Source organism: Podarcis cretensis (assembly GCF_951804945.1).
Source record: "Podarcis cretensis genome assembly, chromosome: 12".
Lineage (NCBI taxonomy): Eukaryota > Metazoa > Chordata > Lepidosauria > Squamata > Lacertidae > Podarcis > Podarcis cretensis.
The window spans coordinates 28,429,547-28,534,683 of NC_137181.1; the positions used below are offsets into that span (position 1 = coordinate 28,429,547).

General features: G+C 43.3%; 3 protein-coding genes and 2 long non-coding RNA genes across 8 annotated transcripts; 4 read left to right on the forward strand and 1 right to left on the reverse strand.

Moving 5' to 3' along the window:
- The first annotated feature begins 1,343 nt into the window (after positions 1–1,343).
- LOC307200092 (guanine nucleotide-binding protein G(I)/G(S)/G(O) subunit gamma-11) lies at positions 1,344–4,960 on the forward strand. 4 transcript variants are annotated; one of them, XM_079948479.1, is made up of 3 exons: positions 1,344–1,841; positions 2,130–2,227; positions 4,716–4,960. In XM_079948479.1, the coding sequence occupies exons 2-3, from the start codon at positions 2,132–2,134 to the stop codon at positions 4,839–4,841; spliced, it is 222 nt and encodes a 73-aa protein (XP_079804605.1). In that variant the 5' UTR covers positions 1,344–1,841; positions 2,130–2,131; the 3' UTR covers positions 4,842–4,960. The 4 variants fall into 4 exon arrangements, with proteins under 4 accessions (XP_079804605.1, XP_079804604.1, XP_079804603.1 ...); XM_079948478.1 differs by having other exon boundaries at positions 1,347–1,841; positions 2,126–2,227; XM_079948477.1 differs by lacking the exon at positions 1,344–1,841 and adding an exon at positions 1,844–1,978 and having other exon boundaries at positions 2,126–2,227.
- Positions 4,961–9,834: 4,874 nt separating this feature from the next.
- LOC307200082 (putative acyl-CoA dehydrogenase 6) lies at positions 9,835–61,048 on the forward strand. Its single transcript, XM_079948455.1, has 9 exons — positions 9,835–10,122; positions 22,304–22,424; positions 40,793–40,922; positions 47,421–47,527; positions 48,448–48,615; positions 52,139–52,312; positions 56,153–56,314; positions 56,888–57,038; positions 60,140–61,048. Exons 1-9 carry the CDS (start codon positions 9,934–9,936, stop codon positions 60,228–60,230), a joined length of 1,293 nt encoding a protein of 430 aa, XP_079804581.1. The 5' UTR covers positions 9,835–9,933; the 3' UTR covers positions 60,231–61,048.
- On the forward strand, positions 22,443–34,665 carry LOC307200097. Its single transcript, XR_013832323.1, has 2 exons — positions 22,443–22,735; positions 34,511–34,665. It is a non-coding gene; the product is annotated as an uncharacterized lncRNA (long non-coding RNA).
- Positions 61,049–62,528: 1,480 nt separating the features above from the next.
- On the reverse strand, positions 62,529–76,230 carry BET1 (Bet1 golgi vesicular membrane trafficking protein). The gene is made up of 4 exons (XM_079948476.1): positions 76,050–76,230; positions 67,715–67,830; positions 66,655–66,711; positions 62,529–65,847 (listed from the first exon to the last, which is right to left on the reverse strand). The coding sequence occupies exons 1-4, from the start codon at positions 76,066–76,068 to the stop codon at positions 65,692–65,694; spliced, it is 348 nt and encodes a 115-aa protein (XP_079804602.1). The 5' UTR covers positions 76,069–76,230; the 3' UTR covers positions 62,529–65,691.
- Positions 76,231–83,362: 7,132 nt separating this feature from the next.
- LOC307199749 lies at positions 83,363–85,013 on the forward strand. Its single transcript, XR_013832156.1, has 2 exons — positions 83,363–84,116; positions 84,163–85,013. It is a non-coding gene; the product is annotated as an uncharacterized lncRNA (long non-coding RNA).
- Positions 85,014–105,137: the final 20,124 nt, after the last annotated feature.

Below are 105,137 nucleotides of genomic sequence, written 5' to 3' on the forward strand. Positions count from 1 at the left end.
CATAAGTCCACGCAGGAAGAGTTCTGGTTTCAGTTGAAAGTTAATCTTCAAAATTCTCCATATTAGTGTAGGTATTCTTATCCTCCTTTTGGGAACTTTTTAACATGTCCGCCATGCATGATAAAATATCCCTTCATTTTCTTTATATTTCCAACAGGTATTCAGAACATTTTTATACATTCTAAATAATTTCTCAGTGTTAAGTACCACATGTTTCCTATGCAGAAAACCTCAACTTTTCCCTCAAGCATCTGAAGTTAACAGGGCTGGGCTGGGACTTTGGGCTAGATGGGCCAGTAGTCCAACTTCACAGGTTCATATAAAATGGACACTATGCGTGAATAGCACTTACTGTGCTATCTTCTCTTTGGCGATCATTCATAGTTGAGTAAGATTGTCTTCCATGAACACAGTTTTAACAGTGAGTCCGTAAGTGATTGTGGAGGCAAATTCTGGATCCACACATCCTTGCACAGTCGTGACATGTTTCCGGATGGGAGTTGATCACGGTGAAGGTTTGCCAAGCGTGCCTTCCTCTTAACACGTTACTCCCCTTCGTTCTGTGTTCAAGCGTCTTCAAAGTCCATGACACCTTTGGTAAAGGCTGTTCTCCAACTGGAGCGTTTGCAGGCCAGTGTTGCCCAGTTGTCAGTGTTTGTACCACTTTTCTTTTTAGATTTGCCTTGAGTCTTTGAACCTCTTTTGTTGACCATCAGCACTACAGCAATATCAATACTGTGCTTCAAAAGAAGTTTATGAGCTTTTGAAACAGATTAATCCACAATGCTAGTGCTGGTGGTCACCATAATATATATGAACAGCAGAAAATAAGTTACTAAAAAAAAGGAGAGACTTTAAGCTTATGAGCTTAAAGTTTAAGAGAGGAGCTTGTGGCGCTCCGAAGGTTAATGGACTCCAGCTCCCATCAAACTCAGCTTATTGATGTTCTTATAGTCAATTGCTTCAAGATGCCTCACAAGAAGGGAATGAAATAAAGAATACCCAGAAGTAATTACACCCCACTGCATATTGCACAGCCAAAATAGGTTTGCAGCCTAATATATGTAAATAAAGAAGCTGTTGCTAGGGTGTTCCCCTGCTTCCCTTGGGGTGGGGAGAAGGACAACTAATAGTGTTTCCCCCCTCTATAGGTTTGCCCTTTCTATTTTCCCATGCTGCTTTCCAAGCCACCCTATTGTTTCAGGCAGGCAGAAAGGGCCAGACATTTCCTTAGCAAACCTGTTTCCTCTGGAGCGCTCAGCATGGCTGGCGTTTTCCATTGTAGAGAAAGCCGAAGCACACATCCTGTCTCTCAGAGTTTCCCTCCCTTCCATCCTCCTCTCCGCCCCCCCCCCAGCTCCGCAGTCTCTCTTCATGCACACTTGAGAGCTTACAGCCTCCAGGTGTTAATAATCCCATATAAAAAAATTATCCAAGGGGATTTCTCTGTGAAATTCCCTGACCTCCATTCTTCCCCTCTCCTGGGGTCCGAGATTCTTTCTAGGTAGCGAGAGAGCTGGGGTCCCCCCCCGCCTTGTGTGATGTTAGGGAAATGTTAGGGAAATTTGGGGATGGCCTGGAGACAGAGGAGCGAAGGTTGGTTTTCCATGTATGTGTAATGCTTCTTTTTGATTTGAAGCAGTGAAAACTAGAGAGAGAGAGAGAGCCACAGAGAGAGGTCAAACTGTGCAGTTTAATCAGATTAGGACGGATTCTGCTGATGAATTAAAATCCTGAAAGTAGTTACTAGGAGCTCAAAGAGCCTGGCAAGAAAGTTGGCTGAACAGGAAGTTGCCGCTGCTGCTGCTACAGAGAAACCGGGACAAACTCACAAAGAGGAGGTAAGGATTTTCTGGGGAGAAAAGGAGAGGGCAGTGGCATAATTAGGTAACTTTAGACGCCGGACTTAATGATCTTGTGGCCCTGCTTTTTAGTTCACTCATTCCTGCTGTGTTTCGGGGCCCTCCTGCTCATTCTGGTGAGTGGGGCCATGGACCTCTGCCCTAAAGTCCAACCCCCCCCCATGGCACCACCGGGGTGGGGAGGGTGTCTTATGCACTCAGCTGCACCTCTCAACCTCATTTAACTCTCCTTCTTCTCCCTCTGCCTCTCTCCCTGCTTTAAGCCAGCGATGCCAGCAATCAATATAGAGGATCTGAGCGAGAAGGATAAACTGAAAATGGAAGTGGAACAGCTCCGGAAAGAAGTCAAGCTGGAACGGCAGCCGGTGAGTGCTGCGTGGTTTCTTTTTTTATTATATCTGGGGAGCCTAGCTGTTGGTTGGAACAGCTCCCGTTTTCAGTGGCAGGCGGATCAAAGCCTGTTTGTTTGGAAGAGGCCTTCTGTGTATGTCTGCAGCTTGCTGGTTACAAAGCAGTTTGGCAATTTGACTGCCTAGGATCATTAAAGGGGCCTCGAAAGGAGGCCCAGATTGAAGGGAGGGGTTTGTGAAAGGGAGGAAGGGATTGATTGATTTTTCTAGACTCGGGTAAAATCAAATCAAAACAAAACACAACCATCTCTCCCCGATACATAAGGGACACAGGTAGGGATACATGATCTGAATTGCATTCCATTGTGGGGAAAGATTACTCTGGCCAGATTGCGCTCAAAAGGTACACATGTGAAATCCATATGAGCATGGGAAGCTGCCTTATACAGAGTCAGACCAATGGATTATTTAGATCTGATATTTCTGCATTGCAGGGGTTTGGATTAGATGAGCCTTCCAGCTCTATAATTCCATGATTTTATACGACTGGCAGAAGCTACCCAGGGTTTCAGACTAGTTGGCCCTACCAGGATATGCCAGGGATCCCCAGCAATTATTGCCAGGCAAGGGCGTGTGATCGAACCAAGTGATTAACAATGTGATTGACTAACAGCAGGTCTTGGGGGGGGGGGAATTCAATACAGTTCACATGTGCAGGTGACCCCTACCTAATCCACACCTTACAAAACAGTAAGAGAACTGGAACAAACCATCCTTTGAAAGGTGCAGTTTGCTGAATTTTGCAATGCATCTCTCACCTGAGATAGCTTCCGCATTTCGCCTAATGATAGGGCCGTCTCTCCAGACTACACACAGGGGGCTAGCATGTTGAGGTAGAAAGTTAGTCGAGAACCTATCCTATCATGCATTGCTGGGGGTTGGGCTAGATGACCCTTGGGGTCCCTTTCAACTCTACAATTCTAATTATTCAGCCAAGTAACGTATGCAAAAATGCATGCATTGAGGTAAAGTGTGCATATATAAATGCACATACGAGTGAAAATAACGTACAAAAATATACTATACTAAGGAAAAGCACTCTGTAAAAACGTGCAGATTGCCTAGAAACATGTGTATATTAGAAGCTGACACTAAAATGCTGATGAAGTTTCATGAGCACTTTTCTTAAGTCTAGATCAGAACTTCTTAGTACTTCTGCCTTTATTTCTGTTCCACCCCATTCCTGATTTAATCTATCATATGTACAACTGTGAAAGGAGTATAGGACTATCTGGATTTTCTGTCTCTCGGGTACAAAATGTCTTGGGCTGCTTCTGCCTGGCCTGGCCCCCTCTTCCCAAAAACAACCACAATTTGGGAATCACTGACACACGAGGGAATGCCTATTGACATCAGTTGCAGAACTGATGACACAGCCTGAATTAGAGTGGAAGCTGCAATTACAAGGAAAGGGGAGAAGCGTGAAGAGGCTAATTATGGGGTAGGCAAGCAGAGGGCTAAATTTGGGGCTTTTTACTGCTTTAGTACAAGACTTCAGGGACCCGAGGTATGCAATGTAGTAAGGAAGAAATGGCCAGATGACTAGCGGGGGGGGGGGGGGGAGAGAACAAATTGGGCATGAAGTGTTTCCATGATTATTTCCAGAAATCTGGACAGATTTGCCTCTCCTGGCAAATCTTGTAGAGAAGTGGAGAGAATCAAAATAATTGCAAGAAACTACGTTTTCATAAAGTTCATCCAGTGGCAGGGTAGGTGGTACTGTTATTTTTCACTAATATCCAGCCATAGCCCAGTGGATGAGGGATGGGGAACCTGTGCCCTCCCAGAGGATACTATTTTCTTATTTTTATTTATAATATACTGAATTCATATCCTGCCCTTCCTCTCCAGGAGGGTGTGAGGGTTTTTTTTTTTTTTAACATAGCAAATATAAAACAAATTGATGGTACAGAATACAGGCAATCCTCATTTTGTGTGGGGGTTCCATCCCAGACCCCACATGCGTTGTCACGAGTGCACATACGTCTGCTCCACCCCTTTTTGTGGAGTTTTGGAGCTACTTCTGGGTTTGGTGCCATGCACATGTTATTCGGACACACCTAAACCAGGAGTTGCCTGTATTCCTACTACTCAACACGTTTTCACATGCAATGTATATTTTCATATGCAATATCATAATGTACACTTTAAACTGCTGTTATATTCATTTTGCTTCTTTATACACTTGCTTTTTTAAAAAAAAAAAGATTTACTGTATATGTAATGTTCTTTGTAAACTGCCTAGAGGTTTCACTTACAGTTATACAAATTTTGTTAAATAACACAAGTTACAGGAAAAAATATTTATACATAGCAACTTGCAAATTTTGTTTTTGGTGTTTATCATTAATATGTGTAGTGTTTGTGTATCGCTGTGAAACTCTTTTCTTGCCTTCCAAAACGACCCCTGTATTTAGATTTCTTTCGCTCTCTCTTTTTGAAGGTTTCCAAATGTTCTGAAGAAATTAAAAATTACATTGAAGAAAGATCTGGAGAAGACCCTCTGGTTAAAGGCATTCCTGAAGACAGGAACCCTTTCAAAGAAAAAGGAGGATGTGTTATTGCTTAGACGAAGATGGTTAAGCAATATTGAAAGTGGAATAAAAAGCATCCTAGCATAACTAGCCAGATTTAAGTTCCAGGAGTCCTTACTGAACAAATAGACAGTGATAATCTTTTTATTTTATTTTAAAGAAAACAGAAAATGCCTGCTTATATTTTTATTCCATGAAGCAGATTCTTGCTTACTGTATCCCTAAATAAGTTTCTAGAGGCTGCTTCCTGTTCCTTTAATTTCTTGCACATGCTAATTTGAGTAATAAAAGAAATCTATTTGAACAATCAACTACAGTGTTATTTTGGTAAAGAGAATGCTAAGATGCATGGTGAAAGGCTTCTTTTTTTCTTCGCAGAAAATAGAACTGTAACCGTGAGAAAACCATGATAACACTGTTATAATAAAAATAGGGGCTCATTTACATCTGGTGAAGTACAATGATTATGCGAGGGTTTTAGTTTTTTGGTCAGCTGCAGTAGTGTGGTGGCAAATTCAGAAGTGCAGGGGCTCCTCATGGTAGTCACAGCCATGCGCCCCCCCCCTCGCTCCCACCCTTCTAAGATTATACAGTGGTACCTCAGGTTACATACGCTTCAGGTTACAGACTCTGCTAACCCAGAAATAGTGCTTCAGGTTAAGAACTTTGCTTCAGGATGAGAACAGAAATCGTGCTCTGGTGGCGCAGCGGCAGCAAGAGGCCCCATTAGCTAAAGTGGTGCTTCAGGTTAAGAACGGACCTCCGGAACAAATTAAGTACTTAACCCGAGGTACCACTGTACAACCTTTTAATGTTTTTATATTGTAAACTGCCCTGTAAATGAACTTCAGATGAAGGGCAGTATAGAAATTTAATAAACAGTAATAATAAAACAAGAACATTCTAAGATTATATTTACCCAATAATAATAATAATAATAATAATAATAATTAGGGATGCATTGCTATAATTAGTGCAGATCTCCACATGTTGCTTTCAACTAGATCCAATTTTCTATGCACATACGTGGGCAAATGATTCGGATTGCTCCAATATCTTCTTTCAGAGTGACTTACCGTATTTTTCGCTCTATAACACGCACCTGACCATAACACGCACATCGTTTTTAGAGGAGGAAAACAAGGGAAAAAACATTCTGAATGAAACAGTGGATGTATCATTTTTGGGCTTCATGCTGTGGCCACAGACATGTGATCTGATGGTGAATTTGGGGTGACCCAATGCAAAGATACTAAGAATCCCTGTGGATCCATGCTTTGTAACCACATTTTTGCACCATTGCAGCCCCAGGCAACAGTGGGTGTGTGATTTTTTTGGTGCAGGCTGTAGCCATGGACATGCTATGTGATCTGATGGAGAATTTGGGGTGACCCCATGCAAAGATCCTGAGGATCCATGTGGATCTAAGCTTTGTAACCACATTTTAAGTGGGGAGCGAAGGAAAAACAAAGAAGGGACATGAGAGGGGTGTGCAGAGAAGCAGCTGGCTAAGAATGCAGGAGAGGGATTTAATGGGAGGGAGGAAAGAAAGGCAAAAGTTTTTCCCCACCCAAGCCAGCTATCTCTCTCTCTCTCTGTCTCTCTCTCTGTCTCTCTCTCTCTCTCCCTCCCTCCCTCTCTCCCTCCCCTTCCCCCCCTCTCTCTCCCTTCCCCCTCTCTCTCCCTTCCCCCCTCTCTCTCCCTCTCCCCCAGCAGCACAGGAGCACAGAGAGGAATTCCCCTCTGCTTGCCTGGAGGGGAGGGGCTTTCCCTGCTCTTTGTTCCGTTTCAGCAAACACAGCAACGAAACAGAGGAGGGTGGGCAGTAAGACCCTGAGGCAGAATGCAGGAAAGCAGCCGCTTCCTCTTTTCAGTTTTCCCTTCTCCGTGAAGCACCGCGATTTGATTTTTGCCTGATTTTTCGGCTCCAGGGACCACACATTCGCTCTATAACACGCACAGACATTTCCCCTTCCTTTTTAGGAGAAAAAATCTGCGTGTTATAGAGGGGGAAATACGGTAAGTTGCATTTCCCTTGAAGTTCCATTGTATATAACAGAACCTGCACACTCTTGCCTTGAAACTAAGGCACCTGGTTTCAGTGTTCCTAAACGCTTAAGCTTTGGAGCTACAGAACAGCAACTCCTCAACGTTCTCCCCATGTACTTTCTCCAAAGTGACCCTAGAAGCCAATCCTCAATGGCTGACTGACCACCATTCACTCTGATTGGCTCCAATCAGCACAAAGGGTGAGAAGGCCTTTTCTCAGTGGCTAAAAAGCTTGCCTTCTATACTAAGAGAGTAGCTCTAGGACACAGGAGTCAGGGCCCCAGCTGTAGAAACTGTCGCAGGTCTTCAAGCCTCCACGACCCTGGACTGCTGCAAACAATGTACTTCAGATTAAATCGGCTTTATTCGTTTATTTAAAAACCCTTATCTACTGCTTTTTGTTTAGAAAAAAATATATTAAAGCAGTTCACAACAGGCGATCCAAAATCCGATTAAAACCAAACCAACAATTGAAATCTGGTAAACAAACTATACAATAGCACGGCTGCAATTACCACAGTAATCAAACCAGCAAAAACTGTTCTGAAGAGTTAGGAAATGCCAGGGTAGGAAATATCACACCATTACTGACTGCCTGATCTCCACTAGGAGTTCATTCTACGTAGTGCAGGGCTGGGGAGCCTTTGGCCCTCTGTGTGTTGTTGGAACAGAGGAATCTGCCTCATACGAAGAGAGACCACTGGTCCATCTAGCTCAGTATTGTATACATTGACGGGCAGAGACTCTCCAGGATTTCAAGCAGGAGTCTCTTCCAATCCTACCTGGGAGATGCCAGGGATTGAACCTGGGAGCTTCTGCTTACAAGGTAGCTGCTCTACCACTGAACCATGGCCCTGCCCTACAACTATCAGCCTCGACAATTGGCCACGCTTGCTGCAGTTGATGGGAGATGAAGTTCCACAGCACCTGGAGGACCAAAACTCCCCCACCCCTGAGACAGTAGGTGCCACCGTGGAGAAGGCTCTTCCCAGGACCCCAAACACTCAAACCTCAGCTTAGGGCAGCATTCTTCAACCTTGGGAACCCATATCTTTTTGAACCACAACTTCCATGATCTCCAGCCACCTTGCTCCCTGCACCTTGTGCCTCTCCCTCTCAGAAGCCAGCCGTGATGCTGTGTTGGGAAGGCAGGTCAGCAGCCACCCCACCAACTGCTACGGAAGCCATTTAAGGCAGTGGGGCTTTTATTGAACTTGAGTTATTGAACCTGGCTTGAGAGCAGTACATGTGAAAAGGATCTAGGAGTCTTGGTTGACCACAAACTTGACATGAGCCAAGAGTGTGACGCGGCAGCTAAAAAAAGCCAATGCAATTCTGGGCTGCATCAATAGGAGTATAGCATCTAGATCAAGGGAAGTAATAGTGCCACTGTATTCTGCTCTGGTCAGACCTCACCTGGAGTACTGTGTCCAGTTCTGGGCACCACAGTTCAAGAAGGACACTGACAAACTGGAACGTGTCCAGAGGAGGGCAACCAAAATGGTCAAAGGCCTGGAAACGATGCCTTATGAAGAACGGCTAAGGGAGCTGGGCATGTTTAGCCTGGAGAAGAGGAGGTTAAGGGGTGATATGATAGCCATGTTCAAATATATAAAAGGATGTCAACATAGAGGAGGGAGAAAGGTTGTTTTCTGCTGCTCCAGAGAAGCGGACACGGAGCAATGGTTCCAAACTACAAGAAAGAAGATTCCACCTAAACATTAGGAAGAACTTCCTGACAGTAAGAGCTGTTCGACAGTGGAATTTGCTGCCAAGGAGTGTGGTGGAGTCTCCTTCTTTGGAGGTCTTTAAGCAGAGGCTTGACAACCATATGTCAGGAGTGCTCTGATGGTGTTTCCTGCTTGGCAGGGGGTTGGACTCGATGGCCCTTGTGGTCTCTTCCAACTCTACGATTCTATGATTCTATGAGTAGGCTTTATGTCTGAGTAAAACAGAAGGCTTGCACTGTTAATTAATAGGTTCAATGAGGTATGTGGAAGCTTTTTCCATCCGGAAGGCTGCCCTGCCTATCCACATGCAGACTCAATTCTCCCCAGACCATGACTGAAAATTTAGTTAATTTTAAAATTAACCAGAAATTAAACGGATTAACGGCAAAGTCCTACAGGATCATAGGAATCTGTTATATTGAACCAGATTACCAGTGCATCTAGCTCAGTATTGTCTACACAGACAGGCAGCAGCTCTAGGATTTCAGACAGGGAGCCTTTGCTGGCCAGTAGCGACTGAATGTGGGACCTTCTGCTTGCAAGGTAGGTTCTCTGCCATTGAGCCACCGTCCTTCCCAATAAGCCCCATCGAATTCAATGGAACATCCTCCCAGGTAAGTAAGGAATTGCAGCCTAAAGATGGAATTGGAGATTTCTAAAGAAAATATGTACTTTTAATAGACTTATACAAACTTGATATACTTACTGACAATCTTAATGTACGTACTTATCAAAAACGGCAGCTAGCAAGCACAACACAGGGATTCTCTCTGTTCCCTTTCTTACGCAGGAGGGAATACCTCTTCCAAGATGCCTCCAGGTCACATAAGAAGCTGCTGAGACACACCATTGGTAGTCCATGTTGTTGTTATTATTATTATTAATTGAATTTATATACCGCCCAATACCTGGAGGTCCCAGGGCGGTTCATAGAACAAAATCAAAATATAAAACCACAAAATCTATAATCAAAATAAAAACAACAACCCAATATTACTCCCCCCCAACCCCAATGCCTGCATTACCAGACATGGAAAACAGGCTTTTCTGCTTCAGAAATGCTGCTTGAATTTGCTAAGCGACTCAAGCGCTTGTGAATAAGTAAATTATACTGTTTGCAGCTTTCGCTGTTGTTTATTTGCAGGGACCTGCAAAGGGAAGGCTCCACCTTAAGGGTGCGACGCGGCTCCTGCTCAGGGACCTCCGCGAAGCCTTTTCCCAAGCGACGGAAAGCGCGTTCGCGGCAGCCGAGGCGAAGGTCGGAGAGGCGTTTCCAGAGGCGGCCCAGCTTCGTTCCGTCCTTCCCGGCCGCAGGGCCCGCGCATGCTCTTTAGCTGCCCTGTCGAACATGGCTTTGCGCTGGACTTTTGCGCTGAGACGCAAAGAGGGAGCCAAGTTGCTGCTCCTCTTGCGCGGGGCGCAAGGAAGCTCTCCTCGCAGCCGGAGCAGCAGCGCTGCCGCCGTGGCCGGGCCCCCCTCCGGAGACCACCTAATATACACGCAGGAGCATTTCGCCTTGAGGGAGTCTCTGAGAAAGGTATTGCGGGCCGGGGCGCCTCGGCCTCACCGCCCGCCTCGCCTCTTCTCGTTGTTTTTTGTGTGCAGTGAATTGGGCGCTGGAATCCGCAGCCGCGGTGCCTTTTGAGTTCAAGGCCGCATCCAGACCGCGCATTGAAAACAACACGGTACCGCTTTAAACCAGTTCCGGCTTCCCCACCCACCCAAAGAATTCTGGGAGATGCAGTTTGTACAGGGTCCCGAGAGTTCTTAGGAGAACCCCTGTTCTGGGAGAGCTACAATTCCCAGACTGGTTTAACAGTTAATCTTTCTTCTTGGGGAACCCTGGGTGTTGTAGTTCTGGGATAGGATCAGGGGACTCCTAGCAATACTCCATTAACAGACTACATTTCCCAGGATTCCTTGGGGGGCTACATGACTAATCATGGTGCTTTCTATGGTGCAGATGTGGTTTTACTGTCACCGGCTGCAGACTCCCATTTGGTGCCGTGAAAGCAGTGGGGCTTTCTCCTGTCCTGGCAGCCTCCACTCTTAGCTTCCATCAGGCCCAGCCAACATGGTCAAGAACCAGGGATGATGGGAATTGTAGCCCAGCAACTTCTGGAGGTCCCCACATTGGCTAGAACAATCTCCAAAGCGCAGGATAGTAGCACAACAGGCTATCTACACATAGGGAAATTGCACAGGTGTTTTATTGAGTTTTTAAGTTGGGCTTTGAGTTCTGAAAAAGAAAAAGAAAGTCCTGAAGCTGAACAGGGATAACATGAGTTAGTGATGCTTTATTCACAGTGCCACACAGACACCCTTTAAAAACAAAGCAAACTGTGGACCTAGGCGTGGAAGCAGCCGGGCTCAGGTGCAAGGTCCAGAACTGTGAGACAAAGGGTCACTAGCTGGGGTAACTGAAAATGCAATGCTGGAGAAATATGTTCCTTCTGCCAGAATTCTGAGTACGTTAGCTGCTCCAGTACTGGCATAATTTGTAGATGGGATTAGAAACAATTGGGATAATAGTTGTGGCTCAAAGGAGAAACTGCACCACCCTGATTACTGAGCCCAGGGCGTGCTTTGGGATTTGTTTTCATTATAATCTACAAGAACATTACATCATTTCATCAAATAGTATTAACTAATATGTCAAGCATTTGCAGTTATTATTTTTTTTGTTTCCTAATACTTTCAAAAGGTTGGGGAATAGTATTTTAGCTCAGTAATGTGTTCCTGTATGACTGGATGTACACTGCAGTATTTTTAGCATTGTAAGGCTGCGATCCTATACTAACTTTGGGAGGATGTTCCCTTGAAGTCATTGGGACTGAACTTCTGAGTTGACATGTATAGGATTGGTTTGTAAGGAGGCAGCCACAAATCTACTATCTTTCTGCCTAAGCACTAGTGTTGCTTGTTTTAAAATAAAAGGTGAGGGAGGTAAGACTTATGGACTGAGGATCTTTGCTTATGATTAAACATTCTGGTGCTCTATTCATTCTGAGTAGGAACTGTAGGTATCCTGCCTGGGAACACTGGATTATACCAACACATGCATTACTGCTGCCTGGGAACATGCAAATATTGCTGATGCTTATCTGGATATGATGGAATCTTGGTCTCCTTCACCAAGTGGAAAAACTAGGTTTACAGGAATAGTTCTGTTTCATGTTGTCTTTCCTTAGGTATACTGTACTTTTGACCAGTGCACGAGCCAGGGTAATCATTTAGCTTCCTTCACTTCTTGCAAGCCTTTCAGCAAGCATGCAAGGCTAGAGATTTCTCAGGCTATCTAGGGCAGCAGATCTCAGACTTCTTCTGCAGCTATTGAGGTGCAAGAGGGAGGTGTTGGCATGCTCCAGAAACCTTGGCTATGGCTTGTGGTTAGGGAGCTTAAGCACAAGCCCAGGTTTGGTCAGCATACTGAGCCAAACCTTGGCTTAGCTCCGTGTAACGCAGAAGTTAAAAAAGAAGAAGAAAGAAAACAGACCAGGTAGGAGCAGAGCAGCTTTGAACTTCTCTCTGGGAACCTGCGTAGTCCCAGTGAGCCATGGTTTGGCTTACTATGATATGTGAAACAGGCCACTGTATCCTTTTCTGACTAAACTACAATACTTCAGCCTCTCTGTGGAGGGAAAGAAACTTAATTGTGCCAGAGTCAGGTCACAGAACACATGTCTGAACTCTGAATAAGCCTTTCTGTTTCAATAATACTTTGGCCACAATAAATACTTTTTTTGGCTTGCCTCTTAGAACCTTCCTGTGGACATTAGTGAAGCACAAGGGATGTTTATTACTACTAATGGCCGAAACCATTGTCCTCTTGTCTTATCTTCCCTGCCCTTGCAAACTGAGAGAGAAGGTGCTCTGCAATCTTATTTTGATTGTGCTTCTTTGCTAAATGAAAGAATCAAAAAGTATTTTAGATTCCAAAATAAGATGAAGAAGAAAGGGGAGATGATCTGCTAGCATTATTATCTTTGAGAAGCCAAGTCAACAATGTTAATCTTTGAGAAGGTCAGTGAAGTTTAAAACTGGTGTGTCCAATTAGAACATGTATTCTGGTTAAGTGACGGAATCCAGTATTTGAGCTTCCCCTAGAAAGAGATAAAGCAAGACTGGACATGGCAGGAGTAGCTTTAGTTCACTTTGTTTCTGGTGATTCCATAAATGTGTGACATGATTCACATAGATGGGACTGAGCTAAAAATGGCTGGGGAAGGAATGATGTTGCTCTGTTTTTCCCTTCCCCGTCACCTCAATCTGTCATCACAACAAAGGCACAATACATGCAAGTACATTTTACGTCCTTCTTAGACCCAATCACACTGTGTGGAAAAGATTTAGATACACGAGCTTGTGGTATTTGAAGGAATTGCTGTGACATGTTTGACGATAGCAGGCTCATAAGTCTGTGAACAATTGACTGTGGCATGAAAAGGGGCCTTTTTGATGCATGGTGGCTGTGGGACTGAGGGGATGGAACCCTCTGGCCTGGGAGGCTTAAAAAGACACCACATTTATGTTAGGATATTTCCGTTCCACCTTAAAAGGGAGCAGGATGTTTGTGTCACAGCCTGCGTATTTCCTGTTCACAGGATGTTTCTGTTGTGTCTTTGCTTTCGTTTCTCTCTCTGTGCCTGAAACATTGAAGCAGGCAGTCATGTTTTTTTCTTTGTTCTGACCAACGCTGAATAAACTTGTAAATATGCTCTCCTGCGTGCATCTCCTGCTGTGCGAATTCTGCTGATAGAGCGTGCATCAGCTCTGGAATGTGGCAAGCTATTTCTGGAGCTCATGTCGCTAATTGATTGATACTGCGTTTCTACGTGAGGTTGATGGACGTCCAGAGACAGCGTGGGGGCCTTGATGGCTGATGTCTCCCTGGCAGTATCCCAACAATTTATACCCTGCTGTCAGGGAACTGCCATCGGAGCCAGAGGGAGAGGGAGGGCTCCAGAGGGATTACGGAGAGCGTCCCAGGAGGGAGAGAAGCAGCCCATCTATTGGGGAAGGAAATCAGCGTAGCACCAGTGGAGAAGGGGGGTAGATGGGGGAATCGGCGAGGCGGTCCCATGACTCCTCGCCGGAGACCAGCGGGGAGAGCACGGGTCCTCCACTGCCCACACCCTCGCTGCGCAGAAGGCTTCCGCGCAGGGAGAGTAGGCGGAGACTAGGCGTCAAAGAGCTTCTTTGCTGGAAGAAGTTCAAGAAACGCCCACTGACGGATTCTGCCAGCAACTGAGACAGCCACGGGCGAGTGGCTGTCCGGACAGAATAGGGTTCACCCAGGTAACTCACCCAGGTGTGGCGACGACTTACGCACGAGCAACCCCTAGAACCATTACACCTGCCTTTCCTTGTAAGAGCTCAAAGTGGTATACAAACTTCTCCCTCTCTTCACTTTATCCTTGCAACAACCCTGTGAGGTAGGTTTGGCAAAGAGACAGTGATTTGGCCCAAGGTCACCTAGTGGGCTTCATGGCTGAGTGGGGATTTGAACCCTGCTCTCCCAGGTGCTAGTCCAGCACTCTAACCACTACTCCACACTGGGTTTTCTTACGTGCCCACATTATAGATGTACTGTCTTACAATCAAGACTGTACTATCTTCTATTCCCGGCTTGCTGTAGTACTTCAACAGATTATTCAGCTGCATCATGGTGATTATCTGATTGTGTTTCATTATATATTGTTTTTACATTTTGCTAGCTCTTTCGAAGGATCATACAAATGGAAAGCAACATATAACTTTTAATATAAATAAATAGTTTTATGGGGAAAGGCCCAAGGAACCTGTCCTGGAGAGTAAAAGTTATGAGAGAAAACCTAAGACCTCAGAGCAGTTCCCAAAAAGTGGAGAGGTTTTATGGCAGGTGAAATCTGCAGGCTTTTGTGGTTATCAAAGGCACTCTCTGGGTCAGATTTACAACAGAGTACTCATTCTCTATATAGTATGGAAATGCTGTGTTTTTGAAGGGACTAAACACAATGGCCCAACAGCACTGTTGCTTTTTCCATTTAATAAATTAGGATTAGGACTGCAGTTGCAGGTGATTCCCTCTAATTTATGTGTATGATGGGCAACAGTGAGATATTTTTGTTTGTTTAGTCGTTTAGTTGTGTCCGACTCTTCATGACCCCATGGACCAGAGCACGCCAGGCACTCCTTTTTTATATATATATAATATTTATTAAGGGTTTTTTAGTTGCAACACACAAAACAAAACATACAAAAATATCACATTTTATAACATATTTTCTTGTCCTCTTTGGACTTCCTCACATCTCCCGCTCCTGCGTTTCAAATTTGTAAAAATTAAGCCAGCAATTTATCACCTTGTCCCCACCTTACAATCTAATTTTCCAATGTTATATCTTAAATTTTAGATATATTCATTACACTCTTTAAAACATTTAAACTTAGCCTAATAATTATCTAAAAATTTGATTTTTTCATGAATTTAACTTATCTTCATAGTTCACTTCGTCTGTTTCGATGGTGCCAAATTGTTTATGATCAAGCATCCTGCTTAACATTCATACAATTTACAATATTTTTGCAAATAAATCTTAAATTTTTTCCAGTCTTCTTCCACCGTCTCCTCTCCCAGGTCTCGGATTCTGCCCGTCATCTCGGCCAGTTCCATATAGTCTATCAGTTGCATCTGCCATTCTTCCAGTGTGGGTAGATCTTGAGTTTTCCAATGCTTGGCAACGAGTATCCTTGCTGCTGTTGTTGCATACATAAAAAAGGCACTCCTTTTTTTTAAGAATAATTTTTTATTAACCGACCAATCACATCAAATCAAACCAAATTACATAAATTCCAAATTACACGGCCAGATTTTAAATTTTTGTTGGGGGTACCCATATTTCAAGTTCCGAAGGGATCCAATCAACTTCTTGCTTCTTACTGCTGTTTTAATGTCCACGAATCTAACCTTATGATGTTCGCAGTACTATCCAGTCCTTTCTTATTATTTTTCTACATCTCTTGTTGTTATTTTCATATATTTTTCCTTTCTCTTTGTGACCTCTGATAGTCTCCACAAGCTGGTTAGAACAGTTTGTAATCCTGCGTGGATATTATTTTTTTTATCCAGTAGCCATATCCAGACGTTTTCCATATAACATCACTTCCATACATCAAAACAGTCCTAGCGTCATTAATCTTCACCAATCTGCCTCCTTTCTCATAACCTCTGAGGAGATTCACTACGAATGCAGTCTGGAAACAAGTCCGTTTTTCCTCCTTTGGCAAGATGGCGACTCCGAATTAATTGCTGCGCCATTCCCAAAAGCTCTTATTGCTTCTCGGTCTCCATAAAGCACACTTTGGTTAAAGTTTATCTCCACACAGACCTTAATCATCCTGCTTGGATCAGTTCAACCGACGATTCTAATGAGGAGGGGTTCTTGTAAATCACATAGAAGGAAAGTAAAAAAGGTTGTCCCCCCCCCATTCAGCCTCGTTGTCAACATACCCAACCTTTGGTGTATCTTCATCGTAAAATATTCCTGTTTCTCCAGCCCATCGTCTTATTTCGCAGAGGTCACTTAAATTAGCAGACTTCACTCCCCTTCTTCACTTGAAATATGTGCATTTGCTTCTTTTGTAATTAATTATTCCAAATTGCTGCAACTAGTGCGCCATCAGAGACAGCGTCCAGGAGAGCCGAGGTCCACACGGGGGCATTCTGCCTAGGGCCCTCACCCCCTTCTTTTGAATTAGGGGTTGATTTATGGGCACAGCAGGCAAGGGCAGTGTTCCCCATTTCCTTGGGGCAACAAGGGAGGCTGCCTACTCCCATAACAGCCTCTTAATTACCCCGTGTGGGTCGGAGAGATGGTATTGTCGGCCATCATCCAATGCGCCCCCTAGTGGCCCCCCCACGCCAGGCACTCCTGTCTTCCACTGCCTCCCGCAGTTTGGTCAAACTCATGCTGGTAGCTTCGAGAACACTGTCCAACCATCTCATCCTCTCTCGTCCCCTTCTCCTTGTGCCCTCAATCTTTCCCAACACCAGGGTCTTTTCCAGGGAGTCTTCTCTTCTCATGAGGTGACCAAAGTATTGGAGCCTCAGCTTCAGGATCTAATATGCAGCACCTGCATATTTAGGGGGAAATCCTATGCCCACTTAACCTGGAAGTAAACCCTGTTGAAGTTAATGGGACTTACTTCCATGTAAATATATGCAGGATTATACTGTTGGTTGACAAGGGAAGCTTAAGGGGTTTGGTTTCCATTGTTCTGAACGTGAATAGGGATGGTACTGTAAGCAGTTTTTAGTGCCTTCTATTAGAATTATTCCCAGACTTTATAATAAATGAAAACATGCTGTATTGTGAAGTGAATTCAAGAAATTACTTTTAAAAGATCCTTTTAAAGTGATTATCCTCTTGATTATTGGTATAAGTAGAAAAAATAACTATTGTCTCTGGCAGTCATTGATTTTAATATTAGCTTTTAAAATTGCCCTGTTATCATTAAAGAACTGTGTCTGGCTCTTTGCTCATTCTTTGCTCCTACTATCTTTCTCCTCATTAATTAAAGAGCAGTCTTCATGAATTATTTTGTCATGAGGCTCTGAGGAAGACTTTCCCTTGCTGTCTCCCGCTGGCATTATAGGCACTGTTAATATAATAACTCAAATGTGCTCTATTTATTAGGTCCCAAAATGTAATTAAGCACCATACTGGTCGTATTAATATATACAGGAGCTAAAGTGGATACCACAGTTATGGATAATACTTAAGAGATTAATTAATTAGGCTACATCTGCATCTTAGAGCTAAAGCACTCTTATTCTACTTTAACAGCCACAGTTTCCCTCAAAAGAATTCTGGGAAGTGTAGCTTTTTAAGGATGCTGAAAGTTGTTGAGCGATTTCTGTTCCTCTCACAGACATACAATTCCTAGAGATTTATGGGAAGGAGGATTGATTGTTAAACCACTCTGGAAAATAAATTCTGTCTACAGTTAGTAGTACCTTGAGTGGACTTGTAAAAAAACAGTTGCTGCTTTTAATTTCCATTGCAACCTAAAAACCGACCTTTAATCAATAACTAAGGTCACCAGACTGTGTATTTTAAAATCTTTCTCAGATGATTTTAAAGTCTTGCACAGATGACCCCATGCTTGGCTTATGATCAAGGGAAGATTTCATTAAGGCCCACTAAGTAACTCCTGCCAACCTAGCAGTTCGAAAGCACGTCAAAGTGCAAGTAGATAAATATGTACCGCTCTGGCAGGAAGGTAAATGGTGTTTCCATGTGCTGCTCTGGTTCGCCAGAAGCGGCTTAGTCATGCTGGCCACATGACCCGGAAAAACTGTCTGCAGACAAAAATGCCAGCTCCCTCGGCCAGTAAAGCGAGATGAGCACTGCAACCAATGAGTCGTTCGCGACTAGACTTAACGGTCAGGGGTCCTTTACCTTTTAAGTAACTTGTAACAGAGATGTAGGGCAATTGGTATTCAGCTGTCTTTACTATTTTATCTTAACTGTTATTTGAAACGTTGGACAGAAATGAAATATAAAAACCATGCATGTCCATGTCTTGTTCCTTGTTCAACTAAAGGAAGCCGATCCAGTAGGCATGTCCACCCCCCCCCCCCCAGATTGAGAGCACCACCTTTGCCACAGGAATTGTGTATAATTCTGTATTGTGGCAAATAACTAATCATGAACAACCACACGTTCTTGTGCACGCATGTGAATGAGCACAGAATTTCATTAAGGTGGGTTTGTTAATTTCTCTTCAATATTGGTTAATGCTCCAGGTTTGTAGAGTAGATGTTGAGATGAAAGAGGGTGGAGCATCTTTTGCCTTCATGGAGCATAAGCCAAAGTTTGTGACCCAGCTATCCTAGTACAGTTGTACCTTGGAAGTTGAATGGAATCCGAACATTTCCAAAATGTTCAATAACCAAATCACAGCTTCTGATAGGCTGCAGGAAGCTCCTGTGGCCAATCAGAACCCGTGGAAGCCCCGCCAGATGTTCAGCTTCCAAAAGAACAGTCACTTCTGGGTTTTGATCAGGAGCCAAAATGTTTGAGAACTAGGCTGTTCAACTTCCAAGGTACGGCCGTATTAGAATCTACAGTGCTTTATGGCAAGATAATGTTATCAAGTTGCAGTAGTTTGTATTTCATCCCAGATATAGCCTAGTTTAGAACTTCTACTCTGTATTTGTTTGCTTTTGGGGACCATTTGGAGGCCATGAATGGTGCAGAATGCTGTGGGACAGCTGCTGATGGGCTCTATGTTTTCATATAATATGAAGATTCAAAATACTCATCCATGGTGTAGTCACCAGTCACCAATTCTGGACTTCTTGTTTTTGTTTTTCTCTTGGTTTTCCAGTATGGAATCTTCCACTTTTACCCTAGAGGGAACTTTTCACAGACCTATTTTTCCCAACATGAAAAAATGAGGTGCCAAAGGTGATCTCATGATAATTTTTACCATATTAAAAAATGTTTTTGTACCTTGACTCATTCAAGGCAGAACTAGATGGGACAGTAGTAAACATGGAGCTGGCCTAAGCGACAACCAGTTGACACCTTACAGCTGAGGTTAGTAATACCCAGCCAGAGGCTAGCTCATAAACCAAAAAGACCCCACTGATTTTGGCAATGGTGGCAGCAAAATAAAAATAAAAATAAAAAATAGCTACAGCACTCTGACGGGAATGTGAGTTGCTGCTCCCCAGTCACCAGATCGTTCATTTAATGAGCAGGAAGGAGCAATAATACTTTTCCTCATTTGATTTGCATGGATCAGTTGAGGGGAGGGGGGCAGTGTGTGCAAGAATGTTTGTGGCCATACCTACTGCAGGTGTGTAGCCCCTTGGCAGGGTGAACGCAACCCCTCCCCCCATAATCCCAGATACAGACCTATGTAGAAAGCAACTTTTATTTGTACTGTGTTCCATGTAGCTGATCACTGATTGTGGAGGCAGGTTCACTAGGGTGAACAGGGCACTGTCTGACCACCAACCTGTGTCCTTCCTTACAACTAGTTCAAGGGATGGCACTGACTGTCAGCTTCCTCCATAGGCTCAGTGTTGTCCCTTGTAGAACTCAATAGGGAGGGGAGGGACAAAACCAGAATTAGTTGGATTTGCCTGTTACTTTCTGTGGCGCCACTTGCTGTTGGTCTCCCTGCCTCCCACCCTACCAGTCCAACAGGCACCAGCCGCCTGCGAGTCTTACTAAACTCCAACTACAGTTAACCTGCAGTTCAGTACGCGCACACACACAAATAACAATCTGACAGTCTGGAATGTGTATATTTATATATATCCATGGTGGAAGCCTGCAAAGTGTTGATACCATCACTGGAAAAGGAAGCCCAGGATTCCTTTTGTTTGTGCTGATTACAAGGCAAACACTTGGCACAGACAACAATCATTAATAACCCTGTTTAATCCATTTCAAGAATGTCATGTTAAAGGAGAGGTATAGGGAGTATTGACAAGAAAACACTATATTCTTCTGAACATCTCCAGAGAAGCGCTACACAGATTTGTCAACACGTGACAGTTTAGAAAGTAGATGTGTTTACTTCCAGATTAAATGGTTGCCTGTTTTTGCACCATGAGATTTGCTTATTTTCCTGGTGAGGGGAAAAAGATTAAAAACAGGAAACACACTTATTTTGTGATAATGATTTTGCATTCATCTCTCTGTCTTGCTTCAGCACATAGCCAGTTTTCACGACAAAACTGAACAGAAAAGCAGTAGCTTTCTCATAAAAAGACTAACATTTCTATCTATTAGATGTCAGAGGAAGAAAATCCTAAGGGTATATGAACTGATTGTTGTGAGGATAAAATGAGATGTGGTGGTAGAACTACAAATGTCACCTTTAGCTCTATGGAGGAAAGGCAGGGTATAAATAAAGGTATAAATAAAGGTCAGCAATTAGGCTTGTTCAATCTTCTTACTGAAAACTGAGTTGCTGCTATAAGCAGATTTCAAGAAACCTGTTAAAGAGTGTTTCAATGGTGTGTTCTTTAATATATATATATATATATATATATATATATATATATAATAAAGGGGATTAAATTTTGCAAGTGGAACCTACAACAAAATGGTGGAGTGTTCAGAATTTCAGCCATGCCATTCCTGTCTCACTTTCCAGTTTTCTGTCTCTCTGGCCCTGTCAATCTGCATTCTGTGACCACTAAGCCCAGTGTTCATTTGGCTGATGGGGGTTTTGTGCCTTCTTAGGATTCTTTACCCCAAAATATTTTTTGTAACCTTGTGGTTTCACAAGCTTGCTGAAACCTCTTCCATGTGTGAATGTGTTACAGTGTTGGCTATATAAGCAATGACACCTAGCCTCAGAAACAGGGGAAATGATTTCAAAGTTCACTGACAAAATATACTCTACTGCACATGAGTCAGTAACTCATTTCCTGTAAACTTTGGTGCGTCATCTGAATATGTAACCTGAATGCTGACTTGCATACCTCTGTAATAGTTTTAGCTGTTTGTAATAAATTGTTCTTTTTTCTGAGAAAAAAAAATGTTTTCCTTCTCATGTTAATAGAACCATAGAATGGTAGAGTTGGAAGGGACCCCGAGGGTCATCCAGTCCAACCCCCTGAACTGCAGGAATCTCATCTGGACCATACATGATCTCAACTAGAACATTCAACCTCTGCTTAAAAACCTCAAAGGAAGGGGAGTCCACCACCTTTTGTGGGAGTCTGAGCCACTGTTGAACAGCTCTTACTGTCAGAAAGTTCTTGATATTTAGTCAGAAACTCCTTTCTTTTAACTTGAATCCATTGATTTGGGTCCTAGCCTCTGGAGCAGGAGGAAAAAAAGAAGCTTGCTCCATTTTCCGTACGGCAGCCCTTTAGATATTTGAAGATGGCTATCCTATTTCAGTCTCTTCTTTACTAGGCTAAACATACCCAACTCCATCAACCATTCCTCGTAAGGCTTGGTTTCCAGAACCTTTCAAGATTCATGAGGAAAATAATTCTTATCTCATATGTTTATCTGCCTCCATTTTTCCATTTACTTCCAAGCAGCTTCAATACACCTGCAGGGCAGAAAGGATTCACAAAGGAGTGTGTGAATTTCTGTGGTTCCCCAAAGGGGACTTAGTTGGAAGTGGGGAAAGAGCTGCCATTTGTCAGGCCCTCAAGCAACCTTCACCCATCTGTTGCCCTCCAGATGCTATGGACTACAACTCCCATCAGCCCCAGCCAACACATGGAGGCTAGTCCATTAGGGCAAATGGGGTGTATAAGCTTTCTCCTGCTTAGTCTCCACATTGCCCTTGTAGAACTCAGTGGGGAGGAGGAGGGGCAAACTTAGAATAAGTTGGCTTTGGCACCATCTACTGTGGGGCTCCCTGCCTTCTGCCCTACCAGTCCCAGTGGGCACCAGCCAGCACCGACTACAGGATGCTGTTGATTTGAATTGAAAGTGTGATTAAGATGAGGGAAATCTCCCAAGAACTGGAAAAGTCAGCTGTCCTTAGGTGTTAACAAAGTGCTTTGCTTCAATTTAAGATGAGAAGCCTGACACACACACCCTACCACAATCTCATTTAAGCTGTAGCATCTGGTGTTAAGCCTATTTAGGCCCACTGAAGCTAATCGGACTCAGCCAGGCCAAATAGCACAAGCTTAACTTTCCGAACTCTTGTCTCTCCCTCCCCCCCCCCCACTTCTCAAAATACAGATTATTGACAAAGAAATCAACCCATTTGTGGACAAATGGGAAGAAGAGGGACAGTTTCCAGCACACCAAGTTTTTAAGACTCTGGGGAAAGCTGGATTCCTTGGAGTGAATAAGCCAACTGGTAAGAAATAGTCTTAAGTCTCTACTTTCAATGTAAAAGGCATGTTCTGGCCTTTAAAGGGCTTGGTTCAGAGATTTGCCAAAAGCTGTTTCTAAATTAATCTCAATAGCTATTTGTAAATTCATCTCATTTAGAACATTTTAACACCGGGAGGATTTCACCAAGATACATAGCAGTTTTCCCTACCCTCCCGATCACAGGTGTAATTTGCTCTGGGTGTATTCTGGGAAATATTTAATTTATTCTTGCAGAGTCTCCTTACACATTTGAACGAAGAGTCTGACCTTATGAACCACTGTACCAGCAAACAGGTGTGTAGGATGAGAATCAAAGTTCCTTGTGGTCAGTCTTAACATAATTGCCTTGTGTGAACTGACTGCATTGTAGAATTTAATGCAACAACTGGGAACGGCAACAGAACGTTGCAGTGCTGTTCAAGGTGCCAGCCAAGCTTGCTCTCATCAGTACCATTTCTTTTTCTCTCCTGTCTTTACCCCCTCTCCCTCCCCCAACGGTCAGTCAATATTTTATGGTTACTGAGCATGCTTAGGTTTGTTTGTTTGTTTGTTTGTTTGTTTGTTTATTTAAGGGGTTTTGTACTTCTGAAAAGAGACTTGCTTATACCTTCTGTGTGTGTGGTGCTATTTTGTCTACATAGGGATTGGACAATGTGATCACCGTGTCAACCCCATAAATGGTTTCATCATAGGATGGTTTCATCATAGGATTTAGGTTTGCTGCACAGATCCATTACACAGCACAGCATAGAAAAGGACAAGGACTGGGGACGCACCAGACCTATAAAACACATTCAAAGCCTACCCTCAAATAATTATGGGAATTGTAGTTCACACATAGCCCACAGACCTACAATTCCCAGTACCCTTAACAAACTACAGTTCCCAGGGTTCTTTGAGAGACGAAATGTATTTTGAATGTGATTTAAAGGTCTGGTGTATATACAGCCAAAGGTAGTTTCATTAGGGATAGGTCCAGGAGAACATGGGTCGTTGCCAAGTTACATTTTTTCACCTTAAGGTCAGGAGGACTGCTAACTTTGAAAAAGAGCCATTGGTTTGCTCTGCCTCAGCTTTTTGCTTTTTGTTAAAAACAGACCTTTAAATTTGTGGCAGGACACCTTGTAAAATTTGGACTAAAGTGGACTACACCAAGAATTCAAATCACTTGCGAATTTTGTCCTAGGGTCTGCTGTCATATCTCTGTTAAAACACTCAAGTAGAAATTGAGAGAAAAATAACTTCTTGCTCTTACCTTCGGAAGATTTTTTTAATCCTTAGTAGCTTCTGAAAGAGAACTAGAACTAGTCTAGTTACTAATTTTTTAGTAAACATACTTTGAATCATAGTCAGGGTTGAAAAGATACAGAATCCACGAAAAGCAAATGAGGCATAATTGCATGCTTCAGATCTAGTTCTGAGTAGTTATATGTGAGCATTTGGTCATTCCTGTTTAAGAAATGCACTTTTTAAAACCAAATTGCAGAGTTAAATGGAACAAAAGCTTGGTAATGTATCACTTATCTTGTTTTCTTTTTTCTTTTAATGCTCAGCTTTTAGCATAAATTGAACATAGGCTTCAAAATGCACTGCATATTTAAATTGCACAAGATTGGACTTCTTTTATTATCCTACAGCTTGGGTCACAACTCTAGCTGTGTGCTGGATGGCATTTCACCACAAGAAAACTAGCAAGATGTGCAAGGCAAACGTTTTGAACATATTGCCAGATCTTGTTGAGCACCTGCTATTTGTTATGTCCCACTCAAGTGCAGGGTTTTCCTTGCAGGGCCGTGTGTTTGCAAGTTTTAATATTGTCTGCAGGTAATGAGGACTTGGATTATTGTCTCTTAAATGCTCCAGAATTCAGCCTCTGTGATTTTGCTTCCCTGTAAGAATTCAGCTATTTAAAAATAGCTCCCTTTGCAAATGTTTCATAAGTCTCCAATGTGAATATGTTCCTCAAGGTATAATATTGTCACCGTCTCATTGTGGAAACTTTGCTTCAACTGGGCTGGCTGGGAGTATACTTCTTGGATTTTATAAGAGGCGGACTGTGGGATTAACCATTTAATGGAGAGTGTCAGGGAACTGCCATCGGCTCAGGGGCGAGAGGGGAAAAGGGAAAAGCCGGATGGATTACAGAGAGCCCCCAAAGATCATGGGAAGCAGCACCTCCTCAGCGGCGGAGAGTAACCACGCCTCCAGCGGAGAGGAGCTGCAGGGCTCGGGGGAGGCGAGGCAGTGCCAGGACACTTTGCCTGGGCAAAGCGGGGAGGAGAGAGGTCCTCCGTTACCCACGCCCTCCTTGCGCAGTAGGCTTCCGCGCAGAGAGGGGAAGTGCAGACTGGGCATCAAGAAACTACTCTGCTGCGGAAGGTTTAAGGACCGCCCACTCTCAGATTCTGCCAGTGAATGAGGGAGCCACGGAATAGTGGCGCTCTGCATGGTGAAGGTTTTTTGGCACCAATAACAAGGCTTTACAGCCGACCAGGGAGGCATTTGCCTGATTGCTCTCGAGCAACCCCCCCCCATACCCTTACAGATAGTATCCTTGAAGGCATTCTTTCCTTTATTGTTTATCTTGGAGAGTTAACAGCTGCAGGAAAGGCCCAGGAACCCAGACAAAAGAAAGAGTGTGTTTAGGCATGCAAACACATGTGTTCTCTCTCTCTCTCTCTCTCTGTGACCGTTGATCGCATCTCTCTGATATAAAACGAAAGCCAAAATTCTGTCGAAACAATGCCATTATTTTAATAGGGTTTGGCCCAGTATGACGGAACAGTAGCCATAAACACTTGCTCTGCTTCAGAAAACTGCTACATGGTGATGGGTTTGTTTGACAAATCCAATTAGTTTTGAGCTTCCACATTATAAAAATGCTGACGGTGCAAAGAGAACATTAAAGATTAACTTTAAAGGACAAATGAGATTACTGGTTAAAGAGAACTTGAAACCAGAAACTGGATCAAAGCAGTTCTCTAGCCTGGCATACTTAGAGCTGTCTTGCATTCCCAATTTGGTCGATGATTTGACTTCTCTTTTTATAGCTAAGGGTATGTTCACGGAACTGTTTGCTTCCCACCCAGTGCGCTACCACTGCTAATCTTTGGAGCCAAATTTACATGCCGCTAGCTGCAATCCATATCGATCCTGGAGTTTCTTGACAAATACTGTCATTCGATGTGGTGTTTCCCCGCCACAAACCAGTTTCAATCCAATTTTTTTTAAAAAAACCAAACCACAAATGCAGAATAATGTGAACATACCCTAACTGCTGTCACACAGACTCAGATGACAGTTTTATGAATAGGAGTTCAGGGAGAGTTTCAGAGGCGGGGAGACCGAAAAGGTCATGGCGGTCGAGTGAGGACATCCCTGTGCCCTTTCTAATGGGAACATCTCATTGCAAATGCAGCTTGAACAGCAGCTGGGGGGTGTGGGTGTGTGGGTGTGTGTGAAGAGACATCATCTTGCTGTGTTTCTAACCACTAATATGAACGTGCTCTTTACACGGCTGGTCTGAAGGTATTTAGGCTGCAGTCAGTTGGTATTATGCCAGTTCCGATGTTGGAATAGCTGCCTTTGAAAATAACTTCACTAGTTTTTGCATATGATTAAATAAAGTGTTTTGAAATCCTGCATCACAAGGTGTCTAGATTTCGTGTGCCTCTCTCCATCTTTGTCTTCAATCACCCTATCTCTTTCTTTTCTTTGCTGGATTAGATTGCAAACCTTTGGGCAAGTCTTCGTGTTTTATGTTGTACTGTATAGCACTTTGGAGGTGATCATGTAATTAAAAAAAGGTAAAGGTAAAGGACTCCTGACAGTTAAGTCCAGTTGCAGACGACTCTGGGGTTTGTCCGCTCTGCAGACAGTTTTTCCAGGTCATGTGGCCAGCATGACTAAGCTGCCTCTGGTGACGGAACACTGAAACCAGAGCAATGCACAGAAACGCTGTTTACCTTCCCACTGGAGCGGTACCTATTTATCTACTTGCACTTTTTGGCATGCTTTCAAACTGCTAGGTTGGCAGGAGCTGGGACCGAGCAACAGGAGCTCACCCCATCGCGGGGATTCAAACCGCCAACCTTCTGATCGGCAAGCCCAAGAGGCTCAGTGGTTTAGACCACAGGGCCACCCGCATCCCCCTATGCAACCCCATCGCGGGGATTCAAACCGCCAACCTTCTGATCGGCAAGCCCAAGAGGCTCAGTGGTTTAGACCACAGGGCCACCCGCATCCCCCTATGCAATTAATATATAATAATTAAAAAATGTTCAGGAAGGTGGTGTGCATGCTCCCTCCCCATCCCCCACTCCTCATTCAATCCCTACAATAACCCCTTGAGGTATGTTAGGCTGGAAGGCAGTCACCGACCCAAGGTCACCCAGTGATTTTCATGACCAAGTGAGATTTGAACCCTGGTCTCCCAGGTCCCTGTCTGACACTAACCTCTACAACACATTCACACACAATTTCTGTCTAGCCACCTGTTCTACTTCAAAAGTAGGAAACATCTGCTTGATTGTTCCATTGTGAAGAATGAAGTGTGTAATAGGAATAGAATGTTTCAACAGAAGTGGACACTCATGTTTGACTGTGATCAACTGAATTGCATTGGGTTTTTATTGTGAAGGTGTCATCAGCTTTTGTCTACATACGTAGTTGTAGCTTATTAGTTTGTCATCCCAGTACATTCCTTTATTAATAGTAAACTCTGGTACAAGTTTGGGGAAGTTAGTAAGCAGTTTTCATTATTGCCAGAGGAAAAGGGAAACGATAAATAATCAGTGAATCCTAAAAAATGAATGACAGAAATGCTGTTTGAAGACATCTTCTGAATCATACTGCTAGGGTTTGATTTTTATGCCTTTTATTTTAGGACCTCAACCACATATTTTTACACTAATTACCTGGTACTAACTTGGAATGTATTTTACCTTTTTAAAAGTTGATCATTTGTGTAGATTTATAAGGTGATTCTGTTAAATAATCACTTCTTGTTTCCAAAATTAAGTGTCAGAAAGTATTCACCCCCCACCAGTTGTTTTTATTTAAAAAAGGAAACCAATCTTATGTTTACAAAAGCCATGCTTTGGAGCATGTGTTTTCAAAAACTTGCTCCAGAAATGTTTCCCCTTACCTTTGACTAAACAGTTTATAGGAAGTCAACTACAAAATATACTTAATGGCTCAATCTGGTGAAACATTCTTCATTTTAAAGATTGGATAAACCAAGGACACATAGTTGCTTAAGATCAAGCAGTAATCTACTGAATCAGACATACCTTCCATCTTTCCAAATAAGACCCGCAAGAGAACAACTTTTAACAAAATATGGAATTCCTTGTCTTAAAATTCCATTCAAAACTCTCTTGTTACAGAATGCTCAGAGAAAGTTGGTTTTAAAACTCTATACAATTCTATCTAAATTTAAAAGAGAAGACTGGCAAGCAACATGCATAAAAAATTGGATTTTTTTTTTAAAAAACCATGTTTATTGCAAATTTCTAAAGAAAAAAAGGGAAAAAACAGGGAAGAGGGAGGAGTAATTCTGTCACCTTGTGTTAACAGTATAATAAATATCACTAAATCCATCTTAATTTACACATACAAATCCATATATACTATCCAGACATCCAAATGTTTGAAAATGGGGGGAAAGTTCTTATGAAACAACATCTGATAATGCAACAGAGTGGCTGTTCAAAAATACACGTGCTCCATTAATCCATGCTAATTTAAAGGAAAATTTATTTGGAACAATTTATCCATGTTAACTTGTTTCATATTGACAGAGCAAAATATATAATCAAAACATGTTCTGTTTGAGGTGAAAGAGAAGCGGAGTCAATTTTAAACATAGTTGCACAGTACTAAAATAAAAACCTTTTGGATTATAGAACTAAATGTAGTACAAGAAATGACAAGAAATGTGTTATCTAGAAACTGAAAACATTTCTCTTCTGTATGATACAACCAGAAGCACAGATCTCCAACTGAAGGCAATTTTTCTGTACTTTGTAATGGAAGAGTAAAGATCCCAACACATGACACTTGCATTATTTACCTTACTTGTATGGCATTAATTTTATTATCGGTGTTGGATACTGTTTCCTGTTTGTTTTATATACTGACTTTCATTGTTTTATTTTAGTTACTGTTATCTTTGGATTCTTTTTTAGGAGAAAAAAAGGATATAAAAAAGTTTGTACAAACCAGAAGTTAAAATACAAAAGCCAATGATTTAAAGTAGAGTCCTTGGAAAGTTGGTACTCTGTCTATAATCTCTTTTATAATATGTTTTGGAGAGTGAAACTATTTTGTTTACAGCAGTTTTCTACCAAGTGTACTATAAATCACTTTGAGATGCCCCATATAGGAAACATTTCATAAATGAAAGAAATAATAATGTGCATATCAAATACATGCATCAACAGCTAACCTTTTTTCCTACAGAAAAGAAAACCTAGCTATCATTCCATCCTGTCCATTAAAGAGTTCTTTGCAACTCTGAGGTTAAAAGCTTGCAGGTCAAGCAAGGGCTGTTCATCATTACTTGAATGCCTTCAAGTATTCGTTTTCAAACAATTCAATGCAACAAGCAAGAATCAGGGCTAGACCTGGATGAGTTGCTGATGGCAAGTGCCACACCAGCTTTCCTCCCCTTAATTTTTTTCTTCTCTTTTTCTGTTTTGGGTCCCCCTATACCTCTTCCTAGGGACGCGGGTGGCGCTGTGGGTTAAACCACAGAGCCTAGGACTTGCTGATCAGAAAGTCGGCGGTTCGAATCCCCGCGACGGGGTGAGCTCCCGTTGCTCAGTCCCTGCTCCTGCCAACCTAGCAGTTCAAAAGCACGTCAACGTGCAAGTAGATAAATAGGAATCACTCCAGCAGGAAGGTAAACAGCGTTTCCGTGCGCTGCTCTGGTTCGCCAGAAGCAGCTTAGTCATGCTGGCCACATGACCCAGAAGCTGTCTGCGGACAAACACTCCCTCGACCCATAGAGCGAGATGAGCGCCGCAACCCCAGAGTCGGTCACGACTGGACCTAATGGTCAGCGGTACCTTTACCTTTTTATACCTCTTCCTTCTCTTACTCTGTTTTTTGACATTGCTAGTGGTGTTGCCAGGGTGTTGCCCAGTCCCTGCTCCTGCCAACCTAGCAGTTCGAAGGCATGTCAAAGTGCAAGTAGATAAATAGGTACCACTCCGGCAGGAAGGTAAACGGCGTTTCCGTGCGCTGCTCTGGTTCGCCAGAAGCGGCTCAGTCATGCTGGCCACATGACTCAAAAGCTGTACGCCGGCTCCCTTGGCCAATAAAGCGAGATGAACACCGCAACCCCAGAGTCGGTCACGACTGGACCTAATGGTCAGGGGTCCCTTTCCCTTTACCTAGTCGTGTTGCCAAGGATCCCAACCAGCTGTGTCTGGCATAGCTACAGCCATTTGCACTGGGCTGCAGGATTGCTATGCAAGACGAGAATATTGTCCAATATCTAGGCCTCCATTTATTAATGTTTGTCTCCTGAATATTTTAAACGAAGAGTGCAGATTCGTTAGGAAGGAATGCATAAATAAACGTTGAGGCAAATTAAATCAAGTGTCCGTGCAATCTCCAGAGTACACAATAAAGCTAGAATAGGCTGTTCTCATTAACATTTTTTAATGGCAGCATGGCATGAAGCGACACAAGCTTCTGATTAGGGGAATGATGTAGGCAACACTCTAGGTTGGTAGAGGTATGGCTTGGTCTAATGCTTAAAAAAAAAGTTCCCACGGTAATTGTGCTTACTGATAACCTGAATATTCAGAAGTGGGGGGTGGGGGGTGGTTTGGGCTGGCACAACCCCAGTGAGTCTGTAGGTCAGAGTATGGGCTTTGCATGCCAAAGGTCCCAGGTGAAATCTTGGGGTCTGCAAGCAGTGCTGGAAAGACCCGTGTCTGAAGCCTTGGAGACCTGCTGCCAGCCATTGTAGAACAGTGCAGACAGTAGGTAGATCGTCTGACTTGGTATAAGGCTGCAATCTCATATGCCCTTACCTGGGAGTAAATAGTCTTAATCTCAGTGCAACTGACTCCTGAGTAGGCAGGCACAGAATTGTTTACATGCTGCTTTTTTTGGGGGGGGGGGACATTTTAAAAATGCAACTGCAGAAGATGGGAAGACATCCCAAGGGCAAAATGTAAACTCGGCAGATTGGCTAGCGTGTTAAAGGAGCATCCAGCCTCTATTAACAGAGCTTCAGTATTTGCACTCCTAGGATTGTTCTGCCCATTTTCCGGTGGCACATTTACCTTGGGGAGCCATTTCACCTTGCTTGTCAACATAGCAGCGACTTCAGATTGGCAGATTCATTGCCTGCTGTTTTGCAGATACCCCTTTCCGAAGGGGAAGCTCCGGCAAGCGTTAACTCTGAGCTCTGAATTCTAAGTGTGAGTTTCGGAGACCTTTCTTTTGACCCAAGCAGAGACAAATGGTATAAAAGTGTCTAATGGCAGGGACTGTGGAGATCCCTGTGGGAAACAGGGGCAATCTATTGTTCTCATACCTGCAGAATCTTAATAGCTGATCTCAGACGGTGCTGCGCTGAATACTTTCATGTGTGTGAAAGGTGAATCCTTAACCTCAGCAGATATACAAGGAAAATTGATTTTTAAAAATGCTATGTCCAGCCTTGTTTTTTGCCCCTTTGTTGCAACAAAGGAAAGAGCCCTCTGCTATTCAGAAAGTTACGGTAATTACTGTCCTTGGGAAGGGAGAAGGTATGCCAGTATCTCTGTAGATACTTGCAGAAAATCCTATCTCCCTGGGGAGGAAACGGCACAGCTGGAGCATGAAATGTACATTTTCTAATTCAGGCGTAGGCAAACTCCGCCCTCCAGATGTTTGGGACTACAATTCCCATTATCCCTAGCTAACAGGACCAGGGGTCAGGGATAGTGGGAATTGTAGTCCCAAACATCTGGAGGGCCGGAGTTTGCCTATGCCTCTTCTAATAGTTCTGGCAAGATCGCTTGGTAGGTTTTGTTGTTTTCCCATCTCAACCCCAGCTAAGGCTGAGGATGGATGGAGATGGAGGAATTGTTAGCAGGAGTGAGAGATGGGCACTGTGGTCGCTTAGGAGAATGGAGCAGTGGGGCCTTCCAGCAGGGATGGGCAACCTGTGGCCCTGTACATGTTGGTGGACTCCCACCTGCCACACTTCTTCGGGATCATGGGCAGTGCTTTTTAAAAAAGAGAGAAGAACTTGGGGATAGCCAGTGAAGCTGAATGTTGGAAGATTGTGGACAAAAAGAACATAGTTCACACAACGCATAGCTCAACTATGGAATTGGCTGCTACAAGAGGCAGTGGTGGCTACCAACTTGGAGAGCTTTAATAGAGTATTAGACAAATTCATGGAGTAAATGTATGGTTTTGAATTTCCAGTTGCTGGAAACTGCAGGAGGGACTAGGGCTGTCATGTTTCCGTCCTGCTTGCATGCTTCCCATAGGCATCTGGGGGACCACTGTGAGAACAAGATGCTGGACTAGATGGGCTACTGCAACTGAACCAGCAGTCCCTTCTTATGTTCTTTAGATGCTTCCACTTGCTTTCTCTCAAATTTCACGGGATGCGTCTGTCCATAAAAATTCATGGTTCCAAGATGGTGAGTGGTAGGAAGAAACCACATAACCTTTGTGTGGTGCTTAGGATGTCATAACTGTCTGCATAGTTCTTAGGAAATGCAGTTCCCCCTTCTCCATTATTCACTCTCTATCAGCTATTTAAGGCAAAAGATGTAAAGTTTGGCTGTCATGTTCATTGGACATTGATTATTTAAAAGGTCAAAATGATGCTCAGTCTTGATGGTAATTAATCTGCGTTAAGGCCAGGGTTCTTTTTTGTCATCTAGGAGCAGAAAAACACCTTTCTTGATAGTGGCAGGTTAAATTTTTAATGAACATGGCCTTTGTGCCATGATCGTTAGTCATTTGTGAAATAATTTGATTTGCAATTAATTACAATAATGTGTTTTCCATTAATCAGCCGTGCCTGCTTAGGCAAGCAACAGCAAGTTTAGTCTAGGAATGTTTCTCGGAGCATTTAATCCGTGAGCAAGTGCAGCTCCTGGAAAGTAGGGAATGATGACACTGTCACTTTCGGTTGTGTAAGTTTCTCATTTCTCCACATTCCCACAGCAAATTGTGATTTATTTAAGTCCTCATGAAACTTCATCAGCATTTTAGTGTGATTTTTCTCCCAATACAAAACATTTGGGTACGCCGTTTTGACAGATACAGTGGTACCTCTGGTTACGTACTTAATTTGTTCCGGAGGTCTGTTCTTAACCTGAAACTGTTCTTAACCTGAAGCACCACTTTAGCTAATGGGGCCTCCCACTGATCCTGAAGCAAAGTTCTTAACCCAAGGTACTATTTCTGGGTTAGTGGAGTCTGTAACCTGAAGCGTATGTAACCTGAAGCGTATGTAACCCAAGTTACCACTGTATATGCATTTTTGCTAGGAAATGCCCCCAAAATAATGCATTTTTAGTTGGAGAACTGCATTGCAAAATTTTGAGGAGTGCAAATTTTGAGGAGTACCGTATTTTTCGCCCCATAGGGCGCACCGCCCCATAGGACGCACCTAGGTTTTTTTGGGGGGGAAATAAAGAAAAAAAATATTATTTTCCCCCCCCCCCAGGCGCGGGGCTGGCGCGGGGGAAACCCGAGCTTCCCCCGACCCCAGCCCCCAGAACAGCCTGCTATCCGCAAGCCTAGGGAGCCCGGCGCAAAGTCGCGCCGGTCTCCCCAGGCTTGCGGAGAGGTGCGCAAAGCCCGGGCACGCTCTTCAGCGCGTCCCAGGCTTCGGAATGCAGGCAGCTCCGCGCAGCCGCCGGGAGCCCAGCGTGACTTCGCGCCGGGCTCCCGAGGGCTGCGCAGAGCTTCCTGAAGCCTGGAGAGCAAGAGGGGTCGGTGCGCACTGACCCCTCTCGCTCTCCAGGCTTCAGTGAAAGCCTGCATTCGCCCCATAGGATGCACACACATTTCCCCTTCATTTTTGGAGGGGGAAAAGTGCGTCCTATAGGGCGAAAAATACGGTACCTATGTTTCAGCGGTTGGAGCAGTAAGAATGAGGCAGTTTCTCATTAAATGTAAGCAAAATTGAATTGTTCCTTAATACCAAAGGGCAAAGATGCACAAGTTATAACACTTGTAGAGGCCCAAGTGACAGCCCCACAGCCACAAAGGCTGACTAAACTGAAGCCAATTGTACTCACCAACTGTACACAGTATTCCATGCGTTGTTGCGTCATAGATTTATATAAAGGTGTTGTGATATTTGTGGTCTATTTTCTCTTCTCATTGTTCCTCCAGATGGAAGTTGCCTTTTTGACGGCATCAGTACAGAGACATTTCAATCAATGCCCAGATCCCATTCCTGGCCTGCCACTGCCAACACAGACACCATCAGCACTATAAGTGAAGCTAGGAATTTTTTATCCCACTTTACACTTGCTTCGGTTGAGCTGTTTTTGCCTTTTTGATCCCCATTCTGCCATTTTGGAGAGATACCTCTGGGCTCTTTGCTGTCCCTGTTTTGTTTTTACCATCCTAAATTAATTAGAGTCATCAGCAAACTTAGCCTTCTCAGTGCTCATCACTGTCTTGTCACAATATATAACTTTGGGGGACCCCACTTTTTACATGCCTCTGTTGTGAGAACTGTTCATTTATTATGTTCTCTGTTTCATATTCTTTAACCATAAACTTAGAACTGTTTCATATTCTATATCCATAAGAGCATCTCACCTCTTATCCTATGATTACTAAGTTTGCTTAGGAGTTTTGGGTGAGGGACTGTAGCATGAATCTGCTGCAGTTTGATAAGTTTAGTTTGCTTGTTTGTTTATTTAGGTTATTAGTTTGCTGCTCTCAGTTTTTAAAATTGTTTTTACTTCATCTCATAATAAGGCATGGATTAAGGCACAAATGTCAAAGTCCACTTTTTGAGGGCAGAGCTGCGTTTTAGGTCATGCGTTTCATCTTCCACGACCTTGTTAAAATTTTGTTTTGCAGAGGAAGCAGTTTTCCGCACGTTGAGAAAAGGAGAGAATCAGAACACTAATCTCCACTGCATATTAAGGAAAACAGAGCCTTGGAAATACTGATTAAAAATCAAGGCATGTTGCCAAAAACCCTGCCTGTTCTTTTTCTCAACAAGCTCAGTTGTTTTTTAAAAAATTTATAGTTATACATTAATTATGGGTTCTGCCCCACCTTTTCTTTGTCTACCTTCTTTCCTCTGCCCTCACCACAAAAGTAATGGCCTGCCATCCTTTTCTACCCTTCCCCTTTTCCTGCTGTAGGGAGGAATAGAGTCATAGGTTGTGTACACAACATATATTTGAAGCAACCCCTGGAAAAAAGAATCATGGGAACTGTAGTTTACCCTTAAAAGAGCTACAATTCCCAGCACTCTTGACAAAATACAGATCCCAGAATTCTTTTTCCCAGAAGTTGCTTCAAATGCATGGCACAAATGCAGCTTATCTTTGGATGGAAATGTTGGATGGTAAAGCTGGTGCTGATTATAAATATAACTCAGATCCAGGGTCAAGGGAACAGGTTGCCATATCTTTTCCCTCTTTTATTGTACCCACATATCCACTTGACTGCTTATACTGGCAAACATCTATAGCTGTTATTTATAAACAGAATTTGAAACTGTTTTTAAGGGGATGTCAGAGCCCAGGGTGACAAACATAAAACAATTAAAACAGTACAATTTAAAATAAAATAAAAGCGTATTTAAAACATTTAAAAAACAATTTTAAAACCAACTAATATATATTTTTTTGCAAAACAATTTTAAAAAACCATCTAAATGCATTTTAGGACATTTGAAAGCAATCACATACCCCCACAGCTGGCACAGCCATTACCTTTCAGCCATCAAATGCCTGGGTAAACAGGAATGTTTTTACATTTCTCCTCAAACCCCACACTTTACCAGGGAGGGCATTCCACAAATGGGACCACCACCAAGAAGGCCCCGTCACAGGCCAACACCAAATGGACTGCAACCAGAGGCAGCACCTCCAACGAGGCCTCCCTTGTTGATCGTAGACCCAAGGTAGTTTACTTTGGATGAGTCAATCCTTTAGGTACTTGAGTCCCAGGTCATTTAGAACTTTGGGTGCTAGTACTACCACTTTGAATCAGGCTTGTAAGCTCACTGGCAGCCATTGCAGAGTTTTCGGGACTGGTGACACCTGGTATTTATTAAAAAATTAACTGCCTTGGTGTTTAATCTAGGGATGGGGAATAATAATAATAATAATAATAATAATAATAATAATAATAATAATTTATTATTTATACCCCACCCATCTGGCTGGGCCTCCCCAGCCACTCTGGGCGGCTTCCATAGAAACCAAAAATACAGTAAAATCACACGTTAAAAACTTCCCTGAACAGGGCTGCCTTGAGATGTCTTCTGAATGTCAGGTAGTTGTTTATCGCTTTGACATCTGCTGGAAGGGCGTTCCACAGGGCGGGCGCCACTACCGAGAAGGCCCTCTGCCTGGTTCCCTGTAGCTTTGCTTCTCGCAATGAGGGAACCGCCAGAAGGCCCTCGGCGCTGGATCTCAGCGTCCGGGCAGAATGATGGGGGTGGAGACGCTCCTTCAGGTATACTGGACCGAGGCAATCTCTGGTTGTCTAGATATTCCCAGACTACAACTCCCATCATCCATGACTATTGGGCATGCTGGCTGAGGCTCATGGGAGTTGTATTCCAACAACACCTGGAGGGCCACAGGCTCCCTATCCCTGGTTTAAACTTTTGTTTAGTCAAACTTCCTTTAATAAGAGGTTCCATAGTAGCAAGAATAGCAGTGTGGAATCTGTGCCCCTTCCCATCCTTGCAGATGTTGTTGGATGCAGCTCTTCTCATCCCTGATCATTGATCATGCTGCTTGGGGCTGATACTAGTTGATGCCTGACAACATCTGGAGGGCCACAGGCTCTCTTTAAATTCCAACTTGGCCATGAAGCTCGTGTGACCTTGGACCAATCTGTTTCTCCGTCTGTCTGTCTGTCTCTCTCTCTCTCTCTCTTATATACCCCCTGATAGGAGGATAAACTGCATGTTTGTGATGTTCAGAGAAATCCATGTCCCCCTGATGGAAGGGTGCAACATAAATGTAACATGCCTAACCCCCATGGTATGTTTAGTTAAGAAAACCAGATGCCTATGAAATAACTATTGGGGAAGGGGCCTTATCAAATAGATGAATTTAAATTAGCCTGAGAAGAGGTTTGTTTGTACATTTCAAAATGAAATAAGGTTAATTAAAATCAGCGGCAGGGTCCTGAATAGGTGCCAACTAGGATTTTGCATGATCTTGTTTGGTATTTTATGCATTAGTTAATACAGAATAGGGCATTTGTTTTTAAAACTGCCCTTGGCTTGACGGAACATTCAATGCATATTCAGTGTATCCATGTTTGTTATTTTATTGGCTTTGAACCTCTTAATAAAGTGATTATGCATTCCACCGCGTTGCTGTGTGATCTGTGATAAATTGTATTGCAATTAGCATTGACAGGTACTATTATAGTCAAATGCCTATATTGCTATTGCAGAATCTTTTTTTTGGTCTTTTCTTTTGCAGCTAGATTTGTTTCAGGTTGTGTGTATCATTTATATAGTGCCATCAAAGTTCTGGACTGCAGTTCCCATTGCCCATGACTAATGGCCACGCAGATGGGAGTTGGGTGGTCCCCTACTCCTGCTCCAAAATTTTGCACAAGGGAGGCAACGGCAGAAAGGGCAGAGGAATGGGTGCAGGGGTAAATCGTAGAAAAGGTGTTGGGCTAGCACGCAGGTGGGCATTAAGATCATGTTTGCCAAGTAGTCCTGGAAATAACCCGATAATGGAAGTGTCAGAATAGATTAGCTTTCTCATTGTGCTTTAACTCTGGTCGGGAATATGATGATGATGGTGAAGATGATGATGATGATCCCTCAAGGCAAGTCTGTATGATTATATCCCCACTCACTGCAGAAAAGGATATTGAAGCTGAGGGAGAAGAATATGATTAAGTCCATCGGGTGAGGTCATTTGAATCAGGAGGTTACAGGTGTATAGCTCCCTCAACCACAGTGCTACAACAGCTTGTGTCTGAACAGCCTGTACTGCAGGGGAATTGCTAATGCCCTTTGTGGAATTACCATTTTCTAGGATGTCCAACTAGGCAAAGTGCTGATTACACTTACAAATTTTGTGTTCTGACATCTCCGACTGGGGTGCTGTTGTTGTCTCTGTTGGTCTTTGTATCTTAGTTTTGAATCTTGTGATTTATGTGGAAATTGTTCAGTATTTTTTATTGTTTTATTTATTGTGTATGACTACTTTTGTTATGTTATACAGTGGTACCTTGGGTTACAGACACTTCAGGTTACAGACACCACTAACCCAGAAATAGTACCTCGGGTTAAGAACTTTGCTTCAGGATGAGAACAGAAATTGTGTGGCGGCAGCGGGAGGCCCCATTATCTAAAGTAGTACCTCAGGTTAAGAACAGTTTCAGGTTCAGAACGGACCTCCAGAATGAATTAAGTTCTTAACCTGAGGTACCACTGTAGTTGTGTATCTTCTTCATGTTGCTAGCTGCCTTGAGCATAGTTTGAACTGTGGAAAGGAGGCATACACATAAAACTTATGTGTTCATGTATTAAGGGAGAAGAGTTTTTTCGTAGTTTTTTATGGTTTCTAGTGGGGTAGCTGGGACGCGGGTGGCGCTGTGGGTTAAACCACAGAGCCTAGGACTTGCTGATCAGAAGGTCAGCGGTTCGAATCTCCGCAACGGGGTGAGCTCCCGTTGCTCGGTCCCTGCTCCTGCCAACCTAGCTGTTTGAAAGCACTCAAAAGTGCAAGTAGATAAATAGGTACCGACCCAGCGGGAGGTAAACGGTGTTTCCGTGCGCTGCTCTGGTTCGCCAGAAGCAGCTTAGTCATGCTGGCTACATGACCCGGAAGTTGTACGCCAGCTCCCTCGGCCAATAAAGCGAGATGAGCGCCGCAACCCGAGAGTCGGCCACGACTGGACCTAATGGTCAGGGGTCCCTTTACCTTTACTTAGTGGGGTAGCTATGTCTCGTCCAGCAAAAAACAATGAAAGCCTTATAGAACCTTAAAGACTAACAGATTTATTATGGTTTAAGCGTTTGTGAACAGCGAAAACCACTGAATCACAATACATCAGTATGTTTAATGCTCATATTTGTGAGAGGACAGCAATCTCCTCTGCCCCCTTGAGTGTTTTTCTATAGCTGGTAAAATGTGGCAGATCAAATCTTTTCACAAAAGTGCCTTTCCTCATTGTTCTGGACTCTGAGAGATGATTGTCAGGTTTCGAGTAATGTTGGCATTTGCATATGAAAAGCAGCTTGAAGTCAGCTTATTATGCATTTAAATTGTTGCTTCTAAATTTTACATTTTATTAACTTAAAAACTTTTCCTCTCCCCCTGCAGCCCCCTGCCCTCGTTACAGTAAGTCCCCAAGTTCTCCAGAGCAGATTTTTGCAGGGTACAAGAATAGCGAATTGACAAAAGTCACTCCTTCCACCTCTATTGGCAGGAGCGCCCCTTGAGTGGATTTCTTCTGAATCTGAATCTAAGCCAATTAATACCACACTCTGTGGAGCCCAGTGGGTATAGCCATTGCTAGTCATACTCAGAGTAGACCCATTGAAATTAATGGGCATGGCTAAGTTAGGCTGATGAATTTTAATGGGCCAATTCTGAGCAGATCTTCCTTAGATGCAACTCCAGGTTTCCTTCTTTTCAAGAGGGCTGCATCATTACCAACTGTAGGCACCAGATTTGGTGTAACTTTCGAGGTCCTTTTCTAGAGTTTGAGCTTTGAAGCAACATACTTATGTCCGAGCTTGGTCAGTGCTGTGTAATGGTCCCCCTGCACCGTACATGTGTGGGAAAATAGAGCTGGTATGTACTCTGTAGTTTGCCCTGGTGGAGACTTCATTTCTTTTCCGACAGATGTCCCAGAGAAGCAAACTCTGACCCAGTGGAGCAAGTCAAGAACCTGACTTCTTTCAGCCCAGACTAATGAAATAAGTCCCATTTAGAGAAGCATTAACATCAACTTAAACATCAGCTCTTCAGCAAAACAACCCTGGATAAATCTTAGCCCATGATTTGTGGCATATTTCTGTAATTGAACAAATGCCATTTGCTTCAAAATAGGAGGGCTTTATGAGTTTTTCTTAATGTCATTTGCTAAAAATCCTTTTAGGCTGTGCATATATAACTTCATACAAATAAGCATGAATTAGGAGGGACGCAGGTGGCACTGTGGGTTAAAGCCTCAGCGCCTAGGGCTTGCCGATCGAAAGGTCGGCGGTTCGAATCCCTGCGGCGGGGTGCGCTCCCGCTGCTCGGTCCCAGCGCCTGCCAACCTAGCAGTTCGAAAGCACCTCCGGGTGCAAGTAGATAAATAGGGACCGCTTACCAGCGGGAAGGTAAACGGCGTTTCCGTGTGCAGCTCTGGCTCGCCAGAGCAGCGATGTCACGCTGGCCACGTGACCCGGAAGTGTCTCCGGACAGCGCTGGCCCCTGGCCTCTTAAGTGAGATGGGCGCACAACCCCAGAGTCTGTCAAGACTGGCCCATACGGGCAGGGGTACCTTTACCTTTACCTTTAGGAGGTTTATTCCCGGTGATGGAAATGGGAGGAATAACCTTTAAAAAGAGAATTTAGAAGACGTTTTCTACCAATGTATGCATTCTTCTTAATCATGATTTTCAATCGGGTATTAAGCGAGCAGTGCAAACAAGCATCCCTTGAGCAGATCACCACTTAGAGGAGCTGTGAGCTCCTCCCCAGGAGCCTGCATGTTTATGTAATTATAAGCCAGTAAGCTATAGTTTGGCTTTACAAGATGTACAAACACAATAACACTTGATTCCTCACATACTTCAGATATTTTGGACAATTTTTCATGCTGGCTGGGGCTGAAGGTCGTTGGAATGCAAAATATCAGATCAGAGAAGGCTGCGTCATAGGATACTGGTAGCCTTGCCAGCATTGATCGGGAATTCTTAGAAAGCAAAAAATCAGATCAGTTTTGAAAAATTCAGTTCACAATTTTGATTTGAAACGACATCCAGTTGTATCCAAGCATAGATGAAAACCTACTCTTTTCTGTGAGGGACCATCCTTCTAAAATTAGGTTACGATAGCTTAAGAGGTATCCAAATGCATAGTGAGCAACAAATTTGATTGAATACAATTTTATAATTCTAAAGAAGAAAATTTTCTTTCTTATGAACAGAATATGGCGGCCTTGGCCTGGACTTCTCATACAGTATGGCAGTGGCTGAAGAACTGGGAAATATTCGCTGTGGAGGGGTTCCCATGGCGATTGGAGTACAAGCTGACATGGCGACACCTGCCCTTGCAAGGTAGATTTCCCAAGAAAACTCATTGGCTCTTTCTTTTGACTTTAAAGGGTTTGTTCTTCAGGGGGCAGTGAGGTTTTATAAAAAAGCAGAAAGAGAGCTACAGCTTTCAATCTAGCTCTGCATAATGAAGGAAGGCAAAAATGGAAGATTTTAAATGTGACATATGTTTCACCCAAAGACATAAAATACCACCAAGGAACAAGAGTAGCTCACACAGATTTTAATGAAAAGCTATATTCTTGTTGGAGGATTTGTTTAAATGCTTCATTTGGTTGTTTCAATTATTGTGAATCGCCCTGGGATCAATTAACAAAAGGCAATCTAGGAAATCCCACAAATAAATAAATAGGGTAACTATTAACTCGCCTGGTATGTGTTTACTTTTATGTATTCACCACAATTCAGCAAAGATCTGCAATAAATGGTAAGGTCCTGATTTAATTTGTTTGCTACTAATTTCAAGAAAGCTGCTATTATTTTGGTGCAAGGGCAAAATGAGGTTATAGCAAGACGGGTTTTTCTTTTTCTTTTTTCTTTTTCTTTTTAATAAATCTTTATTGATTTGAATTAAAAAATATCAAAACACAGACACAAAACGAGAAAATAAAAAAGAGAGAATATAAGAAGAGAGAAAAAGAGAAAGAAAAACAAAAAACCGCATAATACTATACATTTCATATATGTAATTGCCATATCTTTTTTGTGAGTTTGTAAATATGCAAGAGGTTTTTCCCAGATAGTTTGTGTGATATAAGCACATATTTCAACACTAAATAAAATAGATGCGCTAACCCCAAAACATTATTGTTATCATCAACTTCATCACCACCTTGACATCCAATTTGGTCTCTAGCTGCAGTGCGTAGCTTGGGAGTGGGAAAGTGCCTTCCTATCCATCTTGTAGTGTAACCATATCTAAGGAGGCTGTTGACTCTTAGTACCTGGATAACAGATCAGCATCTCACTGTCAAGTTTCCCCACATGTGTTCAGAATGTCAAGTCGGCTCACTGCCTGACTGATGGCCCCTCCAGCTGCCTCTGTGAACATTGTATGGGGCAAGGTGTGCACTCTGCCCCAATTTCCCATCTGTAATATGGGAACTGCCATATGACCTACTTAGCAGTTGTTTTGAAGGGAAATGCTGTGAAGATCAAAGACCACTCTGCAAATTAGAAGGAAAGGTAACATAGAAAAATCCATTAGTAGAAATGGTTCTGTACACCTGAGCCTGCATATTATCTCAGCTCACCAGCACCCACCACTTCGGCAGGTCGATAATCGCTCTAGTTTATCAAAGGTGCTGGTTATCTTGTTTGGGAATTCAGGAAATAGAAGCCATGTTACATGTTTTTTTCCACTGCAGTACCATTACTATTGCCGATGAGATGAGCCTCAAGGTTTTTTTTTTTAAAAAAGTAAATAAACTCTCAGCAGGTAATATTGCCACCCAACTCAATAGACACAAGAACAAGATTGGACAGTTAATTTGCAAGAAGATGGATGGAAGTAATTCGGGATGAGAGAATCATAGGAGCATCAACAATTTAACATATAGACACCAGAATTGAAAATACCATGAAAGAAAATCTCAAAGGGATTTTTATCACTTGTCTTAGAAACTTATGTATGTAGACGCTGTTGAAAAGTTCCCTCTGTCCACACCGTTCATAATTTTTATGCCTGTTATGTCTCCAACACCATTGCTCAGTTTCCCCCTAAACTAATAAGTCAAAAATGTTGGTTGCTCCAGCCACGGGATCATTTGGGTTGCCCTTTTGTGCACATTTTCCAGCAAAACAGTATCCTTCTGAAATAGAACAGCTTTAACCTGACATCTGAAACCTACCAGAGATGGTGCCTGCTTGGTTTCTAATGGAAGGGAGTTCCATGGAGTTGGGCCCATACCACAACACTCAAGGGATGGCTCCTTGTTGACACAAGTCATGCTTCTGGACTACAGAAGACCAACTAATAATGTTCTCCCAAATGATCGCAGTAATTTACTTGGGACATATGGGGTAAGGTGGTCATTAAAAGCACCACAGACCAAATCTTCTAGAGCAAAGCTAAAGGTAGCCTGACATACAGCGTGTTGTCATAATCCAGACTTGAGGTTACCAATGCATGGGCTACATCAGTGGTTGCAGCTGAAGCGGATCAATGGCATCCCTAGCCTCTGAGACAACCTGTTTATGCTTTCTTGGTGGGGCAGAGATTGTCTTCTGTTGTGTTGTCAACTAGGAAGCCTGTGGATTCAGATTTAAGCACATGTAGGCTCATTATCATTAATTACTGTTGGCCTTGCACACAATCATCTTAAGGCATTCACCCAGCTGGGAAAGCCTGTTGGGACAAGAAATGTCTTCAGCTGCTTCCAGAAAGTGGAGATAATGGGTGCCTATTTTGACAGAAATGTTATTCTACAGTACGGGGCAGTCATACTGAAAGTCCTTCTCTGAGTTACTGGAGTACCAGCTTCTGAGATTTGTGAAACTTGCCAAAGAAGCTTTCCTGCAGACCATTGGGTTTAAGGTAGTGTCTCAAGTCACCTGGTCCTGAGCTGTACATTTTAGTACCAACACCTTGGACTTGACCCAGTAGCAAATCGGCAGCCAGTGAAAATCCTGCAATCAATACGTTATATGCTGGTGGTAATTTGTCCCCACAAGCAACCTAGCTTCCATATTCTGCACCACCTGTAGCCTCAGGACCAACCCCAAGGGTGGCCCCACAAAAAGTCCTTCGTGGTAATCCAACTGTGTGGTTAAAGTTGAATTTGGAATTGGTCAGGTCCAGGTGTAAAATGCATTTTGCTTGTCTTCCCACCTCTACTCCTTTCTGAATTGACACCCCTGTTCTTGAATTTATCCAGACAAGTTAGAAATGTGAACATTCTTTGTTCGATATGAAGGCTTCCCCCAGAGAGATCTTTCCAAATAGCATTTTCTTTTTCCTTTTAAACATGTGTGGTATAAACCCCCTGACAACGTGCGGGTTGCCATAATTTCACATATCGATTGCTTCCTCCCAAACTCTGGCCCATTTATTGTACTGCTGAGGATAAAAATGGCAGCTTGATGCAATAAGACTGTGGAAAGAATTCCCCAGAATAAGCTTTTATTATATTTAATTCTTCCCTGTGGTTTTTAAACAAATCAATAAATAGCCGACACATGGCTTCATCCTCCCCTCCCCCAGTGTTTTGGCTTACATTTGCTGTGTTTTTTCAACACCATGTGGCAATGACAGCCTCTGGGATACTAATCATGTCCATTTACAAGCTACACATATGTCTCATGGAAATGGCAAGAATATGCTGCACAAAAAGAGATGGGGGGGAGGCAGGGAAGGGACACTTTGGTTGAGAACTGAATACAACAGGCACGTCCAACTTCCAAGAGACTGTGATCAATTCCCACTATAAATAAACTGGCAGTGATCTACCTATTGGATTGATCACAGTTAGTTGCTGAGTTTTTTTGGGGGGGTGGGGAATGACCAGAGTTGATGAGCTTATTTGGGGAGGAATAACCAGAGTTGTTGAGCTTTTTTCACCAAAAGTTTGACCATGATCGACCACAGACACCCCGCGATCAACCGGTAGGTAGATTGCGATCGACCTGTTGGACATGCTGGAATATAAGAATCTTTGCAGCAGAAATTGCAAGCACTGTTGGCAGAATAGCAACATGAGAAATTCTGATTATATTGGGAGTCCTGCATAATAAACCCTAAACCACTTACCCTGATACTTCTTTTCCAAAGGAATTGCAGGAGCTCAAATGGACTGCTTAGCCTTCCCTCTAATAACAGACTCCAGGGGCAACAGAAGTGCAGCCCATAGCACGTCTCCAACAAAAGGCTGGCATCACCATGCTTAAGGGAATACTGAGGTTTGAGAAAGTAATTTTTGAATAAAACTTCTAAAGCAGGAGTGGAGAGTCTGCAGCCCACAAGCCAGCTTTGGCCCGTCATAGGTCCCAGCTTGGCCCACAAGGTTGTTTTCCCCCAACCATGGCCACTTTCCCCATACCTGATGGCAGGTGGGGATGCAGCTGAATCAGCTGCTTATCAGAGTTCACTGCAGGGAACTTGATCGCACAGTCAATCCTTGCAGAAAGTCATCATCCATCCTTCAAAACTCTCACTTCTCCGGATATTGCAATGCATTTCTTCAACTACATAACGCGTACATGTGTGAAGATTCATATACTGTACACACATATATTTGTGAACAACAACATACAAAAAAATCTGTTACAGTGGTGCCTCGCAAGACGAAATTAATCCGTTCCGTGAGGCTCTTCGTCTAGCGGTTTTTTCGTCTTGCGAAGCAAGCCCATTGACAGCTTAGCGGATTAGCGCTATTAGCGGTTTAGCGGCTTTTAGCGGATCAGCTGATAAGCGACTTATCAGTGGATCAGCTGATAAGCGGCTTAGCGCTTAGGAAAAGGGGGGGGAAAGGGAAAAAAACCCCACAGGAACTCGCAAGACATTTTTGTCTTGCGAAGCAAGCCCATAGGGAAATTCGTTTTGCGAAGCGCCTCCAAAACGGAAAACCCTTTCATCTAGCGGGTTTTCCGTCTTGCGAGGCATTCGTCTTGCGGGGCACCATTGAGGAAATTTGCTTAGCAAAAACATGTATAGAGCAAAAATTGGTTCCAGAAATGTGTCTTATTAGGAGACTTTTTCATGAGGCTTGTTTCTTTTATTATTATTATTATTATTATTATTATTATTATTATTGAAAACTGATGTGGAGAACCAAACTTAAGAATGGAAAAACAAGAAACGGAGAGAAACAGAAATGGATATATTCAACTCTCCCTAAGCATGTGACTCTCAAGATTGACTCTTTTCAGTATTGCTGCTGCTCAGTCTTGGGTTATCAGCTGTTCGATGCCCTTCTGTGCAGATCCACTGCGCCACTTGTGTGTGCCAAGTGCCGTACTCGTCCTGGAAGACCTGCCATCTCCTTTGAAGTGGGTCATTTGACGTGGCGCTTAGAAAGACGCGAGCGTAGGGTAGTTTAATGAAATGTGGAATGTGAAAGAACTCACCTGCAGCTGTTCCTACTTGAAGCTACAATTTTCCCCCCACTGATGGTATGTCATAAAGTGTCAGTCCTAATTAGAAACTTTCCTCACTCTAGATTTAATTAATTCAGTTGCACGAGGCTCCGCACGGCTCCTTTTTCCTCCCCTGTGGGATGTGAAAGAAGAAAGAGTACCATCTCGTCTCCCTGCCTCCCTCCTTCATATTAAGAGAAGGGAACAAATGCCCCCCCCTCCAGTTAAATCAGAATGAAGTGCAGGCATTTAAGACATGTTTTTGTTCAGTGCAGCAAGACTTCCATCTGCCAGAAAGCATATTGATTGCTCTTTAAGGGGAACTTGGGAAGCATTTTCCTGGGATACACAGGCATCTGTGTGGAAGAAGTGTGTGTGGTAAACGTAATAGTGTCCGGATGCCCTTATAAATATCTTCTTTGTAACTCCATTCAACAGAACTGCATTCACATTTTGTTCTGGAGTTGAAACATCAGTTCCACTCATGTATTGTTTGAATGTAGGGCAGGAGCAGGGCTGTGTCAAAGTCTGCACATTTAAGCAATTATCTTTATTTGTCTGAGCAATTTATAATAAATCTCTAAGCGGTTTACAAAAACACAATACAGAAAAATCAGTTAAATCTATAAAATCAAACTTTAGTTAAAATGCTTGCTTGCAAAAAAAGAAGTCCTCAGTAGACATCAGAGGTTCAGGGAGGAGGAAAGCCTCTTGTCCCCCAACTGGAAGGGCATTGTGTAAAATTGAGCCCACAATACTAAACACACAGCTCCTGTTGTGTTCAAACTGTGCATCCAAGCGCCGGGGGAGAGGCCTCTTAACAGTGACTCCCCCAAAGAACTCAGTGATTAGGCAGGGATATATGGGATTAGCTGGCTGTTGAGGTATCCTGGACTCAAATTGTTAAGGGCCTTGTAAATTAATACATGAACGTAGAAGCATTGAGTATGGTCATTGGCAAAGGAACCCCTTTGTGTGAGCAGGTGCTTCTGTATAAGGCAGCTTCCTATGTCCCTATATGTTTGGAGTTTTGTGTGTTTGGCTGCTTGCCAGGGACTGCAAAGGGAGGGTATTGCAAAAACACAGGGCATTTGTCAATTGCCCCAGCAAGCCACCAGTCCATTTGGATTGGTTCTCATTCCTTAGAAGAAGCTGCCTCTTAGTGCCCTTGCCTTATTGCTTGATAGCCACATTGTAAATCTTATTTTTCTGTGGTTTCTTTTTGTTTCTCCCCTTCTGCAGACATACAAGTTATTTTCATGGCTTCTGTCTCTTTTGAATATGTATTTTGAAAAGACATAAATGAAAGTATTGCTCTCCCGTTCAAAGAAAAAAAATGGGGGGGGGGGAAGGACTATTGTAATGCCACTTGCATTCAGAAATCTTCAGAATTGTAGCAAACAATGTTCTGAATATTTCACATTGCAGATTTGGATCTGAAGAGCTGAAGAGAGAATTCCTTGCCCCAAGTATAGCTGGAGATGTTGTGGCTTGCTTAGGAGTCAGTGAACCTGGTGCAGGCTCAGATGTTGCAAGTAAGTAAATAGACGATGCTTAGGATTTTTATAAGACGTGTAAGCTGGTGTTCATTTCATCATGTTTTTGGATCTTGTCCTCCAAGTTCCTCAGGGTGACACACACGCAATCCCTCTGCCCCGCACAGACAACACAGAAACTTTAATTTTGCGAGATGGTGATTGGCCCAAGATCACCCAGTAAACTGTGTTTACATTCTCAGTTTCACAAATGTGCAGGAGATTAAGCTGCTAGTTGCTATGCTATAGGGCATGGACGAGTAACCTTTTCTGTCACATTCTCTCCAAGGCAGTCTGTCAAGGGCTACATGCCACTGATAGGTGGAGCCATACTTAAAGTGGGAGGGACCACTGCTTTCCCCTCCCTCTTCCTCCATGTCTAGCGGCTGCAGTGGGGAGAGCAGATCACTCTTGCCAGAGCTGCGACTTACTAGCTTGCAGAGGGCTATTGAAATCACACAAAACTGGGACCTTGGGTATGGAAAGGATTCTCTGCGAGTGGGCTTCCTGAGCTGGTGGCGACAAGGGTTCCTCATCAGGGTTGTGGATCATAATCTTACAGCATTTGGGACACTGCGTGCTGTTACGAAAAAGCTTTGCAGAATGGGCTCTTGGGGGGAAAAGGGCCTAGTGTTTCGCATGATATCGCAATGCAAATGGAAACATGTGGGGCTGCCTCTGAGGTTGGTTCAGAAGCTGTAGTTAGTGCAGAATGCAGTGGCTCAGCTCAGCTCACTAGGGCAGACTATAACCATCGTGTTACACCACTGCTGAAAGAATTGCGCTGGTTGCCAGTTAGCTACTAGAATAGTTCCCGTATGCTGGTGCTGTTACACAAAGCCCTATACAGCCTGAAAAGATTTTTTAGACCCCTTATTTCTGGAACAGGTACACCTAACAACTTCTTTACTTTTGAATAGGCATCAAGACGAAGGCTGTAAGAAAAGGAGATGACTATGTTATAAATGGTGGCAAAATGTGGATTACATCTGGTTGTCAGGCTGATTGGATGTGCTTGCTGGCAAACACTAGTGACGGACCACCTCACAGAAACAAATCTCTTCTGTGTCTGCCGATGAAGCTACCTGGTAATAAAACTGGTGTCTTTGTGAGTGTCTGTGAAGGCACATGAAGCCACCAACTTGCTTAAGCTAAGCAGGTCTGGGTCTGGCCTGTGCCTGGATGGGTGACCGCCTGGGAACTGCAAGTCTGCTGCCTTCAGTTCCATGATGCAACAAAGGCAGGATGCAAATGTAATAAATTATATGGGGAAATGGCAGTAGTACCAAAAATTGGAGGGCTGGAACATCTTCTGTTCTGACCTCCCTAACCTGTCCTTCCATCCTCAAATGAAAACAGTGTTGCCTGGAAATGAGATACTCTCTTAAAGTAATCAATCACATTTGAGAGAGGCTAAATGATATGTCATGGTTTGAAAGTCGCATGGGGGGGGGGTGGGTGGGAAATGAGAAATGGGAATGAAAGGAAAGTAAATATTTTATGCATAGTCTCTACCCCTTCCCTCACCCCAAGCAGCGGAAATGTAAAACCATCTTTCTCTTAGATATGTGTTTGATGTGGTAATTTGTAACCTATTGTAGGAATAGATAAGAAACCCACAGATTTTTATTTTCTTTTTTTAAAAAAACAATACTTGTGAAAACACGGCTTGAAACATCCAAACACACCGCTATCAATCCAGTATGTCTTGGAGAACGGTCACCAAAGCTACAGCCAGGAGATAGAAAGATAGATATATTTCTTTGCTGTATAAACTGTTTTTGTTGCTTAACTTCATTAGGTGACCTGGAAACCTGATGGCCAGAATCCCAACTTTCCACCCATGAACTTAAAACAGTTCATGAAATAGGCTTCACTGCCTTACCTTTTCCCTTTCTGCAACCCCCTCACCTCCCTTCCTACAAATCTGCTCCTGGGAGCTGGAGGCGGCTTGGGAGTGATGTGGGATATGGTGGTGGTCGGGGCTTCAGGTGAAAAGTCCGGTTTGTAGAAATTGCTTCCCCCAGGTACTTTACAGTCGACAAAGGAGCAATTCGGAGTCCAAACCAATGAAAACCCAGAGCCATCACCATCTTTCTTTACAAAATATGGTTGAAACTGGGGTCAGTTTAATATGTCCAAAGACATATACAGTGGTACCTCAGGTTACAGACGCTTCAAGTTACATATGCTTCAGGTTACAGACTCCGCTAACCCAGAAATAGTACCTTGGGTTAAGAACTTAGCTTCAGGATGAGAACAGAAATTGTGCTGCGGCGGTGCGGCAGCAGCGGGAGGCCCCATTAGCTAAAGTGGTGCGTCAGGTTAAGAACAGTTTCAGGTTAAGAACGGACCTCCAGAACGAATTAAGTTCTTAACCCTAGGTACCACTGTATGTAGATTTGAGATTGGCAATGACAATTGAAAAGCACATAGAGCTGAAACTTCCTTCTTCAGCTCTGCGTACTTTTCATGGGAGAAAGAGACAACCACTCTCAGCATCTCATGATTCAGTGAGGCAGCGAAGGGGATCTCAGAGACTTTGTGGACAACTGATGAAGGCCTCCAGGTCAACTTAAGGATAAGTAGATAGTTGTGGTCGATTTCGATGTGAACAGACCATAGTAGGGTTTCCTGCATCAGAGTCACTATGTTTTCTGCATGGGAAAATTACTGTTCTCCCCCCCAGATAAGACTGGAATCTCCATTGTCAGCACTGCCCACAATTTCAGATGAAAATATTTCCATTTATTATTAAAGGACTTTTGTTCCATTAACTGCTCCTTTTCCGTTAAAAGAACAAACCAACAAACTTCTCATGCATCTTCAGGGCTGATCCCTCCCCTCTTCTGCATTGGAGAAGGACAGGTGGGAACCGCAATGAAATGTTGCAGCATGCAGTGGCTCTGTTCATGGTTCCATTAACGCTACCACCCTCCCACAATGGTCTGTCAGCATTCTGTGGCCGTTGAGCACACCCAGTTCTCGTCAGGCTGGCTTTGGAGTTTTCTCCTTCCTCCTTAGGGGTTTTCCCCCCGCCCTCAATATTTTGTGTACTTCTGTGAACCTTGGGTTCCACCCCACCCCTCAAACCTGCCGATATCTTCCCTTGCGTGTGGGTGGTGCTGTTTGGGCTACATAAGTAAACAGCGCCCACTGCCTGAACATACAAATGGAAGGAATGATAATACTGTGCCTGAGATCAATTAAAATTTATGTGAACTGAGTTTATGGACTTCACCAAAATTAAGTCTGGCCATAACAGAGCTAAACTTGCAGCCCGTTTGTTTTTTCTTTTAAAAATGGCCAGTAATCCTGAATTATTTCTTCTTTGTTTTGTTCCTAACCAGGGTGAAATACCTCTCTTAGTTTTTGAACCTTACTGAATCCAGCTGCTTTGATTATCATTCTGTGGACTTTTGTTTCCTTTAGAATTACAAATGTGCGTGCAGTTCTAACCAAGCGGCCTTAGAAACATAACAAATTAGGACTTTGCTACTCAGCCAAGATTCAGAAACTTACTTGAATTTGGAATTTGGAGGATGTTTTCAGTCATGCTGTCGTGTATTCCATGCGTTACTGTGAACTCCACTCTGCTAATGGGCTTAATTACACACGCAAGATTGAAACATTAAGTGGAAGAGCCCTAGAGGCTCATGGGATAAAATGGGGAGGGGGAAACTATGTACACTGCCTCCAGCTCCTTGGGGGAACCCTGGGAGGCTGTTAGCAGCCGGAGTGAACGATGCTGAGCTAGGCAGACCAATGGCTTGACTTGGTCTAAGGCAGCTAGCTTCCATATAGTCCGACACATAGCTGCTTATCCCTGGCATGCCAACACATGGTTAAAAAGAGAAGAAAGCCCAGGATGATTCCGCAGCCTTGTTTTGCTGACTGTTTCAGGTCATGTGACCTTAAAGAAAATAGCATTTATCTATTTCATTCTGACCTCCACCCAGCAAAGAGAACAAAGATGAAATTTCCCCTTCTCTCAACCCACTCCTTCCCATTTTCTCCAAATGCTTTTCTTTTCTTTTTTAAAAGCTCACTTATCCTGGAATGACCTGAGGTTAATTGTTGCGGGTGTTTTGCTCTCAGAACCATATTCTGGATGGGAATGGAGGGTACATTCTCAAGGGTTTAGGTACTTGAATGACGCTCTGAAAGACTGAACAAATTTCATACTAATTCTCTGTAATTTTTTTTTACATGTTTTGTTTCCTTTATTAATCAAGATTCTAACGTTTTACCATAATAAGCAACCTGGACAGTTTTGACATTTTTCACTTTAAAATTCAGCTTACTCTCATTAGGAAGCTGTTCCTGTTTCCAGGATTATGAAAAGCAAGACCTTTTTTAAATCTTGAGAATTCTGATTTGCTGATTAACAACAGCACCACTGCTTTTACAGTTGAGGTAGAAATGGAAGTATTTACCTTATCTTGGGTTTTTTTAAAAACACACAGACACACTTGCATGTGTTCTTAAATTTTAAAATCTTATGTGTTTAAAAAGGAAGACTCTTGGTTATACCTTTAAAAAAGAAAATACCACGGTTGCATTTGGGACTAATTGTTTCCTGTCACTTTTTCCACGAACACTTATTTTTAGGTGTTCACATTGCTAAGAAAATCGACAAGATGGGCATGCGGTCATCCGACACGGCACAAATCTTTTTTGAAGATGTCAGAGTTCCCAGAAAATACCTCATTGGGGAGGAAGGAATGGGCTTTACGTACCAGATGTTGCAATTCCAAGAGGAGCGAATGTGGGGAGTAGCCAACAGTAAGTCCTTTGGGCAGTGATAAAGCCTGTCCCTTACATAACAACTTACAAAATACATTTTAGTGGTAGATCACAGCCATATCTTGATGGGCATTTTGAAAGCCCTTATTTTTGCTGAACACCAAATACTTTGGTATTCGCTGGCAAAGTCACTTTTTTCCTCCCTTCTGCATCCTTGACATTCTGTCTGCAGAAAAATACATAAATGAAAGTTCAACAAGCAGGAGTCCACAAATGGAACAAAAAGTTCTGTTTCTGACTCAGTAAGAGGCAGCTCCCTATGTTCTTATAAGTTAGCGGTTGTAAATTTTCCAGAGGGGCTTTCAGAACTCAGCTGTACATGCTTATTATGAAAAGGACCTCCTAGAAAATGTGTAGAATTTCCTAGCACTTAATCTTACCCTCTGCTTCGCTCAGCACCCAAAACTAAGAAATTAACATTTTTTTCTTTCCTTAACTAGGATTTTTAGTGCATTTGTTATTACCCATATAGCACTGCCATCTGCTTCACAATGCCATTAGGATGGATTAAAAAAAACAAAAACAAAACTCCCTGTTGGAAATGCCATTTTCTTAATTTTATTATAGAGATCACTTTCATATGTTCTTATAATAAGTGCAACAAATTAATGATTGAATTCTGCTTTGTTTCCTTATGGGAAACAAAGTATTATTGGGTTGCTGCCAACCAGCTTCTACTCAGAGCAGACCTATTGAAATTAATAGACCTACTTTAGCCATGCCAATTAATTTCAGTGGGCTTGTTTTGACTATGCATTGCATACAACCCATTTTATTGATTCATATATACTGCCTGATGTCAAGGTAGCATTCAAGCGGTTTGCAAAACATGAAAACCAATTACACAACATTGTTTAAATACAAAACAATTAGAAATACACCAGGCTGTTAAAACAGCATGGCAATTAAAGCAGGAGACTTTCACAAAGAGACCAAGGGAATGCCTGCATTCCAATCTCCGTGTGGGATGGGTGGCGCTGTGGTCGAAACCACTGAGCCTCTTGGGCTTGCTGATCAGGTGGTCGGTGGTTCAAATCCCCGCAATTGAGTGAGCTCCCATTGCTCTGTCCCAGCATCTGCCAACCTAGCAGTCCGAAAGAACACCAGTGCAAGTAGATAAATAGGTACTGCTGCAGCAGGAAGGTAAACGGCATTTCCGTGCGCTCTGCTTTCTGTCACAGTGTTCCACTGTGGACAAACGCTGGCTCCGTCAGCCTGAAAGCGAGATGAGCACCACAACCCCCGTCGCCTTTGACTGGACTTAACCGTCCAGGGGTCCTTTACCTTTTACCACTTGTGCAACTCCCTCCCCACAGAGGTGCCTTTGGCACCTTCATTATATAGCTTCCAGCAAATGCTGAATATACATACCTCTTTATCCTGGCTTTTGACACTTGAGTTGCATATTTTTAGGACACACTTTCTTTTTATTTTCAGGTAGGTAGACGTGTTGGTCTGACGCAGTCAAAATAATATTTTTTATTTATGTTGACCTTTTTATGTTGTTTTAAACCATTTGTTAATATTCATGCAGTCATAGAATTGTAGAGCTGAAAAGGGATCTCAGGGTCATCTAGTCCAACAATGCAGGAATCTCAACACACAGTCCCCCACCCAATTTGAAACCAGACCAGACCCTGCTTAGCTTTGCAAATGTGCCAGCAATTGTACTGCTGCACCGCTAGGAGGACTACTGCGTTATAACATTGTAACCCACCCTGGGATCTTGAGAGCAAAGAGCAGGTAATTAATAATAATAATAATAATTCTAGCAGGGCACACAGGTCTTAAGTATTTTATTCATTTTGAAAATTTATAAACCACTTGATAAAAAATAAAATTATCCAAGGAGTATATAAGTGCAGTTATATATAGAACAGGTACGTCAGTAGAGCATGAGACTTAATCTCAGGGTTATGGGTTCGAGTGCCGCACTGGGCAAGAGATTGTGTTGCAAGGGGGTTGGACTCCATGACCCTCGTGGTCCCTTCCAATTCTACGATTCTATGATTAACATGACAAAAATATACAAACCAATAAAAAGCATATATAATATCAGCCAGACATTTAAGTACAACGTCTGGATAGGTTTTCTGAGACAGAAGTTTCTTCAGCCACTGCGTAGACCAGCAGAGTGAAGGTGCCTGTTTGATGTCAGGAGGGATCCAGGGGACATGGCGCTGCCACAACATCCTGGACAAAGTGAAGCCTGAGTTTGCTAAGTGAGCTGTAAAATAGCAACAAAGCAACTTCAGCTTGAGAAGCTGAATATGTTTTCACATGAATGCTGGGAATAACTATTTTTGGCTACACATTTGTTGTGCGGAAGCAGCAGGGGGAATTGAAAATGGCAGGCAGTGTCAAATGTTCACAGAGGCACAGTAACACTTAAGAGTCATTTTCCTTCAGTGTTACGCTGAGAACTCGTCTAGGACATGAAAACGTCTTAACAAAGGAAGGTTTCCAGTTGCTTTGCAACTAATGGATTCTTAAGCACTAACGCTGAAGATTAAGCTGATTTCTCTCCCTTCTCAACCCTTGAAAACAGTTTTGCCACTGTGATGGTTTATAAAGTGGTGTTTGCTGTGGCTCAGTGGGAATAGGAATTCCTGGGGTGAATTCTTGGTGAACAAAGTACTGTAAGCTCTATTTCGTCGCAATCCAGAGTCCCACAGAAGCTCTAACACACCTGCAAAGCTCTTCACAAGCTTCTCTTCTGTGTCAGAAAACACCTCAAAAATGTCGTCTTCTTGTGTGAAAGGTGGAGCGTTCTGCAAGACTGAAGTGTGAGGAGCAGTTACCATTCTCATGGAGTGATGGACCTATTCACTTTCTACTTTGGGGGGGAGAAGGGGGAATCTTAAGCCAGTAAGAGTCTTGGATATGGGCCTTGCCCCTTGCCATGAGATAAAAGTTACAACCAAACCAGAGTGCAACCACATTTTATTTGAGTATGAAATGTAACTCATGCAATGAAAGAAAAAGGGAGGTTTTTTGGGGTTGCGTGTGCATCTGTGTGTGTGAGGAGTGACAGTGAGAGAGAGAGGTGGGGAGAGAGGAAAAGAAAGGAGTAACAATGTTCAAATAGACACAGTATATCCTGATTCACTTTCCCCACATTAAGAGGGTTGCTTGACAGAAAATATTGGACTCTTCCCAGGTTGAGATTTCTCCTTAGAACTGTTAACAGGTGAACAAGCCTATACGCAGGTGTACATTGGATTCCCCCATCCCCTTGGGTCTCTCAGAGCTGCTAGCATGAGCCATGGGGTGTTAAGTGCCATTTCCAGACAGTAAACACCATAGAGCCCAGTAGGACTTATTTTCAAGGAAACACGTGCTGTAAGTAAATTAATACCTTAGTGATCCATTCTAAGACATATGACATATAATGTCCTTTAAAGCTGTTTCCAAACACTAACTTGTTTGGAGGTCACAAGTTAATCTACCCTGAATTGGTGAATCAGGCTCTCTGTGAATGAACATTATTGTTTGTTGCTTGAGGACTTGCATGAGTGAACGGGTCATCACAGGTGAAACTTTCATTTTTTCCTCTCATCATCTCACCCACAATGCTTTTCAGTGGTCCATTCACAGAAACACCTGTGAAGAAGAGCAATGGAACGATGTGCATGGGTGTGTGAACTAAGTCGGAACGAAGCCATCATTGTTTAACCACAGGCTCTAGAGCCACACACACACACAACCCTTGTCATTAGGGCCACTTCTCCGGTAAAATACAAAGGGTTAGCGTTCATAACCTTTGCGGAAAAGTCATTCATTAAACTCACTTCCTCTTTCATTCTCCAATTCATATAGCTTTGATGCCACTGGAAAATGCGATACAAGAGACGGTTGATTATACTCGCCAGCGTAAGGCATTCAACCAGCCAATACTTCATAACCAAACAGTGCACTTTCGTCTGGCAGAATTAGCGACAGAGGTGGAACTCCTTCGATCTTTACTCTATCGGGCTATTGGTAAGTGGATTGAAGTTTTGCTTCAGATATCTGCTTGACCGGGGAGAGATTCCCACCCTCAACTTTCCAGAGCAGATTTTGAGGGTCCTCGGGAGACTGCAGGCTGGAGGAGAAGGTGAAGTCCTGTTGTGCAAGCCGGAGTCTGTTACATTCATGCAAGACAGTATTGGGGGGAAACCCCCACACTATTTTGTTAGGATTTATCTGCTTGTTGGATCAGATCAAAGGCCCAGCTCATGCAACATCCAGCCAGATGCCTCTGGGAAGCCCACAAGCTGGACATGAGCTCAGTACCACTCTCCCCACCTGTGAATCCCATCTTTGACTCTGGAGGTAATGCATAGCCATTATGGCTAGCAGCCATCGATAGCCTTATCATCCATGGAGACACATTAAGCCACCATCTTGCTGAAGCTAAGCAGGTCTGGCTGTGGTCTCTGCTTGGATTGAACTGCAAGTATGCCGCCTTGGGTTCCATGATGGAAGAAAGACATATAAACTATAAAACCTAACAAAGAAAATATCCATATTGGTATTCTTAAAATGCATTCTTTATGTCTTTTTCTATTATAGCTCTGTATATCTGTGGCAATGATGTGACCAAATTTGCATCCATGGCTAAATTAAAGGCAGGGCGTCTGGCTCGGGAGTTAACAGATAGTTGTCTCCAGTTCTGGGGAGGAATGGGGTTCACTAATGAGGTGCTGGTGAGCAGACTGTACAGGTGAGTGAATACTCTGTGATCAATATATACATAGACATAGAAGAAATAACTTTTGATTTAAATGTTTTGTTTCTTAGAATGCATACCACTGGTAATTTTTTTAATTGCTAAATGAGGTTTAATTCTTTGCGGCAAGGTGTTGTATGCTTGGAGTTAATATAAATATGGGGAAGGTATCTTTATTACGTTATTACATCCATACATCCAACATATTTCTTCACAACCCTGTTTTAACCAGTACATCACAATTTGATATTTTAAGCTCAATTGATGCAATTCAGAAAAGTGTATACACACACATGAGACTCCTCCTAAATAGGCAAGCCACTGTTTAGTTCAAATGTTTATTATTACAGTCAATGGCCAGCATTAAGAAACCAGGGTAAGGAGTACATAGAACATATTATCCATATGTATATAAGAAGGGGGGAAATGAAATAAAACAAAGTAATAAAAGTAGCATAAAATGAATTAAAATGGTCATCAGCATTAAAAAAATTAACAATAGTTCCTGGCATGCGTTGCTTTCTGCAACACAGTACTTTGCCACCCTAAGAGTGATTGATGCATTTTGGTCTGAGAGAAGGAGGACCTAAAAATGCATCTGATTGACCTGGCAGATAAGAGGGGTTCAGTGAAGTTTCAGCAGATCTCCATAAACAGAGCAGTGTGGGAGGACATGGGTTGCCAACTCAACCTCTCCAGAAGCACATGGGCACTTGCAGTCTTGGTAGCTTGCCTCCAGCATTGCTGAGGGAATAGCATTTAGGCATGCCGGAACGAAAGCTCCGCAATGCTTTTTGACCTAGAGTATAGAGAGTTGGCTTATTGAGTGGCTGGAGTGCTCTGTCAGTCAGTGTGGTTGGAGGTTGAACCTAAATTGCGCTGCCATTCAACATCTTACAGTAGGCCGTTTGAGAGCCACTCCAGCCTTTTCATGTCCCAGAGGGATGAGGGAGCCCAGGGATAATCCATATAGCTGGCATTTGTGGGTTGGCTTAACCCATACAGACTGAAAGCCATCCTGAAGGGTGAGTGGGATAGAAAGTGAGCTTCAGGCAAAGTTGAAAATAGCAAGGCAAGCCCCGGCTTTGGCCTTCTGAAGGCTGACCTCGACACAAGGCAGCATTTGGCATGCAGTGGGGTATTTGAAGAATATCCCTCAGAAATTTAGAATGAATTGCCTCCAGGCGCGTAAAACTAGAGTCGGGGCCATCATATAAGAGCTGGGTTAGTGATTTGGCCTGAAACAACCTCATTACATAAATTATTAACTCCTTTGGTATGGTTTTTTTTTTTAAAAAATAAATGGCAGAAGTATTCTTTTGGGCTGTCAGATCAGCGAATTCTGCTTGTGCCTTCCAGTCGCGATTGGCTTGAAAGACTATCTGAAGGACTTTCTTTACCTGTTCTGTCTTAAGTCCATTTATGAGCCAGCTGCAAAGCATCGGTCTTTCAGCAAACCTTTGTTTGCTGTTTAGTTTCAAATGCAAATTGTACTTTTGGGAATTGAAACTCTTTAGCCAAAAGCAATTTATAAAGTTCCAGTTGTATGTGCAAGTATCCGTCTTTGAATCCTGGCCAGGCTGAAGGAGCGGTAGCAGGAATGCTACAGACAGTCCCCTCCCTGACTTTCTATTCTTTCTTTCTGCAAGAATATTTGGTAAATTTCTTAGAAAAACTGTTCTTTGCTTTCCCAAATGAAAGTCAGAGATTGACTTCATTCCTCATCCACCCTTGCCCGCCCGCCCTCACCAGATATACAGTATTACGTAGTCATAGAACGAACTACATTTTATTTTTCTGGGGACATGGAAAGCTTTTCGATAAATGCTGCTACTTTTGCTCAGACTTTATGACTGTTGTCAATGACGTTGTCACTTAACCTCACTCCCTGGTGATGTTTCTGCTGCACAGCCTTTAGTAAGCGTCTGACGCATAGGTCAGTTTGCATTACTACAGCCATCATATCCCATAGCATCTGGCTGCTGTGTTTGGGCTGCAAGTTGCTTCATAGAGGAATACTTTAGTCAGGCACCATGCAAGTCCGTCAGCTGTCTTATTCTTGGATCAACCTTTCCAAATTGCTCTCGGCTATGGAAACATTTTTCCCCTAGTGCTGTGGAAGAATTAATTTACAAAAAGTCTGCTTACCTCAATTGCCATGCTCTGGGATTTCTGTTTATCAACTTCCTTCTCTGTGTCACTCTTTTTACTTATACAAGAGTTTTCATGGAATATCTTGGCTATGTGATTGTACAAATGGACACATTGTTTGTGGGTATGTGTCACTTACCACAAGTGCACATTTTTTAAAAATATTGTGTTTCTCATGCAAGTAGTTTAGAAATCCCACTTGCTTGGACAAATTAATTTGACCAGCTACTGTAGTTATTTCAACCCACATACTTCAACGCAGCAGTTCTTTCATATGGGAGGAGGCAAGCATATATTGTCCCATTGGGTGAATATATTCAGTTGGTAAGTTTTCCCATTCACTTCAAAGACTAGGCGGCCACCATGGGCACAGAGGGTTAAATATTCAGAGCTTTTCCCTGAGGAACACAGGAACCTGCCATATACCAAGTCAGACTATAGGTCCATCCTGTTCAGTATTGTCTACACTGACGGGGCAAAGGCTCTCCAGGATTTCAGACAGGAAATTGCTAGCTCTACCTGGAGATACTCGGGGATCTTCTGCATGCAGAGCATACCACTGAGACACAGTCCTTCCCCATGCTTGTAAGAAATTAAAGCAAGAGGAGGGATCTGCAAGAAAAAGTTGTGGAATGCTCTTGTCAAGCATTCCAACCAGCCATGCCCTTTCCCTAGAAAAATGAGGGCTGACTGTGTAGTCGCTTTTTGACTACATGATACTGAGGATCGACTGAAGAGTTTCCATTTCCAAAGAGTCAATTTGCATTTTAAACTAAACAGTGACTTATTGGCTCATTAATTTAATTGGGCAGAAGGTAACTTCTTTCAGAACCTAACATTCTATGCAGTAATAAGAACACCCAACTGCAGTTGTGTTTAAAAGTTGCCAGATGGGACAATCTTCGTTTTGCCATTGTTATGTTTGCTTTGTTTTTCCTTCGCAGAGACTCTAGATTGCTCTCCATAGGAGCTGGTGCTGATGAGGTCATGCTTTCCATTATATGCAAGTACATGGACATCTTACCAAAGAAGTAACTCCCAGGACTCCTGTTGATCTCTGTTTACATTTCAGTAAGCTGAATTGGGTAGATTCTGTGAGGAAAAAATATCCAAAAGATCTGTTCTAAGAGTTACTTACCTTGAATGTTCTTAACATTCATGTTGCTGGGATTGTGCCTTATATGGTAATAACATACCTAATCATTGCCAGAAACACATGCAACCTTATTTTACCTCAAATATTATATGGCATGACCTATACTCACTCTCTGGTTGGGCAGAGATGGACTATTTCTCTGGCTATTCTTACAAAGCTAAAACATTTTAAATACGTCACAAAAGCCAGAGCTTTGAGCAGTAGCTTCTGGTGAAAGGTTGTTTTTTCTGGGCCTGCTTTTAATTGCTGTAGAAGTGCAATTGTTTCTTATTTGCTTTTAAATTCCATATAATAGAAGAACCTCATCATGTGTCAAGAGAAACTTCAAATACCAATAGAGTTTCTTAAATGTCTGTGTGAATCCTCTCTGCTCCAAGGGAGGCTTCTGGCAATTCCTCAATTGGAATAACAAAGTATTGATTGCACACCTTTGTGTGCACAGCACATATCTAGGCTGCTCCAGAGTAATTGTTTAGGTTTATTGTTAGCGTAGCTGTTTTCAGCAAGGAGACAATTAAAATGGGTAATTCACAGAACATGTTTCAAAGCAAACCCCCTAAAATTCCATCTGGTTGGCTAAATTAGTGTAATTTGTTAACACATCTGACAATCAAGAAGTGGTAATTGACTTTGCAATAAGTTGCAAACACTGACTCGGTACTAAGCTGAATAAAAAATATTTTTAAATTTTGAAGAACTGGCTCGTACTATTTATTTTGTCTAAAGCAAAAACAAAGCCTTACCCATCTGGACAGTGCAAGAGTGAGGCATGCAGTTTACATTTATGACAGACGATTCAGATCCTGAAACAGTTCACAAATGATGGGCTTTCATAATAATAACTTTCACCCCTCACAATACGCATTGCACATTGCTATCTTAAGGCTTACCTGCTTTAAAAGGACTTGTTTTGATCTCTTGCCCCTTTTGTGGCCATGTGACTGGCCTTCATCAGGCTAGACGGACGGGGGTAGTAGCCATGGTAGGAAATATCCCTTTGCCCCCCTCAGTTTGCTATTTAGTTGCCCTACTCTCAAGCCTACTAAATCCTAAGTCTGGAGCTCCTGGGCAAAAGGGACTGAAGCAGCAACACACAGTTAGTCTGTCTCACCCGCTCGGCTTGTCAGAGTCGGAAGGACTGGCTAGAGAAGAGAAAAAAGGGGCAAGAACTATAGTCACAATAGAACGAGTGCCCAGGTGCCCAATATTCTAATGATCAAACAAACACTCAGTCAAGAAGTGGGAGGTCTCTGGACTTGCCTACCCAACTCCAAGTCTTACCGCTGTGACAGCTCGATACCAAGAGTTTTAAATTCATGTTATTTTCTCTACCACAGAACTGTTTTTAAAATATATTTATTGAGTTTTATGATTGCAAAACAAGAACGATGCATCAATTCATTCATTCATTAAAAAAAATTAGTGATGAAATAACGTTGGAAGAAAGAGTAAGATCAAATTTTCTGTTCTTATAAACTGTAGGTGAGGCAGCAGTTTTAGGATTTAAAAAAATATTTAACAAACAGTTCAACATGAGTGTCAAATTCTAGATTTATGTATGTTTTTTCTTCCCCAGGTGGCTTTCTCCAACCTCAACCCCAGCCACCCACATTTTTTTTTGAAGTGGGTTTTAAGCCAGCATCGTTTAATATTAAGCACTTGGGTGATTTTTAACATCTTCTAAGTGCCATACAGATATTAAAAAATGAGACCTTCTCTGCTCACAGGCTCACAGTGTAACAGAGGGATGCAGAAGAAATGTAGATTGGTGAGGGGAAGAGGAAAAAAAGCATTGCAGCAGTTGCTTCTTCACAAGCTTCTGAATGGGATCTGAGTTGGTCTCCCTCTGACCATGATGTTCTACCCAGAAAGCTGTAGGCACTGTTGCCCCAAAGGCCTTTGGGCTGGTAAACTGTGCTCTCCCTTTCTTCTAGCTGTCGAGTTACCTGACTTAGATTGGGAAGCTTCAAATTCACCCAGACACAAAGCTCACTAGGTAAACTTGGGCCAGTCACTAACCTACTTCAGCAGAGTCACTGTGGATATATGAATTTTGGATAGGATTTCCCCCACCATTTCTAAGAATTACAACAATGGAAGTGCTCTTTTCCGTAAATTGCAGCCATTTTTAAATTTTATAACAATAACTATAACTCATGACACATTTCATTTGAGTAAAAAAATACAAATATTGAAAGTTATCTGCAGAAAGGAGTTCTAAAGCACATGAATGCATCAATATATCCTTGCTCCTGTCAATACAGTGCCTTGCAGTGCTCTCTCTTCCACAGTGCTCACCATGAAGTTGTTACAGTAAGTGCCGCATGTTTTAACAACAAAAAAAGAGGTGCCAGTACTGCCTACCCTTGACTACCCTCTGATAAAAAGCCCTGGTGCCATGTATTTATAGAGCTGGTGGAATGGCAAATTTTCATGACCTGAGCCCTCTTCTCAACCCTTGTTAATGGGATCACGCGACCCATCTTATCAAAGATCAGATGCAGTACAACTGAGTTGGCCATCACAAGATCCCTCAGTGTATACACTCTACCATTTCTGCAATCTAGAGATTTATTTATTTTTTAAAAATCATCATTCACCTCTAGCGAATACAATTCCACAATCCATTGCTCCAGGTCATTCCATTTCCTAAAATAGTGGAACTGTGTTAAGATGAGCCCCTCTTAACTTCCGCAAAAATGGCAGCCTGCCAAGGTGAAAGCCCCATATCTCCTAAAGAGCTCCCACAAATCTGGCTACCGTGAGACCATGTAATCAGCTGGAAAACTACTTCACTGCTGCAGCCTCACACTTGTCCTGCAGCTGTCCCAGGAAACTGGCTGACGAAGTAGGGAATTTCCATATTCAGGAAGTATTTTGTACTGAATTAATCAATTTGGCATTACTTCTCAGAAAGAATGTAGCCATCACAGCAGCTCCAAATATTTTTGTGCTCTGTTCCCCCCCCCCTGAATCTTACAAATATGCTTGTACAATATTTCAACAACTTGGCTAAGTCATAACTTTTGATCAGATCTTCCTAGTCTAGTATACTGCTCTTCATACTCGTGGGTTGGGCCTAATCCAAGGTGGATTGCAACAGCAGCCCTGGCACCATGTAAATATACCTTAATAAGAAAATGGTTCTGATGTGCATCAAGTTAAAGGTGGGGCCCAGGTCTTAAAAGGCTGAAGACTACAGCATTAGAAAATAGTTTAATCTGCCAGAAAAAAGCAAATGAGGCTATCTATACCACAGCTAGCAATTTATAATGCAGTCCTATGCATATCAACTCAGAAGTAAATCCAAAAAAGTTCAATGAGACTGACACCCAGGAAAGTGTAAGGAGCTTTTGCTGTTATATTAACCAGTAAGTCTATATATCAAGGTTTAACTAATGAAAACATAAATAATGTAGCATTATTTTGATTTGCAACCATTTTGCCTAACCCAGAGAGGGACACAGAACTATAAGCCTATTGGAACCAACTGCAGGAACTGCTAATGCTGGCAAAGATTTGGATGGTCTCCTAGATCAGATTAGGCAGCTTTCAAAGAGGAGAGACATAGTAATAGGAGACATAAAACAACTGAATATCTGTTGCAAGTCGAACTCTGCCAAGAGCGCCTCACCCAATGGGCAGAGCTGCAGCAACAGCCTCCCGGCTGCAGCGTCACTGTCACTTACTAGGAGGTAAGGCAGCTGAGTGCTGGATTGGCTGCACCAGTGCACCAAATGGTGCCATCCTCAACATTGCCTTACTCCTCCCAGTAAGCGGAAGCAGTGCTGCTGTGGCTCATCCCTCCGGGGGGAGCCACTCCTAAGCTCTGCTAAGAATGAAAGGTCTAAGAAATTCCCGTCTTGCTGACAATTTCATCTTTTAGTAGATGAAAGAAAAGGCAAGGAGAACCAGCTACCCTAGACCCAAGTCTCACCAATAAGGAAGAATTGGTTGAGGAGATGGAAGCAGTGGGAGCTTGGGAGAAGAGGCGATGCTATGTTGAGATTCATGACACAGATGAAAGAGAAAGCGGAATTAGCCAGATGTGCACTCTGGACTGGTTTCAACATGTTAAAAGAAATAAACATGAGTTGGCAGTGTGAGGCAATTAAAAAGGCAACTGTTATTCCAGGTTGTCTTGAAGGATTGTATCCAGATTGCAAGAAGTAATGATACTACTGGGCACTGCCATTCACAAAGGATCCTGATGAACCAGAATGCATTCCAAGGAAGGCAATGAAGGGGTGTGTGTGTGTGTAAGGGACTAGGAGCCCAGGTGCTAGGTGGAAAGTTAGGTTGAAGCTTACCCTGGAGAAGAGACAAGCAAGATATGTTACGATAGCTATTTTCAAATATCCGAAGAGTTGTCACAAAGATTATGGAGCAAATCTAGTCTCTGTTGGTCCAGAATTAAAACTAGTGGTTTAGAACAACCCCCCCAAAAAGAGGATTTAGACTAAGCAGGAAGAACTTCCTGGCGATACAAGCTGATTGACAATGGAACAGGCTACCTCAGAAGGTGGTAGCCTTTCCTTCATTGGAAGCTTTTAAGCAGGAGCAGGGTGCCAACCTATGAGGGATGCTGTAGAAGAGGATTACATTGGAAGGACCTCTCAGCTCCATGATTCAATGAACGGGACACAAGAACCATAGAGTTCCAGACACAGAAGCCCACTTTCATGCTCACTCTTTGTGGGTTGGACCATATTTTGTTGAAACCCTAACACCACAAAAAAGCACAGTCACAAGGCAGCTTAAGAAACTGAGAAAATTAGCAACTTCACACCTCGGCCATTCTTTTTAACAGTTCTGGTTAATGGAAATTCTAACTGCAGGAATGAACAAACTGCCGTGGACACAATCCAGCCAAAGTTAAGCACATGCTGACCTTTCCCATTGAAATAATGAGGCTTAACGGTACTTTGCCACGATCATGTACTTCATTAAAAAACAACAACAACTGAGTATAACTTTACAGCATCGTCAAATGCAATTCATTCATTTTATTGTTAGTGGTATTTGGAAAGTAGAACTGGTGCTTTTAGACATTTTTTAAAAAATCATTTTCATGTCATTCTTAATATATACACTTCACTCCACAATGTAACTTCTCTTTTTGGGGTGGGGGCTCTACAAAGTGTTCAGCCTTGAGCAGAATTCAATTTAAGAACCCTACAAAATAAGGGTTTTAAAAATAGAAGTAGTTCTGGCCTGATGATCATTGAGAAACCACACGCATTAATACTTAATGCAGTTTACAAGAAATAGTTGATTTTTCACAGATACCTTTCTAGGATCTTGACGCGGCGCAAATCATCTCATATTGGAGAATATGCATCACCTCAATTTAATAATCCAGTAAATTACAAAAAAAACGAACAGTGAGAACAGCATCATGTAGCATAAGAGTTTTGTTTGGCTTCCTCTGGAGAGTGTTTTCAGTCTACCCATCGTGGCACCAAGAAATCCACTGGTTGTATCAAATTCATTGTCCTGTAGTAACAAAGTAGGAAATTAGTCTAATTTTAATTTGCAACACTGAACTTGCAAAGAATGGCACCTCAGAGTTGCTGTGAGAATTTGGGGGTGGGGGCAGAAAGACAACCATGCAAACTGTGTTGAGCTCCTTAGAGGAAAGGTGGAATATAAATATGATAAATAAACAGCTTTGCCATGATCCAAAAGCAGCATGTGTGCAAAGGGACTTTTAGAGACTCTGCTTGCAAAGCCACTTTCCAAAGTTAAACTCCTTCCAATCATCTGTTTAAGGGGGAGAGGGAGCCTGACTCTAGCTCTTCCTCCCAAACATAGAAGCAATTAATTTTTTACTTTTTTAGAAAGGGTTCCCCAAGCTCAGCTTCACCTATGAAATTGGAAAGGGAAGGGCACCAATTGACAACATGGTTCACCATGCAGGTGGGGAAAGCCAGATTCTGCATGTGTAGTTCTGACCAGAAAAGAGCGCCTTTTCTTTTTTAATTAAGAAAACTATGGCCAGGCACACCACAAAATTTATAGGCATATTTTGACGTTGATGCAAATTCTAAAGAGAAATCTCAAAATAATTTAAGTAAACATATGAAAATGTTTGAAAAATTGATACCTAGAATTTTTTTCCTGGAAATAAAAGCACATCTATTACTAGAATTCAAAATTACAGATTTATAAAAAAAATTAAAACCCAACAAATTATATACTGACACATTTCAGAAAAGAATGTGCAACTAAATTTATCAGTCAGAGAGTTAAACAAATTCTAAATTCATCTAAAGGAACTGAATACTTTAATCATATACATACCATTTCAGCTAGCATTTTATTTTGCTGTTTAACTTCTGATCCAATTTCAATGGAAAGCTATGAAGAAAAAGAAGATTGTGATCCCATACTGCTAACTGGATTACATCATGCAAAACTAAGTTTCTTTGGGAAACATCAAACGTAGCTAATATGCTTTCTGGAATCATCTTAAAGATCCAAGATACAGGCAACTCTAAAAATATTCTAAAAGATAATAGTAAATTCTAGTCTATGGTTTTCAGATACTGTATAAAACTTCTCTCAAACTAACAGCAACTAAAGCCAAGTATTGACATTTTGTAGTGTCATGTTACAAATCTTTTGTTCAAATTTCTTTATTTCTTGATATGAGATGCTTCAAGTTATTTAACATACCCCAGTTTTTGTTTTCATTCTACTTGAGTATTTTAAACCACCTCCATATTTATGCTATAAGAGATGTGCTATAGTGCAGCCTTCTACAGCCTGGTTCCCTGATGGGTGTGGTAGTCCAACAACATATGGAGGGCACCAGGTTGGGGAAACCTGCAGTAGAGCACAGTTACCTTCCCTTCGGTGTACAATGCCCAATCAAATTAGATTTACTGTACTTTATCTGCAGCACCCTTGCTCTCACATGACACACTGTGGTTCAAATAACATAGGCTGATGGGGGTGAGAATTGTCTTGCTTTGACACAGCCCATTTAGCTATGTTTACTCCATTGGAACAGGAATAATTTAGCCTGGTGGTTTACTGGTAGGCCGGTTAACTGACCTTGCTGACTTATAAGAGTCCTTTGGGAGTGCAACCCTTAGTCACGGTGTGCCAAATAAGCAGAGCTTCTGCTTTCCCAACCTGTAACTAATATCTTCATTAGCCAGAAAGGTCAGCAGGAGCTCAAATCCAATTAGACGGAAAATTTGTTCCACGAATGAGTCCACTAGGCCTTCTGATGGGCAATATTTTGCCCAAATTCAATTAAGCCGTCTCAGTTTTTGCGACTATATTGCTATTACCCTGATTGAGTAAGCATTATGTACTGCCATCAATTTTAATGCTTCTATAATAATATACTTACTGATTTTATGGTAGTGACTTTTGAACGCAAACTTTCCGTTAACTTCTCATTTTCTTCCTCAAATACACTGTACCCACTGTTGCTGTAGCCATAATTGCCGCCAGCAGCTCCTTCACCTGAGAAGGACATCAGTTTAGACCCCAGAAATAGAGCAAAAAACAAAACAAACAGGATTTCTAGAGGGGGAAGAGCAATTTCCTTTTATTACACCTGTCTAAAGAGATTGAGGCAGGCTTTGGTATTACACGAGATGAAGACCCAAAGTGTATGAAGAAAGGAGATGAAGGGAACACAAACAAATGTACCTACTCCACCAAATGTCTCCCCACAAAACTTGTTCACATACAATTCCAAACCAAAGGAACCATTCATTCAAAAATGACTGAACAGTCCAAAACCACCTCCCATTCCCACAGCTTTCATCCTGACAAACATCCAGGTCCATCACTGTTCTTTCTTTCACCTTCCAAAATGCTAATGCCTTGCTGGATCATCTCCTGTTGCACCATCTTGATTATACTTGAACAGAGACTCATATCTGAATGAATTCCTCATGTACATTCAAATGCTACCAGATGGCTCAGAGGATAATTCACTACAACAATTAGTGGACAGCCATGGATACAGCCAGAGATACATGCAACAATATCCATTTTTACAGCACAGATTTTAAGTGTTTTTAAAAAACCCAAATCCATGCTGTAAATATTTCATACATGCACACACACAGAGAGAGAGAGAGCAGTTGCTTCATGCTGTGTCACACAAATGCAAAAACAAGGCCATTAGTGGCATCTCTTGCTGGACTGCAACTCCCATCATTCTTGACCATTGGCTATGCTGGCTGAGTGCTGGGAACTGAAGTCCAACAATGTATTGTTGGCCCTAGGTTCCTCACCCCCAGCCTTCACGATTTAAGGAAGTACTGTTTGTAACTCTCTTCAGTGCCTGCAATATGGCATGGCAGAGCTACTTAGAAACAAAATTGGAAGCTCTGCTGCATACATTCAAGTCTCCGAACATGCAAGTCATAGGAGTGACCAGACTAGAATGAGCAAGGAACTCCTTTTCAACACAATGAAAGTACAAGCTGCCCTAGTCAACACACAAGCTGTTATGTGCACATCTGAAAGAAAATACATGGTGTAGCCAAATAAACTGAAAATACAACATGTACTGTTTAGAATAATTATTGGCAATTTTAACTGGCCTTAATTTATTTCCAGTTTTAATCAGTGCTTCAATCGGACTTCCGGGTTAGCGCGATCTGGTTAATGGCGGATTCCCTCCGAGCTCCGGAGGGAATCGGCTCCGCTGGAGAAGGGTTCTACCGCGACGGCGACGCGGGGACCCTCAGAAACCGCAGGCGCTGAAGCCTGCGGACTTGGTGACTCAGCGGGCACCTAAAGCGCCCCCCCGACCCACGAAGAGCTTTTTTAAAGGCTGCGGAGAGGGTACGGGGAGCGTCGTGGTGCTGTGAGTGGACCGCTACTGCAGTGGAGCGAAGCCGCGAGCCATGGCCGGAGACCGCTTTCTTCCCTGAAATTCGGACTTTAATTAATCCGTGAGTAGAATGGAATTTGGACTTTAAAATTTCTACCCTTGAATTTGGTACGATCGGGGGATGTGCTAAAGGGAAGTCCGCACCCCCCCTGCTTACAGAAGATTTAAAGCAAGGATCGGAGAACTAAGGTGGAGAGTTTTTTCTTTTTGGTGTTTTTTAAAAGATAATATTTTCATGAATTTGACAGAAGAAGATTTGTGCTGGAGAGTAAGAGTGGAATTTTAGAAGCTTTTGTTTAAACCCCCCCCCCCCCAGACCTGGGAGTGTCCTGTATGTGAGCTGGAGAAAAAGGAACAAGGAGTTTGACAGCTATCAAAGGAGCTGTCAAACGGGCAGTGAAAGTTAAAAATCTTATTATTTAACACCTTTCTGGACTAAATTTGTTATATTTGAATTAAAGTGGTTGGGAACAAAGTAGTGAAATAACAAAGTAACGGACTGTTGGGAAAAGACTATTAAGTAACCAGGATCCCCCTAGGGGAAACACTGAAACACTACAATGGCTGCAGATGGAAAATTACAGGCAGAGATAGAAAGAATGTTTTTTCTCGTGGGAAAGTTGCAGGAGCAGACTACGGCTATGAGTAAACAACTTATAACCTTGAACTCTAAAATAAGTGACTCTGCTGAATGCACAATGGACTTGACCGGGAAAAAATCTGCAGCTGAATTAGAAGAGATAACTTCGGAACAGGAGGAGAGGGAACAAGGGCCAGTACAGATGGAGAGTACCAACCAGAAGCCTACATTGTCAGAACACAAAGAAGAAGACCTTTGGATTACAAATTTGCGAAAGATGCGAAAGAGGAGGGAGGAAGCCCCTGGAACACTTGGAATATTTGAATTTAAAAGAAATAAGAAATATGATTGGGGCTTCCTCTTTGAGTATGGATTAGCTGACCTTTCGCAGCAGCTGGTACCAAGTACTTTGGATGGAAGAAAATCTGATGAGACTGAGCTAGAACTCCTTCGAGACCCGAGGACCAACAAAGAGGGCTACCAACAAAATCGGCAGAGAGAGACTGACAGAGATTTAAAGGCCTCAGATGTGAGGAATCCAGGCTAAAAACTGTTTTTGTGGACATGGGGACATTGGGAAGGGACAGAAACCGGGGCGGGGGGGGGGGGAAAGAATTTTTAAAAACATGTTTATGACCTTTGTGTTTGATTATTATGACGTATTTTTAAGATAAAAGGGAAATTCGTGGAAGGAATTCGAGTCGACCTTAGAAAAGGATTTAATATTTATAAGAAAACTGGATAAGTAAAATTTGGCCAAGTAATAAGAATTAAGTATTTCTTTAAAAATATGTATATATAATAATAATATGTAAAGGATGAGAGATATGAACTTGCTGAGCTAATTTAATTGAATTAGGATGTATGAAGGGGGGGTGGGGGGAGGTCAAGAACTGGGGTTAGGAAAGTAAGGATATGAAACTTTATATGTGTTGTCTTTGTCTGTGTGTGTGTGTCTGTGTTTATAAAATGTGAAAACTCAATAAAAATTTTATAAAAAAAAAAATTAATCAGTGCTTCAATCTGTAGTCCACCACTTTAAGGAGACTTTTGGAAGCGGACATTGCCACAACTTTCAACAGACTGGTTAATGAGATTCTGTCTTTTCCGAAAACAGAGACACCACAAAAAGACAAAACTGTCAGGCAAAAAGATAGCAAGTACGTTTGACTTTTTTTCTGCATTAAAGAGCAATGACTGTGCAACAAAGACCACAAGTGATGTAACTGCGAGTGTTATATCACTCCATCTAATGTAAACATTGCAGAAGACTGCATTTTGTTGCCAACATGATCCTTAGCTCAAACGTTCCTTTTGGTTGATCTGCATTATTCTTCCCACATAAAAACAAACAAACAAATCAGTCAGAACAATAATTAAATACAAAATCCAATGTTTAGAATTGTAAAGTTTATAATTGCAAAGTTTATAAGCCTGTAAGCCTATCCCACTCCAAGTGGGAGTGCCAAAATTAATTACAGATGCTTTACACTCTGCCAGTTTACTGAAAACTTTATGGCCTGGAAGACGATTTGACTCCCAATAACAAAAGTGAAATAATGAGTTTTGTTTTATTTGTGTGTGTGTATTAATTTTCCTGTGAGATTTCCATGCACAGAGTTTAGCTGGAACAATATTTACAAGTGGCTAGAACGAAAGATATCAGAGATACTCATTATGTAACTTGTAGACCAGCTCACTGACTTTTCTTAGGAAGCTGCATATCAAATAATTACTTTACTCAGTCAAAGTTCAGTTACATATCACACCCTAGGGATGTCTTAACCCAGATGTTTTCTGTTTTATGACTGACGCAACATACAAACCACAGTCAGATTCTTCTAGAATCTCAGCTGTCACTTTCAGACAATGACTCAAAACTGCATCTCTCCCACAAGAATGTTTCTTGAATCCACTGATGACACTTCTATTACACACTTAGCAATTTCACAATTGCAATATTCAAACATCCACAAACCTGATCACCAGAAGCAAGTGTCCCTGCCCCACACTCCTACCACAAAGATCCCAAGAGAAAAGAACATGAAAGGAAAGAAAATATCCTCACACCCGAGTTCTGTGTGATTAAAAAGCAGCAATATCAGTGAGGTGCTACTAATTCCTCATAAGACAGTCTAGCAAACGGGGAAAAAACTACCCCCTCCTTTGTTCCTTGGAGAACTCATTGAGATTTGGAATGAGGTCATCAGTACACTGATGAAACTCAGCTCTACTTATCTTTCTCATCAGTTAGGTGAGGCGGTGGGAGTGCTGAATCAGTGCTTGGAAACTGTAATGGACTGGATGAGGGCTAATAAACAGGTAAGATTCCTCAGTTTTCATCCATGGGTGGATCATTTGAGAATGGAGGTGAGATTGAACCTGCTCTTGATGAGGCTGCACTCTTCACATGGAGCAAGTTTGTAGCCTGGTGGTCCTGATAGACCTTGCACAGTCAGTGGAAGCTAGTTGCAACTGCTCCTGGACAGACAGCCTGGCCACAGTTATCCATGTCCTGATAACATGTTTATTAGACTACTGCAATATGCTGTATGGGGAGCTGCCTTTGAAGACTTACCAGAAACTTCAATGGGTTACGCTGTTGGTAGTCTGAGACAGCCCAGAGGGATCTTATTTTGCCAGGTCTACACAGACTGCCAGTCCATCTCTGGGCATACTTCAAAGTGCTGGTGATCACATCTGAAACAGATTGGGACCTGCGTAGCTTAAGGACCATCTTCTCCCATATGACTATTCTGGGAGCAGAAACCCTTCTCAGAGTTCTTCTACCTTCCTCTACCTAAATACAAGGGGTCTGGCTCAGTTAGGGGTCTAAGCAGCTGTGATGCATGTGGAATGTTCTCTCAGAATCCCTAGCTTAGCATTACACTCAAACAAGGAACCATGCTGGTAAGCCAAGAAGACAGCTGTTTAACTTTGTGATGACCAGATGTGGGAATGCTGGACTAGGACCTAAGAGCCCAGGGTTCAAATCCCCACTCAGTCATGAAGCTCACTCTGTGACCATGGGCCAGTCTTTGTCTCTTGAGCTCCTTAGAGGCAAGGTGGAATATAAAGAAAATAATAAATAAATAAGGGATGGGGAACCATTTTCATTGGCCTAAGGGCTGCAATCTGTTCTGGACAACCTTCTGACATCACACATCAGTGGTAGGCAGGATCAGAGGCAAAGGTGAGTGGAGCAACTAAGGTAAATTTTACCTTTGTACAGTAGACTGGTTTCCTCACACACACCACTATCTCTCCTCCCCTCCAGGCAAGCAAGAGGCATTATCAGAGTTCAAAGATACATTCCAACCAAGTCAAAACACTTAATGAAGGTGCAAAGTAGGGATGGTGAGGGATGTGGTTAACAAGGAGGTGTAACCTGGAGAGACAGGCCTAGAGAGCTGCAACTGGGCCCTGAGCCACAGGTTCCCCACACCTGAAACAAATTGTTTCTGCACTGCAAAGAGAAATTTTTTTGACAAATCAATCCAAATATGGAAGAAAGGTGTAAAGAGGAGACAAGAGAGTGAAGAAAACACCTAATCGTGCAGAATTTGTTATAACCAAATTACTGTGCAGGCAACTCTGCAAGTCCCTAATTATTCCACAGGGACTAAGAGTTTGCCGAATACCCTAGCCATCCATTAGTTTGCTGTTCAAATTAGGCGGGTTCACTGCCCATTACGTGACATTACCATTGTAACAGTAAATGGTATTTTCTGTCTTATCCATGAAAATTAGCATTCACCCACCAAAGAGCTGCTGATAAACGGAAAATATCACAAAGGTTCGCAGGTCAAAGAGTGGGAGTTTTTTTCACAGAACTCACTGCTAGGAAGAAAATTTCACAACACTCAGCGGGACATGAGGAGACAAGAGAGGGAAGAAAACACCTCATTGTGCAGAATGCGTTATAACCAAATTACTGTGTGGGCAACTCTGTGTAAGTCCCTAATTATTCCACAGGGACTAAGAGTTTGCCGAATACCCTAGCCATCCATTAGTTTGCTGTTCAAATTAGGCAGGTTCACTGCCCATTACGTGACTTTACCATTGTAACAGTAAATGGTATTTTCTGCCTTATCCATGAAAATTAGCATTCACCCACCAAAGAGCTGCTGACAAATGGAAAAATATCACAAAGGGTCGCAGGTCAAAGAGTGGGAGTTTGTTTCACAGAACTCATTGCTAGGAAGAAAATTTCACAACACTCAGTGGGACATGATTAACCTGATGAAGACCAGGCTGCATGTGGAGCATCCATATGGGAAATGCTGCTGTTTTCATAGTACTGCTACTAGACCTGGAAACAATGAAACGGGTCTTATCCAGTCAGTCCATTGGTCCTTTTAGTTCAGTAAATTACAATACAGTGATTGGTCGTGGCCTTCCAGGATTTCAGATAGAGGTCTTTTCCAGTTCTACCTGGAGATACCAGGGACTGAATCTGGGATTTTGTGTGCTCTATGACACATATAGAGTGAGCACCTCTCAAAAAACTTTATTGTTTCTGCACTGGAACTACAGTGGTGCCTCGCAAGACGAAATTAATTCGTTCCGCGAGTTTTTTCGTCTTGCGATTTTTTCGTCTTGCAAAGCACAGACTTTGGAAAAGCTTCAAAAATCACCAAAGTCTTCAAAAACCTCAAAAAAGGCTACCACACCGTGTGCTATGAGTTGCTCCTCGAAGTGAATGCACGGTTTTAAGAAAAAGGAAACAAACTTGCAAGACAAAGGAAACACACTTGCAAGACGTTTTCGTCTTGCGAAGCAAGCCCATAGGGAAATCCGTCTTGTGAAGCAACTCAAAAAATGAAAAACTCTTTCGCTTTGCGAGTTTTTCGTCTTTCGAGGCATTCGTCTTGCGAGGTACCACTGTACAAGTTGAAAGGATTTCTGTGACAAAGATTTGGACACTGCCAGTTCATATTGAAACCAGTGCCCAATATAAGAGAGAAAAGGAAGAGGAATGGCCAAGACAGACACTATTAATTCTGTGTCAAAAGAAGTGGGGTGGCATCTCACCCCACTGGCTAGAAAGAGAACAGTTATATTGTTGGAAACAATCGCACCAACAAGTTTTGGGGAAAATAGCATTGGAAGATCAGTACAAAATATGGATTCACCCACCCAAAGATGTTGAATAAAACTCCTTGTTCAAAGACATCCTTCTCCATACTTTCTTATTGATTACAAAGGAAAACTTCTGCTGTGGTCTATGTACTAATGCAATAAATGCTATTCTGTTCTACACTGCGAAAGCCTGTCTAATTCGGTATCCTGTTTCTCCTGGGAACCAGTGTGTAGTGATTAGAGTGTCAAACTAGGACACTCAAATTGCCAGTCAGCTGTGAAGCTCACTGGATGACCCTGGACCAGTCATGGACTCTCAGTCCAACCTACTTCACAAGGTTGTTGTGAGAATAAAATGGAGGGTGGGGAGAACCATGTGACCACCTTGTGCTCCTTGAAGTAAAGGTAGAATATATGTGTTATTACTCATATTACTAATAGCAACCAACCAGATGCCCGTGGGAAGTCCAGCAAATGGTATTCAGAGGCATGAAGCTTCTGATCCTGCGGTGGGAGAATATTTTTATTTAAATTTCACTAAGTAGGGACAGTTACTACCCAATCACAGAACGTTAGATTACTTATCACTACCAGTGAACTCGAATCTCGGTTCAAAAAGTGAAACTGAAGTACAAATTCTCCCATCACAGCTGTAATTCAATGAAAGCACAACATGAATCACAGGAAACAGGTGGCACCGTAGAGATCCACCACTCAAGTTCTAAGGCTCCGGTGCCTAAGCAAAAAGACGCAGGGGGTTCTGATAACAACTGCAGAGATGCTGAGCTTACAGGCCCAACCCCCGACTGGAGCAGACAACACCAAGGAGTAAGTCAGGAGTAAGTTACAACACGTATCTTCTCGTCCAGGCTGCCCATTCCATGCACGCACACTTACTCGGGAGTAAGCCCTGCTGGGCTCGGTAGCTACGTGCAAAGAGCAGGGGACACTTTACTGAGAAAGGTAACCTGTCACCCCCCCAACTCCCTCCTGCACCCCAAGCCCTTCCCCCGAGAGGAAAACACTGCCCTGGCAGCAAAAGGAAGAGTTCGCCTGAAGACCCTTTGGAGAAGGGGATGCTGGTCCCTAGCAACCAGCCGGGGCCCTGGCAACAGGCCTCTCTCCCCCAGAGGCCGCCTAGTCCCGACTCCCCAACTGCGCCCCACTTACCCAGCCCGGCCCTCCTCATCCTCGCTCTGCGTGGGGCGGGGGAGGAGACGCGGTGAAGCCTCGCTCCTGCGACCCGCGGGCCCCTCTCGAAGCCGGCCTTCTTCCGACACTCAGCCGGGGAAAAGTGGGGGAGCTTTACGAAACTCTTTCGCCAGACACAGATCACCCCACAAACGCCACGACAGCGCTTAAGTCCCGCAAAGCGTTCCGGGTAATGTAGTTCTGGTTGGGTTTTTTTTTCCCGCAAGGTTCTCTGGGTAGCGTAGTCCCCGTGAGCGAATGGGAAGAGGCAAAGAAGAAAGACGGCAGGGCCTGGAGGTTTCTGGGTAATGTAGTTCCAGGAGACTCAATCCGGAGATACCTCCGCTGGGAGATGAAGTTCCACGGGAAAGTAATAAGGTGGGCGGTGAGATATGGGGCGGGGGGGGGGGGGCTCTCGCCTGTTCCTAAATAATTAAAAATGAAAAAAGCAAAGTAAAAAGTACAAAAGCACGCCGTCGAGGAAAAGGAGAGAAAGTGAAAGTGGTTCATATTTACCTGCTCATCGTTCCAACTTTCTCACCCTCTCGCTTTATGGGCATCTACGGCTGTGGACGCTGTGGGTTAAACCACAGAGCCTAGGACTTGCCGATCAGAAGCTCGGCGGTTCGAATCCCTTCCACCGGATGAGCTCCCGTTGCTCTGTCCCTGCTCCTGCCAACCTAGCAGTTTGAAAGCCCGAAGTGCAAGTAGATAAACAGGTACCGCTCCAGCGGGAAGGTAAACGGCACTTCCGTGCGCTGCTCTGATTCGCCAGAAGCGGCTTGTTCATGCTGGCCACATGACCTGGAAGCTGTACGCCGGCTCCCACGGCCAATAAAGCGAGATGAGCGCCGCAACCCCAGAGTTAGCCACAACTGGACCTAATGGTCCTTTACCTTTATGGCTGTAATCCATTTATCCTGGGGGAGCAAATCTGTTGAACTTGATGGGACTTACAGAGCAAACTCAAGGGGTCTTACTCCCCGGTAAGGGGTTAGGATTGTTGCACTCTTACTTCTAAATAGGCACGTACAGGATCACACTTAACTTAATGAATTGCAGTCTGAGGCTGCTCATTAGTTTATGGTTGTTTATTAGGATTAGAAAACGTGGGGCTGTGGGTTGATTTGTAGAGCACAGCCTATGATGCACCCTGGCCTCAGTTTAATATATTTCTTCTCAGAATACTCCCGTATATCTTGAGTGTATGTGTGCTCCTCGCCTTTATGGCAGTTTTTGCCTATGGGGGGGTATTTGTTTATTTATATCATATTAGATTTATTAGTCACTTTCACTCCAAAGGTGAATTTACAGAAAGAAGCTTTTAAAACAGGTATGAAAGCAAGAGTAAAAACAACCCGAAAGGCTCACCAATAGTGTGTATAGAAGAGCAGGGCCAACTCATAGAATCATAGAATTGTGGAGTTGGAAAGGACACTGACGGCTATCCATTCCAACCCCCTGCAGTGCAGGAATCTTAATTAGATTGTACATGACAGATGATCATTCAACCTCTGCTTAAAAACCTCCACGGAAGGCGAGTCCACCACCACTTGTGGGAGCCTTTTCCACTGTTGAGCAGCTCTTACTGTCCAAAAAGTAATGAGCAGAAAAGTAACGTCCCAAAGCCTGGGTGAATAAAACTGTTCTTGCTTGTCCCTAAAAACAGATATTGAGAATGCTGGGGAGAGCATTCTGAGAAGGCTTGTTTTCACGTCGCCACATTCTGCTCCTCCCTCAGAAAGGGCACAGAAGGGACTCCGGTGATGATCATGAGGTCCCTGTTGGTTCATGTGCAGAGAGGCAGTCCTTGAGATATGGGGTCACAAGTCACATAAAGCTTCCCTTTGAGACAGCACATGCGAGCACGCTGTAAAGCACCATATAAATGGCAAGTACAGTACTTACATGTTTAAATTAAATATTGTCAATATTACTGAATCCTCATCAGAATATATCAAAGGTGGCATTACTGCAGCATCTAGTGTAATGCTTCAGATTTCTCTCTGTACTTCTGAGCTCAAAAATGCCCTAGAATTAATTTGCAAAGCTAATTTGTCTTCTCCTACAACTTGCCTCCATTCAAAATGTTTCATGAGAATTCAGCATTATCTTCCTATATTATGGATGTGACTCATGCCATACACTGCAGGATTATAGATTTATTTCCCAGGATGATAACCTTAACAGGAGGGGGGAAATGCGGCATTTGGAAGCAGTGAATCACTCGAGTACAACTTCTTTTCTTCTTTTTCCTTGCCTAAAGCTGTTACAAAACTGTTTTCTCAGTTTCAATATCTTCTTTTGCCTGTGTGTTGCTAAGTCTCCCTACAGGGGAAAAGAAGGATAGCAATGGAATGTGACAGCAATAAGAATAAAGTCAAGGTAACTGGAATCTTGGCTGAATTAAATACAGTACAGGGGTGAGCAGCTGTTGCCTATTGCGTTCCTCAAGGTATTGACACATTACAGTCAACAAGTGTACACTCTGGGTACCCATGTACACAGAAAGTGTACATTCCTTCACACAAATACTTGTACTTCTATAGAGACAGCTTGTAGCTGTATTCAGTACTGTATACCATGTGAACAAACCTCTTGTTGTTCTGTTCTCTTTACGCTCCTCCTGATTAACTGAGTTTTTTAAAAAATTAATTACAGAACAGGAGCATACACAATTTCCCAATGCTTTCCAGCTCATTTTCATCTCCTCCCCCCTCATTTGCAATCATAGCCCAGAACGCTGTTCACAGTTTTAGTAAAAGACAGTGGCGCTACAGGAAGATGCAAAGGGACAAATGCTTTGAATGGAAATTAGGCTTTCTGAAGCTTGCTATTTGCATTTCATTTGGTGTTTCAGTCAGGACCATGGCAGGGAGGGGAGTTGATAGTGAATAGCAGGTGCAGGGAGCCCTGGGGCTTCTGCAATGGGCCCTGGATCTCAAGCTCAACTTCCCCATCCCATCCCCACCCACCATGATCTCAAGGTTACTTAGGCTTCCCTGTAGCAACTGTTTACAAAATGCCCTTCCCCACATAACCAAGCATTGTAAATTGCATACATGTAATTGATACCACAAGTGGGACGCTGGTGGCGCTGTGGGTTAAACCACAGAGCCTAGGACTTGCTGATCAGAAGGTCGGCGGTTCGAATCCCTGTGACGGGGTGAGCTCCCGTTGCTCAGTCCCTGCTCCTGCCGACCTAGCAGTTTGAAAGCACGTCAAAGTGCAAGTAGATAAATAGGTACCGCTCCGGCGGGAAGGTAAACGGTGTTTCCATGCACTGCTCTGGTTGGCCAGAAGCGGCTTAGTCATGCTAGCCACATGACCCGGAAGCTGTATGCCGGCTCCCTCGGCCAGTAAAGCAAGATGAGCGCCGCAACCCCAGAGTCAGCCGCGACTGGACCTAATGGTCAGGTGTCCCTTTATCTTTAATTGATAGCACACCTAGTTTGGCCTGGGAGATTAAATTTGGCACCTTCCACATGTGCAGCCTGTGTTCATTCTCTCGGCTGCATCCTTCCCTTGAGGAAGCACTGCCGTAGCTGCAGGTGTGGAAGTTTTCTCCTCTCCTCTGTGTTTTCAGGCTCTTGAGCACAATGTTCTTAATGGCCATTTATTTTTCGCAGTCTGTTCCTTCCCTGTACTTTACAGATGTTGTCTGACACCATTAGTGAGCTACCAAGCTGTTATCTTGGGCTTTTGCGCATCTGAATCTTAATGTTCGGTCGGTTTGCGTTTTCAGAAAGAAATTGCTTCTCTCACCACCACACCACCTTCTTCAAAAGAAGTCTTGCCTGTTAATGGGTGATCCATCACTGTAATTAGATAATGGCTGCCTGAGATTTTTATAAGCACAATCCACTACATCAGCTGCATAAAAGCAAGCATGTATCCCTTTTAAAGGAGCACTTTTTGTTTCCTGCAGGGAATATAATGCAAGTTCTGCCGCTCCCCTATTCATTTAACACCTTGTAGAAACTGGTAATTACTAGCGCATAAATCACTTGGGCTGCTGGGCAGAACAAAATCAATCAGTATTTGAAAATGCCTGCTCTGGTTTGCTCTTTACTCAAGCAAAGTATCCAGTGACCTTGTGGCAGTCAGAATCCTTCAGTGGCCTTGGGATTGATGCAGCAATCCTGACATCATCTGTTTGGGGGGAATTTCACAGCTTCATGTAGGGTTTCCCTATTAAATAGTGCTGTAACTGTTCACAACAGGATGAAGGATCCCTGTCCTTCCAGATATTGTTGGACTCCTGCTCCCATCAACCCCAGGCAGCATTGTCAATGGTGAGGGATGATGGGAGTTGTAGGTGAGCAACATCTAAGAAGCCCATGGGTTCCTTACTCCTGTCGGACAGGAATTCTGGCAATCCTTTTGAACTAACGAAATCCTCATCAGATGACGGAAATCAACATGGAAAGCATGCTCTTTCGGCTTACCACATCTCGCAGCATCCTCTTAAATCAATTTACTGTATCGTCATGTGTTTGTTTTAAATATCTTGCAGCATCCACAGGGAGCCTCTCGCTCCTTTGTTTCTTTAACTTGCTGAGTATCACCTTTTTTGGCAAACATGAGCTAAAAAAAGGCTGCTCACCTTCTAGCGCCTTCCCAGTGGCATCCCTGGTACCCAGAACACTAAAGCAACGCAGGATGGAAGAGGTCAGAAGGTGTGCAAATGGACAAACCTTTGAATTTATATCTTTGAACTGATGCTGTTGATCTTCACTTGCATAGTTCATGACAGGTTGGTTTTGAAGGTTCCTCCTCCCCAAATTAGAGCCACTAAGAAAGATTTCTGGCTATAGTTTTGTGCATATGAATTGCATTATTTCGGAAGCATCGTATGGTTGATATACTGTAGGTTAGGAGTTCACTTTTGGTTCCAGTCGTACATGCAGGGGTTGAGCTGATGTGGTGGGGGGAGTTCCACATATCCTTAAATTGCTTTGAAGTTCTATGTCTACATATTGTAATGGGTTGCCTGCTTGGGGGAGGAGGGAGAAAAGTAGAAACTACATCATATAACCAGCAATCCTCCCCAAAGTGAGAAAAGTATTGTTTCTTCTTCTTCTTCTTCTTCTTCTTCTTCTTCTTCTGTCCTTGGTCTGAGGTGTGGTAATCGTTTCAGCCCTTGTCTGTTAATCTTAAAAGCAATTAATGCTTGCATTTCATCCCATAGTGTTAGGCTGCTGGCAAACTGGACCAATCCTAGGAAGCCATTCTAATGATGAAAGGATTGTACTGAGTATCTGTAATAAAATATAGACACTAACATGTCCCTAGATTAAACCGGGGGTTCCCATTATTCATGAAGATGTGTGGTTCGCATTCACAAATTACTGTGAAAAATGAAAAGAAAATTGTGTGCAACTTTATGTGAAAAATTGGTGCTGTGTATCCCAGTGGGGCTCAGATACTGCTATGATCCTGGGAATCCCTAGAATTTAGCTGAGGTCCTTTGCATACCAGCATCCTTCACTACTGCTGAGGCACTGATATTCTGCAATCAACGGGGAGTGCACTTATAACTCTAGCTCCACATAGCACAAAACAGCAAACTCAGCAGATGGCATGGGCTGTAGTCAAAACAGGGTTACAGAAAGACACGCAGGGGGTACCAGCATGCTAGGGGGAGTCCCAAGGTTTTCCCTTAAGGAAAAACAGTTACACACACACACAAAAACAGCCTGATGACGACAACAATGTATTACATTTCTATCCTATCCTTCCTCCGTAAGGAGTCCAAGGTGACAAACAACAAAGCAGCAAAACAAGACAATTAAAAATAAAATAAGTAAAGCACTTAAAACCATGGAAAACAGCTAACAACATTTAAAGTACAGGCTTGATTTCTGGTGGGGTGGCAGGGAATGGAACCTTCTGGAAGAAGGGCATGGCTGACTGGCACACTGGCTCCATGCTGCAACATTGTGTTGCAAGCTCCACTTGTAGTTCTACCTTCCTGATTGCAATCTTGCAATCTCCCCACCCCCACCCCACAAGTCTGTAATGATGTTTACACTTGATCGAATGGGACTTACTTACAATGCATAGGATTGCTGCCTTCAATCAGCAAAAGTCTCCCCAATCAGTGTGATTTAACGCAGCTCCTGAGACTCATGACATTATTAAAAATGGCTTTTAACAATTTCCTGAACTTCCACCCATTCAGTCATTTAATTACTCCCAAGCCCCATCAGTTTCCCATTCTTTTTATGTTGCAGGTGTGCATTTCAGAGCACTGGAGGCCACGGACGTTGTCATCGCAGAGATCCGCAGGTTCCTGATACATGTGTCACACTGCAAATGTTAATGAAGATAACAAGAGGATTCTCATACTTGCGAAAAACTCTTCATTTGAATGTCTGAACTGTACTGTCTGTACTGTACCTAATTTATTCTATAAGGGCGTCTGTTGTTGTTGTGGCAACAATACCATCAATCTCCCAGAGGTTTTTGACCTTTTTGAGTGACCAACTACATTCTGTCTGTGGCACCCCTATGGGACTCAGGAGCCCAGTTATATCACCCCTTGCCTGCAGAGCTGGCAGCCTCTCACCCTTTTACAAACACCCTCCCTCTTAGTCTCCTCTCCCCTCTCCTTGGGAATCCTCTGAGCAGCCACTGCTGCCACACCTGGTCTCTGAGCTGCCCACTCTGGACCCAAGGAGAGGTTCCTCCTCATACTTATCCATAGGTGCCTGGGAAGAGGATGTCCCCAGCCCTAGGGGCCCAACTGCAGCAGTGGCAGCAGCAGGCACTGCCAGGCCTGCATGGTGGAAAGTCTCCCCTTCAGCAATGGACACTTGGCTCCCAGGCAGGCCTTGCACACAACAAGCACAAGGAAGGCCAGCACAGTGCCTACCTGCCCACTCAGCCTCCCACTAGTTTGTCCTCTCCCAACAGCAAGGGCTGGCTGGCTGGCTGGGCTCCCTCGCCCACTTGCTTGCTTACTCTGAGGCTGCTTCAGCTGCTGGCAACTAGCACCCCTTGGCCAGCTCCAGAGGCATCATTCGCCTGCAGAGCTTGTAGCCAGGGCTGCTGCAACAAATAGCCACACAAGCCTTGGGGGAGGCAGAGGCATCAGAGGAGGGAGAGAAGGAAAGAAAAGAGGGACAGAGGCCAGTGTTGCCCACGACACCCCTAACCACCATTCAAGGCACCCCAGGGTGCCACAGCACACTGGTTGAAAAGCACTGCATCTTGTTCCTTCTACACTGGTGGAATCTTAATGTCACCATTTCCAAACAGCATTCAGCAACTTCCACGTGGGCTTCCCATCAATATTCATTCACTTTGCAAGGGCTCAGGAAGCAGCAACCTTTTAACTGTTTTAATGGGCTTCAGGTTTGGAAGTTTTTTTAAAAAAAAATCTACCAGAAGCTGGGTCCTGATTGCTACCTACTTTATTCATAACGCTAGTCATGTTTTCCTTCGGCAACATTAAGGTAGCACTTGGGTTGTCAGCTTTGACTGATGAATAATCAGCTGAGTGGGTGAGACAAATTCAGCAGAAACTCTTGAAGCTGGTTAAGATTTCCAGAGTCAAAAGAGGAGAACGTGGGTAGGACAATGACAACTAGCCTGTGTAAAAGCCAGAGGCTCTATTCAGAGGTGCTTAATAATATCAAGAAAATGGAAATCTGTAATAATGATTCAAGGAACACACAATTCTTACTTTTCCTGAAAATGGTCATTAAATAATGACTTACTACTTTGATGTCTAGGTCTGTTGGTGTTTTATGACTGAACTTTAAAAACAACACACAACCACATTTATTTTGGCCACAAACAGAAATAGCATCAAACACATGTATGCTTATGTTAATACAACACAGGAGTCTCTTTACAGGTAGGTAACCCTAGGCCCTAGATGGCATGCAGACCTTAGTCTAGTTTCAAAAGTCCTCTATAATCAGTCCCAATCGTAGGCAATTTCATTCCATCCCTGCCATGGCAGCTTTTTGAGTGGGGAGGAAGAAGTGGAGAGAGAGAAGGAAGCCCCAGAAAGAGAAAGAGAAAGAGAAAGAGAGAGTGGGACAGGAGAGAGAGAGAGAGAGAGAGAGAGAGAGAGAGAGAGAGAGAGAGAGAGAAGGAGGGGAGAGGTGGCCCTGCTAACTTGTGAACCCTGCTGGATTAACACCAAGGTAATGTGGCCCTCTAAGAATTGCCTACCCTTGGCTTACATGAAACATTCTCTAATGTAAAATTCATGATTGTATGGGAATGACTCCATTTTGTTGAGGCTCAAACAGAAGGACAGTTTATGGGCATAATTGTTTAAAAGTGTACTGTTTAAAAGTGTGCTTTGTTTTTTAATCATTAGTGGCTGCCTAGAGTGAGGTGGCATGACTTTTAGGTTGGGCTTCTCTCCTTCAGGGAAGAGGAATCTGTCCACAAGGCCTGCCAGTGTCTCTCCAGGCTGAGGATGCCATCTTGCCCTTTTCCGATTCCAGCTCAGAAGCCAAGTGGAACCACAGGGTGGTATTCAACTAGTCTTTACTCTGAGTATACCCACTAGAGCAGGCCTCCTTTGAGTAAAACTTAGTTGAATACTATCCACATTCTCCCTCGTTTTGTCAGAGTCAATGACTGTTAAAGTGGGCTGGTCCCGTTTAAGTGAAAAGGCTCCCCTTGCTGAAGGTGGTCGTAGCAACAACTGAGAAGGGATTGCAACTCATATTTAAGGCTCAGTTTGAGGACGATTGTTGGTAAAGGAACATCTGAGTCTAATGTTGGTGGAATTGGCAGCCGGTGGCCTGCATAGAGCTGTCTCAGGTACCAGTGAAGCCTCACTTCACACCATCATTCAAATGGAAACAGGGACGATCCTTGGGACCAATAGTGTGGAATTTTTTTTTTCTTTTAACAACATTTTAAAATTTATTTTTAAACAAAAACTGGAACAATTAAAACACTTATCCAGCAGTACATCTAACGGTGTTTCTTCTACCCATTGACTTTAGACATAAGCTTACACATTCAGTGTTCAAACATATTACTTAATTCAACCTCTCCACTGAGAAGACTGGTCATTAGTATAGTTAAAGAAAGGGATCCATGTTTATTGGAAAGTATCTCATTTTGTTACACCTTTAATCGCCCTCCTGTGTCTGGTGAGACACTCAGACATTGCTGTATCCCATATACTAAAGTGTGGAATATTAAATGTCAAATAACCTGCTATGGGATGAAGGGTGGTTTATACATGAAATTACAACATTGTGGGGGAATGGGGTTCAATCCATGAATAAGATGACCAGATATAAATGAAGCCAAGGGTTTATGAAGAAGTTTCACGACCTATATTCAATCTATGGGACGGGTGTCTATTTTGTATTGCTTTTAAAATTATAGGCTGTTATTTTCTGTGTTGTGTTTAATTGCTGTTTGTTTGTTTTTTAAGCTGTTCTAATCACATGGTTACACCCCACCTTGCTTCCCATGAGAGAATGTGCCACCCCAGATGAAAAAGCTTCCTGGCCCCTGGTCAAAATGTATCACTGATGCCACACTATAGGTTGAGATACTGCACTGGCGCAGTAAGTATTAGCTTACATGTCATCACACTGCACAATAGGATCAGGCACTGGCATAGGGATGGGAAGAGAGAGAGAGAGAGAGAGAGAGAGAGAGAGAGAGAGAGAGTATAGAACCTGTTCAATTTCAGCCTATGGCTGTTTGGTCCAGAAACTCTAGCAAGCAGAAAGGTAACAATCATCTGTCCACTGATTACAGCATTTTAAAAATGTACTGCTGCAAATCCCCATCAATATCGCATTGTGTGTGATTCACAGTTAAGAAGATTGCTTCTGTGAAGTTTATGGAAGTTCCATGACCTACATTAGACTGCTTTCAAAAGTGGCTGTTAAATTGGTTTTGCATTTCACACAAACCATGCATTAATAACTATTCAATCAGCATTTTTAAAGTTCAAATCTCAGTGCTTCTTTAATGCAGGACAGGCCATGTTCTCCGGAAAGCACCAAGATCAATGTAACTCTAGGGTGGGGAAAGGCAATCTGAAATACTTGATCACAGGGTGCAAGAAAACATCAGCAGAAAGTACAGATGAAAATGTTAGGAATTAAAATTAGAAATAAGAGTTTCCAACTTTTCACTGGTTCTGCTCCCATAACTTGGAGTGCAGGATGAATCCTGAATATTCCTTGCTGCACCTTTCCCTACCACTTACTGTGATGCTAAGTAAAGCTTCACCCAATTAATTCCTTAATATCAGGTTATGGTTAAAGGCACAGGAGCAGGACTGGTAAACAAAGTTGACAAGCCAGTCCACATTTTGAAATGGGCTGTTGCCTACTTTCCCCATGTCCTCAATAGAATGTGTGTGATTGGGGGGTGCCGGTACTGTGTACCCTTGAGTACCACCAGGAAAAAAAAGTTCTGGGGTCCAACAAGAGATGCTGCTTATTTGGAATTTAATGGGAGGGAGTTCTGAAAGGTAGGTGCCACCACCTACCAAGTAAACAACCAATTCCTAGATTGTATAAGTCAGACCTCCTGATGAGATGATATCTGCAGGAGTCTCTCCTTTCAAAGCATTGAATGTATAATGAGTGAGATTATCTTTTAGATATTCTGGTCTCAAGCTGTATAGTGTTTTATACACCAATACCAGTACTGCGCACCACCACCATAAAAAGAAATAGCATCTGCTTGGCTTTAGTAAGCGTTTCAGGGTTTTGCTGCCACCACAAAAAAAGCACTCACCCCAAGTGCTTAATTCTAAAGCATAGCCTCCGAAAGAAAACTTAACATTTGGCTAATCATATAGAATATGATAGGACTTCAAGGACCGTTTATCCAGGCTGTTTTAAAAAAATATAATCTCCAAGGGAAAGAATGAACACCAGGCCCAGAAACAAACAGTGATCCAATGCAGCTGTTTCAAAATTGGCCCCATATGTTCTCCATGGCCAACTTCCAGACAACAGGCTGCATTTTGTCCCAGCTGGAGTTTCCGATAATTCTTCAAAGGCATCCCTATCTACAGCATGGGACACTCATCTGGCCAGGATGTGACTAAGGCATAAGCAACCATGGCCAGGTCATGGTTAAGAAACTGCAGGCATTACTCTTTAAGTCGCAGGAAACGGTGGCTAGCCTTGTTTCCTGGAAGACTGGTTCATGGCGACCAAACTGCACTGATTGAATGAAGCTGATGTGGAGCCTAAGCCTATGCAAGCTCACTTGGAAGTACGTTTATGCGAGCACCTAAGTTCGCAGCCATAATACCAGGCAATTGTGCTCACAGTATAGGGTGATCTTTAGCATAGATTCTACTCACAGCAGACCCACTGAAATTAATAGACGTTTCTAACTTGGGTCCATTAATTTCAATGGGTCTACTCTAAGTAGAATTTAGCTGGGCCCCACATTTATTTTTAAAAAGTGAGGCATCGCTTTGGCCACAAAGAGGAAGCTTGTAGCTAACAAGGCGATTCTAGACATGTGTAATCAAAAGTTCCATTGAGCTTAATGGACCTTCCTTCCAGTTAATTGAGTAGAGTATGGCTCCCTTGTTAGACTCCAACTCCCATCAGCCCCAGCCAGCATGACGAATCATCAAGGTTGAGGGCAGCTGGAGCCCAGTAATAACTGGAGGACTGCTGGATTTCAGTAAAACAACAACAACATGCATAGGTCTCCCCCCCCCCTTTTTTTGTAAACTGCATACCAAGAACCAGAAATTCCTAATTAACTGCAAACACCCTTCCTTTAGCAGGGATTAGCACAGTTTCAAAGGCATTCACAATCTCACTGGAGTCCTAAAATTTCATTTTCGAGTGTGTTGGAATGAGTTATTTTTCTGAAAACAGGAGGCTAAAGGGAGATGGGTTAGGGAACTGGTAGCTGGCAACTGGATCAAACACAGCAACAAAGCCATTATGCTTTCCACCGGCTTCAGGTGAACTGCAATTACTAAGCCTTTTCAAACTGAAAGAGAATTCTTTATTACCATAATAAGCCCTTGGGCAGTGCCGTAGCAGCCCACACCCTGCGGTCACTGCCCCTTTGCCCAAAGGGGGTTAAATAAATAAATAAAGTGCTCTTACCATGAACTACTGCAATAACTTTGGCACCAAAAGTAACTCTCTTAACCTCAATTAGCAGACAGGGGAAGTGCACACTATGAATCTTCCGTGGAAGTGAAGAGGTGTCAGTCATGTAAATGCCTTGGTTGTGAAAGGCATTCTGGAAATGGAATTGCTTTAGGTAAATGACCCTGAATTATGGCTTGTGAGATACGAAGTGCAGGGAAATGCTAGAGGAAAGAGCTGGGTGCTCTTGTTGCATTACTGAAATCTACCTGTGAATGAAAGAGAATGGCACATGATGTTTTCCCCACAACACACAAGGACAGTAGCTAAGAGTATCAGTTGGTAAAGTTATCTGCAATGTTTGGCAGATGGAACATGCCATTCTGGTCAATTTTTCATTCCACTTCAACATTCTTCGAATGTTTTGCAGGTGATGGTATACACAGAATCTTCAACCCAATGGCATCCCTCTAATCGGAACACCATGACTTAAAATAAATACCCTATTTTTCACCCCATAGGACGCACCGGCCCATAGGACGCACCTAGTTTTTTTGGGGGGAAATAAAGGAGAAAAAATTTATTTCCCCCCCCCCCAGGCGCAGGGCTGGGGCGGGAAGTCGCGCCGGTCTCCCCAGGCTTGCGGATATCTGTCCCCCGAGCTTGTGGGGCTGGTGGTGGGGAGAAACGCGCTTCTCCCCAGCGCCAGCCTCCAAACCAGGTTGGGGAACAGCGGGATGGCGGCGCTCCGCCTCCCCACTGTCCCCCGAGCTTGTGGGGCTGCCCGATATATGCACGAAGCCCGGGGTGCGCTGTGCAGCGCGCCCCAGGTGTCGGGATGCAGGCTGCTATCCGCAAGCCTTGGGAGCCCGACAGGAACTCCCACGGAGCTCCCAAGGCTTGCGTATAGCTTCCTGAAGCCTGGAGAGCGAGAGGGGTCGGTGCGCACCGACCCCTCTCGCTCTCCAGGCTTCAGCGAAAGCCTGCATTCGCCCCATAGGGCGCACACACATTTCCCCTTCATTTTTGGAGGGGGAAACGTGCATCCTATAGGGTGAAAAATACGGTATATTAATCACAGCTCAAGAAGTCCATCCACCCTTCCTCATGGGTGCCATTGTGAGAAGTCGCAGGGAGTTTCCCAAGCAGCAAAGGAAAGGGCCGAGCTTGCTGCCTGGGTAATTGGTCCCACCCGCTCGCCTAATCAGCGAATAGCAAGCAGGCATGGGCTACCAAGGGGCAAGCTATAATGTGCTCTCCTTGCTGTTGACCATGAACATGGATAGACAAGCTAAGGCCCGGGGACCGGATTGGGCCCAATCGCCTTCTCAATCCAGCCCACAGACAGTCTGGGAATCAGCATGTTTTTACATGAGTAGAATGTGTGCTTCTCTGGGTTATTTGTGGGGCACAGGAATTCGTTCATCCTCCCCCCCCCCAAAAAAAAAAAATGCAGTCCGGTCCCCCACAAGGTCTGAGGGATGGTGGACCAGCCCCCTGCTGAAAAAGTTTGCTGACCCCTGACCATGAATGTGAACTGAATACAAAATTGACCAGGTTGTGGAGATGAATAAACTAAGGAGGAATATTAAGGTGGGCAGGTCTTTGGCAAAAGAGAAGTGAACAAAATGTATGTAAGTGTGAGTGTAAATAATGAGAGGACAGACCAGAAAACTAATGTGAAAAATATAAAGCCGAAGAAAAACAGTCTCCCTCCCCATTCTACACTGTAAACCTTTTCAGCGTCACCTGCACGAAGGAGTGATTTGATTTCACCATCATGTGAGTTATTCTACACTGCAGAAATTCCAGTTATCTCCATTCCAGTTTTATTGTTATTACCTTAATGTGCTGTGAATGTTTCTATCTGTGTGACCAGGCACCACACCAAAACCTCCTACCCTGCCTCTTCCCTTTTGCCTCCATGCACTCACACCTAACAAAATATTGGAGTCAAGAACTCTGGTGTCCATCTTCTGTTTCCTTGCTTCTTTCTAATGGTAGTGGGTGCTTAAGCAACAGAGAAGTGGAAATATCGAGGGTGGAAATGAATAGATTCTATCATGAGTAAAATAATAATCCACTTTATTAAATAGGAGAAGCCTCATACCCAGCTTTGGTCAGGAATTCAATGAAACTAGAAGTGAACACCCCAGGTAGTTTCAAAATCAGTGGTTCAAATCAGAGCATTTTCAAGAGTTCCATCTTTATTCAAAATGGTGTCCAATTGTATCCAAAGGCAGGTGAAAGCCTGCTCCTTGATCTCAGGAACCACCATGCAAAATTTGGTTACAATATCTTAAGAGCTGTCCAAAGGATAGGCTTATGAATTTGAACATTGTTATTGAACACTACATGGGATGCGGGTGGCACTGTGGGTTAAACCACAGAGCCTAGGACTTGCCGATCAGAAGGTTGGCGGTTCGAATCCCCGCAATGGGGTGAGCTCCTGTTGCTCGGTCCCTGCTCCTGCCAACCTAGCAGTTCGGAAGCACGTCAATGTGCAAGTAGATAAATAGGTACCTCTCTGGTGGGAAGGTAAATGACGTTTCCATGCGCTGCTCTGGTTCGCCAGAAGTGGCTTAGTCATGCTGGCCACATGACCCGGAAGCTGTATGCCGGCTCCCTCAGTCAGTAAAGTGAGATGAGCGCTGCAAGCCCAGAGTCGGCCACGACTGGACCTAATGGTCAGGGGTCCCTTTACCTTATTGAACACTACTGTGCATTCTGTGTTTGGGTCATTGTGTATTAAGAAAAGAAAAGCCTATTCTGAGACCATGGGACAGATTTGAATAGAAATTGATGGGTGAATGCTGAGTGATTGCAACACACTGAGTGCACCTTCCCTTTCAGCAGAGCAAAATGCAATATAGAGTAACAGTTGATTAATTGTTTGGCTGCTTTAGAGGATCTGGGAACCTCAGTACTCATTGCTTATTTCAGGTACACTTCTCTGCACAATGGGAACTTGGCAGTAGTCCCAGACAGCTGGTGAACTGGTGTCTGCTGCAAGCTGACATGCTGGCAAGGCTGGATCTTTACACCAAGTCTGCCCATGAGTCTTGTCTAGTCCAGGGTTGCCAGTCAGAATCCAACAGCAAAGCCAAAGCTCAGTTTCTGAGCATATCACATGCATGCAAGAAGACTCCAAGTTCAATCCATGGAGGTTCAGTCCACTAGCAGGGCTTTTCATATCGAAGAATCGCACAGGGGTCATTCCCAGCCCTGCTATTGGAGATGCCATGGATAGAACTCAGAGCATTCCACATGCAAGTGATGTGGTCTACAACTGAACTATGGCACTAGCATTAGATTATGGGTGCTGTTGGAGTCATTGACATTGCAACATTCACATTTAAGTATTGCATATTATTCTGAGAAGAGGAGGTTGGATTTTCTCCTTCAGAAGCTAGTTTGGACCAACCCTTCATGCTGGACAAATAGCTACCTTATTCAATGTCTTGAAACCGTTCTTCCTAATCAAAGCCATCCTGCAGTCTTTATAAGCATCTTCACAGTTAAAGGGAGCAAACGTGTGTTATATGTGCAAGGAAGCTGCAAGGAAGATTCCATTAAGACATTTAGCGCTTTAAAAGCAATAGAGGCTCCATTAAAGGAACTCATGCTTCCCAAGAGAAATGCCTAATCAAGTGTTGCTTTCCCATTGATTTTAAATTGATTTACTTAAATTTACTACTTCTGCTGGAGAAGGGTTTAATCCTGAGTTAAACCAAAGTTATTCATTTGTTGGGAAACCCATGTTGGTGTTCTCAGTTCAGCTGTGGCAGTGTAAGGCAAGCAGGGTCAGACCAAGATAATTTGCTGCTTGGCGCATAGGGGAAAATGGTGCACCTACACCACTCTGCTGCCCCATTCCACATACAGAAGCTGATCAGTCTGGCAATTTTTATTTCAGCACTGGGAGTGGGACAGCGCCCTCCTGAAGGCAGCAGGCTAGCAAGCTAGCTTAGCGGTTGCAAGGCAAACCACAAAGTCTACACAGCTCTGCCCTTGTGGTGTCCACAAGAGGGCAATAATGTTTCCTCAGGGCTCATCCACACTTTTGCCCCACACTTTCTAGGCACAGGTCTGAGCATTTTCTTAAAAAAATATTTTTTTGCCCTGGCCCTTCTCACAAAAACACTGAATCGATACAAATGGCAATTTGGGTTTTCTGTACATTGCTGTTTGCTCCGATTCAGTGATAAAGTGGGGTTTTGTGAGGAAAGAACTGGGGCAAAAAAAGGGGGGAAGAGCTCAGACATGGCACCTTAAAGCACAGATCTGTGCCTAGAAACACGGCACAAAAGGAAGTCTGGATGAGTCCTCAGTCTCCAACTGTTGGGTTGAATGCCGTCCCTGGTGTCTCCAAGTGATCAGTGTTCAGCACCACACATTCATTGCTATAAGATGGCTCAGAAATCCTGTGTAAGAAGCAGTTTTCTCTCCCACCCCCTCCCGGAGGCTCAAATAAGATTGCCAAGAATTGATGGCTTCCTTTACCTCCAGTTGAGTGTTTTTAAGCTCCAGGGAATTTCTTGACAAGATTTACAGTCACTAAGCTGAGCCTGATGAACTTTGCAATAGAAGGTACTGTGAATCTCTTTAGTTTACCTGGCCAAACCGGCCATTCTTCCTTTCTCTCTTCTTTGCGGATTTAATTGTTGTTGGATACAATGTTTTAAACCTGTATTTCAAAATAGACAAGAGAGAAGAAGACTGAACTGCCCATAAATACTAAATGGAATGTCCTCATTTCTTTCGGGGAAGAGGCAGACCGGGGGGAGGCTCATTTTCACACACTGTGCTTAAACGTGTGGCTGTAGAGTGACCTCCAAATGCATGGTCCTTTACAAAGAATGAAAAGACCAGTCCCTGCTCCCTGGAGCTTACAAACTAGAAAGCGGCATGAGGAGGCAGCAGAAGGAGGACCTTTGCAGTGGGCCTTTGCAGCATGACAGGTCCACCACTACCTTCTCAGCCCTGCTGCTCACAGTGGAAGTTGATGGTCAGAAAATTTGGTCCTGATGCCATTGCCCATGGCTGTGAGAGCAGCTCAGAATCTGGCAGACCTCAGGCCACCTCCACCCTGCTCCATCCCCATTCTTGGAACATTCATGTGGAGAACTTTCAGCTGGTCCCAACCAATAGGGATATTGCTAGCAGACTCATATAGTCAGTGGGAAGATGTGTGGAGGGGGGCGGCAGTGGCAGCTGATGGGAGGTTGGCTGAGCCAGGAGAGTTAGGGCACCTGTGCCTAATCTAAAGCAGAGGGATGGTTAGATTGTTCTGCCCATTGCAGTGGGGCACAGGAGAGTTGTGCCAAAAGCTTCATGGTGACCTGTGCAGAAATATTTGGGGGAAGGAAAAAAGTCTTGGAGACATTTTCACCCCAGGGAGAACGGGAAAAGTGTTTCCAAGGATCAGGAAACCTTTGGAGAGGAAAGCAGCAAATGAAGGTCCTGGGCAGAGATGCTCAGGATATAAGGGCAGAGCCCTAAAGGAAGGCAACACCATGGGGGATCTTGAAGGTGGCACAAGATCTATTCCTGTGGAGCAGTTTAAGCAGTCTCATTTTCAGAGAACAAGAAGCTAAATCACAGATAGGGAAACTGAGGCCCAGAGGCCCAATGTGACCATTTGAGCCTCTCCTCCTCCTCAGCCACAAGTCTTCTCCACAGGTCACACCTTCCACCATCCCTGCTTGCATTGCGTTTTTGCTTGGCTAGAAATTATCCTTGAACTCTGATCATGCTGGTGGAGCATAGAGTGGGATGCATGAGTGCAGAAACAAGCCTACTGTACAAAGCTAAAATCAGCATCCATTTTTCCACCCACGTGAGCTTCCGGCCTCACCCATCACTGTCTTGTGTCCCCACTTCCAGAAGGTTGCCTAGAAGGACAGCCACTGTGGTGTAGTGGTCAGAGTGTTGGACTAGGACCTGGGAGACCAGGGTTCAAATCCCCACTCTGCCATGAAGGTCACAGGGTGAATTGGGGCCAGGCACTTACTCTCAGCCTAATCTATGAACGATGAACTATGTACTCCACCATGAAGTCTTTGCAGGAAAGGTGGGATATAAGTGTAATGTAATCAATCAATCAGTCAGTCAAAGAGAACACAGCCCATGGAGTGAGAAGGTTCTCCAAGCTTGAATTAAGTGGCTTTGGCAGCAGAATACCAAACAGAAGTGAAGGTGATCAATGCAAGAAGAGGATGCCAAGTCATGGATTATTTGCGGGGAAAGGAGTTGCATGAAAAGGACAGAGAGGTATTCTTGAAAACTGTTACTATGATCAGATAATAAATATTTGATGAGGAGGGAAAAGGAAGACTTAGCTGATTATGGAAACAACTTTCCTTATATACAGAAAATGGATTCTTTTTGTGTATAATTATTTCTTTTCAGGTTGGATGTGGATTAAAACCTGAGCAGGTAAATATTGGCATTGGCATTTTCCACACATTTGTTCTGGCACACAATCATTATTTCCTATTTAGCTGTATAAAATGTACCGTAATTGGCAAAACGTTTTCTAATGCTCTAACATAGGTGTTTCTTCTTCTTCTTCTTCTGTGACATTTATGCGCTGTAATGCTAATAATTAGCATGTTTATGTGCTTAATTGCTACCCAGATGAGAGCACTGCTAGTCACTTCTTGTGTGCAGGCTTCAAATAAATCAATTTAACAGGCTAGCTATAAAAAGCCGTATGTTTTCTCTTCAGCATAAACTGCAGCTGAGCGGCACACAAAGAGATTGGGAGGGAGAGAAGGAGTGAGGCAAGCAGAAAATATGTATATATATATATTCCAATAGATTTCAACCCACCAGTATTAGAAGTGGTGAAATGTCCATAATAGTATATAGACTTCTCATCGCACGCTGAAATAAAGAATGGGTTGAAATTTCCAGAGACCAAGTGTGTGTGTGTGTTAAATTTAGTTTAAATAAGGGGCATGTTCTTTTATGGTGGATTTTCTACAGCTCCGTCAACACTATCATCATCACACAAAAAGCCAGCTCTTTCAAGCTCATTGTTCAAACAATGACACCAGTTTCGATCCATAAAGCTAATTGCTCTCTCCACTCCACCCAGCCTCTCCAGAAATCCAAATCTCCCATCAAGGAAACTGAACTCTCAAAGAAGGAAGGGAAGGAGGGAGGGAGGGAGGGAGGCTTGTGCCTGGCAGGTTGTCCCCTCTCTCCATCCTGGACACCCCTCTGTCCTATGGGAAGGATGAGAGCAAGAGAGGCAAGGGAGGGGGGGGAAGAATTGTAGAATTGTAAATCACATTGAATGCCTTGGCAGAAAGGTGGCATATAAAGCCAGTAAATAAGGGTAAGGTGATCACTTAACCGGGTGCACAGGCCCACTCTTAACTTACATTTTTCCAAGCAAGACTGAGAACCAGAAGACTGCTTAAAAACTGGAATTCTCTCCCCCCCCCCCCAATTTTTTTAAATTTGGTTTTACAAATTTAAATTTCTAATAATGCCACAACACATCCGCAATTAGAAGATTCCTCCAAATCTCTGGACTTCCCACCTTCCCCTCCCTGGGTTCTGTTGTTAAACCTTTTCTACTGCATCTTTTTTCAACAATTCAAGTTTTTTTTATAACTCCATTATGTCCATAGTTCTCATTACATTGTGTGTTACTGCAGTCCTGCTAATGTTTTCAGCTGCTTACAGTGGTCTCCCAGGTAAATTATAAATTTTTCTCATTACTTATTAAAATTTTGGTCTTCCTGGTTCCTGAGCTTTCCGGTCAGTTTTGCCATTTTGGCATAGTCCAACAATTTAATTTGCCCTTCTTCTCTGGTAGGGACTCTTATCTTCTGGAATTACCAAGGAGGATTCCGAATTTACTGTCAGAGCAGAGTAGCCAGTTTCTGATGTTTCCTGCTTTTCACTCTTTCCTTCAAAGGATGGGAAGTACATAGGAGCTACTCATTCCACTAGCCTTGTGTTTATCCTCAAGAGGCACCAGTGGCTACAAGCATCCCCACCACCCAAGGATCATGGGGCCTGAGCTTCTCCTGGGAACACTGGGGGCTCAGTGCCTTGAACACTAATAGGAAAAGATGCTGTAGTGAAGGGAAAGAGAAGAGGACCAATGGGCATTGTGGCATTTGCCCTCCTAGGTCTGTGACATCATACTGGGTTCATAAGGAAAGGGTTAACTAATTGTAAAATGGCTAACCAATAGGAACCCAAGGGGAAGAGTTAGAGTTAGAGTTGCTAAGAAGTATTGAGAGTCTGGAGTTAGAGAAGAGACAGAAAGGATAAGTCTGTGGGTTGGGCTAGTCTGATGTGGGAGAGTGAGAGAATCTGTTAAGAGGAGTCAGTCAAACAGTTGATATAATCCATCAGAAGGTATCAGGAAGGTATAGGCCGCTAAAGAAACTAAAGTTACGAAACTGACAAGAATATTATCTGAGAAACCATAAACATGTTAATACTTATAAAATAAACTTGTTTAATTGGTTCCATTTTAACAACTGTCTGGACTCAGTGTGTACCCGAGAGTAACAGGTTGGTGGCAGCGGGGAAGCGAGCACAGTGGTGGCACAGGGATCAATAGACTGTTAAACGTCCGGGGACCCTGTGTGATCGTCACAGGCATCCATTGCTTTCATGGAAACAGCGTTCATTGCCTGCTAGTCCTAGGGACAGCCGTACCATAAGGCTGATTGAGGTATCTCACTGGGGGTCGATTGTGAACTATGGCCTCCTTAATTATGCTTATATTAATTCAGGCAATGGAGCTCCGTAAAGTTAAAGATTTACTCCATCCCTATTCACTGCGACCAATCTCTCTCCCTATTCCTGGCCCGGTAGTCACTGATACTTGGCAGACTGGATTCCTTCGGCAGCTGGTCTTGTTAAGCATTTTTCTTACTTAGCTCTTGACACAATGAGCTTTTGGCACAATAGATACTTGACCTTAATGTGTTTTGACCTACCTTCTCCCTGCCTCATTTGTGAGTATGAAGTCCAAGGAAGTGTATTAAGAGGTTATTGATTGTCACCCTGAGTCCAGTAATTGCACTTTTCTTCCACCGTGTATCAGGCATGTATTTAATTTTCTAAAGGGAGGAAAGTAAATAGGCTGTTAGACCTAGGCTCAGTTTCCATGTCACCACACACTATATGAAGCATAACTGTGATTTGATGTCCTGAGTTGTCCAGTCATGGCTTGAAGACAATTTGCAAGGTGTGGTTTCCTATTGTTCCATCTATTTGCAAACTTAGGTGGTTGAGTGTCATATATGTTTGGAAACAAAACTGGGCCACCCAAAAATAAGGGAGGTGTGTGTGGTGTCATGTCACTAGGTACACAAGAGTTTGAAAGGGTGCCAATTATTATTATTTATATAAATAAACAAAATAAAAACTGAAAGGAACCTGCAACCTTACAGAAGACAGCTGAGGATATTGAGAGGCGAGGGGAAGAGTATAAATAAACAAGGTCAAGCAATCTGTGTGACTCTATCAATAATATCTATGCTTGGCATCGCCTGAGATATGAAATGTTAGGATGTCAGATAAATTAACACACAGCCTGCAAAGGAACATGAAAGAAAGGTAAGAAAGGGATTTGACCTGCTCCTGGCAGCTGGGGGGGGGGTAGAATCTTTGCCATGATATTAAAATGTCCCCAGCTGCTCTATACTGGGCAGTTTAGTTTCCAGAATTGCTCTGGCCACCTCTGCTGTATGCTGTATATTTTGGAAAGTTGTTTGTCTGTTTCCACCTATCTGTTTGCTCTCTATAGATTTGGCTGCCTCTCAAGATATCATTGCCAAACTTAGCATGAGAGTTCTGACATGGAATTCTACTCAATATTGATCCAGAGTAGATTCCAGCATATAGTTAGCAGAGCAAAAACTTAAACATGTTGCAGGATTGCCCAAAAAATAGACCACAGGCAATTGTTTTTCATACAGCAGAGCTTTACTGCTACTGAAGGTCACAAATCCAATACATTCAGGATTGGCACTGCCCATAAGAAATCCAGTTACAGCAGTCTTAACTTAAATTTGCAATAACTTATAATAAGACCTTAACACTAAGCATACTATGTACAGAACACCACACCAGAAGGAAAAGAGATAGAAAGAGAAAGTGAAACCCAGACTCCTTTTGGCCCTACTTTTATAGTCAGCATGACCTTCACAGAAGAGATAACAGAACCAGTTTAAGCCAACTGTACTCAGCCTCTCTGAAGGAATAACCCAAACATTGTGAACCTTCTGCTTGTTTCTTTCACACAGAGAAGCTTCCAGAACCCTCTTGAATTAATTAGAATAGGAAAGATCTCTGCACATCAGATCAATACTTTCTGTACAGGTTCCTGCGTTGTGGGTGGTGATTTTTGTTGACCTTTGGATGCTGGCCACCATTTTGAAAAAAGATGGCAGACCAAAGCATCACTTGGGCATGACTTTGCCTGTTTGGGGGCATAGGTTCAGCTGCCTCTTGAGCTACCATTGCCAAACTCAGCATGAGGATTCCTGAGGAGAGGGTGCTTGACCACCATCTTGCTAAAACCTTCCTCTCCCTCTTCCCCAGCCTGGTGCCCTTCAGATGTTTTGCACTCCAATTCCCATCAGCCCCAGCTAGCATGGCTAGTCATGAGGGATGATGGGAGCTGGAACCCAAAACACCTGGTGGGCCCCAGAGTAGGGAGAGATGCTCTTCAGCTTTCCCTTTTCATAATTACCATCCGTATGTCCATATTGAACTTCTGGAATCTGGTGCTATCCAGTCACCCTGCTGAAGATTTGCCATTGATTTTCGCACAAGACAGAGGCTTCCTCATTCACTTCTGTATAGTTTTAAGATTGAGTGTCCTGCGAATGACCCCAGCAATTATTTCTGAGGGCTTTCAGTATCTGACAAGAGCAGGCCTTTTATCGAAGTGGCACGCAGGAATCAGAGTTCCATTTGTTTTGCCAATCTGACGTTCTCTGTCAGGTTTATAGCTGTGACTTGAGAAGTGGAGGCCCCAAATCACGGAGTTCTGAAGGCAAACAAAGAAAAAGAAGGTGCACGACTGTAGAGCACACAAATCGTTATAACTGTGAAGGAAAGAGGCACATAAATTCCATTTTGAGGCTGTCCTGGAAACAAGCCCTCCTACTCTGCTTCTGGAACAGAGTTTCTCCCAGATAGTTCTGTAAAGGTTACTTTTAATTGAATGTGACAGATGGACTTCCTGGTGTCCTGTAGCTGAAAAGCCCAAGTAATCCTCCGCTGAAGCAGAAATATTTCACACACCATCACATTTTTTGAAAATCTGATCTATCTATATCTATGTGTGTCTATTGGCATTTATTGGAGGAAATGTTCAGCAATGTATCAGTAGATGTCCACACATAATTGGTAATGAATGCTTTCTCTCCCTCTCTCTCTCTCTCTCTCTCTCTCTCACACACACACACACACACACTTTTTATAGATATTATAAACAAATATGTTTGGCATGCAGAGTTTAAGCAAGTAGCTATCTAGTCCAATAGCCAGTTTTGCACAGTGGCCCACCAATTCTACTTGCCATGGTGGCTAGTCTATTAGGGCAAATGGGGCATTGGCCCACCAACCATAGTCTCCCACCTTCCTGCCTTCTTACTTGCAACCTTTTTAGGGGGCGGAACTTCCTGTCAGCTTCTTCCCCCTTAGTCTCAGTGTTGCATTTGTAGAACTTGGGCGGGAGGAAAATTGTAACAAATTAGAATTAGTAGGCTCTGCCTGCCATTGTCTCTAGCTCCACATCCTGTGGAGCTCCCTGTCTTCCGGCCCTCCTGTTTCAATGGTCACCAGCCACCACTGGCTACTTCCTCTCTCTTCTAGCTACACATTTGCTGAAAGGGAAAGGGGAAATAACATGGTGCCCTCCAGATGTTGCTGGAACTCCAGCTCCCATCATCCCTTACCACGGACCAAGCTGACTGGGACTGATGGGAGTTGGAGTCCAACAGCATCTCGAGTCCACCATGTTGGTTATGCTTGGTAGACAGCAATCCCTACACAAAAATGTCTTCTTATTTGCTTCATATAACAAAAATCTAGCTTAACATGAAATGCCAATAGTAATATTTCCACGCATCTAAGGAAAGTGAGGGCAGTTTCGGATTTCCTCAATAGAGGTACATTGTCCCATGTGTTTTGATGTAGGGAAGGTGTTATTATTGTGAAGCAAAGCTTTGGATGATGTGACATCAAGCTAAAGAATAACTGGAACTCAAGAAGTTGGGAAAGAGAGGGAAAATAAATGGGAGTCAGTGTGGTGTAATGGTTGGGGTCTAGCACATGCGAGAGCCCAGTTCAAATCGCCATGAAGCTAACTGAGTGACCTTGAGCCGGAATTGTATCCCAACCTAGCCTATCTTTTAGAGTTGTTATGAGGATAAACATGAGGAGGAGAGTCCTAGATGCCACCTTGAGCTCCTTGGAGGAAAGGCAGGATATAAATGTAATAAATAAAAACATACATAAAGAGTCAATAATATAAATCCCTCTCCCCACTATGGTGATTCAGTCCTCAAATCGTCAAATCTTCTTCTCCATTTCTATCTCAGGCAGCAAAAATTGTTGTTGTCTTGAACTCTCTGATAAAAGGAATACTGCTGTTTAAGCCAAGTAGATTAGGCTTTAGGACTCAAATCAGGCTTTGGCAGCACAGTGAGGATAATTCCTAATGAGCAGGACTAACCCACTGTTATTTATTTCCTAGTTCAGCTTAAAGGTGGGAGAGGCCATCTTTCCTAGGAGAGATCTGTCTCCCTCATTCTTCTTTTCTTTAGTACGTACAAATCCGCAAGACACCTCCTTACATCATTGTGCACCGTTAAATGCAAGTACAGGCCCAATGTTTGTCAATTCCATTTCCCAGGAAATGCCTAGAGAGATTTGCTGGTTTCAGCCTGACAGTTCAGTGGTTATTTATATGAGATGCTGACAAAAGGCAGAGGTCAGGAGCATTTGTAGCAAAGCAGGTCAAAGCCTCATGAGGCAGTGCTGAAAACACCGAGTCTGACTGGTTCTGAAACGTTGATGCACCCACACAAGATGTTCTTCCACACATCTTGTCTGTTTAGGGGTCGCAGAGTCACTGGGTGATTAGGATAGCTTGTCAACATCCTGCCATGTCTGTGCATTGTCAGACTGTCAGATTGCAGTGTCCATTTTAGTGATCCTGACACAGATTAGGTACTGTCAAGAGGAAATGTTTAATCAATGCAAATATGCATTCTATATTCAGTGGATTTTGTTCAGTGCAGGTGACATCTTTTGTGTTGATAAAATGTTGCTTGCCTTCCAAAATTCCAATTGTTTACGTAGCTCACACAAAAGAAGAATTTGTCCAAATTCCCCAGGTGTGAATTTTAGCTATTGGCCCATAACTGGGACTAAGATACAAGTTCCCACATGAAAACTTTTGCATTACCATTAACATAAACACTAAACTCACACAGCAGCAGTTGACGCCTATTGTTCCCCCCCCCCAAAAAAAATGCATGTAAGACAGTGCTATATAATTATATATTGTTTCCTTTTGGGGGGCTGATGGGTAAACCCAAAGTGGGAGCTGGGAACAGGGTGTTGCCTATGGGTGAGTTTTAGCATTCCCAATTTCCCTCAGCATACTTCCTAAAATGTCCCCAAATTTCACTGCAGGTGAATGGAGGATAACCATTTGGAGAGAGCTTTTCCAAGAAGAATCCAGAACACAACCTAGAACAAGAGCACAGATTAATTATCCAGCTAGTTTTTATTCCCATTTTACTGTGCCTTCTCACTTGCAAGCCTCATCAGGTCCTAAGGTCTTTTGGGAATGACTGCATGCTACTTCATTTGGTGTTAACACGCGCCAAGGATGAAGTTTTCAAAAAGCATCTAACACAGGCAACTTAACTGAAAAACATGCCTCATTAAAGAATAGACTTGTGATTGGTTCTGTATTCCTATTCAATTATCTTTTCTTACACTGAACTAGGGGGTGGGGAGACCTGGTAGGACGTTCTCGATGGTCACATCAATCTCTGGAACTCTGTGACAAACGAGCCTAGTTTGTCCTCACCATCTTTAGCTTTTGCAGTTTGTGTGTTTGCAGGTGAAATATTTCTGAGTGAGAAGCTTCTGGAAAAATATCTTTGATGCTTGTGGACTATGGTCTGTGTTTTTGTACCTCTTTATGTTCAGGCTTTATTTTTGTCAGCTTTACCATCATTAAAGAAAAATGCATTTAAATTGTCTTACTGCTTTTATGTTTATGTCACTTGGAAGCTCAGTCAAGTGGAAAATGTTGTAATGTATACCTGGGCTTTGTATTCAGGCGTTTCCAAAGGTCTGAATAGGCAGGTCTTGGCCTCCTGGTGGAATAATACCAAAGAGGGAGCCAATCTATGCTAACTTGAGAAGGAATCCTACAATATTATTGTGCTAATGATGGTTTTGGGAAGATTATATTTTATCTCATTTTCAATACCATCTGTGCCTGCAGCAGTTTCATGGCTGGCACCCTGCTTCGCTCCCAACTGGTATGTGTCCTATAACTTCCTGCTGAAATCCTGTAACTCTTTTTGCCACAAATATTCCAGGGTTGCTGTTTCAGACCTGCGCTTGTTGTGCTATAGTTATGATTGCCCATCAAGATGTCAACAATGTGATAACACTGAGGAAGCATCGCAGAACAACTAAAAAAATGGAATGAATGTGTGGATGGTGCCCAGTGTTAATACATCACGAATGTACTATTATTGTGTCAATGAAATCTTGCAGAGTACACACAGAGAGAGACAAAAACCAGTCTGGAAGGGCCCAGAGTTCCCCATTATGTTTAAACTAGGAAGCATCAGTCTTAATATTGGTTAATAAACCAGTGGTTCTCGCCTTATTTTCCTCATTTATTAACTGACATTGGAAACAAGCTTCAGGGTTTGGACCTGAAGAACCTCTAGCTTAAAACAACCCAGGATCATTATGGCAAAGTTATCGTGCAATATGAGCAAGGGGGGCAGTGGAGGAGAGCTTGATCCTTATGATCATCTGAATGATCATGTTAAGCACAGACCACTATTAATTCCACCGGTAACAATAGAATCCTTCTTTCAAGGGGAATTTTAGCAGGGAGGGGAGACCCCATAGAAACCAGGGTGAGCCTCTATGGGTGCATGGGTGCCCCTGGGCACCACATTGGCAACTCCTGCTTTAAAGCCTAAGTTAATATTATTGTTGTCCTCTCTGCTTGCTTAATGCAGTCCCTAGTTATTACTGAGCCACTGTTTATAATATTCCTTTTACAGGAGGGTATTCTATCATAATCTTTAGTTGTTTTTCTTTTTAAATTATTTATATAGCTTTTTTAAAAAACAACAACACACAACACCATAATATCCCTATCGTTATTATTCCAAAGAAATGTGTTTGTTAACCAAATTAATATGGAGTATTAGGCTATTCCTTGTTCATGGACTCCGGATTCAATGTGTAGATTTACTATAGTTATTAAGCCGCCTGACAACGGGGCCTTTTAGATGGTGCTTGCTGCCACACTGTCCATATGTCTCGGTTGTAAGAAAACAGGTTTTAAAGGAGGATACATAGCTTCTCAGAGCAATGTGCTGCCATTTGATGTTGCCTAAAAGAAAATAAAAATAACACCAAAAAGGCCATCTGTCAGGGACTCAGCGGGAGCGCAGGGAGGAGAGGAGATGGAGAGCGAGGGGGAGCAATCCGAGGGCAGCGTAGGAGAGGATGACAGCAGCCCAATAGATTCCGTGAGCCTCTCCAGCGAATCGGAAGATTCACAGAAGGGGGCGCCGATGGGCAGGGCAAGGGGGGACCCAAGGGGGACACCCCAGAAACAAGGGGCCAGCGGGGACTCCCAGAGCAGCAGTTGGAAATCAGGACCAGCTTCCCCACCAGAGCGTAGTGGGGGGGAGGAGTCCCAGGTATCAGAGCCCACATATTCACCACCAGCGAGAGAAGAGGAGTCAGGGGTGGCCACGCCTCCATCAGAGAGCGAGGGAACGGTCAAGAGGAAAGTTGCCGGCTGGGCGCGCGCGCCAAGTTCAAATGTACAGGCGAGCGGCACAGAAGGTAGCCCGGATAGGGAACCAGGTCCTAAAGCCCGCCGGAAGGAGGGGGAAGAATCATCAGGGTCAGCGTCAGAGGAGTCCAGGAAGGATGAAACCCTAGCGGGCAGGAGGGCCCAGAGGAGAAAGGAACTTAGGAAGAGGTGGAGCAAGGCGAGAGTCTTAAACTGGTGTGGAAGGGGCGGAGACTCAGACGGGACTTCGCCGGTCTAAGGTCGAGACGTAGAGCTGCGCGCTGCGGCTTTAAAATGGAAACTGAACCTCAATAAAGACTTTTGTACATAACTACAGCCTAGCGTTGGTCCTCTGTGAGCTGGGACCTGGAGGCAGCTCTGACACCATCGTTCATCCATAAACCCCAAAAGGAGTCCATCACAGGCCTCTTTACATGCACTGTAAATTTAAACCAGTGGTGGCTTCCTCAAAGAATCCTAGGAACCGTTGTTTGTCAAGGGTTCTGAGAGTTGTTAGGAGATCCCCCTATTCCCCTCACAGAATGGTTAAACAATCAATCCCTCTTCCCAGGGAACTCTGGGAATTGTACCTTTGATTCCTGCTGCAGCAATAGCTATCGTAGTTTTCATGGAACTTAAGGGATGCCGGTGGCGCTGTGGGTTAAACCACAGAGCCTAGGACTTGCCAATCAGAAGGTCGGCGGTTCGAATCCCCACGACGGGGTGAGCTCCCGTTTCTCAATCCCTTCTCCTGTCCACCTAGCAGTTCAAAAGCACGTCAAAGTGCAAGTAGATAAATAGGTGGTGGGAAAGAAAATGGCATTTCCGTGTGCTGCTCTGGTTCGCCAGAAGTGGCTTAGTCATACTGGCCACATGACCCGGAAGCTGTACGCCGGCTCCCTTGGCCAATAAAGCGAGATGAGCGCCACA

Coding starts and splice junctions, on each gene's coding strand:
- BET1 (XM_079948476.1), bottom strand. Junction 66,712..67,714: donor AAGTCACTACCATAAAATCA/GTAAGTATATTA, acceptor TTTTCTTCATAG/CTTTCCATTGAAATTGGATC. Junction 65,848..66,654: donor ATAAAATGCTAGCTGAAATG/GTATGTATATGA, acceptor TTGTTACTACAG/GACAATGAATTTGATACAAC.
- LOC307200092 (XM_079948477.1), top strand. CDS start 1,910: ATGATCTTGTGGCCCTGCTTTTTAGTTCACTCATTCCTGCTGTGTTTC. Junction 1,979..2,125: donor GGGCCCTCCTGCTCATTCTG/GTGAGTGGGGCC, acceptor CCCTGCTTTAAG/CCAGCGATGCCAGCAATCAA. Junction 2,228..4,715: donor TCAAGCTGGAACGGCAGCCG/GTGAGTGCTGCG, acceptor CTCTTTTTGAAG/GTTTCCAAATGTTCTGAAGA.
- LOC307200082 (XM_079948455.1), top strand. CDS start 9,934: ATGGCTTTGCGCTGGACTTTTGCGCTGAGACGCAAAGAGGGAGCCAAG. Junction 47,528..48,447: donor TGCAGGCTCAGATGTTGCAA/GTAAGTAAATAG, acceptor ACTTTTGAATAG/GCATCAAGACGAAGGCTGTA. Junction 57,039..60,139: donor CTGGTGAGCAGACTGTACAG/GTGAGTGAATAC, acceptor TTTCCTTCGCAG/AGACTCTAGATTGCTCTCCA.